At 44.8% G+C, this 142281-nt stretch overlaps 4 protein-coding genes and 1 long non-coding RNA gene across 8 annotated transcripts; 3 read left to right on the forward strand and 2 right to left on the reverse strand.

Moving 5' to 3' along the window:
* Window positions 1-1980: 1980 nt before the first annotated feature.
* On the forward strand, window positions 1981-16145 carry TXNDC15 (thioredoxin domain containing 15). The gene is made up of 5 exons (XM_030318464.1): window positions 1981-2206; window positions 7642-8135; window positions 10105-10268; window positions 13135-13265; window positions 15582-16145. The coding sequence occupies exons 1-5, from the start codon at window positions 1996-1998 to the stop codon at window positions 15776-15778; spliced, it is 1197 nt and encodes a 398-aa protein (XP_030174324.1). The 5' UTR covers window positions 1981-1995; the 3' UTR covers window positions 15779-16145.
* LOC115516114 lies at window positions 15818-20441 on the reverse strand. 2 transcript variants are annotated; one of them, XR_003969470.1, is made up of 3 exons: window positions 20277-20441; window positions 19407-19513; window positions 15818-18852 (listed from the first exon to the last, which is right to left on the reverse strand). It is a non-coding gene; the product is annotated as an uncharacterized LOC115516114 (long non-coding RNA). The 2 variants fall into 2 exon arrangements; XR_003969471.1 differs by lacking the exon at window positions 20277-20441 and adding an exon at window positions 19639-19700.
* Window positions 19624-73952, forward strand: PCBD2 (pterin-4 alpha-carbinolamine dehydratase 2). Of its 3 annotated transcripts, none has more exons than XM_030318475.2 (4): window positions 19624-20208; window positions 23152-23283; window positions 72399-72479; window positions 73704-73952. In XM_030318475.2, the coding sequence occupies exons 1-4, from the start codon at window positions 20125-20127 to the stop codon at window positions 73797-73799; spliced, it is 393 nt and encodes a 130-aa protein (XP_030174335.1). In that variant the 5' UTR covers window positions 19624-20124; the 3' UTR covers window positions 73800-73952. The 3 variants fall into 3 exon arrangements, with proteins under 3 accessions (XP_030174335.1, XP_032448778.1, XP_030174352.1); XM_032592887.1 differs by lacking the exon at window positions 19624-20208 and adding an exon at window positions 21397-21476; XM_030318492.1 differs by lacking the exons at window positions 19624-20208; window positions 23152-23283 and adding an exon at window positions 58408-58484.
* Window positions 73953-76131: 2179 nt separating this feature from the next.
* Window positions 76132-111097, forward strand: CATSPER3 (cation channel sperm associated 3). The gene is made up of 8 exons (XM_030318503.1): window positions 76132-79450; window positions 81469-81622; window positions 101134-101373; window positions 106764-106946; window positions 107618-107758; window positions 108120-108239; window positions 109464-109621; window positions 110594-111097. Exons 1-8 carry the CDS (start codon window positions 79329-79331, stop codon window positions 110697-110699), a joined length of 1224 nt encoding a protein of 407 aa, XP_030174363.1. The 5' UTR covers window positions 76132-79328; the 3' UTR covers window positions 110700-111097.
* Window positions 111098-132247: 21150 nt separating this feature from the next.
* On the reverse strand, window positions 132248-137555 carry PITX1 (paired like homeodomain 1). The gene is made up of 3 exons (XM_030299662.1): window positions 137390-137555; window positions 134818-135050; window positions 132248-132790 (listed from the first exon to the last, which is right to left on the reverse strand). Exons 1-3 carry the CDS (start codon window positions 137553-137555, stop codon window positions 132248-132250), a joined length of 942 nt encoding a protein of 313 aa, XP_030155522.1.
* Window positions 137556-142281: the final 4726 nt, after the last annotated feature.

Here is a 142281-nt window from a genome sequence, read left to right on the forward strand (position 1 = left end):
TGGAAGACAACAGTTCGTCTGCAAGTGTACCTCTCCAAACAAACAGCCAAAGCACAAACACAGGAAGGGAGAGGACATAATAAAAAGGGAGTAGTAAACACAGGACATCCACTTTGGGGCGTCAAGACGAATCAAATCACTCTCCTTTTTATTATTAATCCTCTGTCCTGTTGACTTTTATGCACCTTCAAATTAGGTATGAAGGCTAGGGGAGAGGATAATCTAAAGAAGAAAAGGTTTGGGGTGCCTGGCTGGCTCAGTCGGTAGAGCACGTGACTCTTGGATCTCTGGGTGGTGTGTTTAAGCCCCATATTGGGCCTAGAGCTTACTTAAAAAACAAACACAAACAAACAAACAAAACCCCCGGAAAGGTTTGCTATTACATACAAGGCAAAGGAGGTAGTTTAGCCAAATGATGACTATAGTGATCAGCTTTAGAACTGCTGGCTCTTTCCTCCATGTTGTCCATTGTCTCAGATCCTCCTGGACCCACAGGCACTTGAGAACTTACTACAGCAAAACCCTGGTGGCCTATTTAGAAAGTAAGAATAATCATGCGGTCAGATTGATGATGCATCTTTCTAGTTTAACAATCTTTGAAGGGAACAAGGGGACGATAGTTATTACACTAGAACTGTATGATCCAAATAATAATGGCTACCAGTCTGATGTGGTTACTGTGCACCAGGTACTATGCTCATCACTTTACATCTCATTTAATCTACATAACCCTATATGATTTCATCCTGTTTTACAGATGAAGAAACTGAATTTTTTTTCCTCCAAATATTTTTTTATTTTGAGAGACAGAGAGAGAGAGAGAAATGAGAATGAGTAGGGGAGGGGCAGACAGAGAGGGAGACAGAATCCCAAGCAGGCTCTGCACTGTCAGCACAGAGCCCATTGTAGGGTTTGAAGTCACCAACGGAGAGATCATGACCTGAGTCAAAGTCGGATACTCAACCAAATGAGCCCAGGAGGAAGCTAAACTTTAAGAAAAGTAAGGTAACTTGCTGATGACCCACACAGTGTTACAGATGTTGGAGTTGGGATTCACCATAAGGCTTAAAAAGCCTAGGTTTCTCTCAGCGTTGCCTCATCTACCACTGGTTTCACGTTAAGATCTTTGAAATCTATTTCTGTTTTCAACCTCTTAAGTTTCAAAGCTGCACTCTACACTAATGCAGCACTGCTGTCCGCTCAAAGCTTGCTTTATTGATTTTAGGAGGCTCTAGCTCCTAATTGCTGACAAGGAGAGCCATTCTTTCCATCTCCTCTGGGTATTGTCTCTTAGCTCCCCTGCTCCTCCTGCCCCTGCCTAGCTCTGGAATGCGGAACCCTGTTCCTTTATTGCACACTTCCCGTCACAAACAAGGCCTTCTTCCTTCTGGACCTCTCTGGCTGTAGGCTAGAGGTGGCCCAACGTCTTCTAGGATCCAGTCTTGGGGGGTAGATTAGGGAGGGGGAAGATTGCCCTGCAGGTGGGTTAGTTAAAACCAACCCCGAAACAAAATCTTCCCGCTGCCCCAGAGTTCGCAGGACGTATGGTTAGGGTTACCAGATGTAGCAAATAAAATTACCGGACCCAGTTACATTTGAGAATAGGAAGTAAAAAACTATTCGTTGTTTCTGTGAAATTCAGATTTAACTGGGCATCCTGTATTTTACCTGGCAACTGTAGGTAGGGTAGCAGGGGTAAAGCAGGAGATTCGGGGCATTGAAAGGAGGAGGCTTCTGGGCCTTTTTAGGGAATGCAGAGCCACTCGGGCGTATTGTGTGCTGCTGGCGGCCAGATCGGCTCGCGCGCGTACCGAGAGGGCCGCAGCCTTCTGTTGGAACCCCGTCTAAGACTTGGGGATCAGGAAAGTTCGAAGAGACCCGACGTGTCCGGCTCTTGAACAGCCACAGGTCCCACCGCACAGGCCCCGAACCACAAGCCACAGGCAAGGCCGCCCGACCTCAAGATGGCGCCCGCGACGACTGCCAGCTGCCAAGATGGCGGCACGGAATCGCGCTCGCGCTCGCGCTCCCGACTCCCCTCCCCCAGGCCTCTTGGGGGTTGGGAGCGCAACGCGCGTAGCCGTGCGCGGTTTGCCCTGCGTCCTGGGTGGTGGTCCCGCCAGCCGCCGGCCCCGCGCGATGCGTCTCTTCGGCTGGTGGCAGCTCCTGCTTTGGGTGCTGGGGCCTCCTGCCTGCGGCCTGGAGGGTAAGTGCGTGCTGGGGCCGTGGCCGGGGGCGGCAGGCAGCTGCGGGTGAAGTGACCGGGCGCGGTGGAGGTCTTTCGGAGTGACGCTCTTAAACCTGCGCGGGGGCCCGCAGCGCGCCCCTCGGCCCTTCCTGGGGCGGACGGCGCGCCCACTCCCGCATCGTCGTGACCTTTTACGCCGGTGGTCTGTTCTCCCGGTCAGGGGTGGCAAGGACCCCGTTCCGGCTCCCGCAGCAGCAGGCGTCAGTCAGCCAGGAGTGACCGTGTATTAGCGTTTACTGAGCCTTAGCTTTTATTATGAATGATAAAAATCATAACGAATAGCCGCCATTTATGGTGCCCTTCCTAGGAGGCGGAACAGTGCCTTGTCTCAGGTAGTCCTCTCAGCTACCCTAGGAGATAGGCTGCAAGAGTATCTCCGTGTTACAGGTGGAGACGCCTGAGTTGGAGGTTCGGGTAATGGCAGAGGTTGTCTATTTACCTGCAGAGCCCACGCTTTCCTTTGCATCCTGATGGATCGCTTTTTTGTTTGTTTTTTAATTAAAAACTTTTTTTAATGTTTGTTTATTTTGAGGGAGAGAGAGAGAGGGGGCAAGCAGAGGAGAGGGAGAGAGAATCCCAAGCAGGCTTTGTGCTGTCATTGAGGAACCCTACCTGGGGCTAGATCTCACAAACCGCAAAATCATGACCTGAGCTGAGGTCCAGAGTGGTGTGCTTAACCCTTCGAGCCATCCTGGTGTCTCTGGATCACTCTTCTAAGAAGGCGGCTCTTGCTCAAGTGGCTGTATGAAGGACAGATGAGAAAAATACAGGAGACTCCCAGGGTAACCCACTGCTTGCGGTGGCATGCTCTCAGGGCATTCTCAGGTTGGGAGGCAGCCACCTCGGAGGCATGGGTGGGGCCAGGAGTGGGGTCTTAACCCTCAGGGCTGCCTCACACCACTCCTCAGTTCTATTAAAGTCCAGACCCTTTGACCTTGCCTGTAATTCACTACAGGAGTAGGCAGGTCTTTCCTTTCCCCTGGGGTGGGGGTGTCCTGGAAGGAGGCAGGGTAGCTGGGTATCAGGGAGAAGAGTGAATAGTAACACAAATGTTATTAATGAAAGCCCTGGTTATGTGCCAGGTGCTGTGCTTAGTGCTTCATGAGTATCATCTTACTGAATTTTCAAATGCTTATGAAGCAATTGTTGCTGTGGTCCCCATTTTACAGATCAGGAAACTGAGACTCGGCATCAGTAAGTCTTTTGCCAAGGTCTCCAACATCCGGAAGTTGAAGAACTATGTTTCAAGCCCATGTCTGCCTACCTCATGATCACACCTCTGTACTACACTTCCCTGTCCCTGCACTTAACCACCAGCTTCAGAGAGGGGACAGCATGTGTTGGATAACTTTTGTTTGTTTCTCAGATCATTCTCTAGTCTTCTCTACCCTGTGCTGTGCCTGAGTGGTTGTCCTGTATGGCATAATAACTGGCTCTCTTGCCTCCTGCCCCTCTGTGGGTTGGAATGAGGGGAGAGTGAGGTCAGGATATCGACTCTCTCAGCTCCCTCCCCCAGGGATTATCACGGCTTGGCTTTGTCCGTCCATGGAAAGTCATAGCTTCTAGAAGGCTAAGCTCACTGTTTCAAGGTTCTGTGACTGTTTCTGTTTCTGAACTCTTAGAGTCTGTGGGTGGTAACTTGCTCCCTCTCTGCTTTACTGGCCTTGGAGTTCCTTACCATTGCTCTTCGTTTCTTCACAGCCAGCCTATACGTTGGTGGTGCCTTTACTGATTTCAGATTGCCCAAGTTGAGTGTGCTCTCTGCACAGGGGACTTAGTGTTAAAGTCAGTGGGAGCCCACTTGGCAGTCTGGGTCATGTGCATGCAGACCTGAAGAAACACTAGCCTTAAGGTGGGCCATTGGTCATCATGGCCAGGCCATGAATGGGGTGAGGACAGAGGGACTTTCACCAGCTGTGTCCTTTTTAGGGGGTTGAAAATCCAAGGCTTTTTTGTCTTAGTGGACACCACTGGCAGATTAGCACCTAGAGGTAGCAGTGCTATCCAGGTGTCAAAGCACAGGAATGAACTCCTGGCTTCAGCACCCCATGCCTGTCTTCACTAAGCAGTCAACTAGCAGATTTTTCCTGAGCACCCATCCTATGTCATATACTCTGCTGGGCATTTGAGGTACAGTGGTGAGCCAGATGGAGAAACAGGACTGCCCTCTTGTATGATGGGGAAGGCAGGCATTAAATGACTACAAAGAAGTAAATTTCAAGAGTGGAAAATGCTAAATCCTTCAGGGAGAATCCCATGGCATTATTGGGTGGATTGGATGCAATGGTAGACACCTCTGGTCTGGGTCTGGGAGGATGAAGTTCACCTTAAAGTGGTGAAGTAAGTGGTAAGATCTGAAAGATGAGGGTTGCTTGGGTGGCTCAGTCAGTTAAGTGTCCTCTTAATTTCAGCTCAGGTCATAATCTTGCAGTTTTGTGGGTTCAAGGCCTACCTCAGGCTCTGGGAGCCTGCTTGGGATTCCCCTTCTCTCTCTGCCCCTCCCTCACTTGTGCTCTCTCTTTCTCTCTCAAAATAAACAATAAATTTAAAAACAGAAAGAAAACCCTCAAAGATGAGTCAGATTAGCCAGAAGGAGAGAGAGTAGAGGGCTTTCCTGGCAGGGAAACAGCCCTTGGGACAAGTAGGTGGAGGAGATCATGAGTGTGCAGGGAACAGAAATGTCTGGTGATGCCTGCTGAGAGTGTGGACAGTGGCCACTTCACGTGGTGCCTGGGTATCACTGCTATGGACTGTAGACTCATTCACAGGCAAGGGGAAGCCACTGAAAGGGTTTTAGTGACATGATCAGACTTGCCTTTAGCTTTCAGTTCCTCTTGTGTTGCTGTGAGGAGCAGAGTCTGGAGAGGGAAGAGAGGGTCAACCATGGAGCCCAATTGGGTATTACAGCAATTGTCCAGGTAACAAATGGCGGTGGCCTGGACTGAAGGGCGTGAGTGGGGATGGGAGAACTCTAGAATGTAGTTAGCAGAGGAATTCATAGAACTTAGTTATAGTGCCTTTCCATCTCTTTGAATTGTAAACCTCAGTCATCATCATCACTACAGGCCTTGAACCCACAAAACTGCGGGTGATGATCATCATTTATGGAGTGCTTACCACATGCATGGGACTACATACATCTTTTCTCATTTAATCTGCACAGGAGCCCTGTGAATTTCTGTATTGTGGTATTTTCTCCATTTTTAGATGAGCGCAGTATTTCCTATTGAAAGAATGGGTTGCTGGCCCTCGAACCCCTGGCTGTTTTTGGTCCTTTCCCATGTGGCTCCCTGCCTCAGAAACCATTGTGAAAAACCTGTGGCTGGTTCAGAGTCTTCTGAACAAAATTGGAAAGGTGTGAAGGATCTGACCTAGGTTATGGCTCCCTGGCAGCACTGGCGTGGTGCCCCTACCCTTATTCTCCAAACATCTTCCTTTCTGCCACCCCCCCCATAAATAAATAAGCTTAAAAGAAGCAGTCTCTTTTATTTTATTTATTTTTAATGTTTATTTATTTTTGAGAGAGAGAACAAGCAGGGAAGGGGCAGAGAGAGAAGATAGAGGATTGGAAGCAGGCTCTGTGCTGACACCAGAAAGCCCAATGTGGGGCTCGAACTCAAGAACCCTGAGATCATAACCTCAGCTGAAGTCAGATGCTCAACTGACTGAGCCACCCAGGTGCCCCTGTACCCCTCTATTTTTCTGTACCTTCCCCAGTTCTCCATGAATTGTGAGGTTTTCCAGTCTAGCTGGTGGGAACAGGTGCTTTTCTCAACTCTGTGTGATCCTAATCCTTTTGAGTGTTTTTTTCCCCCAGCTTTGGGAGCTTACTCACATGCAGATGTTGACTGGTGTCCTTGAGGGGGTGTGGGGAGGGTCTCTCTCCAGGTCTTGAATCCTGTCTCTGCAGCTTGCCCATCTCCACTTATTCTGTCCCACAAACTCTTTCTTGGTCTCTCTGAACCCTCAGTACTTACTGTATCCTCAACTTGAGGAGTCTTCTGGACTGCCTGCTTTCCCCTCCTGAGCCATGGCAGGAACTCCCTCGGGTGGGTGGTAAGCTGGATCATTTGTAGGGCTGTCCTCACTGATTTCTCTTCCTGTTTCTCAGTGATCCCTGTCCTTCGTTGCCTGCTAACTAGTCTCCTGAAACTGTTTCACATTTTTGGCCTTTTTTGGGAAACTGTTTCACATTTTTCAATATGGAGGGTAAATCTGGTCCCTTTTACCCCATCTTATCCAGAAACAGAATTCTCAGAGAATGTTTTTAAACTGGTGAATGAATCTATAAATCTGTATGGGGATATTCTTGGAGAACTTTTACAAATGTGCATACTTTAGGAAGCTCCCAGACCCCTTCCCAACTTTGAAGCCAGTTGGTTAGTCACACTTTGGGGACATGCTTTTGGCATGGCAGAGCCCATTACCTGGCTGGTGGTTTCCCAGCCACATGATGAGTTTGTCTGAGTGTGGCTGGGCTCATTTGTTTCCCCTGGTCGGTGCCTGGCATAGAGTCTGGCAGCTCTTGTTGAGTTCATGGGAGCTGGAAGGTGGGAGTCGTTGTTACAGAAGTGAGTGGAGATTGCTCAATGGATGTATAAGACTGCCCTAGACTTCCCTTACCTGAGCATTTTACCCACTCTCTGTCTAATGGCTCCAAAGTGAGAGGAAAGTCCTCCTTCCCCCCTGCTGCTGTCCCTGCACTGAGGAGCCCACCTCCTGGCACTCGTACAGGCAGTAGCCCAAGGGCAGCAGGCTCTGGCTGGAGAGTCCACCCCCTGCAGTGTTCTCAGGCCTTGTGGCACAGCAACCCTGGAGGTATCATGTAGGGGAGGGGAGGGTAAGGCCCAATCTGGAGGAGCAGCCAGGACATTTAACTCCTTGACCTGGCTCTGCTACTTACTAGCTTGTGTGCATTTGGCCATTACACTACCCCTCTGTGCCTCAGCTTGGTCCACCTATTTGGTGGGGATGGTGACCCTTGTGCTGCCGGTCTCACAGAGCTTTTATAATGTGTGCAAAGATGCTTTGCCGTAGTGGAATTTTCTATAAAGGCATCATTATTTTGTCAGACAGTCTCATCAAACAAATGAAATTGTTAGTGTTTGTGTTGTATTTTCCTAATTGGATGTCTGCCCTGGAATGTTTTTGCTTATAATCCATAAAGCAGGTTTCAGGTTTTGCATGAAGCTGTGTATTTATTTGTCCACTTTATATTTGGCATTGATTAGTACCTTCATGATCTGGAGACTAGGGGTGGTTCTCTGATAGTTTCATGGACAGGTTACCGTTTTTCCCTATAGGGGAGCGTTTCTTATTTCAGGAGAACTGTAAATCTTTGGGGTTCATGTGCTCTGAAGTGACATGACTGTGAACATGCTGGCACGTTTTAGTTGCAGAGGAACACAGTCACTTGCCGTCGGAGGAACAGTCTGCGCCGGCTCTGCAGGCAGGGGCCCCGTCGGTGGCTGAGGAGCAGCCCTCCCTCGGCCAGGCGGGACAGGACAGATCAGCCGGAGATGCGAGCGCAGTGCTGGGGCTGGACACGGGTGGTGACCACGTGGTGATGCTGTCCGTGATCCCCGGGGAGGCTGAGGCTGAGGCCAGGCTGGGCCGTGAGCTGAGCAGCGGCACCTGCGGGGCCGGAGGGGAGGAGGACTCACGCTGCAGTCTCCGAGAGCATCTGTTCTCTCTGGATGGCGCCGGGGCGAGCTTCCCCGACCGAGAAGAGGAGTATTACCCAGAGCCCGAAGTGGCTGACACGGATCCAGCCCCGCCCGAGGACTCCAATAACACCGAGAGTCTGAAATCCCCCAAGGTGAACTGTGAGGAGAGAAATGTGACTGGATTGGAGAACTCCACTCTGAAAATTTTAAATATGTCACAGGTAAGAAAGAATGGTTTTTCAGTATGTGGGTTTTATGACTTAATATTCTCAACCTTCAAATGGAGGGTCACAGTCTTTATCCTTTTGTAAGCGGGGCTGCATCAGTGAAAATTGACTTGTGTCTCTGATGTTTGTAGGGACAGGAAGAGATATGACTAGTGTTGATTATGCTTTTTAGGTGGCTTAAGCCTAGTCACCTTGGGGCGCCCTCACCACCAAGCCTCATGATGAAAATCCCAGTGCACAGATAGGCACGTGGCATCAGATTCCTAGCAGTTTTCTTCTTCCCTGAGGTCTTTGTTAGAGGCAACTTAAAAATACCTGAACTACTGAAATTGTGATTTAGCATTTTTTAGACCAGTGATACTCCTGGGAAGCATGTTCTAGTAATGAAAGTTTCTTTCCTCCAAAGAATATGACTCCAGTATTTACTCCAGAGTGAGAGCTGAGACCATTGTCCCCATCCCAGCCACGCATTTCCAGCCTGTTGCATAAAGGATGATTCCAAAGAGAGCACTGGGATAACGACTGACTGTTTCTGTAAGATTGTTAAGCCAGATAGCAGGATGAGTTCAGTCTGCTTATGTAAGAGAAGAAATCCTAGCTCTGCAAGGTGTGGCTGCTTATTTTAGATGAGGATGTGTGGTGCGTTGAGCATCCGTAGCCCCTCCCAAGTGCAGGGGTCAGCCCTGGCCTCACTGCCTCCCCTGAGTGCTCTGTGGGACTGATTCTTGGCACACACATGGCCAGGAGAGTGCACTTTCAGCAGTCTGAGTGAGGGTGGTAGCAGGGATGGTGCACCCTTAAATTGAACTAGCCTTTGGCCAGCCAAATACATTCATCTGACTGCTTAGTACAGACTTTGATCTGCTGAGATGATGGTGGAGATGACAGTGCTTTAATCGTGCCATTAGATTGTGTGTGAGGCACAGGTCAGAGGCTGGGACAGTAGCCTGTGTCCTGTGACTACTTAGTATTTGAATTGTTGAATTATGAAAAATAATAATATTGCTCTCTAGTAGTATCAAGAAAGCTTACAGGAAAGTTTATAATTTGTCGTTTCATAATACTTTTCTACTGTTTCATGGATTCATATGGTTCAAAACCCAAAAGTTCTTTTAAATTTTTTTTCTTTTTTTTTATTATTTAAAAACATTTTTTTGGGGCGCCTGGGTGGCTCAGTCGGTTAAGCGTCCGACTTCAGCTCAGGTCACGATCTCGCGGTCCGTGAGTTTGAGCCCCGCGTCGGGCTCTGGGCTGATGGCCCAGAGCCTGGAGCCTGCTTCCGATTCTGTGTCTCCCTCTCTCTCTGCCCCTCCCCCGTTCATGCTCTGTCTCTCTGTCTCAAAAATAAATAAACGTTAAAAACATTTTTTTTAATGTTTATTTTTCACACCGCGTGCGCGAGAGACAGAGCGTGATTGGGGGAGGGGCAGAGAGAGAGGGAGACAGAGAATTCGAAGCAGGCTCCAGGCTCCGAGCTGTCAGCATCGAGCCCGATATGGGGCTTGAACTCATGGACTGCGAGATCATGACCTGAGCTAAAGTCAGACACTCAACCAACTGAGCCACCCAGGCGCCCCTTTAAAATTTTTTTTTTTAACATTTAATTCATTTTTGAGAGAGAGAGAAACAGAGCGTGAATGGGGGAGAGGCAGAGAGAGAGAGGGAGACAGAATCTGAAGCAGGCTTCAGGCTCTGAGCTGTCAGCACAGAGGCCCTTGTGATGCTTGAACTCACAGACCACAAGATCATGATCTGAGCTGAAGTCGGACACTTAACTGACTGAGCCACCCAGGCGCCCCTAAAATCCAAAAAGTTCTTAAGGGGATGCCCTACATCTCCCTTGGGTTGGTGTCCCTCCTCCTCGCCTTGGAAGCAGCGGTGTTTACAGTTTCTCGGGCATCTGTCCAGAAAAAGGTACGTGCACATTTACTGCTGACTTTGACACTTGTTCCTTTTACCACAGGACCTCATGGATTTTCTAAACCCAAACGGTAGTGACTGCACCCTAGTCCTGTTTTACACCCCGTGGTGCCGATTTTCTGCCAGTTTGGCCCCTCATTTTAATTCTCTGCCCCGGGCATTTCCAGCTCTTCATTTTTTGGCACTGGATGCATCTCAGCACAGCAGGTATGTTTCCTCAATAGAGTTTACGTGTCATCCTTCCAGATGAGGGTTGCGGTTATTTGGAGGTCATCATTGAGGTCATCATCAGTTCAGTTAGAGGCAGAGCAGGTAGGTGTGGAGTAGTGGGGGGGGGGGGATAGAGAGGGTGAGTGGTAAGGATTGTCAGACTTCTCAGGGAGCTGATGCCTCCCTCTCTGGAGGCCCCTTAAGAGGAGGGATTGTTCTCTGCATGGTGGAATTTAAAAGTGGCTCCGTCTGATGGCAGTGGAGGGGCCAGAGGATTATTTAGGGTTTTGGCCAGACTGAATTAGCAAAATTAGTGTCACAAGTGTGACCTTCCTGAGACTCAACCCCAGTTTAGGTTTCCACTCCTAATAGCCCAACTCAGCATCCAATTCTGTGTCGGCTAAGGATTTATTTCTTAACTTCTGTTATTTTTTTCTTTCCTTTCTTCCCCCCCCCCCCCCCCGCCCATTCTTCTTTCCTTTCTCTTTTTTTTTAATGTTTATTCATTAAAAAATTTTTTTTCCTTATTTTTAAATAATTTTTTAAATTTACATCTAAGTGAGTTGGCATATAGTGCAACAATGATTTCAGGAGTAGATTCCTTTAATTCCCCTTACCCATTTAGCCTATCCCCTCTCCCACAACCCCTCTAGCACCCCCTCTGTTTGTTCTCCATATTTAAGAGTCTCTTATGTTTTGTCCCCCTCCCTGTTTTTATATTATTTTTGCTTCCCTTCCCTTGTGTTCATCTGTTCTGTGTCTTAAAGTCCTCATATGAGTGAAGTCATATGATATTTGTTCTTTCCTCTTGTTTACACTTATTCGTGCATGCATGTTTCTTAGTGAACAGTCAATAAATTAATATAAAGAATTAATTTAGCCCTTTGAAATGAAATTTACTTTTGTTATATATTGTTCCGTGGGCTTTGTCTTTTTTAGATGTTCAGTGAGGTAAGTTATAAAGAACTACTTTGTTACGATGTTATGTGTTTCCCCCAAGTGCTGTGACTGTGCATGGATTGTCAAGTGTGCCCCACCTCCTCGAAATCATATGCCCTTTAGCAGATCACAGGAGATTGTGTGTGAGTCAGTTTGGAAAGTCTGGAACATGGTCAAGATGGTAAAAATGAAGTTGAGTAAAACTTTTTTGAGTAAAAATTAAAAAAAAAAATTTTTTTTAATGTTTATTTTTGAGAGAGAGAGAGAGAGAGAGAGAGAGAGCGAGCGAGAGCAGGTGCGGGACAGAGAGAGAGGGAGACAGAATCTTAAGCAGGCTCCAGGCTCCGAGCTGTCAGCACAGAGCCCGACACAGGGCTTAAACTCAGGAACGGTGAGATCATGACCTGAGTTGAAGTCAGATGCCTAACCGAGTGAGCCACCCATGTGCCCCTTGAATGAAAATTTTGAGTAAAAATTTGCGCTCCACTGAGCTTCAGTGAGGGTAATGTAACTGCCAATGTTTTGCTCAAATTGTTTAGGAAGAAAGAAATTTCAGTGAGTTAGTGATCTCACAAGGGCTTCAGGGAAATATGAACATGGCCTGGCCCAAGGGGACAGACTGATGGGAAGGACAGTCTAGGTTAGTGTCAGACTTTGGGCCTTCCCCTGCCCACAAGCTGGCAGGGCTGGCTCCCATCAGCAGTTTAGTGCTCTGGGTTTGGGTCTCACCCCCCTACTCCCCATTCCCTGCCAGCTTTTATCATCTGCTTTGTTCCTTCGTCTTCTGGCATCCTTCTCAGCGCCTGCAACGGTGCCTTAATCATGGAGAGTAGGGCATACTTGTTATATGGCCTGGGACGTGTGTCTGCCTCATATGTTAATATTTAAGTTACAACAGGTTTACAAAAGAAGAAATCCTGATTACCCAATACTGTCATTTTACAAACAGGGGAAACTGAGGCTTCGAGGTTACACAGTCTGCCCAAAGTTCACACAGCTGGTTCAGTGGCGGAACGGAGGCTTCAACCTGAGCGTTTTGACTCCAGAGCGTATACCACTACTCTGTATTATGTAAAGGTGAAATGGTACCACTCAGATCGTATTACATCCTGCCCCAATTGGGAACTTTCTGGTGTGTCTGCTAGATCATAGATTCCCTTGTGCAGACTTACCAAACTAATTGCTTACTATAAGTTGACTCTTGTATGAGGGATAGAGCTGGGCATTCTGGAGAGTTTGAAATTTCTTCCGTTAAGTAAATTGACACAGTGTGCTTTGTCCATGAATTAGGATTTTCTAGTCTGATCTCTTTTGGCAGTTAGCAATTTAAATAGTGGAATAACTAGGAGCATCTGGCTGGCTCCTAGTAAGAGCATGTGAGCATGTGACCCTTGATCTTGGGGTTGTGAGTTGGAGCCCAATGTTGGATGTACAGTTTACTAGAAAAAAAAATACTGGAGGGGCAGCTGGGTGGCTCAGTCGGTTGAGTGACTCTTGATTTCACCTCAGGTCAGGATCTCATGGTTCGTGGGACCAAGCCCTGCATCTGGCTCTGTGCTGACACTGTGGAGCCTGCTTGGGATTCTGTCTCTCCCACTCCCTCTGCCCCTCCTTTGCTCTCTCACTCTTTCATTCTCTCTCTCAAAATAAATCAATAAACTTAAAAAAAAAAGTGGAATAACTGTGTTGAGGGTAGTTCCTTATTGTAATAGAAAGCAACTCAGCAGAACAGGAATGCCCCCAATCTCAACCCATAAGGAAAAAGGTCAGAAATAGCTGAAGCATATAGTTTGAATATCAGAAACCTTTATAGGTCACAGGAAGCTGACCCATTGTCATTCATTGCTCTCCGTTCTGATAAGGTAATTGTGTGAGAAAATCTGCTGTTAATTCAGGTTTTCTGACTGACTTCTTTCTCTCATAGCCTTTCTACCAGGTTTGGCACCGTAGCTGTTCCTAACATCTTGTTATTTCAAGGAGCTAAACCAATGGCTAGATTTAATCATACAGACCGAACATTGGAAACACTGAAAATCTTCATTTTTAACCAGACAGGTATGTAGAAATAATATGCTGTAGAAGGGATTTTATTTTAAACCTTCTTTTCTAATGAACTGTTGTGGTTCTGCTAACAGTCTCTCAATCAGGGGCATCCAGGTGGCTCAGTTGATTAAGCATCTGACTCTTGGTTTTGGCTCAGGTCATGATCTCACAATTCATGGGATCAAGTCCCTCGGCAACAGTACAGAGCCTGCTTGGGATTCTCTCTCTGCCCTCCCCTTCCTTCACCACTGCCCCTCCCCCCCATCTCCGCTCTTACATTCTCTCTCAGAATAAATAAATTAAAAAAAAAAAGTCTCGAGGCACCTGGGTAGCTCAGTCAGTTAAGCGTCTGACTTCAGCTCAGGTCATCATCTCGCGATCCGTGGTTTCGAGCCCTGCGTCGGGCTCTGTGCTGACAGCTCAGAGACTGTAGCCTGCTTCTGATTCTGTGTCTCCCGCTCTGTGTTCCTCCCCTCCTTGCACTCCGTCTCTCTCTCTCAAAAATAAATAAACATTAAAAAAAAATTAAAAAAAAAATCATTGTGGCAAGCTTAACATGAATAGGTAATTTTAATGAGTACTGATACCTTTTAAAAAACAGCTTTATTGATTTCGAATTCACATACCATACAACTGTAGATAACTTTTTACATACATTTTTCACTTAAGTATAATATTTACACAAAAATGTGCATCAATCATTGGTGTTGTGAATGATGAGTTTTCACAAAATGAATACCTTGGGTAACTGGGACTCAGATTTACAGAGGACATTACCAGCGCCCGCCCCTCCCCAGCACTGCTGCTCCTGCCCACAAGGATAACCGCCATCGTGACTCCTGACGCTGTGGACTAGTGTTACCTGTTTCTGAACTTTATATTAATGGAGACATACAGTATGGATTCTTTTTTTGTTTTTAATGTTTATTTTTGAGAGTGAGTGAGTGAGCATGAATGGGGGAGGGGCAGAGAGAGAGGGAGACAGAGGATCTGAATCAGGCTCTGTGCACAGTCAGTGCAGAGCCTGATGTAGGGCTTGAACTCATGAACCGTGAGATCGTGACCTGAGCTGAAGTTGGACGCTTAGCTGACTTAGCCACCCAGGTGCCCAGTATGGATTCTTTTGTGTCTGGTTTATTTCAGTCACCATTATGTTTGTGGGATTCATCGGCGTCACTGCACTGCAGGTGGTTGTATTTTCTTCCTTTGTGTTGCCATGTGGTGTTCCATTTATTCATCTATTTGCAGATGCTATTTTAATTCCTTAATATTTGCCAAAACATATGACCTTATTTTTTATTCTGTATAAGTCTGAACACTGTATAATAAGAAATTTTCTTCTTTGGAAACATTTGCTCCTTAGAAGCTTTAATGCCTTAAGTAGGAGCATCCCACTTCTTCCTGAAGTAAATTCATTGGAAATAAAAATAAGTTATATCATGCCTTCCATATATATTAAGTTGCATCTAATTATATCTATACTAAAGAACCAAGAGCTCAGTTACCTCATAGGAGTAAGAGGCTTGTTATCAGATAGTTAGCTATTCAGGTCTTACAGTACCAGAGCCCTGATTATCAATCAGATTGATAGGGAGAGAGGGAGCCATTTTGCTCAATGCTCTAAGAAAACCTAGAACACAAGTGAAATTGAGAGGTCACAGCATCTTTGGTAATCACTGATCTCAGTGGTGGGTAGTTCTAACAATTTTTTCAGTAAATTATTTAAAAGCTTTTTGAATTTGGGGCCCCTGGGTGGCTCAGTCAATTAAGCATCCAACTTTGGCTCAGGTCATGATCTCAAGGCTTGTGGGCTCGAGCCCCGCACTGGGCTCTGTGCTGACTGCTCAGAGCCTGGAGCCTGCTTCAGATTCTGTGTCTCCTTCTCTCTGCCCCTCCCCCACTAGTGCTCTGTCTCTTTCAAAAATTAAAAAAAAGAAAATTAAAAAAAAAAAACTTTGGATTTAGCATTCCTGAACCTGTGAAAACATTCTGTAGGTCCCTGAGAGTAGCTTTACCAGTTACTTGTTGAATTTTGGTCTCAAAAAAGAAAATACAGCTCTTACAATGCACTAAGACCCTTCTGAGGAGTTCACAGTCATTCGAGTGTTTAGGCTTTGAACTGCTGAATGGGTTCCTATTTCTTTGATGTGGTGGGAGAAAGGCAAGGTACAAATTATACCAACAGGCAAATGAAACCCATCCCAGATATACTAGTGGTAGTGTTTATTTTAAGACTGCATATCTTTTTGCATGCCATGCAAAATACTTCAGAAAGATCTATAGCGGTGTGCTTTCTATTTGATTTGAAACAGCTGATTTCTCTTTCAGGTATAGAAGCCAAGAAAAATGTGGTGGTAACTCAAGCTGACCAAATAGGCCCTCTTCCCAGCACTTTGATAAAAAGTGTGGACTGGCTGCTTGTATTTTCCTTATTCTTTTTAATTAGTTTTATTATGTATGCTACCATTCGAACTGAGAGCATCCGGTGGCTCATTCCAGGACAAGAGCAGGAGCATGCGGAGTAGTGATGGACTAAAAGCAGAAGTCGGATGAGGAATTTCAGAAATTAATGCTGCACTTTCATATGTTTTCTCCAGTGAAGTGTCCTCTTACAACTTCAGGCAGATTAAAAGAATCATGCATTTGTTGAACTGTTAAATGTGTTAAAAATTATAAATTGTTTTAATTAATACTGCAATAAGCAAATGCAAAAATACTCGGTAGAGTTCACTATTGTTGTTTTTAATAATCCAATATTTTAAGAGAGTAATCCAGTTTGAAATGCAAAGCTGTGTTCAGGTGGTATGGTGAGTAGAATGACAGTACACGTTACAGTTTTATAAAACTCTTGATTCCTTAAATAAATGTCTAAGAAGGTTGTTTTTCTTTTCATTTGCAATTTTGCTCTCAGTCTGTAATCAGGAAAGTGTTCTGTTAGGAAGAATAAGTAGAATCGGTAAGTGTGACCTTCTGAGTAACTGTTGGGAAAATGGAAGAGTCAACTGCTTTGGTGTTTGTGATCTCTCATTTCACCGAAAGAATATGAAGTGCTTTAAGCTGTTTCTGGATAAGGCAGATGTTAGGAGAAAGTAAATGTTGTTACCTAACTAAAGCTTATTTATTGTCAGTTCTAGGCTAAAGCATAACTCAAATTTTAGTCACAATTCCCTAACTGGCATGCATTAACTGAACCTTAATATGTTCTTAGCACTGTGCTAGTTTTAGTGAGAGCCATAAGAAATATCTAACACTGTTCTTGCCCACAAGTTGATTCTATTCTAGTGTAGATCACATGTAGAAAAGAGAGAACACACAATTTATTCCAACGTTTTGGAAAGCTCCTTCTAAAAGATCCCTTAAATTCAGACATGACATCTAACTACAAAATGATAATTAACTTTTATACTGTTTACAGTGTTATAGAGTATTTCATTTTCTAATGCACCCTACATTCTATGGAAGTGGAACCGTAGTTGAGTCACCTTTCAGAATGTTACACTGGACAGGAGTTTATGTATAACTTTATATTGTGGACAGCTGTGGCTGGAGTGGTCACTCACAGGAGAGGACACTGGTTCAGAACAGTACCATTATGATTTTCATTTTACAAATAGACACACTGAGGCATAGAAAGAGATTGAGTAACTTGCCCAGGTTACACACATAGTAAGTTGTTGAAGCTGAGATTTGAACCTTTACATGTATGTGTATGTATACTTAAGAATTTAAGAAGAACTTCTAGTGATTCCATCTTTTATAACAACTAACACTCGAGTATTACTATGTGTGTTCCAGGTACTATTTTAAGTGCTTTACATACTCTGTTTTGTTTACTGGTATAGGAGCTCTAGGAGACTGACACTAGTATTACATTTCCTTATTTTACATAAGGGTAATAAATGAGGCCTCAAGTAACTTCTCTTGGTCAGGCAGCTTCCAGTGGTGGGACCCAGCTTCAAACCTAAGCATGCTGACTGGAGGAGCCTCTGGTGGGCTGGGACCTTGCCCTGCTTCTATGCTGTGGCCTGAGGGACCATCATAATACATTTCCCTGTCATTTTTCCCCTTTGCTTCCCATAGTTATAATTACAGTATAGCCATCACTTAGCACTTTGGTCTTTTTATTTTGTTTTGCTTAACAAATAAATACTTCACTGTTGCAAGTAGTTTTCCTAACCATGATTACTTAATAGGTCTTTGAGTAGATTCAGCATTACTTTTTTTTTTTTTTAATGGTTGTGTATTGTCTCAATTCCTTAGGGGCACACTGCCAGATTGGAGATTATCAAAGATACAGGTATTTTCATACCTTTGAAATGTAAGGGGGCCCTACTCTAGTCTGGAGTTTGAGGAAAGGCTCTTAGGATGACTAAAGGATCCATGGCTTTGCTTCTAGTACTTAGCTGAGACAATCTTTCTGGGTTTGCCTTGAAGGGAAATTGGAGCAGGGCTGTTCCCTAGACAGGAGGTTCAAGCGTAGAGAGATCAGTTGGGAGGCAATGGTACTGAAGGAAAGGGAAGCAGAAGGCAGGAAGGAAGGTCCAAGAGTTACTAAACCACCCTAGCCAAACATAGTATCTGTCTAGCAGAACACAGTGCGCTGGTACCCATGCCAGGGATGGGGAGGGCCATGATTCAACTACATGGAAGACAGCAAAGATCATGCTAGTCACCAGGGACAGAAGTCCAAACACTTCTGCCTACTATGTAGTATCGGTTGCCAAGGAAAACACAACACAAGCACTGGATGAACAGCATTTTTACTCACAGAAGAGACACAGCCAAGATCAGCTCCAGTAGTGTGCCTTGGTCCTCCACAGCAGCCAAAGGCCTGAGTGCCACTCTGGTGCCTAAGCACAAGTCACCCCTACCCATGGAGTGTGAAATACTGAAACGGGGTGGGGGAGCATGCCCCAGGGATATTTGACTTAGTGCTTAATCTGAACAAAGGATTACATACTGAGTCTGGCACAGGGAAGGATATTCCCACATAAGGTGATAAGCCCAGAACAGGCTACATAGGCTCTTTAGGACTATTGGTAAGCAAGTATTCTAGGCCCAAGGCCCATTCTTATTTAGTTGAGTAGGGCTTAAAGGACTGTGAGGAGGAGACTGCCTTTCCCAAGAGTGTCCACTATACAGGAAGTGCTCAATTTTTGCTAAAGAACTTAAATCCTACTAATTGGAGACCTACACAAGAAGGCAGAGTATTCACAGCCACTACTGGTAGACATCACTTCCTCTGGGTCCTACTGGCATTACTACTGCTGCTTTTCATAACTAGACCCGAGATGCCACAGTTTCCTACAGTGGATTTAGGGAAGGAAAATGATGAGGACTCTCTTGTTACCTCACACCTACCAGTTTCATTTTTCAGTTCTCACTTTAATAAGCAAATTTGTAGAATACAAACTTGTATTGTATTCCCCCAATTAGGTACTGGAAATAAAATGCAACTTTCAATTCCATCCCCAGTCTCTGCCCACCTGAGACATCAGGCAAAGGAATCCTGGGTGTCTTAGATGAATGTCTTGAGACCAGTGGTATTTGATCAGGGTCTGGAGATTCCTCCCTTGAGTTTTTGTCAAGTGGGCAAAAGCTAAAAAGGTGGGTTGTGGAAGAAGTCTTAATTTTAGCATATTTTAAGGCAAAAAGTCTTTTCCCCCCAACTCCATGTTGGGAACTATAACTGCTAGTGACTGCTAAGTTGAACTGATTGGACTCTCATATATTGCTAAATCCTATGCAAAACTGATTAATTTGCTTAAACTGGTAAAAAAAGGTACAAGTGAATATACTAAAAACCAGTGAATTGTACGCTTTTAAAAGGTGAATTTTATGATACGTGCTATTACATTAAAAAAAAAAGGCAACTGGGGCGACTGGGTGGCTCAGTTGGGTAAGCGTCTGACTCTTGATTTAAGCTCAGGTCATCATCTCAGTTTGTGAATTTGAGCCCCGCATCGGGCTCCGCCAGTGCGGACCCTGCTTGGGATTCGCTGTCTCTCCCTCTCTGCCTCGCCCCCATGTGCTGTCTCAAAATAAACAAACTTAAAAAGGCCATGAAAAAGGAATAAGAAAATATTAGCAAATACCTATGTAAAAGAATACCCCCCCCCCCAATAATAATTAGTAAATCTATCTACTACATACCTGGAGTGCCTACTATGAGCTACTTTTTAGAGAGCACTAAGAGCCAGGTTTCCAGATTGTCGTATCTGGGCCAGCAGAGAGGAGCCAGCGTGCCAAGGCCTCAGCAGCTAGGGAAAAAGACAGCAGGGTTTACGTTCGCAGCCTCGGCTCCCTACCTTACAAGCCCTGTTCGGAACCACTATGGTTCCTGGCCCTCCGCGAGCAGCAAGTGGAGCGTTGCCCGAGCACCCACCCGCAGCTCATCGCCTCCTGTCCCCGCCCGCGACGTCCTGCCGCCGGCGCTGGCTCTTCGCCTCACCGCCCAGGAGGGAGCTCGGCACAGGCTGTCCGTGAGTGTGCGGCCAGCGGGGCGGACGCCGAAGAGCCGATCCGGAGGTCACACCTGAGCGCCCAACGCAACGCGGCGCGCAAGCTAGCCGGCCCACTCTGCCGCACGGGAGCGAAACGAATCCCGTGCAAGCACCAAGCGACGGGCGCGGAGCGGGACCTGAGAGCGCGAGGGCCTGCGGCGGCCTGCCGCACCAGCCGGTCGGCTGCCAGCGCCATCTGCGGCCTCGGAGCTCCCGGGGGCCTTCCGGGGCTGGCCGCTCGGGGCCCCGCGGGACGGCCAGACCGGCGGCTGAGGGCCCTCCGCACTGTCCTCGGCTCCCAGCCAGGCCCCGCGGACGCCAGCGGACGGCGCGCAGGCAGCGCGCCGGGCAGCCCTCGACCCGTGGCTATGGCGGCGGCGCGGGGGGCGCGGGGGCCGCTGCGACTCCTGTTCGCGATGCTGCGGGGCCGGGCGGTAGGCTTCTCGGCCAAGGTGAGTGCCGGGGCCCGCGGTGCGGGAGGCGGAGGGACGGGCCCGGGCCACCCCCCAAGGCCTCGGACCTTGATGGGGAGGCGTTCGGGTGCGGGGCACCATCGTCTTCTCCTGGCTTACAGATCCCGTCGTTGGCTACGAAAACTGCTGTCCGGAACACAAAAACAAAACAAACAAAACAAAAAAACAAAAACCGAGGACGAGTTTTGTTAAAGTACGAAAACTAGTTGTAAAACTATGTGATGCTTAGAGTCGCTTGAAATGACGAAAGACGCTGTGCCGCTAGATTGTGCGCTCGCTGAGAGCAGGAACCGGCTCCGGCAGGGCGCGCTCGCCGGAAACCCGCTGAGTTAACTCATTTGTTTGGGTGTGATGTTTTTGGAGGAATTATTAATAAATTATCTCTTTTTTTTTTTTTGTCGTGACAAGTCTATTGCTCTTTCGTCTTCCGCGCGGCGTTCCGTCAGTTTTTTTGAGTTAGAAATTAATGTATTAGGGTAAATTAACTTGATGGCAAGTTTTAACACGCAGCACCACCTAGTGGGAGAATGTTGCACTAAATTTGCCATTTCATCTTCGCTTGCTTGTTAGAAACCCTTTGGCAGTTTGAAGGTGTTTAACCAGAGAAATTTAAAATAGCTCGATGATAGAGGAAGATAAGCACTCTGTTTCGTGACCATTAAGGTGAGAAAACAAGTTGAGTGCTGACACCTAAGTGTGGGCTGAGGCTTACCTGTTCCCAAAGTGCTGATGATTAAAATTGTGGGGTTCAGAGGAATGAATAAACAGACATGATTTGAGTGGCTGCCGCGTGCTAGGCTCTATGCTGGGTGCCTTCACAATCAAGATTTCTTCCACTAAGTCTTTAAAAAATGTCGACATGTAGATGTTGTAATACCCTCATCATAGACAGGAGGATACTAGTATTCAGAAAAGCTAAGTGATTTGTTCAGTATCTCCCAGCTGAACAAAGCTAGGCCTCGAATCCTATGTGTGTTCTCTCCCAATCCTATGCCTTTCCCTGTCCTTCTCCCCATCTCCTGCAGAAAAAAAGATTAAGTCCACCACAAAGGGTTCTCTAGAAGGTGTGTCTCCAGGGGGACCATCTGTGTTATAGATGACGTGGTTCCATTTCACAGTCCTGGACATGTCCCTCTTCTTGCGCAGACACCTGTGGTGAGCGCAGAGTGCAAACCACCGACTTCACTGGAGATGTGCATGGCAGAGAATGTGGACAAAAACAGCTCAGCATGTTCCACTGACTTCAGGTGACTGCTGCATTGCCTCCAGCATGGTTAATAGTTTTCTTTGCAGCTACTCAGTGTGGACACAGAAAATTTAATTTTTTTCCATTATGATCTGACTTGACAACATATTTAGGTGACTAATAAGAATTTTGCATGATCTCCTATAGTGGGTCACTGTAAAACTAATGAATAGATGTTTTGGTTCTTAATAGTAAATGGATTTCATAATAAGTCTTTAAACGTTTGTATTTAATTAAGAGCTTAAAATTTTTTTCTCTTTTGTTAGTTGGGGGAAGGGTAGCTGACCTAGCAAGGAAGAGAAACAAGAAAATTAGTTCATTAGCAACCGTTTTTTCTCTTCTTAGAATAAGTTACCTTTAAAAACATTTTTTAAATGTTTATTTGAGAGAGAGAGAAAGAGAGAGACAAAGTATGAGTTGGGGAGGGGTAGAAAGAGAGGGAGACAGAATCCGAAGCAGGCTCCCGTCTCTGAGCTGTCAGCACAGAGCTTGAACTCATGATCTGTGAGATCGTGACCTGAGCCAAAGTCAGGTGATTAACTGACTGAGCCACCAGGCAGCCCTAGAATAAGTTACCTTAAAGTAAGTTTGTTTACTTTGCCATCTTAATCACATCAATGTCAGTGATAAAAGATTTCAGGATTTCTGAAAGTGGGCTCAACTCAGCCCCCACTTGCCATTTGATGAGGAGTCCTTGTATTAGTTTTGTCTTTCTGGGTGACATTGCCTCTCTCACCTGAGCCATCAGTAGCCCTGCAGATAGGTAAGGTAGGAGGTATTGGTAGGCATTTATGGTGGAATGAGAAGTAAGCTCCTCTGACTTGCCACTAGAGTGTCCTTCTCTTCTTTCTCTGGCCATGATGTTTAGAGTTCTTCCAATTAAAAAACAGATAGCATGGGAAGTGTGGGCCTATTAACCAACAGAACTCTGGGTCTGTGAATTTCATCACCAGGGTGAGTAGGACCAAACTGGACACTGCTCTGGCCAGACTGGAGGGATTTGTTTTATTGGTGCCCTGAAAAAACTCACTCTGCTTAGGCTAGGGCTTTTTACCTATAATCCAGAAGATCTATGGACTCCCAGAAGTTATTATCCAAAATCCTGTGTTAAGTGTGCATTTATTTTTTTCCCCTCTGGAGGTTAGTTTTTCATCAGATCTGAAAGGGGATAGTGAACCCAGAGAGCTAAGACCCACGTGAGTAAGCAGTGAAGGCTGCTACTAATGTGACATGGGACCATCCAAAGAGCAGTAGACCTGGAGTTTAGAGCCCTGAGTTCTAATTCTGGACCTGACAATGGACTTGCAGGGTTTTCTTGCATAGATGTGCTTACCGAGTTTCCCACATCCTCGAATGCTGGCCATCCGTAATGGTCACTGGTAAGACGACCAGTGGTTAATGGTTAATGGTTGTATCTGTAATAAACCAGAGACACAATTGTGAAGTTTGAGGCAACAAAAAGGTGTGGTGAGACAACATTCTATGGAGACAGCTGATTTTATATATAGTTAGCCTTGTTTTTGTCTATTTTTTGGAACAGAGGAGCCAAAGGTGGTTACAAATTGTTGCCCTTAAGATTTGCTTTCCTATATCTCTCCATAAGGTAAAGAGCTTTGAGTTTATTGTAGTTAAACTGAACCTCTACATTTCAGATATTAAATGTGTTCTTTTCATAGGCTGCAGATGTTCACTGTTTGACTGCAGAGGAGAGGAACCAAGTTATACATGACCTTAAAGCAGCAGGATGGTCAGAATTAAATGAGAGAGATGCCATCTACAAAGAGTTCTCCTTCAAAAATTTTAATCAGGTAATAATTACATATTCTTGCTAGTGCCGTCGTCTGTTTGTGTCACCTTAGGCTGTGACTTTTTTTTTTTTTTTTAATCCTACTGGTTTTGGGGTCCTATGTGGATCCAGGGTCCAAATCCTCTCTTCCTCAAGAATTCAATGGCAGTTGCTCTGTCCTTGTTGACAGGTGCTATCATCTAACCGGGTGATTCTCAGATGTATGGGAAGGGAATTGTTTTTGTCATTTGGAAAATCAGATTCTGAAACCATTGTGTTGGTGTTGATTAGGATATATAGTTTCCCTTCATATTCTTTTTATTTTTAAAAATTTTTAAAAATTTTTTAAAATTTACATCCAAATTAGTTAGCATATAGTGCAACAATGATTTCAGGAGTAGATTCCTTAGTGCCCCTTACCCATTTAGCCCATCCCCTCTCCCAAAACCCCTCCAGTAACCCTCTCTTTGTTCTCCATGTTTATGAGTCTCTTCTGTTTTGTCCCCTTCCCTGTTTTTATACTATTTTTGTTTTCTTTCCCTTATGTTCATCTGTTTTGTCTCTTAAAGACCTCATGTGAGTGAAGTCATATGATTTTTGTCTTTCTTTGACTAATTTCACTTACCATAATACTTTCCAGTTCCATCCACGTAGTTGCAAATGGCAAGATTTCATTCTTTTTGATTGCTGAGTAATACTCCATTGTATAGTTATACCACATCTTCCTTATCCATTCAGCCATCGATGCACATTTGGGCTCTTTCCATCCTTTGGCTATTGTAGATAGTGCTGCTATAAACATGGGGGTGCATGTGTCCCTTCGAAATAGCACACCTGTATCCCGTGGATAAATGCCTAGTAGTGCAGTTGCTGGGTCATAAGGTAGTTTTATTTTTAGTTTTTTGAGGAACCTCCATACTGTTTTCCAGAGTGGCTGCACCAGCTTGCATTCCCATCCTTTCAAATTCTAAATAATATTAAAAGGTAGTATGGGTGGCACCTGGGTGGCTCAGTCGGTTAAGCGTCTCTTGATTTCGGCTCAGGTCATGATTTCACGGTTTGTGAGTTTGAGCCCTGCATCTGGCTCTGTGCTCCCTCTCTCTAAATAAATAAATAAGCTAAAAAAAAAAAAAAAAGATAGTGTGAGTTTTTTATGTTTATCAGAAGAGGGCCAGAGTAAAAGCGATTGAGAAACATACACCTGTTTGACTGATTTCCCCTACTTTTCTTGGATGCTTGTCAAGTTTTCTTTCTCTCTGTACGTGTATTTCAGTCTCTAAATCAACCCCCAAGCTGCACCCTCTTCTCTGAATGGCTCATTTTCCCCCAGCCCAAGAGCCAGCCCTTGCAGCTTTTCTTAAAAGCTGACTTCCCCCCTTGGAGACTCAGCCTTAACAAGGTAACTGTTCCATTAGGGCCCCACCCTCTTTAGAGAGTCATCTCCCATGACTTACCCTGCAGCTTTCACTCCACTGCGTTTATACAAGGTCAGTACTTTTGACTATTTCATGTTTGTTCAGTTAGTTTGGTAATCCTCTGGACAGATTTATTGTTTTTGTTTATATTAGGTGTCAGCATCTAGAAGGCAGAGACCATGTTTGCTTAAATAACTCTCTATTGTACCTGACACAGTACTGGGTACAAACAGGCATTTGATAAATGCAGACATTGATTACAGTGTTTGCTGGTTTCTGGAAGGGTGTGTGAGGACCAGATTTCCACGAACGAAGCCTCCGACATGTTTTCCTAGTAAATGCCGTTGGCTCCGCTGAGCTCCATGCCCTTTTCTGCTCTCCATCCATCTGGCTGCCAGCCTTCTGCTCTGAGTCTCCAACTCCTGAGGAAACCTGGACTACGCCGACTCCCTGTCCCTGCTGCCCCATGTGCTTGACAGCTCTTGTCAGGGGCTTAGCACTCCGTGGCTGGTGGCAGGGAATCCCCTTGGTACAGTAAGCTCGTGCATAAGCTCTAGGTAGCATTTTCCAGGCTTATTAAAATTCTTACATGTGTACAGCCTGACTTCTTTAAGCCTGGGCTAATTTATTGGGCTTGAACATGTGGCTTAAAGTACTTGAGTAGTGTTGCCTCAGGCTCTGCCCAGGAGTCAGTGGTCCGGCACACTCTAACCCTGTGCTTGGGGTGACTTTCAGATATGGGAGGGAAGGGAAGCTGTGCAGGGTGTCCTTGATTAATTGTAACATTATTCATCGGGACATTTTATTTAACTGCCCCCCCCCCACCCCAATTCACTCAGCTTTTGGGAGAAAGAGGCACATGACAGGAAAATCAGCCCATGTCAGGGAATGTATTCAGAGAACAAGAGATTATATCCTGGGGTCAGTTTTCCAGCTAGGTCTCTTATGACTTCTGCATGTACAATGGCCTGTAATTGCATCTGTTGTCATGACACTTGTCGGTGCCCACCAGCCCAGAATCACCAGGGACACACCTTGGGCTCCGTTGAGCATGCCGGGCTTATTTTCTTGTTGCAGTGAGGGAGATTGCACACCACAGGGAGCTGCGGAGCATCTCAGGGAGATGGTGTTGGAAAGATGGTTTAGTCTGATTAGATGCTGTCAGAAATGGGCAGTTCTGTGCTTCAGTATTTGAATACATCTTACCAGTAGGGAGAGTTAGGCTAAAGTGGGGCCAAAGCTGAGATTGGGAAAGAAATCATTCATGAGCTGGGAGAGGAGGGTGTTTGGTATTTTGTGGTGTGGACAGTGTTCACGTTTTGTCTGTGTTCACATAACCTTGCAGGGTGGTCTTGTTTTTGTTTGAACCCATCACAGTAGCAGAGTGGCCTTGTCTGGTGTTGATGTTCACGTTTAACCCCAGCGCCTTGGTGTGAGTGCCAGGCCGGCTCCCGGACATCAGGAGTCGCCTTTCTCTTTTTCACAAGTGATGTTTAGAGTGGTGACCCTCTTGCACTGATAGATCCTCATTTACCTTTTATTTAGGGCAGAAAAGATACTGGTTTTTATTAATATAAAACACTAAAATAGGATGTTGTAAATTAAAAAAAAATCCCATTGTAACTCCTCTCATCTGGGTTTTCTTCTTTTCTAGTCTTTCTCCACCAAGAGTTGACTCACATTGTAGAAATTGTTCATGCAGTCAAATTTTAACAATCAGCTTAATTTTTATTATAAAGGTAATATTTGTTAACTCAACAAATATTTATTAAACATCTTCTTTGTGCCAGGCACAATTCTTAGCTCATGTAGCTCCCATTCTAGTGGAGAAGATATCTACACGAGTAGATAATATCATTTCAGGTAGAGCTAAGTGCCATGAAGAAGCGTAAAGTAGGATACTGGAATGCAGGCTGATGGAGGAGTGTACGCACTGTTTAAGATGGAGTGTTCTGGTCTGGAGGGCCCTCTTTAGGGAGGGGACATCTGAGGCCTGAATCATGTGAAGGAGCTCAGCCAAAGCAACAGCATTCCTGAAGGAGAGAAAAGTGAGTACAAAATTCCTGAAGCAGGCATGATCTTGGCCTGACTGAGGAAGTGCCAGAAAGCCAGTGTTCTGGAGTGAGCAGAAAGGAGAGACTGGTAGGAGATGAGGCTGAGGAGAGGGAGCGGCCAGAGCACTGGAGCCTTGTCTGTATGGTGAGGAGTTTAGATTTTAGTCTGTGTGGGAAGGCTACTGGGATTTCAAGCAGAGAAGTGCCAAGGTTTGGTTATGTTCTAAGAAGGTTTCCCAGGCTGTTCTGCTATGAATAGACAGTAGGAGGGCCAGAGTGGAAATAGGCAGACCATCTGGGACACCACTGTGGTAGGCTGGGTAAGGGGTGATGGGGGATTCTGGAGGTAGCAGTGGAGTGGAGAGAAATGTAGGATTCCTCATGTACTTTGAAGAAGGAACAGTCAAGACTTATTGTTAGATTGGCTCTGGGGGAAGGGGTCAGGCAAGCATGGTCCCTCGGTTTTGGTGCAAGGTAGAGGGTGAAGGACGTCATTTACTGAGCTGAGGATGATAGGGTGGGAGGCAGGGTACAGAGTTACGAATCCTGTTTTAGACATGGCAGGTTTGAGATACTTATTAGTCCCCAAGTGGTGTTACCGGGTCAGCAGTTGGGTATGTGAGATCGGAGCTCAGGATGGAGATGCTGGTTTGAGAACTGTTAGCAGGGGTAATGATGAGAGCACAGACGTGGGTGGCAAGAGAGCACAGGATGGAATGGGCAAGTAGAGGCACTGGGCACCTGGTACGTCCTTTGTCGTAGGAGAAAAGGCAGGATGTGTGCATATTAGATGCAGGTAGGTTGCTACATTTGTCCTGGGAAGTAGAGGTAGAACCATCTCTTCTGATAGTTTCTGTTTTTTCAGTGAGGTTGTCAATGGGGAATGAACAGGAGTGGGAGGAGTGTTGGAAATCTGGGAAGATAGGAAAAAGAGTGGGGTAGCCACCTTGCAGGCTAAGGCAGCCCACTAATTAGGGGAATGTGGTTGGTTTCAGGGCAGTTTTCAGTGTCCCTGGAGATTTATGGTCGTATGTTGCAAGGGAGGATTTTTGTGTGTTTTGTCCAGCTATGTTCAGCTGTTTGGGCACAGGCTTTGAGTAGATACGGAGTTGGGCTTAATAAAGGCTGCACTTGTGACAAATGAGTCCAGTTTAGGAACTGAGGGGCAGGGGAAATAAGGGTGTGTGCAAGGCAAGAATTAAGAACATTGGAGCTTGGAATCTAGCTGGTAAGGAGGGAGGTGATGTGGGTGATGGAGGTGAAGAGGTGGAGGTGTCAAGTTGGTATAACTTTTCTGAAGGGCACTTGGGCGGTGTGTATCAGCTTTTAAGATGCACATACCCATTGTCTAATCTAGAAATTTATCTTCTAGATACTGTGCTCCATGGATGCAAAATGGATATATGAGGATGTTGGCCTAGAATATTCTGTTGCGAGTGGGCATTTCCATGTGCCCCAGGCACACCTTGATGAGATGATGTCTCCCTTGCTCAAGCAGCCCCGCCCTTAGTGAGAGTTTGGGAGGCCTGCTGTGGTCTGTGCCCTCCTGCCAGTGGCAGTACCTCCCCATGGCTTCGCCGTGTGTCCTCAACTCTGTAAACGGAGTGAGCTCTCGGAACTGGTCCCCTCTCTCCCTTAACACAGTTCAGCCCACACTGAGTGTTAGCATATATTTAAAAAAACTCTTGGCTGAACATACAGGTAAAATTACATTCTTTTTAATCCTCTTAGTAGGTTACGAACATTTTTCAGGTCTCTGTATAGTCTTTTTACTTAAATAAATCTTCAGGAGTAAGGTTACATTAGGTTAGGTGTTACAGTTTTTAAATGGTTTGCTTATGCAGAGTGTGTAAAATGGTGTTACCAGTTTGCTTTAGAATTCATTTCTTTTATTACCAGAGAAAATGAATCATACGTTTGAGAAAGATTTTTAGTGACCCTGGGTGAAAAACCTATTGCTCAAAGCTTGGGTTATTGTAGATTTTACCATAGTAATAAGTAGAAAGCAAAATATATTAGAACTTTTTTTTTTCTTAGTAGTTTTATTCTAGGATATGGTCAGTTCCAAGTAGTCCACATTCATGTTAATAGCTGAGGCAGGTGCAAATATTTAGAGACTATAAATGCAGAATACCCAAGGGATTCTAGCTGCGTCGGTGGATGACGTGGCCATAGGTTTCTGTTGCTGATAGCTGCTGTGCTTCCCTGGGGTGGGTCGCCCCGAGCCGCTGCGTGTTGAGAGTTGGTGGTCAGCGTGACAGGCATGGTGAGACTCCTTGAGGGGTCAGAGCATAGCAGTGCCAGGACGTGAGGCCGGAAGTTTCCATACTTGGAGTGCTTGGACTCACACAGGGTGGAGTGAGCATTTGTAAGGGCGTTTTGCCTTTTTTCTGTTCATGTAGACTTAAGGAGGGAGAGGCCTCTAAGTGATAGACAAACTGACTCTTAGGTGTTTGGCAACTGCAGGGGCGACTGTGTTGAAAGAAGAGAATGTCAGTTAGAAATGCGGGTGTGAGTGTCCCGTAAAGGTAAATTTTGTTAGGCGTTGTCGTGTGTGTGGACAAGTCGGTAGCTTACAAATGAGGCACAGTTTGAAGCTGTGGAAGTGGGTGCAGGAGGTGAGCCTTTGGAACCCAGGAAACAGCTTCTCCAGAAGCCAGCAGGTGGAGCCCTCCAGGGCTGGCTGGGCAGCACAACCCCCTGGGAGGGCTGTCCCGTTCTCCCACCCTTGTTCAGTATGGAAAGAAGCTTAGTATCAGGAATAGGTAAGCAGTGGCAGTGGGACACCTGGCCTGGTTTGGTATCTTTTGAACGAACGGAGAATTCCAGGTGGAGGATCCAAGGGGTTTCCAGTTGACTGGGGAAAGGAACTGAGCTTTGTGAGAAAGAACTGTGATTCCCTGCATTCCTGGAGGAGCTCCTGTACCTTGTCTCTTCTTCCTCCAGCGGACCTGCACTCGAAGCATTTGATTTTGTTAGAACGAATCATATGAACTGGTGGACACTCAGCCAGTTTGACCTACGGAAAATGGCCCTTTTCAGTCTAATGGCGTGTCACAGGTACGGCTTGCAGGCAGGATCCAAGCCTCACGTCTTTGACATCTCGTTCATCACATTTGGTTGCTGTGACTGCTGCCATCAAGAGAGTGGGGAGTGGGGAGGGCCACTCCCCTCTGAATGGCCTGGGCCATGAGAGTGGTGGTGCCAGGGAACCCCATTTCGTGCATCCAGCGGCACTAAGCACCATATGTGAGTTTGGGGTTTGTAAAATGTTCCCCTTCCTGTGCCCCCGAGCTCCTGCCTGCTCGCTCTTGCCATAGAGCACTTGAAAATTACTGTTGCTGAACTTACTTTATAAAAATGTTTTATTGAGGAATTTGATAATAGGCTCATGGTTAACATTTTGAAACACTTAGTGAAGTCAGAAGCTTGATGATACCAGAACAAAGACAACTGTTAATGAAAATCTTAACAGTTCTCAGTGGGACAGGACTCTTACCAGTTCTCATTGTGAACAAATTAATTCAGGTTGCGTTGCTCATTATCATAAGCCAGAACCTGGTGCACATCAAAGTTCTGAGTCAGCACTGCAATAATATAAATGTCACATCTGACGACTCTTGAAGGTGGATACTTGTTCTGCCTGTTGAGAGTAGGGAAACACTCCCAGGAGGATATTCCTGAGACTGAGGCATCATGTAGGTTAGAGAGTGTCCTTTGCTTTTAACACAGAGGGTAATATGTTTGTGTCTGGGAGCCAGGTAGAGTGAAAACCTACCTGCTTACCCCACATAGTAGCTTGTGCTTAACTTGTGCCCACTGAGAGGCTTTGTAGCCACAGCTGACTAGAAACCTGAGGAAGTGTCCTTCATTACCACTGGAATGGAGAGGAGAGACACATTTCAGCAAACTTTACCTAACATTTGAGGAGCTAATTAAAATATCGGTGTGGTATTTCCATGTTAGTGTTCGCTTTGGAGTTTTTCCTGGGTTTCCAGGGAGCCAGGGGCAGGATGATGCCGATGTTGTCAGGTGGTGGCTGGGACACCAGGGTCGGTGCCCTTCAGGGTAGGGAGATTCGAGCCTAAGATGGTATCATTTGGAGTCTTGCTTCTGCTGTTTATCTCATAAACTAGGTTTAGACCTGATGTGTATTTGTAAAAACACATGTAATAGACAAGGGGAAATGTAAAACAGCTGTCAAAAATGCAAATGTGACACCACAGTGCAGTGTGAAAATGCCGTGCCCACTACACCGCCTTTTAATAAAAATGGACTTTTAACTGCATCGCTTTTCTTCGTCGTATAGTAAATCTTCTGTTTACAGAACTTAGCCTGAGTATTTTGTGAAAGTCAAACAGCCAAGAAATATAATTTCCTCAGCAGTCTTTGTCTTGCCCTTTTACAGATGGCGTAAAATCAGGTGTGTAAAAAATAAAAAGCAGTTAGAGCTGACGTGAAAGGTATTTCAGATTTATGCTTTGCAGATGATATTGGTATGATTAATGCATTCATTGCTTTTTTTTATTGCTTTTCACAGATAATGTACATGATGCATGGAAAAGGTTGTGGGTTTAAATCTTTGCCAGCTTTAGACTGTGAATATCAACAGATGTTATCATATAACTACTATAATTATTATAAAATAAAAAATTTTTCATGAAATACATTGACATAAATTTCACTCATGTAAATTGCTTTCATTAGTATAAAACCTTAGCGTAGCTGTTAGGGTTTGTGAAGCACTTTAGATGAGATTAACTTGGTATAATGTGGTCAGAAATGGGTTGCTTTAAATTTAACTGACAAGAAAATAACACTCAAAAGTTAGGAAATTACCGAGGCATTTGTTTTCCGCCTGTGTTACTGGGACCGCTTAAACAAGTTGAATATGAATTAATAACAATGGACTGCTGGCTCAATAATTACAGAAAATAATTTAAAGGAGGCCTTAAATAATAACTTCAATGTATTTTGGTCTTGCTCTGTTCTGTTTCTGTTTTTCTTGAGCATAGCAGCCCATTGAAAACAGTGTTCAGGTTTGCAAAGCAAGAGTTCTGTCAGAGTTTTGGTGCATTAGGGCTGTGACATAGAAACTTAAATTCAGCTTTTTCAAAAATGGATCTGGGGGTGCGTGAAGGAGCGGCCTTAACAGCTAGTCAGCTCTCCGTAGCAGCAAATACAATGGCACACTCCTGTTTCTGTGGCTGGGGGTGTGCTGTGACCACTTGCCCTCTGCCCTCAGGAGGGATTCAGCCCACCAGTGTGGACAGGTGGGTGAGGGGCCTCTTCCGTGGCTTGAAGCTCTTTGTGTTCTGCTCTTTTTCCTATACCCTCGTAAACAAAACAGACCAGTACATGGTCTCCCATGTTTTGCAGATAATTAACCGTCATATTGCCTTGCCCTTCTGATCCAGGTTGGAATGGGCCATTTTAACTAATCCATTGAATTTCACAGAAGGACCCTGGAGCTGACTGAGATGGCGGGATTGCTTTTGGTCATACTGGGTCATGTCACAGTGGGTGTCAGCTCACATCTCTGATTCCTACAGCAACATTTCTAGATCCTACTGTGATACAGAAAGTTGTTTCTGTTTTTACTTTTATTTTTTCCTAGGAGATATCTTTTTTCCAAGGACTACCTGTTGGATTACTTTCTACTTTAAATGGGTTTGACAACACTTCCCTGAGAAAGGCACTATTCACCAGCTAAAACAAACAAAGCTGTACTTGTTTAAGAGTAACCCAGGAATCACTGTTGAGCAATCAGAGGTCATTTATTGTATCGTTAAAGTCAATCCTATCAAAACAGCAAACGCCACTAATGAATCTGTTTGCTCCTATGCTCTCAACCAGCAAGACAGGATTGTGGCCTTCTACCATATCATTCATCAGTTTGATTTGAAATGCCCTGTCCTCAGCCGTTGCGGCCCTGGCTGTGGACACATACTGGGCACTTGGAGCAGACCCAGTCAGGGTCAGGTAGGGAGCCACATGGTCTTCCCACCAAGAGCCACAGAGCCTACCTGTGGTGGGATCAGTGAATGTAGCCAGGTTTTGAGCTGGCAACCACTGAGGGACTAGCTCCACTCTGAGCGTGGAAGGACAGTGTAAAAGAAGTACATGATTCCGTTTCTGCCCAGAAGTCCTTCCAGTTTTTTTGTGTGTGTTTTTTTTAAGATTTTATTTTATTTTTAATTTTTTAAAGTTTATTTATTTTGAGAGATACAGAGACAGTGTTGTGTAGGGCAAGGGCAGAGAGAGAGAGAGAGAGAGAGAGAGAGAGAGAGAGAGAGAGAGAATCCCAAGCAGGCTCTGCACTGTCAGAGCAGAGCCCGATGCAGGACTCAAACTCATGAAACCCTGAGAACACCACCTGAGCCAAAACCAAGAGTCAGACGCTTAGTCAACTGAGCCACTAGCTGCCCCCCTAAAGATTTTATTTTATATTTTGTATTTTTTTTTTAATTTTTTTCAACGTTTATTTATTTTTGGGACAGAGAGAGACAGAGCATGAACGGGGGAGGGGCAGAGAGAGAGGGAGACACAGAATGGGAAACAGGCTCCAGGCTCCGAGCCATCAGCCCAGAGCCCGACGCGGGGCTCGAACTCCCGGACCGCGAGATCGTGACCTGGCCGAAGTCGGACGCTTAACCGACTGCGCCACCCAGGCGCCCCAATATATTTTGTATTTTTTAAAATGTTTTAAAATTTATTTTTGAAGGAGGGAGACAGAGCATGAGTGGGGGAGGAGCAGAGAGAGAGGGAGACACAGTATCAGAAGCAGGCTCCAGGCTCTGAGCTGTCAGCACAGAGCCTGATGTGGGGCTTGAACTCACGAACCGTGAGATCATGACCTGAGCTGAAGTTGGATGCTTAACCAACTGAGCCACCCAGGCGCCCCAATATTTTGTATTTTTAAATTTGTTTTTATGTTTGTTTATTTTAGAGAGAGAGAGAGAGAGCACGAGCAGGGGAGGGGCAGAGAGAGAGGGAGACACAGAATCCGAAGCAGGCTCCAGGCTCTGAACTGACAGCACAGAGCCTGATGTGGGGCTTGAACTCATGGACCGTGAGATCATGACCTGAGCTGAAGTCAGATGCCCAACTGACTGAGCCACCCAGGCACCCCTAAAGATTTTATTTTTAAGCAGTCTCTCCACCCATTGTAGGGCTCAAACTCACAACCCTTAGATCAGGAGTTGCATGCTCTATCAACTGAGCCAGCCAGCCGCCCAGGACCTTCCAGTTTTGTTGGGGAGGTGGCACATTTGAATTGTGTGAGATAGCTGATCTTAAATTCTTTTTTTTTAAATCTTTTTTATTTTTATTTTTATTATTTATTTATTTTATTTTATTTTTTAAAAAAATTTACATCCAAGTTAGTTAGCATATAGTGCAACAATTAGGGGTAGATTCCTTAATGCCCCTTACCCATTTAGCTCATCCCCCCTCCCACAACCCCTCCAGCAAACCTCTGTTCTCCATATTTAAGAGTCTCTTCTGTTTTGTCCCCCACCCTGTTTTTATATTATTTTTGCTTCCCTTCCGTTGTGTTCATCTGTTCTCTTAAAGTCCTCATATGAGTGAAGTCATATGATATTTTGCTTTCTCTGACTGACTAATTTCACTTAGCATAATCCCTTCTAGTTCCATCCACGTAGTTGCAAATTGTTAATGTTGATCAGGCACTAGAATGTGAAGTACTAATGAACTGAAGGAGGCATACTCCAGCATGGCTGCCTGGAGAAGGGGAGTTTTGAGTTGGTCCTTAAAAGTCTGATAGGTTGATGTAGCCTCTTTATAGCGTGGGGCATCCTCAAAAAATTAAAAATAGAACTGCCATGTGATCCAATAACATATATTCTGGGAATATATCCAAAGGAAATGAAAACACTGACTCAGCTCTCTGCAACCGTACGTTCATAGCCCCATTACTTACAATAACTAAGACACGGAAGCAACCTAAGTGTCCATTGATGGATGAATGGGTAAAGAAGTTGTGGTATTATATATAGAAAACTCTGAAGATTCCACCAAAAAATTGCTAGAACTGATAAATTCAGTAAGGTCGTATGATACAAAATCAATGTGTAGAAATCTTTTGTATTTCTATACACCAAAAATGAAGCAACAGAGAGATTAAGAAAGTCCCATTTGCAGTTGCACCAAAAATAATAAAATACTTAGGAATATACTTAACCAAGGAAGTGAAAGACGTGTACTATATAAGCTATAAAACACTGATGAAAGAAATTGAAGATGACACAACAAATGGAAAGACATTCCACGGTCATGGATTGGAAGAACAAATATTGTTAAAATGTCCATACTACCCAAAGCAATGTACAGATTTAATGTAATCCCTATCAAAAGACCCAGCAGCATTAGGGACACCTGCCTGGCTCAGTTGGTAGAACATGAAACTCTTGATCTCCGGGTCATGAGTTCAAGCCCCACACTGGGCATGGAGCTTATTTAAAACAAAACAAAACAAAACAAACAACAGCATTTTTCCCACAGAACTAGAACAAATAATGCTAAATTTGTGTGGAACCACAAAAGACCCTGATTAGTCAAAAAAATCTTGAAAAAGGCTGAAGGTATCACAATTCCAGATTTCAAGTTCTACTACAAAGCTGTACTAATTAAAACAGTATGGTATTGGCATAAAAACAGACCCATAGATCAATGGAACAGGATAGAAAGCCCAGAAACAAACCCATGTGATTATATGGTAACTTAATCTTTGACAAAAGAGGCAAGAATATCCAATGGGAAAAAAACCAGTTTCTTCAACAAATGATGTTGGGGAAACTGGACCACTTTCTTTCACCATACACAAAAATTAACTAAAAATGGATTAAAGTCCTAAATGTGAGACCTGAAACCATTAAAATCCTAGAAGAGAGCACAAGCAGTAATTTCTCTGAAATTGGCTGAAGCAACATTTTTTTTTTCAGTATATGAAATTTATTGTCAAATTGGTTTCCATACTACACCCAGTGTTCATCCCAAAAGGTGCCCTCCTCAATACCCATCACCCACCTTCCCCTCCCTCCCACCCCCCATCAACCCTCAGTTTGTTCTCAGTTTTTAAGAGTCTCTTATGCTTTGGCTCTCTCCCACTCTAACCTCTTTTTTTTTTTTTTCCTTCTCCTCCTCCATGGGTTTCTGTTAAGTTTCTCAGGATCCACATAAGAGTGAAACCATATGGTATCTGTCTTTCTCTGTATGGCTTATTTCACTTAGCATCACACTCTCCAGTTCCATCCACGTTGCTACAAAGGGCCATATTTCGTTCTTTCTCACTGCCATATAGTACTCCATTGTGTATATAAACCACAATTTCTTTATCCATTCATCAGTTGATGGACATTTAGGCTCTTTCCGTAATTTGGCTATTGTTGAGAGTGCTGTGAAGCAACATTTTTCTACAGTTTTTTTTTTAATGTTTATTTTTGAGAGAGAGAGAGAGACAGAGAGCGAATGGGGGAAGGACAGAGAGAAAGAGGGAGATACAGAATCTGAAGCAAGCTCCACGCTCTGAGCCTGATGCGGGGCTTGAACTCATGAACCACAAGATCCTGGCCTGAAGTGAAGTCAGACACTTAACCGACTGAGCCACCCAGGCGCCCCAACATTTTTCTAGGTATGTCTCTTGAGGCAAGGCATATAAAAGCAAAGATAAACTATTGGGATTTCATCAAAATAAAAAGCTTCTTCACAGTGGAGGAAACAATCACCAAAACCAAAAGACAACCTACTAAATGGGAGAAGATATTTGCAAATGATATACCCAAAAAAGGGTTAGTATCCAAAATACATAAAGACCTTATAAATCTCAACACCCCAAAACAAATAATCCAGTTAAAAAATGGGCTGGAGACGTGAACATACATTTCTCCCAAGAAGACATCCAGATGGCCAACAGACATATGAAAAGATGCTCAACATCACTTGTCATCAGGAAAATACAATTCAGAACCATGATGAGATATCATCTCATACCTATCATAATGGTTAAAATCAACAACACAAGAAACAACACGTGTTGGCAAGGATATGGAGAAGGGGAAACTTTCTTGCATTGCTGGTGGGAACCAGACTGTTGCAGTCACTGTGGAAAACAGTATGGATTTTCCTCAAAAAATTAAAAATAGAACTGCCCTATGCTCCAGTAATAGCATTACTGGGTATTTGCCCAAAGAATGCAGAAACACTAATTTGAAAGGATCTTTGCTCTCCTGTGTTTATTGAAGCATTATTTAAAATAGCCAAATTATAGAAGGAGTCCAGGCATCCACTCATAAATGAATGGATGAAAAAGATGTGGTATATACATGTCTGTATATGTGTGTTGTGTGTGTATATACACACACACATATATATACACATAATACACATATGCACACATATACACACACATGTATATATACACATGCGTATATATGTGTGTGTATATATGTATATATATGTACACACACACACACACACACACACACACACCCATACCCACACACAATGGAATATTATTCAGACATAATCTTGGCATTTACAACAACATGGATGGTACTAGGGAGTATAATGCTAAGTGAAGTAAGTCAGAGGAGACACCATATGATTTCACTCAAACATGGAATTTAAGGAACAAAATGAACAAAGGCAAAAAAAAAAAGACAAACCAAGTAGACAAACCAATTAAGCTAAATAAAAAAAAGTATATATTACAGCAGAATATTATTCAATCATAAAAAATGAGGAAATTTTACCACCTGAGGGCATTATACTAAGTGAAATAAGAAAAAGACAAATACTGTATGATCTCATTTATATGTGGAATCTGAAAAACAGAAGGACTTACAGAAAAAGAGATCAGACCTGTTATCAGAGCAGGGGAAGAGAGAATTGGAGGAAGGTGGTCAACAGGTAACAAAACAAACAAACAAAGGTCTGATAGGTTTTTTGAGGGAAGGAGCTAAGGGAGGGTTAGCTGGTGGCATAGGTCAAGGACAGGGAAAAGAGGGTACATCTTATTTGTAATGAGCGATGGGAAATGAGGGCCCTAAGTTTGGTTCAGTGAGCTGGACTGAAGATTGGAAAGGTGGGTCCTTGTGCTGTCTCCCCTGGGTTTAGTGTTGTTTCAGGTTTGGAGTATCTGAGGCAGACTCAACCTTCTTTCCTCCAACTTGCTTGTACCACCTTTGTCTCAAGCACCTAGACCTGTAACTGAAGAGTTTATCTTAGTGATTACTTAATAAGAACTCATTGACATTCACCAAGACTGTGCTCTGCTCTGGGTTCACCTGGTCTCCCCCTTGAGTTCCTGTAGGAGATCTTTTTCTTTTCTTTTCTTTTCTTTTCTTTTCTTTTCTTTTCTTTTCTTTTCTCTTTCCTTCTTTCTTTCTTTCAAGTTTGTTTATTTTGAGAGAGAGAGTGACTGCACGAGTGGGATGGGGCAGAGAGAGAGACGGAGAGGGAGAGAGAGAGAGAGAAAGAGAGAGAATCCCAAGTAGGGTCCACATTGTCAGCACGGAGCTCGACTCACAAACCAAACTGTGAGATCATGACGTGAGCTGAAATCAAGAGTTGGATGCTCAACTGACTGAGTCACCCAGGTGTCCCCTTTAGGAGATTTCTTTTTTTTTTTTTCAACGTTTATTTATTTTTGGGACAGAGAGAGACAGCGCATGAATGGGGGAGGGGCAGAGAGAGAGGGAGACACAGAATCGGAAACAGGCTCCAGGCTCCGAGCCATCAGCCCAGAGCCTGACGCGGGGCTCGAACCCACGAACCGTGAGATCGTGACCTGGCTGAAGTCGGACGCTTAACCGACTGCGCCACCCAGGCGCCCCCCCTTTAGGAGATTTCTAATAGTCTTTTACTTCTAGGTGCTTCCTGCTTTGATTGCTCTCCATGCTGCTTTGTTGTGACTAAATTGGTCTCTGCTCAGAAAATCCTGTTTCCTTCCTGTTATATCTTACAAGACATCATCTTCTCACAGGTTTTCAAAGCTGCTGACAGTCTGGCCCTAAACTTACCTCTCATTACTTCTCTGCCAAAGGCCTCTTTCCTCTGTTAGAGATTAGAACTGTAAGATACCTGAGAGGTCACCTAGTCATCCCCGTCATTGAAGAAGTGGGGAAACCGAGGTTCAGATGGAGGGAACACGAAACAGTGGCCATGCTCGAACTGGAGCCAAGACACCCAGCATCTTGGTTCAGTTCTTTTCTACCTTTATTTAAACTGTTCTTCCCCTCCTTTGTTTCATCCCATGTATCCTACCCTAGTATGTCCACATCTCACCCACTTCTAGAAAGTTTTTCCTGACACTTATGCACATAGCACTCCTAAGCAATTACTATGCACTTACTGTAGGCTAGGCACTGTACTAGACACTGGGGGTGCATTGGTGAGTAGAGCAGATGTCGTCCCCATTTTCACGGAGCATACTAGATATAGTAGTGGAGGAAGAGCATAAACAAAGCAATGAATATATAATTGCAAAGTATGGTAAGTTTCATGAAGGAAAATCCTAGTAGCTAATGCTTAATGCTTAAACCTTGGGCCAGGCACTATGTTATAAGGACACTACATGTATCCACTTAATCTTTACAAAACCCTGTGAAGTAGAGACTGTGTTCCTCATTTTACAGATGAGGAAACTGAGGTTTAGATTGAGGGACTTTCCCTAAACTCCACAGGTAGTAAGCACTAGAATTTAGGATTTGACCTCAGGCAGTCTCAAAACATTTGCCAGCATGGATGCTGCCTCTCCAATAGAAAAGATGTTATGAGGAAGAATAAAGGTTAAGACCTAATTGGGGCGCCTGGGTGGCGCAGTCGGTTAAGCGTCCGACTTCAGCCAGGTCACGATCTCGCGGTCCGTGAGTTCGAGCCCCGCGTCAGGCTCCGGGCTGATGGCTCGGAGCCTGGAGCCTGTTTCCGATTCTGTGTCTCCCTCTCACTCTGCCCCTCCCCCGTTCATGCTCTGTCTCTCTCTGTCCCAAAAATAAATAAACATTGAAAAAAAAAAAATTAAAAAAAAAAAAAAAGACCTAATTAAGTTTGAGGACAGCCATCATGGAAGGTCTCTTTAAGGAAGCTGATACATTTTCTTTCTTTTTTTTCCCCTTTGTTCATTGAGGCCTTTTATTTGCACACTTGTATTATATTCCTAGGAAAAGGATCCCAGGATTTTCCCTCCTGTGTTTTCTTCTTGATTCTTTTTTTTTTTTAATGTTTATTTATTTTTGACAGAGAGAGAGAGAGACAGAGCATGAGTGGGGGAGGGGCAGAGAGAGAGGGAGACACAGAATCTGAAGCAGGCCCCAGGCTCTGAGCTGTCAGCACAGAGCCCGACGTGGGGCTCGAACTCACAGACTGCGAGATCATGACCTGAGCCGAAGTCGGACACTCAACTCACTGAGCCACCCAGGCGCCCCTCTTCATTCTTTTTTTTTTTTTTTTTAACGTTTTATTTATTTTTGAGACAGGGAGAGACAGAGCATGAACAGGGGAGGGTCAGAGAGAGGGAGACACAGAATCTGAAACAGGCTCCAGGCTCTGAGCTGTCAGCACAGAGCCTGGCTCGGGGCTGGAACTCACGGACCTCGAGATCATGACCTGAGCCGAAGTCGGCCGCTTAAACCGACTGAGCCACCCAGGCGCGGCCCCCCCCCCCCTTCATTCTTAATGACCCATGATGCTGGCTGAGGTTGTCAGTATAATGAAATCAAAGAGATGGGAGCAGGTTATTCAGCCATTTTTGTAGATCTTTGTGTTGAACATCAATTGTAGGCCTGATCACTCCTCACCAATTTGTCCTGCTAGTGAGGTTCACACTTTTCCCATTGATGTGGTCATCACTGATTTCAAATCACCAGCATAACTATGCTTCATCATCACACTGAGAAACCAGGTGATGAATTTGGACCACAGTCTTATCAGAAGGTAGCATTTGCCTCTCTTTTTGGCACTGGCGCTTGAAAGCATCTGCAACAACACGCACATGCGCCATGATAGTAGCATGCAAAGATGGAGGGGAGAGGACTAGAGGGGTGAGTGAGGGCTCACGGGAAGCGTGAGGGCTATTGCAAGACTCTCTTTTGGAAGTGGAAGTAGGTGGGTGGGCGAAGGATTGAGACCTTTTCTTTAAAGGGCCACTGAGAGAACTTAGAGGATGGAGTGGAAAGGGGTGGGAAGCAAACACGACAGGAGGAGAATAGTAAGGAGGCTGTGTATTCATCCAGGTGAGATCTCACTGTTAAGGTGGACCCAACAGGAGACTGTGGACTGGGGCAGTGACAGAGGGCCAGCAGAGTGCTATAGAGGTTGGAGCTGTATTTAGGAGCTTATATGAGCAGGAACCAGGGCTGCCACACACAGCTCTTCTAAAGAGAAAACCCAGGATCCTGTGACTCTGGAGGGGTGGTGATGGGTGGTGAGGAAGAAGAGTAGGGAGTGTTAAAAATGATTTCCAGATTTAGGACCTGAGGAACTGGGTGGTCACAAGTGGCCTTAATTAAGCTGGGGAAGTGTGGAAGGGGAACGAGATGGGGGTGCTGGGATCAAGATTTCTGGTTTGAACATTGTTAATTGTGAATTGCTGGGAGACTTCAAGAAGATAGTTTTATGTCTGAGTTAGGAACTTAGAGTAAAGGTCTGGGTTGTGCATAACTGGAGAGTTTCAGGTATGTGTGGAAAAAAGCCAGGGTAATAGATGAGACCACTTTGGCAGAAACTGTGGTGTGAGGTGAGAAGAGGGCTCAGGACTCAGTCCATTTTAGGAGTTGGAGGGAAGAGGAGGAGCTGGCAGAAAACTGAGAAAGACTTATTATTATTAGTGAAATAGGAAGAAAATCAGGTCAGTGTTGTATCACAGAATCCTAAAGAAGATGATGTTTTAAAAGGGAGAGAGGGATCAGTTCTGCTGAGATTCCCAAGTAATACCAAAGGATGACCACTGTATTAAGTGGCATGGATGTCATCCATGACTGTAGTAAGGATGGCTTGGACAATATTGGGGTGCAGGCCAGCCTGGACAGGAAGGCGAGCTCATGTGCCTTATACAGATCTTTATAGCCATAAGCGTTAGTCTCTTGTTTGTTCTTCCATTTTGATTTCAGCCCCTGGGTTATCTTGTTTGTGGTGTTCTTTCAGCTTTGTTTGGTTGTCGAATCCATGAACGGTAGAGCTAGAAGAGATGAGGCAACCAGGGCTTGGGACTGAAATGGTTTGCTCACCTTAACAAGGAACCAGTGGCAGAATTAGCATGTGACTAAGTTCACATTAGATCATGCAGCAGAGAAATGTAGCTACTCACCTTTGTCTCTCCCCATCTGAGGTAGGAACACCTTGAGGGCAGAGACTCTGGTTGTGCTTGTGTACATTTCCCACAGTACCCAGGCCAGTGTTACCTAGTTTTTGTTTTGTTTTGTTTTGTTTTTGTTTTTGTTTTTTAACTTAGATAGATCTAGGTATATTTGGAATACATGAGATCCGTTCATTGGGTTCACCATAGGTGATCCTAGCAGTGCCCTTAGCCCCAGAGAGTTGTATTTTTCATCTCTTTGTCTCCTACAGGTTATTACCTAAAATCCTTTCTCACCAGGGACTTTCCCCCTCCCTCATTTCCTTAGTCTTGGACACAGATGGTTCGTAACAGTGACTGGTGTTTTTGGCCACTAAGTATTTGTGTATGCTGGGATGAACTCTAATGCCATGGTGCACTTCCCAGAAAAACAGCAAAGATTGTGTTGTTGTTCAGGTTGCACTTTTGAAGTATCAGAGAAAGAAATGGGCTACTTGTGGCATCTGTAGTAAATTGTCTCCAATAATGAGAGACTGAGGTTAGCATTTAGAATTTTGGCTCCACAGATTCAGCTACCCATAACTTTGTCTTCTGTGAATCTTGGTGTCTTGAGGGCCCTTGGTAAATTCTTCCAGGCTTGCACAAAGTATCACACTGGGAGACTGCCACAGGCCTGTTCACCTGCTATAGATTAGGCATTCATTTCTGTTTCAAGACAGTCTTTTTTTTTTTTTTTTTTAAGAGAGTGTGCGATCAGGAAGAGGGGCAGAAGGGGAGAGAGAGAGAAAATCTCAAGCAAGCTCCATGCTCAGCACAGAGTCTGATGTGGGGCTCGATCTCATGATGCTGGTATCATGACCTGAGCCAAAATCAAGAGTCGGACGCTCAACCAACTGAGCCCCCCAGGTGTCCCTCAAGACAATTCTTTTAATCCCAGATATGTTTTTTGTTTTGTTTTTCCCTTTTCTGTGATTACCGGTCTAGCACTTTTGGATGACTTAAAAAAAAATAACTTGCTGGTTATAGGTAGGAAAGTTTAAAAATTTACTGGATACATTTTCCAGGAATTATTTTCACAAATTTTGATGAGATGAAAAATGTTGCTTTAAGTTCATTCTGTATAGGTAACTTTTTTTTTTTTTTAACATTTATTTATCCTTTGAGAGACATCTAAAGTGACAGCGTGAGTGGGAGAGGGGCAGAGAGAGAGGGAGTCACAGATTCCGAAGCAGGTGCCCAGCTCTGAGCTGTCAGCACAGAGCCCAATTCTGGACTCTCCGGGCTTGAACTCCCAAACCGCGAGATCATGACCTGAGCCAAAGTCTGACGCTTAACCAGCTGAGCCACCCAGGTGCCCCTGAATAGGTAGCTCTTAATGTTGCATGATTTACCTGAAATGTAGCAACATCAGTTGTCCTTGTGAGTTTGGAGAGTCACAAAAAATTTTATGAACTAAGGAGTATTTGTGCTTCTAGTAGGTGGTAGACGCTTTCTGTTAGAGACCTGTGAGATAATGTAGACTGTTACATTGAAGCTTTTCAGCAGCCTTGCAGGGTTAGGTGTTGTAACCCAGTTTGGTCATGGTCAAAGCAGGGAAGTGAAGGAACCTGCTCAGACTTAACAGAGGAAGGAGGCCATCCTTCCAGGGCCAGGCTCCTGCCCTAAGGCCAAAGTTCTTATCTCACTTGAATCTGTTATTTTGAAGGGTTGCGGAATAATTCAAGATGTGGATTGACTTTCTGTTTCGGAATGTTTTAGACCTTTGAATGACCATCTCTGCTGTTGAGTTCAAAATTGAGTCTCTTTCTTTGTTTAGGAAAAAAAAATGTCTATTTTGGAGGGCCTAAATGAGGCTACATGTTCTTTGCATATTTTGGAGAAAAAGGAAACCAGCTACTGTTTGGATTTAAAAAAGAAATTTTTTTTAACATTTACTCATTTTTGAGAGTGAGAGAGACAGAGTATGAGCGGGGGAGGGGCAGAGAGAGAAGGAGACACAGAATCCGAAGCAGGTCCAGGCTCTGAGCTGTCAGCACAGGGCCTGACGCAGGGCTCGAACTCACGAACTGAGATCATGACCTGAGCCGAAGTCGGATGCTCAACCGGCTGAGCCACACAGGTGCGCCAACTACTGTTTGGATTTTGATCTGTAAATTGCTATATGGTTTCCTATGCCTTGCCCTGATAGCATTAATTTATAATACTTGATCATTCAGTTATTTGCCCTAAGTCGACTACAGATTGGAAGTCAACCTCTATCTGGAGAGGGAAGTCACTTCCAGATAGATCTGCAGAGAGCAGCTAAAAACTTTACTTGCCAACTTTACTTCTCTGTGTAGAAAAGATAGGGGCGCCTGGGTGGCGCAGTCGGTTAAGCGTCCGACTTCAGCCAGGTCACGATCTCGCGGTCCGTGAGTTCGAGCCCCGCGTCAGGCTCTGGGCTGATGGCTCAGAGCCTGGAGCCTGTTTCCGATTCTGTGTCTCCCTCTCTCTCTGCCCCTCCCCCATTCATGCTCTGTCTCTCTCTGTCCCAAAAATAAATAAACGTTGAAAAAAAAAATTAAAAAAATAAAAAAAAAAAAAAGAAAAGATAAACTTGTCCTCCACTGGGAGACTCCAGCTTTCTGAGTTACTGACCATACAGCTGTGGATACATATGTGTAGAAGAGAAGGGCAATTGTAATTCTGAATGTCTGCGAATATGATTCTGCTATGTAAGCTTGAGAGCAAGTCTCTTCCATCGTCCTATTTGTTTTAAACAGCAAGTTTTCAGGGGCACCTGGGTGGGTCAGTTGGTTAAGCTTCCCACACTTGATTTCAGCTCAGGTCATGATCTCATGGTGCGTGGGTTTCAGCCCCATATTAGGCTCTGTGCTGACAGCGTGGAGCCTGCTTGGGACAGTCTCACACTCTCTCTGTCTCCCTCTCCCTCTCTCTCTCTCAAAAATAAATAAACATTAAAAAAAAAAAACTTGCAGGCTTTCAATAGAAGGATTTAGCATTTATATATTACTTGTATACCCCACAGACATCAGCCAGGCCTCTCTCACTCTTCTGGGAATGATGGCACCCTGTTATATTTGTGTGGTGTGTTTAGCTTGTTAATAAATACATTTTTTTTCCTGATTGCATACTATGTTTTGTAATTTGAACAGCAGAAAAAGTACAAAGAAGAAAAATATATCTCTAATCCGGCTCCCTACTTATAAAGCAGTGTGTGTGAATGTGTATTTTGTCAGTATGTACGTATGTATGTGTGTATATATATTTGCGGTCATATTGTAAATGTATTTTGCTCAGTTGCTTTTTTTCTTCATGTACAGTTTCTCTGTCAGTAAAATATTTTACTTTATGACTTTTAATGGTTGGATATATGTAGTATTCCACTGGACAGAAAGGCCATATTTAATTTAACCAATACCTTTCTATAGTAACTAACCTGTTCACAGATGAGGCTTAGTGAGCCTACCTTTTCTAAATGATCCATGTACCTTCTGCCAGTCGGTCACAAAAGTAGCAGTGATTCATACCAGCTTCTTCTTGTTAAAGAGACTCAGGGTCTTGATGTCCTTGGAGATCAGGCATAGATCCAGTTACTTTTTAAAAAAAAGTAAATAGAAATCATCGCCTAGATTGAGTTGATCTACTGAAGCTAAAAAATCAAGCCCTTTCAAGTTACTTGAGAAGGTCAGAAGGAAAATGTTATGTTTCAGGGCTTTGTAGCTACCATTCTCACAGCTTAGTGCAGTGATGTAGGGAATATTTTCATAGAAATGTTTCTCTTTTAGAGATTTTTTTTTCAGATAAAGAAGGCTTGTTTAATTCAGGAAGAGTTATTTCATAGGAAATTAAATCTTTGTAAATCCTCTATCACATTTCCACACTTGCCAGTTCTCTGGCAAATGATGGCTTTCAAATGGTTCAGAAAGGGTTTCTTAAAAGGAAACAATTCCATGTTTTCTACATATTCATCTTTTTATTTTTGAATTGGAGAGGTGAGAGAAGCTTCCGTTTTCTCCTTGTATTTGTCTGTGGGTGATATTGGTGGCTTTTAAACTCAGAATGGTAATTACTTGTAGTGAGTTTTTAAAAACTTCACCTGATGAGAATGTTTTCTTGGGCATGATGAATGACTCCAAAGGACTTTAAAAACACAGCCAGTGATGTTCGCCAGGCGCTGGAGAGCTGCTGCTGCATAGAGATCAGTAATTGTTACATCTTGGTTTGGTATGCTTGGTGGTGTCTAATCATGTCGTGTTCTTGGGAACCATGAAAGAATTTTCTTTTCAAGTCTTAGTGCATCGTTTTTCTGACATTGATCAAAGGTTGGAAAACCAGTATTATATATGTAGCTAGGGCATTCATAACTGTCTTAATTCTTAATCTTTTGGCTATTTGGTTGAAATATATCTACGCCTCTTAAATATTGAAAGCATTATATCCTTTAACCTATAGCTGCAGAGTTAAAATGAATTTTATGTGAAATATTTAGTTGTGGACCACATCTTCAGCTTTTTATATGCCACAGTGGTCTTGTTTTTTTCCCTTCCATTGTCTGATAGTGAGGTCATTTTCAGTCCTCTGAGAAATTCTATTCCCAGCCAGATGCGGCTCATATATTAAAAGTAGCACCTGTGGCTAATATCACAGCAGCTTACCATAAATTTACATGGTAACTAGGATTATATCTGTCAAGACTGTTAAAAAACATCTAGATTTAATTTGATTTCCAGTATTGTAGAAGCTATCCAACATTTTGCTTCATAACTATATTTTAAAAGTTAAAAATCACTCCATTGTTAAGTTTTATAGCACTCCTAGTGCCCATTAAGTTGATTTGTTCAATGGAGGTCAGAGTAAAGCAACTTGGCTACATTAAGATCGGAAACCAACCCATTTGTGACAAATTTAGTCCTTTCGTGTGAATCTTCTCAACGTCTCTGCGCTGATTGGATTCAGGTGTAGCTTATGTCAGTAGCATTTAACCTCAAAAGAATGAGCAATGTGATTGGGTTGTTATAAATTATGGAGCGTTTTGCCTTTGCTTATTCAAACGTAGATGTTGACTCTGCTGCCCATGCCTCACTGCTCCACTGAGTCTGCCTATAAATGAGTAGTTTGGTTTTAAAGACATCTTGGAAAATTGGGGTACGTGCCCTCACCCCTTTCCCTCCTTTATGTGACCCTTCCTGAACTATTTTATTCCCCATTATCCTTTGAGTCATCTCTCACATGTTATGATTTGTGCACCTGCACTTCTGAAATTATTTTGGGGTGTCATTATATCATGTTGTTCACCAACTTTCCAGCATTTATGGATATAATAATGATTCACTGTAAATCAAAATAATTTACAAGTTACAGAGGATCTGCTCCTACAAATAAGAATTGAATGATTAATTTCTTCAGTGTCCTCCCATTTGAACGTGGGTCCTTAAAAAGAAACTGCTAACATATTTCTTTGTATTTGTGAAAACTTAACTCACAGTCCAGAACTGAATTAAAGTTCAGTTTTCTGGATACTTAGTTTTTTGACATGTAAACAAATGCCATTTAAGAACGAAGCAACGTCTCTTTTGTAATCTGTAATTGTAATCGCCTGAGCAGTCCTCTTCCTCCTGAGAGAGAGTTCTAAGTGTTGACACGCCGGGTAGGGCAGCACACAGTCCCTCAGTATGGGGGCCTTGACCCTGAGTTGGCATGCCATGTTAGGTCGGAGCTCCGTGGGGAGCATTGTGCTTTGCTGGTCATCTTTCTGGAGGGATCTTTGTAAGCTTTGAGCCCGAGCCTCACCAAGGAAGTGGAGCAATAGTCAAGAATTACGCTGGAAAGGTTGTGTGGAGTGGAAGAAATGATTAGGAGTGAGGCTAAAATTATACACATTGAGTGTGTTACCTGGTGTAATTAATCACTTGACAGTATAAAAAAATACTCTAATGACCAGTTTGGAGCCTTGTAAGGTATTTTTTTGGTGGATTATGGCATCTCTTTCCTATTTGTATACCTAGGATAAATTCAGCTCCAAGGGTAACCTGGGTGCCCTACTTGGGAATCTGGATTGCCATCATAGTTTATGCTCAGATGTCGGTGGAAAAGAGGGGTGAAAATAAAACGTAGGTGTGCCCAGCACCGTACTCTCACATGGCCTTTCTCCATTGCTTCGTCCTCTCCCTCCTTACCTTACTAGGTCTTCCTGGTTGGCTTTTCTGTCCTCTCCTACCACACCCAAGTTCCTGGGGTGGGGTGGGGGAAGGGCAGGGAGTATGTCCCAGGGCCCAGAGTCCAGAATGGTGCTTGGTGTAGAGCAGCAGATTGGCATATGTGAATAGCCTATACCTTCTGGGGCAGACTGTTTAGGAGATGCCGAATCTTCCAGATGCATTAAAGGTTTCAGATCCTATACGGAAAGCAGAAACATAAGAAATTTTGCTGCCTACAGTTCTTTTTTCTCCTCCATCTTGCATTACAGTTAGAAGCACATGTATGATTTTGTTCTTAACTGTGTCACTTGATGTTCTGAAGGGGATAGGCATCATGAGGTGGCTGGTGATGAGGCTACCTTACCATGTAGCCACTTGCACGATCCCTAGATTTAGCCTCCAGAGGGCCCGGGAGCTACGTATGTCCAGTGGCCACAGACACAACCTTAGAAGGCTGATTTTGAGAATAGAAATAAACCTTATTTTAGAAGACCTTATTTTCAAAGAGAGATATTACTTCCTCTCAACTCAGAGATGACTTAAATCTTAAAATAATCCTTGAAGGGGCGCCTGGGTGGCGCAGTCGGTTGAGCGTCCGACTTCAGCTCAGGTCACGATCTCGCGGTCCGTGAGTTCGAGCCCCGCGTCGGGCTCTGGGCTGATGGCTCAGAGCCTGGAGCCTGTTTCCGATTCTGTGTCTCCCTCTCTCTCTGCCCCTCCCCCGTTCATGCTCTGTCTCTCTCTGTCCCCCCAAAAAATAAATAAACGTTGAAAAAAAAATAATCCTTGAAGTGCACAGTGCCAGCTTTTATCACTCATTAATGCCATGTTACTTTAAGTCGTTTAGATCAGGGGAAATGGCTGATCGGAAGCCAAATGGGCCAACTTTATAGCACTACATATGCACAAAGCACTTTTGCATGCATTGGCTTATAAGGCACTATGTAGTTTGGTTCTTTCATAAGTAACATCTCATGTTGAGACATGAAAACTGGTACTCACTGCATTTTTATTTAGAATTTTGTTTTAAACCGTGCAAAACAGCATTGTATAATTGTTTTTTCAGATGAGAATATATAAAGTATATATTTCTGATGATGAAATCCTCACTTGGCAAATTTTGGCTGTTTTAATATAGTTGCTGTTGGATGAACAAATAGATTTCACATGAACCATTTTTCATTTATTGTATCAACAAACATTTTTTAAAACACATGCAATTCTTCCTTCACTAAATTATTAAAAGAGAAGTTGCCCTTTAAAATAAGAAACTTTTGTTATAATTAGCCCATGTTGTACATCTAATATTGTAATACTCTGGGTCTGTAATTAAAAATGGGCTCTGCTGGACGGTGTTGGGAAGAGGCACAGAAGAAAGTTACAATACATTGCCTATTTACAAATTAACCATTACCTGCCAAAAGCACATCAGACCCACACAGCGGACATCCGCTAATCCAGTGGTTAGCCGTTCCGGGCTCTAATGCACACTGTTTTACACGTTAACGGTTTTGAAGTTCCAGGCCAGAGCTGACCTTTCACATGTGCTCCGTTCACAGTAGGAATCTCCACTCACTGCTTCCTGTCAGAATGGATTATGGTGACACAGCCCAGGGCTCACTTTGGCTGCAATTAAGTTTTTGATCAGAATTATTTCGTTCACAAACAATCACATTTGTTAAAATGTTACATCTGCCCTGAAAACCACTGGCAGCCTCTCAGTTTATCAGTGTGATGTGACTGTAATTCTTCATTTGTTTTTCATAAAATGGCAAACCATGTTATATATGTTATTTTTTTTTTCTTTTGCTGGTTTCTGCCTTTCATTTCATTGGGCTTGGGAGGAAACTAGGTCTTGAAATTAGAATGAATCTACTCGTAGACTTTGGGAATTTGAATGGAATTGTCTTTGGTGCAGAACAAAATTATCCAATTGAGCCAAGACTCAAACATTATTTCCGAAAATTGTTAGTGGTGGTTCTGTTTCTCACACGAGGAAACGTTTTAGCTTCGTGAGTGTGGGGGTTCGAGGTTTTGCTTCTTGGTCTGCAGTTCTGTAGTCTCTGTGCCTACTGTGTTGCAGCCTTTCAGTATTTATCATAATGCACATCTCAGAATCCATCACTATTGCCTCTGACCTTGGGTACCAGAGGCGAAACTCGCTCTTGCTCTGTCAGCCTCACCTCTCATGGCGCTTTGGCTAGTTTTTAAAAGTGATTTTCTCACTGAGAAATGGCAGCAGAGATACCCTGAAATAGTTTTTTTGTTGAGTAACCGTTTTGCCTCTGTAACATGGTGTTGATATTAGTGGCACTTTGAGTTTTACAGCTGATTTTCAGTGTTGAGTGTTGTCATCCTTTCGAGAAGTACCCCCCTTTGGAGCAGAGACGGTGATGTGGTGGTTTTGTGTAGGGTGGGGCAGTTTGGGAGCGCAGGGCTGGAGTTTGGATTGGAGTTTGTACCTCTGACTTAATGAAATGAACCTCTGACTTAATTTTTGTGTGAGAAGCAGATGGGAATCTGGTGCTGAGGTAGTGCTGGGCAGTGGGAGGTGATAGAGTTAGTAGGGTGTGAATTTAGGAATGCTTGAATGCTGTCTGAAATTCAAGCATTAGGTTTAGAAATTTTAATTACCTTTTTTTAAGTGTTTTTTTTTTTTTTTTTTTTTTAAGAGAGAGGAAGAGAGAGCGCGCAAGAGGGGGAGAGAGGCAGGGAGAGGGAGAGAGAGAATCTTAAGCAGACTCCATGCTCAGTGTGGGGCCGTACACGGGGCTTGATCCCACGATCAAGCTCATGACCTGAGCTGAAATCAAGAGTAGAACACTCAACTGACTGAGCCACCCAGGTGCCCCTAAAAATTTTAATTACTTTTAATATATATATTTAGAATGCTATTAAAGGAATTTATTACCAGGTTTTAAATTATTGTGTTAAAACCCAAGCCATTTCCCATTTGTTTTGATGTAATGAAACTTAACTTTTTACTAACTCATAAAATTACAAGTGGCAAAAGAAATGTGTTGCATCAAAAAAAATCTGTTTACCTTTAATTTTTTAAGCTTTTCAATGAAGTAGAACCTACCTGAACTTGTAAAGGCCAAAGTCTTTACTTAAATGAAATGTAAATACTAGCTATAGTAATTTAACCTTCATTTTCTCTGTTGTCAGTTTTGAGCAGATTTTTCTTTTTTTTTTTTTAAATTTTTTTTTCAACGTTTATTTATTTTTGGGACAGAGAGAGACAGAGCATGAACGGGAGAGGGGCAGAGAGAGAGGGAGACACAGAATCGGAAACAGGCTCCAGGCTCCGAGCCATCAGCCCAGAGCCTGACGCGGGGCTCGAACTCCCGGACCGCGAGATCGTGACCTGGCTGAAGTCGGACACTTAACCGACTGCGCCACCCAGGCGCCCCGAGCAGATTTTTCTTAAGTTACATCCCATTAACATGGCGTTTTTCGTCTTTAAAAAATACTGTATTTGAAATATACCTGCCCATATTTACTGTTTAAAGGAAGTATTTTTAAAGAAAGTACTGAATAGTATTGAATTTCGAGAAAAAACACCAACCTAGAAGCTTCTCTTTTAGCTGTCATTGGTCAGTTCTGCCCTGCTTTCTTAGAAAGTATATACAGATGGTGGCCAGACAGGATTTCTAACTTTATTACAAGCTTATGTTAATATAGTCATTGATTTTCTTAAAAAAATTTTTTTCTTTAATGTTTATTTATTTTTGAGAGAGAGAGAGAGAGAGAGAGAGAGAGAGAGAGAGAGAGACACACACACAGACAGACAGCGTGTTAGCCGGGGAGGGGCAGAGAGAGAGGGAGACACAGAATCTGAAGCAGGCTCCAGGCTGTGAGCTGTTAGTGCAGAGCCAGATGCAGGGCTCGAACCCACGAACTCTGAGATTGTGACCTGAACCGAAGTTGGATGCTTAACTGACTGAGCCATCCAGGTGCCCCTAGTCATTGATTTTCTTATACTCATTTTTTTTCCCTGAGATTCTGGAATTTTTAGAACTTTATATCTATGACCAGGTATGCCCATGTGATGTGTGTGGGTCATCTGCTGAGTCATAGGAACCTTCATCATCTTTGAAGGGGGATTTCATTGAAATCTGAGGCAGTCAGGAGAAAGAGTAATGCAGAGTGCCTTACCTCAATCAGTGCCAAAAAGCAGAGACTACTGAAATCCTGTACAGCATCTACAACGTGTAGACATGATCTCTAAGCCCCAAACCTTCAGTTTATGTAAGGAAGACAATGGATGAAACACATAAGAAGGTTTTAAAGCGCTCTTCTGGGAGAGGCCGAGACAGATAATTGTGACTTGGGGTCTGCTCTCACAATATATAAAACTGAAAGATAAATTGGATGCTTAACTACCTTAAAGTTTTACTAGATCTTTTAGAAACACTTCTGAGGTCCCAAATAGGTCATTTATGCCAGACAAAGAACTCCACATTCTTTCCTAACTACCATGAAAAGATAAACCCTCACTTCCTAAATAGTATGACTGCTGGCTTAGAGAGACCCCAAGTCCATGCTGTGAGAAGAATCTTTTTTTAAAATCATCAAGGAACACAGCACTTATCTCTGTATTCTGGTCATCACATCATCCAGTGGGAGGAACGCTACCATCATTGGTCTACCCCCTTCTTTCCGTGGTTGGGAAGTCAAGACTGGGAGGGAGGAGTAAGTACCCAAGGTGGGAGTGCTAGGCCTCAACTCCAGGAACATGTTCCCCTTCTCAGTCTCCGGACTTTCTGTATCTCAGGACTATTCAGGCACTTTTCCGTAGCATTCTGCATGGGCTCAGAAGGATTTAAAGTCAAAGCAGAACATCTCTTTTGTAAAGAAAATTAATTCAAACTAAAAATTACAATGCATGCTTTTTCTGAGCCTCAGGGATTTGGGCCAGGTAACTGCTGCGGTCCCTGCCAGCTCCAGCCCTCTTGGTCTCATGAAACATGGCTCCCTGGATCGTACGTGTCTTTCAGACCCACCCCCGAATTTATTTCTGACCCCATGCCCGCTCTCCATATTCACAGCTCAGCATATTTTTTGTTTTATTATAACCCCGGATTTACAACTGCTCATAATTCTCAAGGTTTCAATGAAGAAGACATTTCAGAACAGCAGGGTGGGCATGGCCCCCAGGTTTGTACTTGGTGCTTGAAGAAGATGAGGCACACTAAGAGGTAATGAAGATTTTTACCTCATTATGATAGCCTACCAGTATCATAATTTTGAAAGCCTAAGATGCAGATCATTTGAGATCTGTACTCATTTCTCTAAGCACAGAAGACAGAAGTACATACAGCAGTTTTGGATCCTGATTCCTTGGCCTTTTCACAGCCCTTCAGTGAATGGTCTTCTGGACAAAGAGGGGAGCTGAGTGTGAAGGTTGGGTGACACGCCCCAGTCACATATGTGCCTGGAAGAAATATTTCAGGATAAGAACTTGGGTCCCAGAGAAGACTCCTACTCTGGGGATCTTTCCACAGGGCACACTGCCTGCGTGTTGGAGGATTTGATGACATTGTCCCTGTCATTTCAAGTCTGGTGGGTGGAGTGTTTGTTCTTACAGGTTCAGTTGTCATGGTTTTGGCACAAGACATTAAGCTAATTGGTTGCTTTAATGGGTCCTCACTTAAAGAGGAGTTTATCATCTGATGTTTTCACTGGGTATTAAAAAAAAGGAGTTAAACAAAACCGTATTTATTCCATAGTCCCCCAATTATACAGTTGCTCTTCTAGTTCTGCCCCTGCAACTCCACAATGTGTATTGGTAGAGAATTCAAAGAGTCTTCAACGCTCAGAAGGGCTGGCTTGAAAAGACATATGTGGTATACATGCCTCTCCCAAACATGCTTGAACCATTTACATGAAATAGTTTCTCAAAGAGAAGATCCCCCATTCTGTCTGAGATTGTGTGGCTTCCAAAAAGAAGTAAAGAAGACCGTGGAGCTAACTGGAAAATGGGTAGGATGTTTTAATGTTTTAAGAAAGTTCAGGGTACACAATAAATGAATATTATCACATCAGATGTGGGGGAAAGGCACAGGAAAAAAAATTATAATAGTTTTTCCTTTTTCTTTTTTAAAAATGTATTAAAAATTTTTTTCTAATGTGTATTTACTTTTGAGAGAAAGAGAGAGAGAGAGAGACAGAGGCATGAGCGGGGGAGGGGCAGAGAGAGGGATACACAGAATCTGAAGCAGGCTTTGGGCTCTGAGCTGTCAGCACAGAGCCTGACATGGGGCTCGAACTCACAGACCATGAGATCGTGATCTGAGCTGAAGTCACTTAACCAACTGAGCCCCCCAGGTGCCTCTAAAAGATTTTATTTATTTTAAGTGATCTCTATAGCCACTGTGGGGGCTTGAACTCACAACCCTGAGATCAAGAGTCACATGCTCTTCCTACTGAGCCAGCCAGGTGCCCCCATTTTTTCTTTTCCTAAATTTTCTGTTATGCTTAATTTTTCTCTTGTAGTTAAACTTTTAAAATAAAAAAGTACAGGAAACTTATTTTTGTATAATTAGCTTTTAGGTAAAGGAAAGAAATGGAAAAAGTATAACCTGACATCAGGGATTTGTCCTAAACACACACTTGGATCCTTTGCTGTCTCAGTTCTCTCTCCTTTGTAAAGTAGGAATGATGAACCTGCTACATGGTGATGTACTATTATTAGTAGCTGATACTCTTCAAGAAGATTTTTTTTAAAATGTTGGTTTATTTTTGAGAGGGAGAGACAGTGTGGGAGAAGGGACAGAGAGAGAGGGGAAGATACAGAATCTGAAATAGGATCTAGGCTCTGAGCTGTCAGCCCAGAGCCTGATGCAGGGCTTGAACTCATGAACCATGAGATCATGACCTGAGCCAAAGTCAGATGCTTAACCGACTGAGCCACTCAGGCGCCCCTAGCTGATACTCTTTTTTATTGAACATTGTGTGTGAAGGTGCTGTGCTTTGTAATTGGTACACATCACCTCCTTGTGTCCAAATGGAGTCTTTACCTAGCCAGTTCATGTAGCTTGTTTGGGGTTTGGGTACAGAGCCCAGGTTTTGGATTCCTCAACTAATACTCTTTCAATCCATTGCACTGCTTCTCATGTAGTGGGTTGTTTTTCGGTGTTCTATTCCTCTGAAAATCAAGTAAAAATTTAAATAAATTAACCAAGTTTATCCATTCCCCTGTTGATGGACATTTAGGTTCTTGGCACTGTTTATTATTACTGTCAGTTTTTTAACAAGCATCTTTGTGTCTCCTTGTGTACATATGTGAGAGTTTCCTTAGGTTATAGATCTAAAAATGTAATTGGTTGGGGGCACCTGGGTGGCTCAGTCGGTTAAGCGTCTGACTCTTGATTTCAGCTCAGGTCATGATCTCATGGTTCCTGAGATTGAGCCCCTCGTCAGGCTCTGTGCTGATGGTGTTGAGACTGCTTGGGATTCTCGCTCTCTGCCCCTACCTTGCTCTCTCTCTCAAAATAAATAAAACTTAAAAAAATATAATTGCTGGGGCAACTCTCTGGTATGCAGATTCACTTACTAACCTGATATACAGATTAATAAATGAAGGTTCAGGGTTGTGAGAAGTCAGGGCTTGGGGACAGTCACATTGTAGCTCATTGCCAAGACTTTTTTCATCAGAGAACCCTATCCATGCATGAGCCTAGAGTAACCTATAGTGAGCAGAGTCCTCATGGTTTTCAGACTGATGCGAGCTGATTTTGAAGTGGTTCTGGAAGTGTGGGAAGGTGTACATACAGTGTAGACGTAATGAAAACGGGAATTAGCAAGTGGGCTGTCAGTCCAAGGTATGAGTACTTGAGGGCAAAAAGACCCATTTTTTACCAGAACTCACTCTTTTTTTTTTTTTTTTTAATTTTTTTTTTTTAACATTTTTATTTATTTTTGGGACAGAGAGAGACAGAGCATGAACAGGGGAGGGGCAGAGAGAGAGGGAGACACAGAATAGGAAACAGGCTCCAGGCTCCGAGCCATCAGCCCAGAGCCTGATGCGGGGCTCAAACTCACGGACCGCGAGATCGTGACCTGGCTGAAGTCGGACGCTTAACCGACTGCGCCACCCAGGCGCCCCCAGAACTCACTCTTGATAGCACTAACTTGTAATGTCGCCAGTAATGTTGCAGGCTTATAACATGTCACCTTAAAAATTTACAACTATGCATAGTGTTAAATTCAAACCCAAGTTAATGAATGTCTGTTGTCTGAAAAAGGATACTTTCTGTTTAATTTCACAGATTGCATTTTCCGTTTAATTTCACAAGTCAAAAGGCTCCAGGTTGTGACAGAAATGTACCTATTTGCTGTCTCCGTTCCTGTACAGATGCCCATGAAAACTGGTGCTGGTCAAGTTGGCTCAGGTTCTGCACATGCTGGGACTGGCGGAACTGAGTTCAGGTGTTGCAGTGTCCACTTCAGTGGTGCTGGGGTTGGGATGTGCATGCCTCTTCTCTGCTCTCCCGTCTCATCCAGCTGTATTTTAATCATCTCATTGCTTTCACTGGAGGAATCCTCTTGTCCACTGGTCTTTATAGGCAGAGAGAGTTATATATATATTTGTCTGGGTAAGCAAATCGATAAGCTTTCAATAAAGCGTATCAGACCATTTCTTTGGCAGGACCGACAAGAACAGCTTGTGAAGCAGAGCTGTTTCCAATGGAGCATGAAAAGCTTTGAAATTTCTCAGTAATAGCAGAGGGCAATATTTGAAACCATCCCTAAACAGTTGTTTTCCTCTTCCCTAACCAAGTTTATAAAAATTTGGTCAGACAGGCGTTTTGTTTTGTTTTGTTTTAAAATATTTTCAGTGTCTTGTTATCTGCTGAATGCACATGTGTTCCTGCACTTTTTCTTTCACGATTGAAACTTTAAACCCTTCCCTTAAGTCCCTCTAAAAACCTTCCTTTGCCCAGTACGGTTTGCATATGTGAGAAGGGTTGAAGGGATCTGGACCCTGGAGAAACCTCACGATTTGAAATCTGCCTGAGTAGTTGTTCACCAGGAATGGCCATGGTTAGTGCCATAGGGGCTCTTTGTCTTTCTCTCCTACCAAGATTCCTCACCCCAAAAAGACATTGGTTAATTGGGGTGTTTCAGTTTAGTTAATCACATCATGAGTGCCTGTGAACATAGCAAGAAGCATGATTGAAGCGTTTATAAAAATTTGGCTCATAGTAAGTCCCATAATTTGTTTGAAAGAATTACCTCTTCGGTGACATTAAAAAAAAAAAACCCACAAAGATTGTGGTTTATAACACCACACCTGGTCCAGATTGTACTGGATGAATCCATATTTGCTTCACTGTAAATGATTTTGAGGGTGGAATTCTTGGATTGCTTTCTGTCTTGTAAGCCCTTGACATTGTACTGGTACCTGTGTGCGCACAAACCTCCTGACATGGGAAAGGCCGGCTCAGCCTCCCACTGAAATGGAGGTTGGCTGCATTTATTCTGCATGTTCCTAGAATGAGGAAATGATATGACAATAAACAGAAATGCCCTTGCTGAAGAGAGAAGGGAAGCTGGTGTTTATCTGGTCAGGTGGTTTAGATTAGCCATGATGCGGCTCTGTATTATGTTACTTTAAATCATTGTGTCCCAACAGGACATAAATTATGAAGATTGTTACAGTATGTTTCATCCTATGTAAGATCAACAAATTGGAATAATTTTTTTATAGGAAAATCACAGTGCTTTTGGCAAGGCTATTGAAGCCTTTAATTTGACTTGGGTATTTCTAAAATATTATTGCCTAATATATAAAGTATGATTTGCATAAGGTATGAAATAATAAACTTTTAAAAACAAAAGGGAAGGATTTCTCTAGCAGCTGCATCAAATGGCAGAGCACTCCCATTCCATCCATATCTATATGTTTTCTTTGTCCCAGCGTCTTAGAGCCAGTTGTGTGCTCTTCCTCTAGTGGGATTGCAAATGAGCTGTGCAGGTCTTGGTGCAGACTTGGAGCTTCGCTGTGTGCTGCCTGCCCATCAGCCCTCATGTGCACAGAGAAGGCAGCCGCTCTGTGGTGGAACAGAATGGGAGCCTGCTCTGAAGAGGGAAAACAGACTTTCCCATGCAGGACATGCAGGAAAACAAACCATTTTTTTTTCTTTCTTTCAGGATATTAGGAATTACTAAAAAACAAAAAACAAAGCAAAACCCCAAACCCCCCAAGTCCAACTTGATCAACAGCTGAAGCCAAGGTAATTTATACAGGAGTATTGCAAAAAGAATTGACCTAAGTAAGCACTTATTCTTTTGTTTCTTCTGTTCATTACTGTTTCCTGCATTGTGAGCCTTATTTGTGAATTTTTAACACAGAGACTTAAATTTTTTTCATTTGTATTCAGAATACAACTGAATTTATTTGGCCACATGGAGCAAATTTTCTAGATTAAAAAAAAAAAGAACAGCTTAGAATTCCTTTGTGTGATATTGAAGCGGATTGGAACCTTTTCAGTGCACCACAGTAGCATGTGTTCTGTGCAAAGCGCTCTGCATGTTTTTATGAGACCTCCTCACACAGTGAAGTTAAGTAGTAGAGCCTCTGATTCACAGGGACTAGGAGAGGTGAGGGAGGTTTAGGATTCGCTCAAGGCCAGAGAATGAGACAAAGCTGGGATTAGAATTTTGCAGGATGAAATGACACCATCCACCAGACCTTCTGAGTCTTTTGATACCAAAAACAGGGTAAGTGCTAAGTCTGTTTTACTCTCTGTGTGTCTCAAGCCCTGAGAATATTCTTAATTCGTTAGTAATACTATTTAAAATACAGAAACAAGAAAGTCCCTAGTTTCAATCTGTTCACCATAGTAAGATCACTCCTTAAACCTCATCATAACAGGTTGAGGATGAATTCTGAATATATTCGTGGTTTGCTTTAGCTCAGTGCCTGAAGACTCTGACAGGTTCAGGGACCTTTCCAAGTTCACAACCTATGTGTGCACTTTGAAACAAATAAATACAGATGCCTTAAGAGATGGTCTCTTTCCTCACCAGGCTTCTTCTGGATTGACACTGTTTTCTCCGAAGTGGGTCTGGCAGGCTATTTGCTTGCAGTGATCCCTTGCAGCTGTCTATCACTGGAAGTCCTCTGCTGTATTATCAGGATCCCTGATTAGGCTTGAATATTTGTATTTGAGTGATGTATTTTTCTTACAGGAAACATTAGCAAATGTTGCCAAAACTGTACTTAAAAACTCTTAAAAGAAGAATTGATTGCATTTAGAACAAAGCAAAGGGAAGCCTAAGTATTAACTTGATGTTGTGACAGACCTTTTTATACCATCAGATATTTTGTGATGTCCAGTGAGATGAGACCCTGTTTTACAAAATGTGTACTGTTTGTAGAAGATGTATTTTCTGTACAATTAAGCTAAATGAGGTGTTGCTTTGTTTCTTTAAAATAATTTTTGAGGCCTCCCTGACCCCTTGTCATGCCGTTTGGGGGAGTAGGTGTTCTTTCTGCTCTAAGCCCCTGGTCTCTTCCTTCAACCCTTTTGGTTATTGTTGAAGGATCTCGACTTTGAGTTTAATTTTATATACTCCAGTTGTAGTGGGAGCTTTTTGCCTTCTCTCTCTCTTTTGAAATTTATCTGACAATTTCATGTCAGATATACACTAGAATTACATAGTTGCACCTCTTAAAACGAGCCATTTGATTATAAAGAAGAAAAGGTAAGGAGTAGGCTGCCATTTTGCCTATTATTTGATTTTTAAAAATGTATTTGGCCAGATCTTCTCTATATCTTAGTGGTTTGGATGCATAAAGTTAAAGCCTAGGGACATTTTTCTATATAGATTTGAATTTTTGTAAGTTTTATAATGATGACAATGCTAAGGGGCATCAATTCTAATTCTTTAAGAATCTAATTCATAAATTCTAATTTGCTAAAACAAAACAAAACACTTGGGTAGTCTTTGTAATACCTCTTACCTCATGAGACTCCTGAAAGTGAACAAATAGGGATTATCAGCTGGTTAGGAAAGAGAGCTTCCAAGGGGGCTTTTCCAAAGCAACTGGATGGCAGTAATGAACAGCCACCATGAACAGTGAGGCATCAGAAGTTATTTGACATTGGGAAACTCCGGGTAAACGGCTTCTCTCATGGATTCCCCTTGGGGTGATTTTGAAACCCTGGTTTCCCTCTGCTTTAGGGGGAAAGGATGAACAGCAAATGGTCAAACGTGCTGATTCCAAGAGAGCAAAACTGAAGGATTGTGAGAAATTTTAGAAGCAGCTAATCAGGTGGAGCTGTTGGTATGCCGCATAGTAGCTGATTAGTAGCTGATGATGATGTGGGGAGATGTTATTTATTTATTTACTTATTTAACTTTATTTATTTATATATATATATATTTATTTATTTATATATAAGCATGACAAGATGGGTTTATTGAAGTTACTATGGATATCCCATGGGGAGGTGTAATTTAAACTTACGTGCAGAGAACTTTAGAAATGAGTAATGTCTTTTCACGGAAGAGATCTTCTCAGCTTGTAATCATCTTGTCCAGAAAGCTTTTTAGGCACACATCAGATATGTGGTATCTATCTAGTTAGAGGACTTTCCCTAAAAGTGGAACAGAAATAATGAGCTCTTAGGTAAAATTGTGGGTGAAGGTGTTTATGTTGGTTAAACTCTGCTGCCTGGAGAAGAATAGATACTCTTCCGTAGACCTCTGTCAAAGAGTTGTTTTCCTACCCTGGGAATTTAGTCGTAATTTACTAATGTAATTATAAATCCTAGTTCTGCAAAAGAAAATTATTTTGCAGCTTGCTTCATTTAACAGTATATGTTGAAGGTAGTACCATGTAATTAGCTAAAAGCTGTCTTATTTTTCTGAATGGCTGTTTAGGATATTAGGGTAATTGCCAAAAATGGTGACTTAAGAACTTTTCTTTTTTTTTATTAAGGCTCTGCAGTGTTACGGTTCTGTGAGCACAGGTTTTGAAGGTAATGTGTAGGAAGTGAGCCTGCTATCTCTCGGGTAGTATACTTATTACCACCAGCTGAAGGGGCACTAAGCCTACAACGTTGTAGAGCAGGCTGCTCTTTCAGTAGCTTGTGGGCATTGTCTCAAGTGTCTGGGGAAGCCAGTTTTAAGTTCAGAGTGGAATATTCTTGGCTTGAGTTATTGGAGATGTTGCACTCTGTGGTGGATCAAGTAGAAGGCAGGTAGATTAGCGGCCTGGGACTGGTGAGGGTTGTATCTATCTCCAGACACATATACGGACTGCCTAGGGGGTGGTTCTCAGGTAAGATCTTTAGTCTGGCTCTTCAGGGAGACATGGGTCACGTGCTTCGCTAAGATGCTTACTGACAGATTGCCGGTTCCACTGGAAATCTTTCTATGAAGAAGATCTACCCACTGGAAGATTTCCACTGGAAATCTACCCACTCAGAGAAAGTTTTCCGTATGTTTCTGATTTTTCTCATCCTTGCAAGAGTGAATTTCTTTGGTCTTCCAGTGGTTCTTATACTAGGTTCAGAAAGGAATTCTTCCTCTCCGGGCCCTAGACACTATAATATTAAAATGTTGCTGATGATAATAATCACTAGCATTAACTGAGTGCCGGATAGAATGCCCAGTAAACTGCAAAGTATGTTAAAGAAATTACATTTTTACGTAAGAAGAAACTGAGGCTCATTTCAAATGTTAAGTGCTTTCTCAGAGATCAGATAGCTAGTAAATAGCAGCACTAGGATTTCAGTCTAGGTCTCTGACCCTAACGTTTTTGCATTTGACCAGTTGTGCAGTGTGCTCAAAATAAGAGTGACACTTGGGAGGAAAAAAAGCATGGATCAACTACCCCTTTGGTTGTGTCTGTTCCTCACAATTCTCATGTCGCTAGTCAAGGGTATTCTTCTGTTGCCTGCAGTGGCTAGAACAGTTAACAGTCTTTTTCGTGAGAAAGTCACGGTGAGTCACATAATGTTCTGGGGCAAAGGACGCCTTTCCTTGGTGCACCGAACGATGTTTATGTGATGGATCAGTCACCAATACCAAGGGAAGGTCCCGTCCTGTGACATGTGCGTGCTTGGCAATGATCTTGCTATGCATTTTGCTTAATAATTTTCATTATTTTTAATTAAAGTTGAAGAAGTGCAGACTCTAGCTGAAATTAAGGTAGGTTGTATTGCCGGAATCTGGTAATTACTTTAATTGATCACAAGATAGTTTCCTTGATCACCAATTAGACTAAATTGCCGATCATGTTTCAAGACGTGAAGAAATGCCCAAACTGATTTATGTAATAGTGTTTTCATTTCTAATCAGACGTAAATATCATTTCCTTCCATAGCAATTGTGTTTTATAAAAGAAGAGTTCTAGGCCTACAAACGTAAAGGTGATTCATAAACAATAGAGTTCTAATTCATTGAATGGGTAAAGGAAGTATTTAGAGGCTTAATGGAGATTGTACTGGGGAAATTACTTTGGAGTCGCTGGTGCTCATTTTCTTAGTGGGAGATATGTTCTTTTTTAGTGCATAATTAAAATAGTCTATAATCAAAATATAAAAGGCAGCAGATTTAAAGAACATATATCAAAGAGAATTGCTCTGAGTAATGAAAGATTTGTATTGTAAGTGTGTGCTAGAAGTTAAGTCTTAGAACTTAATAAATGATACATGTTATTTGGACTGAAGCTGCTTTTTAAATTCAGGGTGCTTTTAAACATTTCACAGATTGATACAGGATTTTTGTTTTGGTTTTGTGCATCTGATAGTCTTTCATATTTTCATGGAATAAAATGAAACAAAAGGAACTTTAAGAAAAATTAAAGTTCCCAAAGAATACTTGATTTGGGGTTCACGGAAAAATCTTTTAATTGCTGATGGTTTGGAGATTTCCAAATGACAAACTTCATTGGTCTAATTTACGGTGATTGTAATGCTTACATTCCTTAACATGGCAGAGTGACTTAAAAAGTCATACTTCATCATGCATTCATTGACTTGTTCATAAAATGTTTGTAATTTGCAATAGAGGAAAGACTGAAACTATTATCAGCCATTATATGTTATTTGTTGGCCATATGTTTGTTTGAAATGTCCGTGGCTCAACAGAACATGGCTCATAGACAAACTATGCTGTAAATTGGCACTAAAAACCCACCTAAACAGGTAGGCCTATGTTAAGAAGTTAACATGAGCCAAAATATTTTAATATGAACCATGTTACATACACTGTAGTATCTCAGCTCCCTTTAGAGTGAGATCTTCATTTGCATGGCATCTTTGTTTTTTTTTTTCCAAACTAACTTTTAAAAATAGAATAGGTGTATGTGTGGTACAAATTCAGAAGGCAACCAAGGGTCTAGTAACTCTTTTCCTGTCCCTGATTCTCAACCATCCAGTTTCCCTTCACCTGCTGTCATTCGCTGTTACCAGTTTCTCATGTGTGGTTGCAGAGATATTAATGCATGTAGTTTCTTCTCTTTTTGTACAATTCAGACTATTGTTATGCATTTGTTTTTCATTTAGTAATATGTCTTGGAGGTTTTTCCATGTCAGAAGATAGTTACTTGATTCTTTTCAGTGGCTGCATAGTACTCCAGTGTGTAAATGTACCCTCATCTATTTAATCAGTTTTTTACTGATGGACCTTTGGCTTTTTCAAATCTATGACTCTTACAAGCTGTGCAGCAGTGACCATTCTTATAATTTATGTATAAGTGTGTCTACAGGACTAATTTCTAGATGTGTAGTTGTCTAGCTGAAAGACATGGGCCTTTTTAATTTTGATGAATGTTGTCAAATTTTCTTCCAGAGTGATGATATCAGTTTATGTTCACCAGAGACATGAGTGCCTTTTCTCCCCTGTCTTCATCAACAGAATATTATCAGACTTTTTGATCTTTACCAAACTGATAGATTTAACTTAGTTTCCCACCCCCACCAACTTTCCTGAGATACACTTGACTTAAAACTTAGTATTAATTTGTACTTCTTTTATCATGTATGACTTTGAGCAGTTTTTATGTTTAAGAACCATTTGATTTCTTTTGTTATCTGTCATGTCCTTGGCTCATTTAAAAAAATTGGGTGGTTGATCTTTTTCATATTAATTTGTAGGAATTATTCATGTTGAGGAAATATGTACTGCAAGTACAGCTTACTGTTTGTCTTTTAATTTTGTTTGTTGGTTTTTATTGCCATACAGAAAAAAAATTTAATGTAGTAATATTTACCTGTTTTTTAGTAGTGGTGTAAAGTTTTCTGCCTATAGAATTCATACATTTCTTGTTAAGTTTATTCCTAGATAATTTTTGGTACCATTTTAGATGGGATCTTTTCTTCTAATATATTTTCTAATTAGTTGTTGTTAGTATAAAAAGGCTTTTTTTTTTTTGGCTTGACTTTACTTGGGAATCGTCTTGACTTTAATGGGAATGTTCTACTATTTCCCTTTTAAGAATAATATTACCTTTTGGACTGAGACTGTGTTCCTTTATTTAAAGAGGCGTCCAATTTGGGTTCTTACTAATTGTTGTTATGATGAACAAACAGTGATGATTACCCATGTAGCCAATTTTGGTATGTACATTTTGATGCTGTGGTTACATGTTCCTGTATTACCCTCCAAATATAAAGCAATTTTTGTACTCATTACTTGCTATAAAGAGAAAACAATTGATAACAACAAAAAGAGAGGCCATATATTCTTATTTCATTAAGAGTTTTAATACATAAGAAATACTGAATTTATCAAATATCTTTTCAGAATTTGTAGAAGTCATGATTTTTCTCTTGATTGGTTAATATAGTGAAATATATCATTATATTTCTTATATTGAGCCTTCCTTAGAATAAATCCCATTTGTTCATGGTGTTTTGCTAGGTTTTGTTTATTAAGATTTTACTTAATGTGAGATCAATCTATAGTTTTATTATTATATGCTATATTTGCGGGAATTTGGAGACAGTGTTATGGTAGTTTATAAAAATAATTTGGATATGTTCCACTTTTTCTGTGCTCGGGAATAGTTTAGTTAGTATTAGGGTTAACTCTGCTTTCAAGGTTTTATAGAATTTTTCTTTGAAATGACTGGGAACTGTTACTTTTCGGTGTCACTCTCGTTTGTATGTTTTTGTCTTCTGGGATCAGTTTTGATAATTTTTATGAAGGAACTATTTTACCTATGTTTCGAAATTTATTTGTATAAATACTTGTATCTGTTTAAAATTACTTTTTTGTATGTTTTGAAAAAAATTTTAAATGTTTATTTATTTTGAGAGTGAGCAGGGGTGGGGTAGGGACAGAGAGAGAGAGAGACAGAAGATCCAAAGCAGGCTCTGCGCTGATAGCAGTGAGGTTGATGTGGGGCTTGAACTCACAAACCATGAGATCATGACCTGAGCTGAAGTTGGATGCTTAACTGACTGAGCTACCCAGGTGCCCTGAAGTATCTTATTTTCTGTTACATAATTTTTACAGCTTTTGGATTTATTAGTTCTGCCATTTTTCTTTCATGTTCATTTACATCTGCTGTTCTCTTTATAGTCATTCTTGTTCTCCTGCCTTCATTAATTTTTTTTATTTGTTTATGAATTTAATTTATTTGTTTTTACTCTTTCATTTTCTTAAGCATGTAAAGATGTTTATCCTGATCATTGCTTTACACATATCCTGTATGTAGTGCATACATTATTAATTTCTATTCAGTTTCAGGTCTGATTTCTTCTTTTAATCAAGAATTTAAAAGGAGGATTTAAAAAAATTTCCAGGTAGTACTTTTTGCTACTTTTGTTTTTAATTTAATCAGAGGATGTCGTCAGCACTGTTTCTACTTTTTGGAATTTATTGAGATTTTCTTTGTGGGCCAGTATATGTTCAATTTCTGTGAGCGTTCAGTAAATATTTTATTTTATTTAAAAATTTTTTTTAATGTTTATTTATTTTTGAGAGAGAGACAGAATGCGAGTGGGTTGGGGCAGAGAGAGAGGGAGGCACAGAATCCGAAGCAGGGTCCAGGCTCTGAGCTGTCAGCACAGAGCCTGACACCGGGCTTGAACTCATGAGCCTTTGAGCTGTGAGATCATGACCTGAGCCGAAGTTGACCACTTAACTGACTGAGCCACCCAGGCACCCCTCTGCCTCATTGATTTTGTTGCTATGTTATTTGTAGTATAGCTATTCATAATTATTCAATCCTCATTGAAGATACACTTTATACATTAAAAAAATTTTTTTTTACGTTTGCCTGTGTCTTTATTTCCAGCATTTGAGGTTTGCTTTGTGCTTCATGTAGTTTTCTCTTCTTCTTCTTCATTTTTTTTTTTTTTTTTTGATAGGGGATAGGGGCAGAGAGAGATTCTTAAGCAGTCTCCATGCCCAACCCAGAGCCCAACGAGGGCTTCTTTCCCACGACTGTGAGATCATGACTTGAACCGAAATCAAGAGTTGGACACTCATTCAAACCCTTTTTTCTTTTTAAGTTTTATTTATTTTTCTTTTTTAAGTTTTTACTTATTATGCAGTAGTCTCTGCACCCAATGTGGAGCTCGAATTCATGACCCTGAGATCAGGAGTTGCATGCTCCACCACCTGAGCCAGCTAGGTGCCCCAATGTTCTCTTCTTTTCAGTTGGATTATGGCTCTTTATGTTTATTGATTGGAAAGATGTTTGGTCTTGTTAACCATGACATAGCCGATATAATTTTTTCTCCCTTCATTTAAATCATGATGGATTTGTGTTTTCTTTGCTTCATTTGAATTGTGTTTTCTTTGACCTAATTGTGAATGCTTTTATTATTATTTTTGTTTTTCTTGTGGACGCTATTATACCTATAATTTTACACAGCATACTTAATCCTCTATTTCTTTAGATTACATTTATTTTATTTTATTATTTTATTTTTTAAGTTTATTTATTTTGAGAGAGAGAGAACCAGCGGAAGAAGGGCAGAGGGGGGATAGAAGATCTGAACTGGGTTCCACACTGACAGCAGGGAGCCCAATGCAGGGCTCAAACTCATGAACTGTGAGATCATGACCTGAGCCAAAGTTGGACGCTCAGCTGACTGAGTCACCCAGGCAGCCCTTTAGATAGCATTTCTTTAGATAGTGATATTCCCACTGAGCAGTATTAAAATTGAATTTCTACTTTCTTCTACTTTCCCTTCACCATGCAGTTTTGTTTCATTTTATTTTTAGTTTGAGTGCTTTAAATATACTTTGGATCTTTCAACTTTCAGACTTTTTAAACTTTCATTTACCTTTTCCATTTCTTCCCCTTTTCTTCCATCTCTTCTAGTAGTTAATAACATTGCATTGCGTTTCATGACTACAGTCCCTGCAGTTGTTTTATTTTTTTTTAATTTTTTTTTTCCAACGTTTATTTATTTTTGGGACAGAGAGAGACAGAGCATGAACGGGGGAGGGGCAGAGAGAGAGGGAGACACAGAATCGGAAACAGGCTCCAGGCTCTGAGCCATCAGCCCAGAGCCCGACGCGGGGCTCGAACTCACGGACCGCGAGATCGTGACCTGGCTGAAGTCGGACGCTTAACCGACTGCGCCACCCAGGCGCCCCTCCCTGCAGTTGTTTTAAATATATTCCTAGAGCTGAGTCAGTTTGTTGCTTACTGTCTGTACCTTTGATACCATTTTTCCATCCATCTGTAGTTACTTATATTTCATCCTTTAATAAAAATTTCCATAGAAAGGATGAAGAGGATGCATTACATTTGAACAACAGTTTAGTTGGGTATAAAATTCTTTGCACTTTGGTTTCCTTAAGTCTTTATAGGCATTGCTCCTCTGATTTCTGTGTTAAATGTTGGCACGTGGAAGTTTGAAGTTGGCCAGGTTATTTTTCTTTGTATAAATGAATTGATCCTTTTGACTAGATGCCAAAAGGATTTTTTAAGTCTTCAAATTCACTAACTTCACTGGGATGTATAGAAATGGTTGAATTCTTACAATCAATAGATTTAAATCTTTTATTTCTGGAAAAATTTTTGAGTTATATCTCTAATTTCTTTCTGTGTTTGTTGTTGTCTTACTCAAAAAAGTTACCTTTATGTTAGATCTACTTTGTCTTCTGTACTTATTTTTAATTCTTATAAACTCTTATCAATTTCTAGTTCATTTTGTCCATCTTCTCAGACCTATCCTCTAAGCTTCTCACTGGATTGTTAGTGGTGTCTATTCTGCCTTGGGCTCCTGGCAGTTTTCTTTGATGGAATGGTTTTAGAAAGCCTGTACTTTTAGCTAGCTCAAGGCTTTTAGGTTCCAACTGGCATTCTGGTAACAAATAGCTAGGGCTGTAAAAAGAAATCTTAGAAAGAAGGGACAGATGCTTTTCACCATCTGCCAGTTTTGCTGTTTATTCCTGTTCCTTCTTTATTAATGCCAGATAATCAGAATTCCCTTTTGAGGTTTTGCTTTTTTCCTCTCCACTCATTTCACTTCCTTGCAGAAATCCTTTTTACTTTAATTTGAATGAGTATTGTTATGCATGTTTTTAATTTGTGGATTTAAAAATATTTGGGGGATTATTTGGTTCTGTTATATGGAAGAAGGATTATGAAATTGTCTCCTTGCTCCCAGAGCAGAAGCAAGCGTTCTCTCCCTAGGGAAGAATTAGTAGTAGATCCTGTGTAAATGGTTTATTGGGCTTTGTGATATTTAATTAAATGCAAATATTAGGTGACAGTTGAAATATGTAAAGCAGAGGAATACACAGATTTGGAGGATCTTTGGAAGTGCCCTTTATTTTCCACCCCTTTTACGCCCTATGTAGGTATGGTAGGTTTTTCTTTGGTCAGTGCACCTCTTAGGGTATGAGTATTCTCTTTTTTTTTTTTTTTAATTTTTTTTTTTTTTAACGTTTATTTTTGAGACAGAGACAGAGCATGAACGGGGAAGGGGCAGAGAGAGAGGGAGACACAGAATCAGAAGCAGGCTCCAGGCTCTGAGCCATCAGCCCAGAGCCCGACGCGGGGCTCGAACCCACAGACCGTGAGATCGTGACCTGAGCTGAAGTCGGACGCTTAACCGACTGAGCCACCCAGGCGCCCCTGAGTATTCTCTTTAAGTCCTATCTGTTATAGGGTAGATTTTGCTACCATGCTGAGAGCATGCTGGTAATTAAAGATTTGAGGAGCACTTCTGACTATGTTCAAATCATCCCCTTGATCCACTTGGTTCTTTGGAAATAGTAAGGGATGCTAAATGTCACTTTGGACCTTTAGGGTAACATAGTTCAAAGAAATTGTGGCCACATGACTTAAGAGCTTGGGTAACTGACTTTGCCCACCTAATTTCTTATCATTAAGCTGTTTTCCTCAGTCAGTGTGCATCAGGGTATTACTCCATAGTATATTCTCTATTTGTCTGGGATTTATGGCATGTGGGAAAAGGAAAATGCCATTCTTCTGGAGACACCAATTGGAATCTTCGATTTACAAGACCGTGATTCTCACTTATCGTTGCATTCTGTAGGGTTTATCATATGCAGTTTGGCCAGAGCAGTGCATGGTAGCAGTGTGTGCCATTGCTGATCTCTTACTTGGGGCCAGGAGCTGTGCTGAGTGCTTGTATGTCACCCATCTCATTTTTATTAGGGTGACTACATACTGCTTTTTATTATGATCCCCAGTTTACTGGCCAGAGAACCGAGGCTCACGTGACAGGTTGTAGAGTTGGAATTTAAATTCAGCGCTTTCTGGTTCAAAAGCCCCTGCCTTTAAATTTTTTTTTTTTCAACGTTTATTTTTTGGGACAGAGAGAGACAGAGCATGAACGGGGGAGGGGCAGAGAGAGAGGGAGACACAGAATGGGAAACAGGCTCCAGGCTCTGAGCCATCAACCCAGAGCCCGACGCGGGGCTCGAACTCACGGACCGCGAGATCGTGACCTGGCTGAAGTCGGACACTTAACCGACTGCGCCACCCAGGTGCCCCAAAAGCCCCTGCCTTTAATGACTGTATTACTGTCTCTCAGGGGGAGTGCTTAACTTTGGAAGCCTTTTAAAGCTAAACAAGAGTACAGCGTTATAGGCAAACAGACTAAAAATTCTCATTATACATCATTTAATGCAGGTTAATTCTGTATTTGAATAAGATTTTTTTCAGTTTATTTATTTATTTTGACAGAGAGTGTGAGCAGGGAAGGGGCAGAGAGAGAGAGAGGGAGAGAGAGGGAGAGAGAGAATCCAGAGCGGGCTCCGTGCTAACAGCACGGAGCCCGACACGGGGCTCGATCTCATAGAACATGAGATTGTGACCTGAGCCGAAATCAAGAGTCCAGTGCTTAACCGACTGAGCCACGCAGGTGCCCTGTATTTGAATAAGTAAAACAGACTTTCACTTTTGACTTGTTCTTCCCCTCACATAACCTAGAGAATCAGATTATGAAATGAGAAGAGGTAGGGGAGTGAATATTGTTTTCCACTAATAATTCCATACATGGTTAATTGGATTTTGCTTGAATGTTCTTCCTTTTCCTGACAGGTAAAACCTTCAGGCCTTTAATATCAAAATGGGAGTCTTTATCCTGAATAAAATCATTCTGTGATAGGAATCATAATGAGTGACACAGAATGGATTAAAAAATGGCATCTTCTAGGGGCACTTGTACCCCAATGTTTATAGCAGCACTTTCAACAATAGCCAAATTATGGAAAGAGCCTAAATGTCCATCAACTGATGAATGGATAAAGAAATTGTGGTTTATATACACAATGGAATACTATGTGGCAATGAGAAAGAATGAAATATGGCCCTTTGTAGCAACGTGGATGGAAGTGGAGAGTGTGATGCTAAGTGAAATAAGCCATACAGAGAAAGACAGATACCATATGTTTTCACTCTTATGTGGATCCTGAGAAACTTAACAGAAACCCATGGGGGAGGGGAAGGAAAAAGAAAAACGGTTAGAGAGGGAGGGAGCCAAAACATAAGAGACTCTTAAAAACTGAGAACAAACTGAGGGTTATTGGGGGGTGGGAAGGAGGGGAGGGTGGGTGATGGGAACTGAGGAGGGCACCTGTTGGGATGAGCACTGGGTGTTGTATGGAAACCAATTTGACAATAAGTTTCATATTTAAAAAAATGGCATCTTCTGTATTTATCACTAACTTGGAAATCCACTCTTCTGTCAGTTGGGTGATCTGAAAAACATGGCTCAGCTAATATCAGATTGGATTTTCTGGATATGGGTAATAAAATTGAATATTTGTTTATGTGGCTACAATGGGTACTGCCCTATGAATTCTATAAATTTGTAGTCAATGTGCCATTACCTTAGAGTCTTACCGAGTATTTCTGCTTTCTGGACACATGAGAGACAGACCCTCGTATTGTTAGCGATTGCCTTCATAAAAATTGGAAAACAAGCAAAAGGAAAAAAGTTTATCATCCTCTCAGAACAGGCTTGCCTTCCACTTAGCACAATTAGGTGTGCCCTTTCCCTGTGGTATGAAGACAGAGCCCTGCAGGTCTGCACTTAGGCCTGTGGCCAAATCTGCCTCCCTGTGCCCCGAGGAGGTCCGCTTTCTGTTCCTCATGGCCGTGCTGGGCAACAGCGAGAAGACCCACAGCAGGCAAGACGGTCTTTCCTGTTTCACTCTAGATGTCAAAAAACAGTCTTTTATCCTTTCCTGTCTTCTCTGGGAAATGGGATGGGGAAGTTTTTCATTTCTGCCAGTGCTTTTGCTTAAGACACACTTGGAAGTTATTTTTCCATAGTCTTGGGGTCGATGCCTTAGTTTGCAACCCAGTCACCAAACTGGAAAAGTAACCCATAAGATTGGGATCCAGGTAGTGAGATCCAGGGCACTAGGTTGAAGGGAAATTATTCCCGTGCTATTTTGGAGGGTCTTGTCCTGAGGACAATTAAACAGTCCAGACAGGTCACTGGGTGAGACCAATTTCCTGGTTTGTTTATTTGAGCCTGATTGTTTTTCACTGTTGAGCAGCAGTTCACAGTCCTGCTACACCATTCCCCAGCTCTCTGGAAAGCAGTCCCTTTCATATTTGATTTCTCCAGGCTTCCCTAAGGATCCTAGCTTTGTCTTCATCTGGCTGGATTGCTCTGGTCTCTCTCTGTCTCAGGTCCAGGGTAGAGGGCAGTGCCACTAATCAGTTTCAGTTCCATCTCATGCAGGCATTTGGCTTTATGTCCCGAGTTGCCCTGCAAGCCGAGAAGATGAATCACCACCCGGAATGGTTCAATGTGTATAACAAGGTAACTAAATTGCCTTATTTGGGGATCACCTTAGCTATGGGGTTCAGGAAACTTCATTCTTCCTTGTCATCCTCTGCAGCCAAGTGTCATTGTGCTTTATGAAAGTGTTCTTTCTCATTCTTTTGCTGAGAATCCCTGTGTATTATTGCAAATTAGTAACAAATTTTCATATCTGCTCAAGAGAGCAATGACAAAGCTCTATTTTCATGCTTGTCTTCTATTGAAACTAATAGGAGCGAGCTGGGCCAAGTTGGGCTTCTGGATTTCACTTGAAAATCAGCCAGGCAGATAAATTTGTGAAAGAAATGGTAGCAAATAAGAAAGATAGGGCCTCGTTTGTCTTATTGAAATAAATATGCTCAAGAACTGTGCTTTAAATAATAACTGTTTATTAAATTCTGTATTCTAAGTGGGAACTGGCTTTCTAAAGACAAAGAGCAGGTGAAAAAGATTTTATGTAGTTTTTTAGGGGGCACAGTAGGGACAATCATGGTACCCCCCGAAAAATGTCCTTGCCTTTATGGCCATGACATTTGGAATATCTTACCATCTAGATTTCTATGCAGTTCTGTTTTCTCTTTAAAAGTCCTCTTTGAAAAAAGAGAAAATTTCCTGATGTACTTGGGATTTATTAGAATAATTCAGAACATGCAGGTACCACGGTAAACTTTTCTTTCCTAGTTTCTTCTCTTTGTCCATAATTTTGCTTTTGCTTTTTAATTTATTTTTCAAGAAGTGACAGTCTGTTCCTCCACCCCACCCCCACCCCACTTCCCTAATTTGGAAATGGGCTTTTCTGAACGTGGTTGCTAAGATATTACATTTGATAGCTTGGTTTTTCTCAGTGGCCTGAAAATAGTCATGTAATTAAAGTAATGGGAGTTAAAATGGAACCTTAGTCTCTCTCTCTCTCTTTTTTTTTTTTTTTTTTTTTTTTTTTTTGAGAGACAAGATTTGAGATGCTGGCAGCTGAATTGCCCTTCATATGAGAGGACCTTTTTATCCCTGGGCGGCTGCTGGGCCCAACCTGAAGCAGACTCTGTCCCTGGAGTTTACTGGGTTTTGGAAATGCTGTGATGATTTGTAATGTAGTATTTTGTAAATCATTTAACCTCCCTAATTCTCAAATGTGAATGTGAATAATAGATTGATTTCTGAACCACCAAAGATGAGTACCATGAATTGCAAGCTACAGGTTTTAAAAACTACCTTTGTGTCTCTTAGGTGCAGATAACCCTAACCTCGCATGACTATGGTGGACTGACCAAGAGAGATGTGAAACTGGCCAAGTTTATTGAAAAAGCAGCTGCTTCTGTGTGATTTCTTCCAAAATGCATGTCAAACCCTGTACACATCTTAGTTGTCATGTATGTTGAAGGCAGTTTACGTGAACAAATTAAGTTGTAAATTTAAGCTCACCTTTTGCACAGTCTTGTACAATCAGTGCTTAATTACAAAATGATTTAAACTTGAGCCTGAGGTATTTTTCATTATTTCTAATTGTAAACATGAGGCAAACCAACCAAGGTAATTATATTCATAATAGTCAAAAAGAGAAATAGCATTCTTTCTCTGTTTTGTTTTGTTTTTATTTTTGAGAAAGAGAGAGAGAGAGCGCACGCATGAGCAAGTGGGGGAGGGAGAGAGGGAGACATGGAATTTGAAGCAGGCTCCAGGCTCTGTGCTGTCACTGCAAAGCCCCATATGGGGCTAGAACTCATGAACTGTGACATCATGACGTGACATGAAGTGGGATGCTTAACCTACTCAGCCACCCAGGCACTGGAGAAATAGCATTCTTGAAGACCAGAAATTGGGATGGGGGGTATTCACACATTTTATAACCCAGAAATCCAAGTGATTATGGTGACTTTGCCAGTGCACTGTGTTGGAGGATAGTTGTACGGTAGAAAAACAGTGAACCCTGTAGGTAAAGGGTTTTAACTGCATGCAATAATTCTTATGATGCCAAAGTTGATTTGGATTTTAGCTGCTATTATACCTATGTAATTAATTAGGTTACAGAAGTCACAAAAATTGGGTAAGCTTTCTTGTGTTTTATCATTTTCAGACAGGGAGTTGAAGAAGAGGACAAGTGTCTTATCCATGGCTTCTGGCAACATGGGGCGGTATAAGGACTCACTGTCACAGTGACCAACTTGCCAGGTCATTATTTGACTTACTGAGTGAAGGAGGAACCAAGGTCATTTTTAAAAATCATTTGCCGTTTGTGACTCCTGAACTGAGGGTCTGTAGCCACTGAGTTAGAAGTTACTGAGCTTTTATCTAATGATAAGCTCTATTTGTTTTGTGTGTCACTGACAGGAGTAAAATGGAATATAAAGTAATCTATTATTTAAAAATTGCAATAATAGTGTTCTGTGAAGGAACTCAGGAATGTACCTATTAATCAGATTAGAATGTAGATTAAAATAATTTATATATAGGGGTGCCTAATCATCCAACTGTTGGTTTTTGGCTCAGCTCATGATCTCGGTTTGTGAGTTTGAGCCCTGCACTGGGGATTCTCTCCCCACCCCCCAAAATAAATAAATAAGCTTAAAAATTATGTATATATAATACATATATATGTATAATTTATTATACATATATAATTTAATATATAATTATATATTATATATAATTTTTTATACATAAAAAAGAACATATATATCTATATATATGCCTATAAATATCTGTCATTTGAATATATATATATATATATCTGTCCAAGGAACATGTGTTCATCCCTTGAAGCATTATGGTAGTAGGATTTAACAGGGATAATCTTTGTAATCCGCCTCATTTCAGAGACCAGAAAAATCAGTATGCTACGATAAGCAAACCTTCCCCTCCTCACCCAACCCTGGCCCCAGTCAGAGAAACCACATGACAACAGGACAAGGAGGCTGAGCTCTGGAAAGCCAGTTTTTGGCTAGGTCTCTTGGCCTGGGTGAGACAGGTATTGTCAGTTCACCCTGTGGATATGGAGTGTGCGGGGAAGGAAGAGAGATAAGGGCCACCCACGTTCTGTGGCTGCTGAGAGATTCTGCTTCTTAGAATTTTTTTTTAGAGGAAAAGACAAAGCTGTTGGTTTTTTTAGATTTTATTTTTTAAGTTATCTTTACACCCAACATTGGGCTCAAACTCACAACCTCAGATTAAGAGTCACGTGCTCTACCGACTGAGTCAGCAGGGTGCCCTAAAGCTATGTTTTTTGTAAAGTCTTTCCTATATTGTAGATTGAGGAACTTTTATACATTTTATTACCAAAGATTTTTAGCTCAGTGCTTCAGTTTTTTCACATGAATTTTTCAACATGAAAAAATTTAAGCATATTTAAAAATAAAGTGAATCGTACATTGAACCCTTATGTACTCAGATTTAACAATTACCAAGAATTTACATCAGTTACTTCATATAATTCTCCATTTCTCTCTTCTTTGCTAAAAAGCTTTAAAATAGCTTAAAAACTAGGGATGCCTGGGTGGCTCAGTCAGTTGAACATCCGACTTCAGTTCAGGTCATGATCTCTTGGTTCATGAGTTTGAGCCCTGCGTCAGGCCCTGTGCTGACAGCTTGGACCCTGGAGCCTGCTTCGGATTCTGTCTTCCTCTCTCTCTGCCCTTTCTCTGTTCACACTCTGTCTCTCTCTCTCTCTCTCAAAAATAAATAAACATTAAAAAAATTAAGAAAAAATGCTTAGAAACTTAGTCTCAGCATGTCATTTTACCCTTACATCCTTCATAAACATCTCTAGAAAATATGGTCATTTTCTTGTATAAACCATAATGCTACTATTATACCGAACAATATAAACCACAATTTCTTGATATCACCCAGTACCCAGGCAAAATCAAATTTCCTGGAAGGTCAGGAATGCCTTTGGACAGTAATTTTCTTCTAATTAGGATCCATGTGAGTCCACCCATCACATCTGCTCTCTTTATTCTTTCAGTCTAGAGCCAGCAAGCTCCCCTTCTTTCCCTGTTTGCCCCATGTCATTGACTTATTGTGTAAGTGGGGTCAGGTGTCCTGTAGAGGATCCCACCTTCTGAATTTGTTCCTTTTGGTGTCCTTTAACTTGTTTCACTGTACCCTGAATGGAAACTTTTCTCCTTATTTTGAATGCAAGCCTGAGGGGCTCAACTTGTTGGCTGTTAACATACACCACATATTAACACAGTGGAGGGAGAGGATATGGCTTGTAATTGCAGTGGTGAAGACCCGAGAATGCATCTACTAATTAGCAGCTACATGAGGGTTTGACATAAGGTCCTTGTTAAGGGTTGTTGCGTCTGCTGGAACTCACAAACTTTACTGTAGAGAATTAGAGATCTCATATGAGAAGGCTGTAGAAATACTCATTGTGGTAAATTCCAACAGAATGAATCTCCAGACATTCTTCAAGTAACTGACATGTCAGCCTAAAAAGACACTGTCCGAGTTGGAGGCCCCCAAATTCCCTTTTGTTCCAAACCTTTGTGTGATGGCAGTGGTTTCTCTGATATGGTAAACTTTGGTTTCCCTCCATTTTCTTTCTAAGTGATCTCTGGAGCCCAGAGGAGTTAGAGACATGAACTACGACCCCTTGTATGACTTCCATAGATAACAAACCAGGTGCCAGCATGTTTGACAGTTCCTTTCATAAACTGAAGTTAATGAAAGTCGTGAAAATAATGGTTACTTTCTGGTGTTGGTAGGAGTTAGGAGATCTTTGGCTCAACAGAATAAGCATGGTTCTTCATGTTTTTGCTCTAGACAGAAAGCAGCAGGTATATCGTATTTGGACACAAACCTGACTCCCGTTAGAGTGTTGAAGGATTGCAGGACTCATAGAGGTACGGGGCAAGTCTATCTGCTTTTTCATCCAATGTTCAAAAATAAGCTGGTTGAACTCTGTAACTTACAGTTTTGTGAATTTCCTACAAAACAGCAAGGGCTGTAAAAGGGTTTGGCTAGAATATGTGAACTTTTTGTTTCAGTGCCAGTTACTTGGGACGATTAAAGGAATGACTCTTGGCCAGAAGACTTGAGTCCCCAAGCTGCCATGCTCAGCTTGTGTGTTCCCAAGTGGGGCCAAGTGTGGATTGCTTCCAAAAGGGTAGAAGAGGTGGCCCTTTGGCTTCTTGTTCCAGGGTTCCCGTCCTGTCCACCTGTCCATGAGAAAATACGGATGATTTCAGTGGACCCTGGATGAGCTTGTCGCCTCTGATTCTCTTCACCAGCTGGAGTTCCATTCCCGGACTAGATGTCTTCATCAGTGACTTCAGAAACCACGTTCAGATGGGCTTAGCTGTGCTGATATGGTATACTAAGAACAACTGGACTTTTCTCTGCTGCTTCCAGCTGGCCAACTTTCTTCACCCCTGCAAGCGTTGTGAAAGATTTCTTTACATTCTTAATCTCCTCTCTGTTTCTCCCCAAAGTGTGCTTTGATGCTTAAAGAGGGAAGGCATGGAGGTATGTATACCTTTGGGGTTCCCGGGGATGGACTTGCACCATGCTCAGCTGCTTGAGTGAGCATGAGGATCCCTGATGCCATCCATCTGTATACTCATACAGCACATACCTGCAAAGGGCCTTCTGTGTGCCCCAGGGGGAGTGGGCGCATTGATGTATTGGGGGAAGGTGGAAACAGATTCAGGTGGAGAACTGTTTCAGACTGTCTCCCAGCAGCTGCTCCAGGAGACCACTGTGGGAATGTCAGCCACAAGCCCAGAAGAATTTAGGAGGCATATGACCAAAGAAGGCAGTAGGGGGTATAGGAAGAGCTGATCCCTGAGGGAGAGAATGTAGAGAAAGAAGCTGAAGTATGAATCTTGGGGACATTAATCAGAGTGGTTCTTCATGCTTCACTGTTGATGATTTTAAATGGAGAAACTGAATAAATCAGATGTTATTTCCCAGTTCAGTGTATTGGTTGCCTCTAAGAGTATTTTCCTAACAGGAACAGTCATATACACTTGTTTTAGAATGCCTGTGACAACAAAGGCATTGTGGTAGTTACTTCCTTTTCTTAGCGATCAAGAACTTACATTTGCACAAATTTGATCAATTTAGCCACTAAAGATTTAGTGCAGCACAGGGCTCCTCAGATCACTCTGTCTAGATTTGCCTTGGAAACCAAAGGGGTTAGGTAGGGGTATGAAAGTATGGTGAATATATTAATCCCAAGAATTGAACCGAGCAAAAACCCTATTGCTCATGCACATAAAGTATCTCTACCCCACAGGCTTATCCCCTAAACTCTGTTTAGGAGGATCGTATGCACACAATTACATCCCCCCAATTAGCTAGTGCTGGGCATGGCTAACCTTCTCTGTTTCTACGTTTTCTTGTGTTCTAGCCCCAAACCCATCAAAATCTTTTCTGTCATTCCTGGTGTCTCCAGTCCAGTCTTGTGCCCTGGAGTTATGCTATTGGCTTCTAGAACTCAGAGAACTTTGTTTTTCCCTCTTATATGACCCTTATCTCTTTCTAACACATTAAGGGACTTTGTCTATCCGATGGGGATACTTCTGAAGAAGGAAGGGCTTTTGTCTGCTTTAGCTCTAGCATCTGTCTCTCACCTTTAGCCTGGAGCTTTATAGTTCCTGTGTACTCATAACCCTTTGGCTGACCTGAGGTGCTTAGTCTCCCAGGGAAGACAAGCTGTCTGCATAGGTCAGATGGGGAGGATTTTACTCCAGGGAACTGCAGACTACCACTATACTGGAATGCCCAAGAGTGACCTCATAAAGCAAGGGTTCCTTTTGTGGGCCCTGCTCTGTGGCCTCTCGGGATCTAGATGCCAAGGAGATCTCTAAGCATAGATTTTCTGTTGGATGATTAAAGCAAAGAATAAAAATGGAAAATTTTTTTGGGAAAATGCCTCAACAGTTTCATTACCAGAAGGACACAAGAGTCATTTCAAGCTCGCTGTTGCATAATGCCTCAAAGCCATTCTATTCGAGATTCGGGAGCTTTCAGTAAATATTCTTTATTTCTCTTGCTTGTTAAGAAATGCGCAAATGGCAGCTTGGGGGCAGGGTATCAATGTTCTCTTAGCCTCTTCCCGTACACGCTCCTCCGCTGCCCAAAACAAGGTGCATGCCCTTGAGAATCTGCCTTCTGTGGCTGGTAAGGTTGGTGGAGGCTTAGCCAAACCCTTTGCTTCTTTGGCCTTAATATTATGACTGGCTATTTAAGTCAACATTCAGTTGTGCTCTTATTTGACCCGTACACTGAATTTGACTCTCTGTTGCCCTTTTTTACTTTTTACCTTTTTGTCATTTTTACTTTGCTTTTATTAGCTACTGTGTTAGAAAATTTGAAGATTTTTTTGGGGGGATAATAGACCTGATCTCACATTAGACAGTGAAATCATACATCTTGTTTTTATAGATTATAATAGTGTATATATTCTGTATTTATTTACTATTATGAGAGTGTATTCATTTGATACATATAATGGGAAAAAGTGATACATACTCTTTGAGAAAAATTGCAAAGCACAGATAAATATAAATAACCAAGAAAAAGAATTACCTGTAAGCTCACTTTCCATAGGCAGATACTAGTGACATTTTGGCATGTTTCCTACTCAGTTTTTTCTACCTATTTTTGTACATTTGAGATAATTCTGAGTATACAGAGTTGTGTATCTTGTTTTTGTCTTTTGCTATGCAGTGGATCATCATTTTTTCAAATCATCAAAAATGCACAGATATATTTTAGTATCTATATAATACTCCATGAGATGGATATGCCATAGTGTACTTAACTAGTCTTTTTTGCTAGGCTTTTTAAATTGTTTTCAAGTTCTCACTACTATAAATAATGCTGGGATGCACGTGTTTGGCCATAGTCACCTCATTCCAGATTGTATTCTCTTAGGGTAGGTAGGTTCCTTATATCAGAGGATACACTCAGTGCTAAGGCTTTTCAGAGGAGCTGGCCAATTTACATTCCTCCTGGCATTTTATGAGAATGCCTCATCACACTACACTATCGTCAGCATTAAATGCTGTTACGTTTAAGTCTTTGCTAACTTTATAAGCGAAAATGGTGGTTTCTCTTAATTTGCATTCCCTTGGTTAGTAATGCTACTGAATGTTCATTACCATTTATATTTACTTCATAAATTGATTGTGTGTTTGCCTGTTTTTTCCTAGAGTGTCCAGTTTTTTTGTTTTTTTTTTTTTATCATTAATTTGTGGGTACTTGTCTGGGTGATTATTGGATTACCGGTTTTTCCTACTAGACTGAGAGGATTGAGGTTTGCTCACCTTATATGCACAGTGTCTGCTATATTGCCTGGCATGTAGTACTCATTCGATAAGAATTTGTTGAATGAGTAAATGAAGATGATGCTTTGTTTTGCTTGAGAAGTAGTGGTAACCCCCCCCCCCCCCCCCCCCCCCCACTGAGGTCTAAAGTGAAGATACTAAATAACTGAGTGGGGACAGAACAATTTAGGGATCATTATACATATTTCAGTGGTTATTCAGTTAGTGTTGTGTTGCAATTTTTAAATAATATTTACCTAAGTAATCTCGACACCCAACATGGGGCTCGAACTCATGACCCTGATCAAGAGTCAATGCTCTTCCAACTGAGCCAGCCAGGAGTCTCACGTTGTGTTGCAATGTGAAAGTGTATTTACATTAAAAAAATATTTTTTTTTTACATTTTATTTATTTTTGAGAGAGAGAGCGCACAAGTAGGGGAGAGGCAGAAAGAGAGGGAGACACAGAATCTGAAGCAGGCTCCAGGTTCTGAGCTGTCAGCACAGAGCCCGACATGGGGCTCAAACTCACAAACCATGAGATCATGACCTGAGCTGAAGTCGGACGCTTAACCGACTGAGCCACCCAGGTGCCCCAGTTTATTTAAATTTACATTCACAGAGAGGATAGAGCAGACCCTCATCCCTACAAAAATGTATAATGTTTGGGATCTAGTTCTGTTGTAAGATAATCGTACCTCTGCTTCAACTTTTTGACAGAAGGAAAGATGCTCAATGTCAGGAATTTGTGAAGAGAGTCATAATGAGTCATCTCTTTAAGATAATTATGATTAGTATCGTCTCTGTGAATGCCTTTTTTGTGGTCTTGTGGACTGATTATAATACAAGATACAACTTATTCACACTTTGTGAGGTAAGCAGACAAAAATGGATCCATTTTCTTCTGTTTCACCTGTTTTATTTTTGAAAATGTTATGTTTAAGGCATTTTGTTCAAGATAATTTTCCATAGAAAAATTCTAAGGGCTTTAAAAATCTACGGTAAAATCGGGGAAGAAGGTGGCAACAGTAGCAGTGGTGACAGTGTTTTTTAATCTCCCTGAGTTTCCTCTTGAAAGCAGAGCAATTTGAGAGCAGAGCTAAAAACCGATGGGAAGCATTGAAACCCAAACTAGTTAAAAAGATATCTTTACTAAGAGCCATAACTGCACAGTGTTAGCCTCTGAAGGAGACAAAGCAGAGGGCATTCAATAAATATCCACTGGAAGGTATGATGGGCTGATGTGAGAATAGCCCTTGATGGTGGGAAGGGCGTTGCTCATTCCAGTACTGGCTTAGTGCAAGAAGTTCTTGATAGTTTCCAGAGTGCCTAGAACAGTCTGGATCTTGTAAACTTTGAAGACTGACCATCCAGGGTTCCCTTCAGGGCCGGCACTCTCCCACCCCCTGCCCACCTAGGAGAAATATTGGGAGTGGAATAAAAATTGAGCAGGGTAGGGGCCCAGAGATGAAGGAGGAAAAGGTCCAGATAAAATTGGAGGAGGGAAACAGAACAAAGAAATCTTAAATGAGGCCTCATCTTTAAAAAATTTTTTTAAGTTTATTTTTTATTTATTTTAAGAAAAAGTGTGAGTGGGGGAGGAGCAGAGAGAGAGGGAAATGGAGAATCCCAAGCAGGCTCTGCACTGTCAGCACAGAGTCCAATGTGGGGCTTGAACCCATGCAATTGTGAGATCATGACCTGAAGCCACCCCACCTTGAAACACAGCACAAAAGAGGGAGCTACATGTAGTTAGAACCACGCCTTCTAAAAGTACAGGAAGGGGCAGCTGGGTGGCTCAGTTGGTTAAACATCTGACTTCAGATCAGGTCATGATCTTGTGGTTGGTGGGTTTGAGGCCCACATCAGGCTCTCTGCTGTCAGTGCAGAATCTGCTTTAGATCCTCTGTCTCCCTTTTTTTGCCCCTCGTCTGCCTCGCACATGTGCTTCCTCTCTCTCTCTCTCAAAAATAAACATTAAAAAAAAAAAAAAAGTTCAGGAAAGAGTATAAAAGAGTATACTAGAAAGAGATTGAGGTAAAATCCCACAGAGAATTATTATGAAAGGAAAAAAGAGAATAAAGTGGAGAATAATACCCCTGTAGATAATGGAAGCCTACCACAAAGACATGTCCACAAAACAGAGAACTGTAGCATGTTATTTCAGAACTAGGTAAATGTTTAAGAAAATGATATGAGATAGGAAAGAACAGAGGCCAAGTGACAAAACTCAGGAAAGAATTAGAAATAGGGGCATCCAGGTGGCTCCGTCAGTTAAATGTCTGACTTCAGCTCAGATATGATCTCATGGTTCGTGGGTTCTAGCCCTGCATCAGGCTCTGTGCTGACAGCTCAGAGCCTGGAGCCTGCTTTGGATTCTGTGTCTCCCTCTCTCTCTGCCCCTCCCCTGTTCACACTCTGTCTGTCTCTCAAAAGTAAACATTAAAAAAATTTTTTTTTTCAACGTTTGTTTATTTTTGGGACAGAGAGAGACAGAGCATGAACGGGGGAGGGGCAGAGAGAGAGGGAGACACAGAATCGGAAACAGGCTCCAGGCTCTGAGCTGTCAGCCCAGAGCCCGACGCGGGGCTCGAACTCACAGACCGCGAGATCGTGACCTGGCTGAAGTTGGACGCTTAACCGACTGCGCCACCCAGGCGCCCCTAAAAAAATTTTTTTTTAAAAGAATTAGAAATAAAAGTCATTTCAAAAATGAAGATGTGGGGTGCCTGGGTGGCTCACTTGGTTAAGTGTCAGACTTTTTTTTTTTTAATATATTTTTTTAATGTTTATTCTTGAGAGAAAAAGAGGAAGCACGAGTCAGGGAGGGGCAGCGAAAGAGGGAGACACAGAATCTGAAGCAGGCTCCAGGCTCTGCGCTGTCAGCACAAAGCCCAATGCGGGGCTCGAACCCATGAAACGCAAGCGTCAGCCTCTTGATTTTGGCTCAGGTCATGATCTCACAGGTTTAAGATCAAGCCCTGCATCAGGCTCCATACTGAGCTTGGAGTCTGCTTGGGATTCTCTCTTCTCTCTCTCTCTCTCTCTCTCTCTCTCTCTCTGTCTCTGTCTCTCCCTCCCTCCCTCCCTCCCTCCCCTGCTCTCTTGCTTGCTTGTGTGTTTTCTCTCTTTCAAAGGAAAAAAAGTTGAAGATGCAACTGAGAGCAATTAGGCACAATAGGTAATAGCGTAAGTGAAATATTAGATTAATGGAAGAGATTTTTAAACATCTATAAGAAATGAAGAGATAAAAAGGATTCAAGAGAAAATGATGAATATTGAAGATGTGGGAAGAAAAGATCCAATATAAATATAATAGGAGTCCCTGAATTTGAAACAAAAACAAAGGGACAGACCAAACACAAACCTGTAATTAAGAAAAGTTACCTGAAATAAAATAATTAAAATTGTATATTGAAAGAGCACACTTTGAGAATATGGATTGAGAACAATAAACCCCAGGACCTTCTAGTAAAATTATTGGACTCTAAAGGAAAGAGGTAGAGGACATTGTGAGCATCTCAATTGGATAAGGAAAAGAAAATGTTTGACAGACTTTTTTCTGGTAATGCTTTCTGCTAAAGGAAATGGAGTAATATATTTAAGATACTTGAAGGAAGAAAATGTGAACCAAGAATTCTAGATGCAGTATAACTGACTTCCAAGTATTATGCACATGGAGAAACTGTCACCGATCATTAAAACACTTGGATGATACTGTTCCCTTGAGCTCTTCCTTTGGAATCTGGTGAAGAATAAGTTTCAGCCAACCAGGATGACTAGAGATGCATCACCATTAGGATGTGGATGAGCATTAAACATAATTGTAGAAATAATCATAATTGTGGGTTAACGAGAGATTCCAGCATATAATGAATCTGTCCTCTGGCAGGGAAGATACACTATGACTAAATGGGGGGGACTGGGGAGAGTTAATGCAAAAAAATTTAAAACCATTGTTAGAAGTCAGCTTAGTGGAGATACTAGTAGTCGTGTCATGTTGAGACTGTTGTGTGTGTAATACAGGATAAAGCAGATGGGTAATTATTGGACAGTTTAGTTGTGTTGTCCTCTGTGTCATTTTTTTTAATGTTTTTTTTTTGAGAGAGAGAAAGCATGAGTGGGGGTGGGGCAGAGAGAGAGAGAGACAGACAGACAGACAGACAGAGGATCTGAAGCAGGTTCTGTGCTGACAGCAGAGAACCTGAAACAGGGCTCAAACTCATGAACCATGAGATCATGATGTGAGCCCGAGTCGGACGCTTAACTGACTGAGCCATCCAGGCTCCCCTCCTTTGTGTTCTTGAGAACCAGTAATAATCATGGAAGAAAGGAGAAACATATAGACAAAACTAAGTAAAAACCATGTAGTTTCACATTTAAATTTGAAACATGAGTATAAATTACTAATGTATTTCGTCCTTACTCATGAAAGATCTAGAACATTGACCACTAAACTGTTATGCATCCTTACTGCCCACAATTTGATTTTGAAAGGCCATTTCTTACTAAAACAAACAAACAAAACAGACAGATTAGAGATTCTTAGAGAAATGATTGACTGCAGGTCTAGGGCAAGAAATAGTTGGGTCAGGAGTATCTTGTCATGCACATAGCAAGGAAGCTATCAAAGATTACTGGGGTCATGTCAAAAGGACTCATGAAACAACTTGAAGAAGAGGCTCTTACTGGACAAAGATGGGACACTTTGAGCTTCAATAAGGATAATAATTAAAATGGATTGAAACTCATCAAACAATCTATAAGTTTGCAATGATACCAAAACACTAATGTCACTTTGGAGGGTAATAAGGAACTAATCCTTTATCTCAAAAACTGTTAAATTAAGAGAAAGAATCATACATTACTAACCTTATATAAATCATATTACTGAGTAATATTACATAGTAGGGGAAACTCTCTTTACAGAAAAATCCCAGGGCACCTGGGTGGCTCAGTCGGTTAAGCGTCCGACTTCAGCTCAGGTTGTGATCTCATGTTTGTGGGTTTGAGCCCCACATCAGGCTCTGTGCTGACAGCTCAGAGCCTGGAGCCTGCTTCGGATTTTGTGTTTCCCTCTCTCTTTGCCCCTCCCCTGCTTGTGTTTTGTCTCTCTCTCTCTCAAAAATAAATAAACATTAAAATATTAAAATAAAAAATGTTTACAATAAAAAAGAAGTATCCCAGTTAATAAATGAAAAAACAAATGATAGAATTAGGATATCGCTATGTTCATCCCCCAGTGAAGTAATGGATCTAGGCCATGAGCATCAGTGGCTGCTACCGTCGTAAAAGGAGAGACAGCCAGACATTATATGCCTGCTGTGAAAGAACAGAACATACAATCTTGCCAAAGAGATGAAACCTGAATCTGATCTAGCCTTTGGATTCAGCTGCCTGTTTCCGGGAAATAGAGGACAGAGGAGAATGCTGAGCTACGCCATGAGTGTGCAGTCAGCAAAATCCAGACTGGCAAATTCTACCAGTCAGACTGCCTGGGTTCATCAACAAATAAAGTGTAAGGAAAGAGAAAAAGGAATCGAAGACTTAAAAGACCTATCAAATTAAAAAAAAAATTACAATTAAACTTGAAGAATTAGTTCCAGGGATGTATACATGGGTTCCTATCTATAGAGAAATGAAGAAAGTGATTACTATGAAAATCAGGATTGTGGTGATGTAAACAAAGGACATGGTGAAATCCAGGAAAAGAGAGACTTTGGAAAATGAAGGCATTGACAAGTTCCCATGTATATGGAAGGGTTTAGAGAGCCATAAATGCCCAGGGCAGGACACATACTTAGAAAAGACTTGAGAAGATCCCAAGCTTTCACCTCTGGCTGATCTCTATGATCAGCACAAGTAGGAAATGAAGGCTAAGGTAGAGTTGAAAACTGGCTTGGCTAAGCATTGATGGGGTCTTCCAACACAAAGTTAGTCTGCAAAGGCTAGGAGAGTTTCTTTTTCTTTTCCCTCCCCCCTCTCTTTTCTTTCTTCTCTTTCCTTCCTTTCCTCTCTTTCTTTCTTTTCTCCCTCCCTCTCTCTCTCTTTCCTTCCTTCCTTTTTAAAAAAAATTTAATGTTTATTTATTTTTGAGAGAGAGAGAGAGAGAACAAATGAATATGAAAGGGGGAGGAGGAGAGAGCGAGGAAGACACAGAATCTGAAGCGGGCTCCAGGCTCCAAGCTGTCAGCACAGAGCCCAACATGGGTCTCAAACCCACGAACCATGGGATGATGACCTGAGCTAAAGTCGGACACTTAACTGACTGAACCACCAGTCACCTCGTTCCTTCCTTTCTTCCTTCTTTCCTTCCTCTCTCTCTCTTTCTCTCTCTCTTTCCTTCCCTCTCTGCCTTTCTCTTTCTTCCTTCCCTCCCCCCTCCCTCCTTCCTCTTCTTTTTTCTTTCCTTTCCTTTCCTTTCCTTTCCTTTCCTTTCCTTTCCTTTCCTTTCCTTTCCTTTCCTTTCCTTCTCTTTTTCTCTTTCCTCACTCTATTTCTTCTGTTTGAGGCATTTAAGAAAATATCTCTTTAAACACTAGCTAAAGGAAGAGACTTCAAAGACCTACATGTGACAAAGAATACAGTGTTTTTTTAAGATTTTATTTTTAAGTAATCTCTTCACCCAACATGGGGCTTGAACACACAACCCTGAGATCAAGAGTTGCATGCCGTATCAATTGAGCCAGCCAGGCACCCCACAGAGAATACAGTTTTACAAAAACTTTTTAGAAAGGCCATTAAACAAATGACTGCTATCCACAGAAAGTAACAAATTCCGAGGAGAGGAAAGAATCTGATTTTTAGAGCTACTACACTGTAATATTTAAAATGTACAGTTTCAGGGGTGAGTGGCTCACTTGGTTAAGCGTCCAACTTTGGCCAGGTCATAATCTCTTGGTTCGTGAGTTTGAGCCCCACGTGGGACTCTGTGCTGACAGCTGGGAGTCTGGAGCCTGCTTCAGATTCTGTGTCTCCCTCTCTCTCTGCCCCTCCCCCTCTCATGCTCTGCCTTTCTCTCTCCCTCTCAAAAAATGAATAAACATTAAAAAAAATTTTTTAAAGTCTAGTTTCAAAAAAAATTAAGCATGCCAATAAACAAGCAGGTATGGGTTTATTTATTTACTTATTTTTAAATAATTTATTGTCGAGTTAATTAACATACAGTGTATACATTGTAGTCTTGGCTTTGGGAGTGGATTCCTGTGATTCATCATTTATATACAACATCTAGTGCTCATCCCAACAAGTGCCCTCCTCAGTGCCCATCACCCATTTTCCCTGCCCCACCCCCATCCCCATCCACCCTCAGTTTGTTTTCTGTATTTAAGAGTGTCTCATGGTTTGCCTCCCTGTCTGTAACTTATTTTTCTTTCCCTTCCCCTATGGTCTTCTGTTAAGTTTCTCAAATTCCACATATGAGTGAAAACATATGATATTTTTTCTGACTGATTTACTTCACTTGGTATAATACCCTCCAGTTGCATCCATGTTAAGCAGGTATGACTTTTACACAGGAGAAATGAATAGAAACTGTCCCTGAGAAAGCACAGATACTGGAATTACTAGACAAAAAGTTTAATAAGTTCACTGTGTAAAATATGCCCAGGGAGCTAAAAGAAACCATGGGAAAAGAGCTAAATGTAACCAGGGGAACAATGTTTCAAGAAAGAGGGAATATTAATAAAGAGATAGAAATTATAAGAAGGAACCAAACAAATTCTGGAGTTGAAAAGTACATTAATTGAAAAATTCACTGGAGGGTGCCAGAGCAGATTTGAACAGGCAGAAGAAAAATCACTGAATTTGAAGACAAATCTATTTAACTTAGTCTGAGGAGCAGGAAGAATAAAGAATGAAGATAAATGAACAGAGTCTAATAGACCTGTGGGACACAAACATATCAACATACATAAATTAAGAGTTCCAGAAGAAGAAAGAGAAAGAATATTTGAAAAAATAATAGCTAAAAACTTCCCACATTTGATAAAGGATATATACATCCAAGAATCTATAAACTCCAAGGACAAACACAGAGTTCCACACTGAGACACATAATTGAGTCTCAAAAGCCAAGCACAAAAAGAATCTTGAAAGCACCAAGAGAGAAGCAACTTTTCACGTACAAGGAATTCTCAATAATATTAGCACCTGATTTCTCCCCAGAAACTGTGGAGGACAGAAGGAAGTGCCAAGACAGATTTAAAGTACTGAGAGAAAAATACTGTTGACCCAGAATTCAATATGCAGCAAACCTGTCTTTCAAAAAATGAAGGAGAAATTAAGACATTTCTAGATACACAAAAGCTTGTGGAATTTCTTCTACAAGAAATGCTAAAGTTCGCCCTGGGGTGCCTGGGTGACTGAGTCAGTTGAGCATGTGATTTCAGCTAGGGTCATGATCTCATGGTTCATGAGTTTGAGCCCTACATTGGGCTCACTGTTGTCAGCGCGGAGCCTGCTTCAGATCTTCTGTCCCCTCTGCCCCTCTCCCACTCACACTCTTTCTCTCAAAAATAAACATTTAGGGGCGCCTGGGTGGCGCAGTCGGTTAAGCGTCCGACTTCAGCCAGGTCACGATCTCGCGGTCCGTGAGTTCGAGCCCCGCGTCGGGCTCTGGGCTGATGGCTCAGAGCCTGGAGCCTGTTTCCGATTCTGTGTCTCCCTCTCTCTCTGCCCCTCCCCCGTTCATGCTCTGTCTCTCTCTGTCCCAAAAATAAATAAACGTTGAAAAAAAAAATTAAAAAAAAATAAACATTTAAAAAAAGGTATTAAAAAAGAAGTGCTAAAGATAGTTCTTTAGGTGGAAATGAAACTAGACAGTAACTTGAATCCACTGATAGAAGTAACTACATAGGTAAATATAAAGGCCAATATTATTGTATTTTTGGTTTGTAACTAAATATATGTATGTATGTGTGTGTGTATGCTTTGAAATACAAATGCATAAAACAGTTATAGTTAATGGGTGCACAATGTATAAAATTGTATTTTATGGGGTGCCTGGGTGGCTCAGTCATTTAAGCATCCAACTTCAGCTCATGGTCATGATCTCATGGCTCGTGAGTTCGAGCCCTGCATCGGGTTCTGTGATGACAGCCAGAGCCTGGAGCCTGCTTCAGATTCTGTGTCTCCCTCCTTCCCTCTCTGCTCCTCCCCCACTCACACCCTGTCTCTCTCTCTCAAAAATAATAAACATTTAAAAAAATTAAAAATGTATCTTGTGACAACAAAAACATGGGGGAGGGATGGGGCTGTAAGGAAACAGAATTGTTATGTACTATTGAAGCTAAGGTTGTATTAACTAAAAATAGATTGTTACAAGTTTAAGAGCTTAATTTAATCATGAGAGTGACCACCAGAAAATAACTTAATAAATGTACACAAGAAGAAATAAGAGAGGAATCAAAATGGTACACTATAAAAAAAAATCAAGCACAAAAGAAAGCAGTACTGGAGGAATTAAGGAACAAAAAAGGTATGACATATAGAAAACAAATAGAATGGCCGAGGTATTTCTTCTTTGTCAGTAATTACTTTAAATGCAGAGGAGTTGAGCTTTCCAATTAGGACAGAATGGGTTTTTGAAATCCAAGTATATGCTATCTCCAAAAGATTAACTTGAGATTCAAAGATACAAATAGGTTGAAAGTAGGGGCATCTGAGTGGCTCAGTTGGTTAAGCACCTGACTTCTTGTGGCTCATGAGGTTGAGCCCCACATTGGACTCTGTGCTGACAGCTCAGAGCCTGGAGCCTGCTTCAGATTCTGTGTCTCCCTCTCTCTCTCTGCCCCCCTCCCCTGCTCATGCTTTATCTCTCTGAAAAATAAATGTTAAAAAAAAAAAAAAAAGACAACCCAAATAAGTTGAAAGTAGAAGAATGAAGAAAGATAATCCATGCAGGTATAAATGAAAAGAGATCTGAGTTGGCTGTACTGATATCAGATAAAATAGACATTAAGGCAAAACTGTTACAAGAAACAACATATTTGACAAAAGGGTCAATTCATCAAGAAAATACAATAATTTTGCTTAACTGCATACAGAGCATTCTCCAGGATAGACCATATGTTAGACCACAAAACAAGCTGCAATAAATTTAACAATACTGAAATTGTACAAAGTATCTTTTCTGACAACAATGCAATGAAACTGGAAATCAATAACAGCAAGAAAACTGGAAAAAATTCAAACATATGGAACACTCTTAAATGACCAGTAGGTCAAAGAAGAAATCACAAAGGAGATTAGAAAGTACTTTAAGGTGAATGAAAATGAACACACAACATAACACGTAAGATATATAATCAATAATATTGTAATAACTGTGTGGTGACATATAGTAACTACACTTACCATGGTGAACATTTCACAATGTATATACATGTCAAATCACAGTTGTACACCTGGAACTAATATTGTATGTCAATTATACTTCAATTTAAAAAAGCATGATAAAACTTACAGGATGCAGCAAAAGCCGTGCTCAGAGGGAAATACATTCCTGTAGATGCCTGCATTAGGAAAGAAAAAAGATCTTGTATTAATAATCTAGCTTTAGACGTTAAGGAACTAGAAAAAGAGCAAACCAAACTTAAAGGTAGCAGAAGGAAGGGAATTAAAAAGATTAGAATGAGATAAAATCGAGAATAAAGAAAATCAACAAAACCAAAATTTCATTTTTTGAAAAGATCAACAAAATTGATGACTTTAGCTAGATTGACTAAGGAAAATAAGACTCTAATTACTAATAATAGAAATGAAAGTTGGGACATTACTACTGACCTCATAGAGATAAAAAGGGTTATAGGAGAATACTATAAACAATTGTACACCAACAAATTAGACAACCTAGATGAAACTAACAAATTCCTAGAAACATACGACAAAACTCAAAAGAAATAGGAAACTATTTTTTTAGTTTTATATATAAAGAGGTTGAATCACTAATCAAAATCTCCCAACAAAGAAATGCCCAGGGCCAGATGACTTCACTAGTTAGTTTTCTGCTGCATTTAAAGAAGAATGGGGGCATCTAGGTGGCTCAGTCGATTGAGTGTCCAACTCTTGATTTTGGCTTGGGTCATGATCTCAGAATCATGGGATTGAGGCCCATGTTAGGGAGCCTGCTTGGGATTCTCTCTTCCACTGCCCCTCTCCTGCTCGCTCTCTCTCTCTCTCTCTCTCTCTCTCTCTCTCAAAATAAATAAATAAATAAAAATAAAGGGAAATGAACACCAATCCTTCTCAAACTCTTCCAAAAATTAGAAGAGGATGGAACACTTTTGAATTCATTACATCAGGCCAGGATTACCTTGATACCAAAGTATCACAAGAAAAGAAAACTACAGACAAATATTCCTTATGAATGCAGATACAAAAATCCTCATGGAGATACTAACAAACTGAATTGTGCATCATACTTAAAATTTTTTTATGTTTTTATTTTATTTTTGAGAGAGAACAGTAGCAGGGAAGGGGCAGAGAGAGAGAGAGGGAGACACAGAAGCTGAAGCAGATTCCAGGCTCCAAACTGTTTGCCCAGAGCCCTATGCGGGGGCTTCATCTCATGGATGGTGAGATCATGGCCTCAGCCAAAGTTGGGTGCCCAACTGACTGAGCCACTCAGGTGCCCCTAAGCAGCATACTGAAAAGGGTTATACACTATGATTCATTCCTAGATTTATCCTAGGAATCCCTTCAACATATGAAAGTCAATCAATGTCATACACCAGTAGAATGAAGGAAAAAATTCATGTTTGCATCAGTTCTTGCTGAAAAATCATTTGCAAAATCCAATACCCTTTCATGATAAAACACACACACACACACAACTTAACAAACTAGAAATAGAAGGGAAATTCCTCAACTTGATAATGGGTATTTATGAAAAAATCCACAGTTAACATCATAGTCGGTGGTGAAAGACTGGAAATCTTTCTAATCTAAGATCAGGATCAGGAGCCTGCTTTCACCATTAAAAAAATTATGCTGGAAGTTCTAGCCAGAGGAATTAAGCAAGAAAAAGAAAAAAAAAGTTACTTGAATTGGAAAGGAAAAATTGAGATCATCTTTTTTTGCATGTGACTTGATCTTATGTATAGAGAATCCTAAAGAATACACACACACACACAACTATTAGGACTATTAAATTCAGCACAGTTGCAGGGCACAAGATAAACAACGAACATTAGGTGTATTTTTTATACTAACAGTGAACAATCTGTAAAGGAAATTAAGCAAAAGCATCCAAGGGGTGAAGGGGCACCTTGGGTGGCTCAGTCCGTTGAGCATCTGACTCTTGATTTCAGCTTAGGTTATGATCCCATGGTCATGGGATTGAGCCCTGCATTGGGCTCCATGCTGAGTGTGGAGTCTGCTTAGGATTCTTTCTCTCTCTCTCCCTCCCCTGCTTACATCTTCTTTCTCTAAAATAATAATTTAAAAACATCCAAAATAATAAAATACCTAGGATTAGATTTCACCAAGGAGATGAGAGATGTGTGTCCTGAAAATTATAGAACATTGTTGAAAGAAATAAGACCTACATAAATGGAAAGACATCCCATATTCATAGATTAGAAGACTTGTTAAGACTTGTTACAAAGACTTTCCAGAATGATCTACAAATTCAATGCAATCCCTATCAAAATTTTAATTGCCTTAAAAAAAAAAAGTAGGTTCTCAAATTCATATGGATGTGCAAAGTGCCCTGAGTAGGCAAAACAGTATTGGAAATGAAGAACAGAGTTGGAGGACTTACACTTTTGACTTTAAAACTTACTACAGAGATATTGTAGTCAAAACAGTGAGATACAGGCATAAGGCTACATGTAGACCTATGGAATACAATTGAGATCCTAGAGATAAAACCGAATAATGTGGCTAATTGATTTTCAACAAGAGTACCAAGACCATTCATTTAGGGCAAAAATAATTTCTTCATCAAATGATTCTGGGACAACTTTATATCCACATGCAATGAGTAAAGTTGGACCCCTACCTCACACCACATTCAAAAATTAACTCAAAATGGATCAACGTCATAAATCTAAAAGCTAGAATTCTTAGAAGAAAACACAGGGGAAAATGGTCATGACCTTGAATTTGGCAGTGGATTCTTAGGTATGACACCAAAAACATGGGCAATAAAAGAGAAAAGTAGATAAATTAGACTTCACCAAAATTAAAAACATTTGTGAGTCTAAGGGCACTATCAAGAAAGTGAAAAAGTGAAAAGACAGCCCACAGAAAGGGAAAAATAATTGCACATCATATAGCTGTTAAAAGATTAACGTGTAGACTATATAAAGAGCTCCCACAACTCAACAGCAATAACAATAAAATAACCCAATTTAAAAATGCACAAAGGGGGGGCACCTGGGTGGCTCAGTCAGTTGAGCATCTGACTTGAGCTCAGGTCATGGTCTCACGGTTGGTGGGTTTGAGCCCTGCTTTGGGCTCTGTGCTGACTGCTCAGAGCCTGGAGCCTGCTTTGGATTCTGTGTCTTCCTCTCTCGCTCTCTGCCCCTCCCCTGCTCATGCTCTGTCTCTCTCTCTTAAAAATGAATAAACATTAAAAAAATGCACAAAGGACTTGAATAGACATTTCTCCAAAGAAGATATGCAAATGACCAATAAGCACATTAAAAGATGTTCGAAGACAATAGTCATTAGAATGGAAAATGCAAATCAAAACAACTTCACGCCCACTGAATAGCTATTATAAAAACAAAAACTCCCAAATTGGAAATAACAAGTGTTGGTGATGTGGATGTGAAGAAGTTAGAACACTTGTGCATTGCTGGTGGGAATGTAAAATCATGTAGCCACTTTAGAAAACAGTTTCTCAAAAAGTTAAACATAGAATTGCCATATGATCCAGCAATACCACCAGGTGTGTGCTCAAAATAATTGAAAACAGGGACTCAGGCAGATACTTGTACGCCAGTGCTCATAGCAGCATTGTTCACAGTAGCCAAAAGGTGGGATCAAGTCATGTGTCCATTGGCCAATGAATGGATAAAGAAAGTGTGATGTATATGTAAAATGGAATATTATGCAGCCTTAAAAAGGAATGAAATTGTGATACGTGCTACAATATGGATAAACCTTGAACACATTATGCTAAGTGAAATAAACCATATATAAAAGAGCAAATTATTATATGGTTTGTACCTAGAATAAGCAAATACATACAGACAGAAAGTAGAATGGAGTTTTCTAGGGCATAGGGGAGAGGGGATGTAAAGTTACTGCTTAATGGTTACAGAGCTTCTGCTTGGGAGAATGAGATAGTTCTGGAAATGGTAGTGTTGCTGGTTGCACAATACTGTGAATGTACTTAATTCCAATGAATTGATTGTACACCTAAAATTGGTTAAATATTATAATTTTCATGTTTTATACATATTTTACTATAATCAAAAACAAAGGTTATAAATACAAGTCACACCCCCACTGAATTTTATACTGTAAAATAATGAATTTTATGGTACATGAAATATTTCTCCATTTTATTTTTTAATTTTTTTAACGTTTATTTATTTTTGAGACAGAGAGAGAGCATGAGTGGGGGAGGGGCAGAGAGAGAGGGAGACACAGAATCGGAAACAGGCTCCAGGCTCTGAGCCATCAGCCCAGAGCCCGACGCGGTGCTCGAACTCACGGACCGCGAGATCGTGACCTGAAGTCAGACGCTCAACCGACTGAGCCACCCAGGCGCCCCAATATTTCTCCATTTTAAAAATTAATGAGCTTACTTGTTGGAAAAAAGCAACAAAATAAAATCAAAAAGAAGGAAAAAGGAGAAGAAAAAGGGAGGAAAGTAGAAAAGAAATAGTAAAGAGCAAAAATTAAGGAAATGGAAAACGAAGATTCAATAGAAGGTATCAACAAAACCAAAAGTTAGATCTCAGAAAACAATTACAAAATAACTTTATTCAGGAGACAATCAAGAGAAATAGAAGCCCTGAATTATGTTAGAGTTTTAAAAGGAAAATTATAGGTGACATAGATATCAGAAATCTAATAATTTTGTGCCAAAAATTAAAAACCTAGCTGAAATTATTTTCTAGAAAAAAATTATAAAACTGACTCTCAGTAAAAAACGAAAAACCTGAAATAGTCTTTATATGTCCTTATATGTCTTTAACTGGCTATAAAGCATTGAATTCATAGTTAAAACTTTCTGTCCCCAAAACCTACAAACTCACCTGGACTAGATGGTTTTATATTCATGAAGGAGACAATTCCAAACATAGAAAATGCTTGTTTTGATTAGATAAATGAGTACATCTGCCCTGCCCACAGACAATTCCTTTTGTGAATTTCATTTCTGCAGGATACTTAGTGCCCAAACTAGACAAGGACAGTATGAGAAAGACAAATAACATCCGATTACATGAACATGGACACAAAAATCCCAAACAGAACATTGAGAAACTGAATCAAAATGTATGAAAAAGATTATATATCATTGCCAAGCTGGTTTTTTTCAGGAAAGCAAGTATTAGAAGAATCTACACATTTTATTAACCAGCTTAAAATATTAAAGGAGAAAAAAAAAAACACCATGAGATCATTTTGAGAGATGCAGAAAACAAATTTGGTAATGAATATCCTTTAGGATAAAAATTTAGCAAACTAGGGATAGAAAGGAATTATTAAATTTTTTTTTTACATTTATTTATTTTTGAGAGAGAGAGAGAGACAGAGTGTGAGTGGGGTGGTGGGGTGGTGGTGGTGCAGAGACAGAGGGAGACACAGAATCCAAAGCAGGCTCCAGGCTCTGAGCTGTCAGCACAGAGCCTGGTGTGGGGCTTGAACCCACAAACCATGAAATCATGACCTGAGTCAAAGTCAGACACTCAACTGACTGAGCCACCCAGGTGTCCCGTGAAAGGACTTATTTTTAAACCGATTATGTAAAACTTACATCAAAATGCACACTCAGTGATGAAACTTTAGCGGTATTCTCTTTCAAGGTGTTAAAAATGTGTCATTTCTGCATAGAAACCCCAAAAGAATCTGAAAAAAATTGTTTTGTGAAAAAATTGTTGATAAAGTTAATACTACTTAATAAAGTTAATAATTTTGTTTGTTTATTTGAGAGATAGAGTGCATGTGCCCACTTGAGCAGGCAAGGTGCAGAGTCAGAGAATCTTAAACAGGGTCTAGGCTCAGCACAGACCCTGATGTGGGGCTTGATCCCACGACCCTGGGATCACAACCTAAGCCAAAATCAAGAGTCAGGACACTCAACTGACTAAGCCACCCAGGTGCCCCAAAGTTAATTATAAAGTCTAACAAGTTTGTTGGATATATGATCAATAATTACAATCAATTACATTGAATGTATCAGCTATAAAATAGGACTTCTAATAAGAAAATGTGAAAAATACTAGAGGCAAATCTAATAAAAGACTTTTGTGATCTTTAAGGAGAAAACAATTTAAATATATAAAGGTAGTTAAAGAAGACAAAGGGGGGCGCCTGGGTGGCTCAGTTGGTTGAGCGTCTGATTTCAGCTCAGGTCATGATCTCACAGTTCATGAGTTTGAGCCCCACGTCGGTCTCTGTGCTGACAGCTCAGAGCCTGGAGCCTGCTTTGGATTCTGGGTCTCCCTCTCTCTCTGCCCCTCCCCCACTCATGTTCTGTCTCTCTGCCTCTCAAAAATAAAGACAACTAATAAAAAAACATTAAAAAAAAAGAAGACAAAGAAATGGAAGGATCTATTAGACCATGGATAGAAAGGCTCAGTTTCTTAGAGATGCATTCTCCCCAGAGAAATCCAGAAGGCAGGGTTTTTTTTTATGGGTTGCCAAAAGCTGATGCTAAAATTTAAATAAAAGAATGCAAGACAAAAAGCAAATGAACAAGATGGTTTTGACAGTTAAAAGGAGAGAGAAGGCCTGACTTACCAGGTAACAGGACTTTCTGGAGAGCTTTAGTAATGAAGGCAGGGTAATGAAGCAGGAGCAGAGACCAGCACAGCAGGGTAGAGCACTTGGAACCAGACCCTGGCCCGTGTGAAGACGTGGTACCTGTGGCACCAGGGAAGATTCTGCAGGAAACAGTCCTAGGACCATTGGTTGTACATGTGGAGAAAGCATATAACTGGATCTCTACCTCACAGCACACACAACTGGCTTAAAGACCCAACACAAGGGGTGCCTGGGTGGCTCAGTTGGTTAAGTGTCCGACTTTGGCTCAGGTCACCATCTCAGCTCAGACCCTGGAGCCTGCTTCAGATTCTACTTCTCCCTCTCACTCTGCCCCTCCCCCACTCATGCTTTGTGTCTCTCTCAAAAATGAATGTCAAAAATTTTTTTTTAATAATAATAAAAAAAGACCCAGGAAAAGTGATACTTTAAAATGTTTAGAAGAGAGTATACTTACAGGGTCTCAGGAGGGAAAGTTTTCACAAAATGCAAAATATATAAATCATGAAAAAACAGCTTTGATTAATTTGATTCCATTAAGATTTTAAACTTGTGTTCATCAAAGGATCATTGAAAAGGTGAAAACATACGTCAGCATAGAAGATATTTGTGACCCATAGTACAGATTCAGAATACTTGAAAAATTGATTGTCTTGCAAGCCAGTAAGAAAAAGAACAATCCAGCAGAGAATTTGGCACAAGATAAGAAATAGGCAGCTTACAATTTAAACATATAAAAAGATGTCCGACTTCACTAATGATTAGAGAAATGACAAGCAGAATAAAAAAATCAGATACCATTGCATATTCATCAGACTGACAGAAATGAAGAAGTTCAACAGTACAAAGTGTTGGTGAACACGTGAAGCGATAGGAACATTGCTGATATTAAGGTATATCAGTACACTAACTTCAGAAAACACTTCTCTATTCAGCAAAGTGGAAGATGCTGACGTCCGGCACTGACTAATTCTACTCGTAGATAAATGACTGGGAGAAGCTGTACACATGGGTATGATAAAACGTACAAGTATTACTCTACCTTTTTGTACCAGTATGCTGTTTGCAATAGTAAAAATTACCACCAAGCCAAATATCACCCAGTGGGTTATTGGATAAATAAATTACAGTATTTTCCTAAGTGGTATTGCTACATAGTAGTAAAACTCTAAACTAGGTTTATGAACGCAACAGAGACGAATCTCATAGATTTTAAATGAAAAAAAAAAAAAAGAGAAAAATTGCCAAAGAATACTTCAGTGGCTATGCTATTTGTGTAATATATGAAAAAATGCAGAAGGATGCCATGTACTTTTAGGGATATATATGTGGTAAGAGTATAAAATACAGGAGTTCCGGATTTATGGTCAGATTACCTTCGTGGGAGGGAAGTGGACTTGGTCATTGAGGGCTGGACAGGAGACTGCCTGCATGGTAATAATGTTTTATTTCTTAAGCTGGGTGGTAATACATGGTTGTTCATTCTGTTATTTTTTTTACATCATCTTGTGTATCTTAAATATTACATAGTAGTTAAGAAATAAAAATGTATGTAAATGGTTGCCAAGTAGGGGCCACAAACATAAGTATACAGGACAAATAAAACACCAGCTGCCTTATTGTTACCCAAATGGATAGTTGTGGCTTGAATTACCCTTTCCAGTGGCAGCATCTGACATATATTTAAAAGGTGATAAATCTCAGAAACCTTCCTTTTTTTTTTTTTAACGTTTATTTAATTTTGAGAGAGAGAGAAGAGAGAGAAAGAGGCAGAGAGAGAGAGACACACACAGAATCCGAAGCAGGCTCCAGGCTCTGAGCTGTCAGCACAGAGCCCGGCGTGGGGCTGGAACCCACGAACTGTGAGATCATGACCTGAGCCGAAGTCAGATGCTCAACCGACTGAGCCATCCAGGTGCCCCTCAAAAACCTTTCTATTTCCCTCCAGAAACTCTCTCTAGTCCGCTTCAGTTCACCCCAAACTCATCTCAGGAAAGGCATCTCCGCTGACCCAGTTGCTCTGTCTGCAACACTAGAGTCTTCTCTGCCTTCTGCCATCCTGTGCACCCCGGGCTCCGGCAGTGAGTCCTGAGATGGCAGCGTACATAATACTTCCTCCTTGTGCCTCTTCTCTTCGACGCCACACCATCCCCCGATCCAGTCCAGTCTAACCTCACCTCTTGCTGGCTGACTGTGGGAAGTAATTCCCCTGCTATCTGTCACCTCCTCCCGAAGTCGCCTTCCAGTCCTTATTCTTGCCAGCTCCCCACCGGTCTCTTTTCCACCTAGATCTCATAAAAATGTAAATCAGTTCATATCACTCCCTTGCTCAAAATCCTCCAAGGTGGAGGTTAAAATCAAGGCCCTTACCAGGCCTACAAGGCCCTCCTACATGGCCTGCCTCCCCTTTCTGTTCTAGCCATGCTGACTCTGCTGTTCTTTGAACAAACCCTTTCTCGGCATAAGACCCCTGTACTTGACATCTGGGAACTTTGTCCCAGTTTTTATGATGGCTCCATTTCAAGGCCTCCAGTCACCACCACCTTTTCTAACACGGCTGCCATGACTCTCCCTTCCTGACCTGACCAGTCCCTCTATCCCCTTTGGCTGTTTCCTTTTCTCCTATTTGTTCCTTTCTGATGTTATACTGTCTATGTATTTGTTTGAGCGTTCATTTCTGTCTCCCCTACCAGATCATAAGCTTCGTGGGGCCTGGACATTTTCTGCCTTGTTCATTGTTGCATTTTCCCATGCCAAAACAGTGCTTGCTTGGCTCATGGGAGATGCTTAGTCAACAAAGCTGCTTCAGTGAATCAGTGCACCGATGATAAGGAAAAAGTTATTTACTCAAGTTTCCCCCCCACCCCCCCGGTAAAATCAAAGCCACTGGCGTTATAGATGCATGAGAAGACTTTGAATAAGATTATTTCATAAAGTATATAAGTGAGGAAAAAAGCTTAGTGTTCTTCAGAAATAGTTAACTGATTTTGGGATGTGTGATTAATTGATACCTATTAGTAGATATTTGAGTATTTCATCTCTGTTCCTAAAAATTTGGATATTCAGGTTGGCTAGAAAACTTGGGATCTTCTCTTTGGGAAAGCTTATGTTCAGGTCACCTGACATGTCAAGTTGCTAATACCAGGGCCTAGATGGTCATTCTGTCTGCCAGTCAGTCCGTCATTCTTAAGCACCCTGGGTCCGAACTAGCCCCAGGCTTAGGGCTGCAGGGAGGGAAGACTCAGAAAGAGGAGAATCAGGCACACTGTGTGTGCACTGTGCGCCTGGGCTTCTGCTTGGGTTTCTCTGTCACATGGGTGACTTAGGAGTACCCTCCCTCCGACAACGCACACACTTGATTGAGTACCTCAGTCAGGGAGAGGGTGGAACTCCGGGGCTCTGTGGCTCGGCCTGACTCTCCAACCCTTGGCATCCCTGCAGGTCTCGGAGCTCATCTTTGTGTCCATCTATAGCTCTGAGTTCTGCATGAAGCTCTACGTGGACCCCATCAACTACTGGAAGGATGGCTACAACCTGCTGGATATAATCATTATCATCATTATCTTCATTCCTTACAGTCTCCGCAAATTCAAGGGCAAGCACTACCCCTACCTCAACATTGCTGACGGCATTCAGTCCCTGCGCATCCTCAAGCTTATCACCTATAGCCGTGGCATCCGGGTGAGTGACCTGGGGGGCACCTTGGCCTGGGAGTGTAGACAGCAGGGCCTATCGGCCCACCAGCCCCAGACAAAATAATAATTCTACTACCATTATCCAGTTACTGAATCCTACCGTGTGGCAGGTAGATCTTTACCAATATTATCTCATTTAATCTTAGAACAATTGAGGAAAAGTATTATTAGTTCCATTTTGCAGATGAAGAAATTGAGGCCAACAGTCACTCTGCAGTTAGATGTCACAGATGAGATTTGAAAGGTGTGTCTGACTCCAGTGGCCACCTGAACTTATCCTCTCTCCCATGCTACAAAGGGACTGACTTCTTTTTTTTTTAAGTTTTTTTTTTTAATGTTTATTTTTGAGAGACAGAGACAGAGAACAACTGGGAGAGGGGCAGAGAGAGGTGGAGGCACAGAATCAGAAGCAGGCTCCAGGCTCTGAGCTGTCAGCACAGAACCCAACACGGGGCTTGAACTCAGGAACTGTGAGATCATGACCTGATCCCCCAGGACTGACTTCTTATGGCACAGACCCTTTGAACTACATTCCCAGGATTCCCCAGCTTTTTGGTGGCTCTGGCCACTCACTGCTTTCCCCATACAATGAAAAATCTGCTGCCTCTTTTTTTTTAAAAAAATGTTTGTTTATTTTTGAGACAGAGAGAGAGAGAGAGAGAGTGAGTGAGCATGAACGGGGGAGGGTCAGAGAGAGAGGGAGACACAGAATCGGAAACAGGCTCAGAGCTGTCAGCACAGAGCCCGAGGTGGTGCTCGAACCACAGACCTAGAGATCATGACCTGAGCCGAAGTCAGACGCTTAACCAACTGAGCCACCCAGGCGCCCCAAATCTGCTGCCTCTTGAAGAGAATAATCTTACAACTTTGTTCTGGAAGCTCTAGGTGCACCACGTGCAGCTCTTTGGCTCAGAAGGCTCCAGAAGGCTGAACCAAACTGCCCTTAAGTTCGCCCTGGCTCTGAGCCCCGTATCCATGCTTCTCCAGGAGGGGGCTGCTTTGTACCCATTTGACCAGCTAGGGTGTGTGTTGGCCTGTTCTGCTGAGACATTGCCCCCAGCCCCAGCCTGTGTGTCTGTCTAGGATCTGGGCTCTACACTCAGCAGCCCCAGGCCTGGGGGAGAAAATGAGGAGAATGTTGAAAAGATAGCCCTACCACAGATCCCGCCCCCCCATTCATTCCATGCTCTCATGCAGTCACGTGCCTGTGTGCCCCTCCCAGACAGCATAGGCCAGTCCTCCTCTCCTTCCCTTCATGGGAGGCTCCTGGAAAGAGGTATCTGTACTTCTAGTCCCCACTGCCTTACCTGTCATTTGTGCTCTGGCTTCTTCCCTCCAAAGGAACTAGCCTCTCTGAGGTTGCCAACAACTTCCTTGTCACCAAGTCTACTGGCCAGTTCCACTGGCCTCCCTGTCACCGCCTTCTCTTGGTTTTCCTCCAGCCTCTTGAGCATGACTTGACTGCTCGGATGTGTGCTTTCTTCGCCCGGCCTGCAGGTTCTGTTTTCTCGGGACTGTGTCCTGAGTGCTCTTCAGCTCCCACTCTGCATACCCTCTTTGGTGATCTTTTCCACATTTCAGGGGTCTGCACCCTCCCACGCCTCTCTCTGACCTTCAGACCCACGGCCTCCTGGACATCTCACGTGCTCCTCAGACTCAAATTTGTCTAAACTGGAAATCGTCACTCTGCCCCACCCTCATCCCCAAAGCCTGGCTCCTCCTCCTGCATTGTGTCTTTTTGTGAAGGGCGCGCCCCACCCCCATTCAACTGCCAGGTCGTAGGTTTGAGTGTCAGCATTAACGCCTCTGTCTCAAAGTCCTCTTACATGGCCTCCTACGTAGTTAGTGACCTGTCCACATCTTTTCACTCCTACAGCCATCATCTTTTCCCCATCACCACCCATCTTCATCAGGACTCCTGCCCTGGCTTCCCACACTACCAAGAGAGGAGATGCCCCTGCAGCTGGGGAGAATCTTTAAAGGGTACATCAAATCACAGTGACCTTCCTTTCGAACTGGAGAGTGGCTCCCCTTGTTTGTAGGCTAGAGATAAAGCCTATGATGTGTCCTAGAAGCGGGAGAAGGGAGTGTCAGAGGTGCTGGGTATTGGAGTCCGTGTCAGATCGGGACGGTAGTAAGGCAGGTGGACAGGAAAGAAGACTAGAGGTCCTTGGGAGGTGGATGCTGGTTGATGGGCACCTCAGAGTTATGGAACCATCAGAAAGACAGTTGGAAGTATAGTCTAGTTAGTGCAGGTGTTGGGTACCAAGGGAGCAAGGGCCTAATAATGGTGCCAAGGTCCCTGGGACTGAGGGAGTCGAGGGACAAAGAGGTCTGGGAGATGGTTGATATTCCATAGGGATCCTGAAGTCTCTGAGGATGACAGCAGGATGGTGTGGAGCCTGGAGGCAGAGATTCCAAGACATGAGGGTGAGTAGTTAGCTAGAAGGTTGGACTTTTCTAGAAGCAGGGGCTCTGCCCATGATGACAGGGTCTCTCAGGACAAGACGGGGGATGGTCTCCTGAATCAGGCTGGCGAGGAATAGTCAGCCTTCCTCAAGAGGGTTGCTGAGGAGTAATGTCCTGTGGAGGAGAGGATTTTCAGGTGAGGTCACAAGAGAGGTCACCATGGAATGGAGGTGGCAGAAACCTGTCGGAGGCATGTGAGGAAGGAGGTGATGGCTGTGGGCTGAGGGAAAGGAAGCCTAAGGCTGCATGTGGAGGAGGGAAGCAGATAGAACAGGGGTCTGGGGGAGGGACAGTGACCCAGACTGGTACCTTGTGAAGCTGAGGGAATGAGCTATTTGCTGAATGTCACGGTAGCCTGGTCAGAGGCTAAGGCCTGAAGATGCCTGAGGTTTAGGGACTGGCAGGGACAGCCCATATTTCCAGGGCAGGGATCCAGTGAAGAGAGGAGAGCCCTCCCAGCTGACCAAGGTCTGTCCCAGGACCCAGCCTGGATTGCTTGGTGACTACAGACCTTTGCTCAGCCTTTGGTTCTTGTAGACATGAACAGAGACCCATGGACATGTAGATGGAATATTCGCAGGGACATGTGGCTCATATTTGACCTCAGGGGTTTCTGTCATTAAGCCAAACCTTGTGTCCCAAAGTTGTTCCCTGGGGACGACCAAGCCACTTGGCTGTGGCTTGCCAAGGCCTATGGGATATCGTTGGACCCCAGATCCCTAGGGGCACAGAAGTGACTCTAGATTACACAGCCTCTGTACACGGGCCAGGTAGAGCTGGAGGTGCCAAAGGGAGGGACCTGCACCTCTGTGATAATTTATATTCATTGAAGTCTAACAGAGCCCTAGCCTCAGAGCCCAAAGCTAGCACTCAGGCCCATCTTGGCTCCTATCCCCTGATTAATTAAAATGATACTCTGTCATCCACCGCATGGCAGTAAACCTGTACCATGGGGAAATAGTTCCTTGTTGTTTTGCACACAGAGAGGTTCTGTTAGCTGGGCACCTGAGGGCCACATTGCCCCGTTTATCTGTGTTTTAGCCCAAGGAACAACCTGGGAGACGCTGGGGCTTCTCCTTGAAGCTCATCACTTTCCACACATCAGAGCAGCTGCACAGAAGTGCTCTCTCAAGAGTGGCTGGTCCTGGGTCCCTGCCATGCCTCAAGTTCTTCTCTGTACCCTGAACGCCCCAGGGCCAGGAGGACGGCTGTGGTTCGACCTAGGGCCCGGGAGAGCTGAACTAGGACCAGGAATTGCTTCTCCAAAGAATTTGAGAATTCAAAACCAAGCACCTGTGGGGGTCAGGTTGTAGCTTTGAAAGCTCAGGTCTTCCTTGGGAACGAGCTTCTAGCCTGTGGGGTTCTTTCTGGGCAGCATCTGCTGGGATTGGATTTCTGTACCCCTGGACTGCAGACCAAGTGGGACTGCCTGGGTTGTGCTTGAAGAACATCGTCAAGGCCAGGTGTCAGGATTCCCACATGTCAGGGCTTCTGGAGAGCATGGCCTCTTCTCCACTGCCGTTCTCGAGGCTGCTCGGCTTTGGCCTCAGGTAGCACTGGGCCTCGGGCTGCCCTGGGAGTGGACACTCCCCTGGAGCCCATCCTCCACCCCTTCCGTGGTGTTTCCATTCTCCCACTGCCAGCTGCCCCTTCCCTGGCCACCTGGGAGGCCTCTTCTGCACACTGTGTCATCCGGTTGCAGCATTTGTCATGAGGGCTTGACCCCTTCGCTCATGGTAGTTCTCGGGAAGGAAGTTCTGTCTCTGTATTGCAGGGAGGGAGCCAGTTCTTTGCATCTCACCTCTTTGGGAATTAATCCCCAAACACTGACTTTCTTCCCACAAGGAGAGGCAGCATTCCCCTCTGCAGCCAGCTGTCAAAGCAGTCCATGTGCAGGGCAGTGCCGGGGCACTCAGCTTGCCTTTCTGCTTCCCCAGTTATCCCGAAGTGCCAACGCTTCCCTGTCCTGTGGCCCAGCTCTATCCGGCACCTCCGTTCCTAGTGTTGAGCCAGTAAACGGCTTCTTGACTTGGGAAAGGGGGCTTTCGTGGTTGAAGTTGGTGGCACAAGGCGCAGGGCTCGGGAGTTGGTCCTAGGTCTGCTGCTGTATCGGAGCGTGATGCCGGCCAAGGCTTTTTGCTTTTTTGAGACCGCGCTTCCTCATCTTAAAATGTGATGAATGATAACACCCACCTGCATTAAAACAGTGTCTGTTGCAGCATGTAGGTAGGTGAACACGTCTTGAACTCCTACTCCTACTCCTATTCCTCCTACTACTACAAGACTCCAGGGTGTGGAGAATAAACGGTAAGGAGCCATACACTGTGCTCCCCGGAGAGGTCAACATAGTGGGAGGTCAGACAAATGCCCACTTCCTAGGGCAAGACTGAGGTCACAAGCCAGAGACCTGCCTGGGGAACAGTACTCGGGGCGAATGGGAAGCCACATTCCTCTTAGCCTTCATCATTCCCTCCCCTAGGGTAGCTCCCCAACTCCTTCTGGGCTTGGAAGAGCGTTCAGGCCAGCCCTCAGCTGAGAAGCAGGGGCGGGACCCATTGGGATGGCCACAGAAGCAGGCGGGGTTCAAGGGAAGTGGTTGGTGGTGCTGTTGCAGACACCCAGGCCCGAGGCAGCGCACACAGTCTGCCCCTGGGTGACTGAAGGTGGAGGCCAGGCATTGTTGAACCACTATTGGATTGGTCCAGCTCTCAGTCTGGGCACAGTTCCTGTTTGTTCATTCGCTCGTTCATTCACTCATTCATTCCCCCAACCCTTTATGGAGCATCTCCTATGTGCCAGGCCTGGCACTGGATGCCGGGGACAGCTGTGGTCGGGCACCCTGGGCCTGTCCTCTGAGCCGCTCCCAGCCTGGCAGCCTGGCCTAGCCCTAGTGCCTCTGCCTTGCAGACACTCATCACCGCCGTGGGGCAGACAGCCTACACCGTGGCCTCCGTGATCATCCTACTCTTCGTCCTCATGTTCATCTTCGCCGTCTTGGGCTTCTGCCTGTTTGGAGTTCCAGACAGGGGTGACCCGAATAACTGGGGGAACCTGGCTGTGGCTTTCTTTACCCTCTTCAGCTTGGCTACGGTACCGTGTTTGGGAACAGCGGTGGGGGTGGGGGCCTTGAGAAGGGAGTGGGTGTGGGTGTGTGGACAGGCTGGGCCTTCCATGGGGTCCTCCTCATGATCAGGTACTTAGCTGGGCTGGGTAAGCTGAAGGCTGGCCTCCCGGGACTAAGCAGAGGCCAGGGCCCTGGCCAGGGGTCCACTGCTCTCTCTAATCATGTGACTCCCTAAAGCATTCCCATTTGTCCCACAGGGTTATAAAACTTTCAAAGAGTTCTCAAAAGAGAACTCATTTGGATTAAGTTTACTTTAGAAATGATGCCCATGTCACATAGGCTTTCTGGGACTAGGTTGTCACAAATCCAGTCAGAATTGGCCGCAAAGCCCAAGTCTAGAAGTGTAGACTCTGGGGTCTTTCCAAAGGAGGGCCTTGCAGAGAGCCAGTGGCTGTTTCAGAAGGATGGGGTGCCTTGTGGCCCCTTGGCCAGTACTGTCTATGCCTAGTGGTGCCTTGCCCTTGAATCCCTAGCCACCATATGTGGGCTGGAGTGGATGGGGGCTGGTGGGGAGAGGCTGATGTGAAGGCAGAGCCAGCTGCATTCTCAGTGGGGCTGGGGCTCCCCTAGGGTGGGTGAGAAGGAGGCCTGTCCCATTGGGCCTTGGCACTTGGCATGCCCTGCCTTGCCTGAGCAGGTCGATGGCTGGACAGACCTACAGGAACAGTTGGATAATCGGAACTTGGCTCTCAGCCGGGCATTCACCATCATCTTCATCTTGCTTGCCTCCTTCGTCTTCCTCAGTATGTTCGTGGGTGTGATGATCATCCACACTGAGGTGAGGCTGCACCTGTAAGGACTGGGGGTTGGCTCAGCTGCACCTGTAATGATCGCGGGCTCAGCTGTGGCAGGCGGAGCTGCAGGCCAAGTCTCCAGGGCCGGGGAGGAGGCGGCCAGTTGGGCCCTCTCTTCCCCCTGAGCCACTGCATTTCCCTGCCTTGGGATGGCAGTCAGCAGGACAGGGGCTCGGAGAGTCACTGCAGCCATGGATGGCCGCTTGAGCGGGGGGCTGGCCCTGCATGGAGTATCCTCCTGGTGAGGGACTTTAGTGGCAATGTAAGATGAGGGAAGAAGAAAAACGGGGGGGGGGGGGTATGCAGTGAGAGCCTGTATCTTACCTCCATCTTCCCCGTCTCCAGGACTCCATTAAAAAGTTTGAGCGGGAGCTGATGGTGGAGAGACATGTGACGCTCATGGAGGAGAAGCAGGTGATTGTGAAGAGGCAGCAGGAAGAGGTCAGCAGGCTGATGCAGACACAGGTAGGTGATCTCCCCAGGCAGGTGGATCAGTTAGGGCTGAAGCAATGGTCACAAAGTGCCCTGGGGCCAGCTCACATCAGACATCTCTGGTCTTAGGTAAGGCAGGTGTCTATACCCTGTATTTTCCAGAGTCAGGCTTTATTCTCTCTATTTTTGTATTTCTCTGGATCTCTTAGAGAGTTGAGTACTGTAGTTATAGTTCCTCCCTTCTTCCTGGGCACAACTCCACTTCCAGGCCCTCTGCCTGGAGTGCTTTTGTTATTGAGGCCCCCTGAATGCCAGGCAGGCACCTGTGTACCCAGTGGATGAGGCTGTGGAGGTCCTGACAGGTGCTGCTCAACTCCAGTTTCCCTCCTTCCCTCCATCCCTCCCTTCCTTCCTTCCCTCTTCCTGCCCTTTCCTTCCTTCCTTCCTTCCTTCCTTCCTTCCTTCCTTCCTTCCTTCCTTCCTTCCTTCCTCCCTTCCTTCCTCCCTTCCTTTTTTAATTTAGTTTTTTTTTTAGTTTATTTATTTTGAGAGAGAGTGTGTGTGTGAGCAGGGGACGGGCAGAGAGAGAGAGAGAGAGAGAGAGAGGGAGAGAGAGAATCCCAGGCAGGCTCTGTACTCTCAGTGCAGAGCCTGATGTGGGGCTCCAACTCACAAACCGCAAGATCATGACTTGAACTGAAGTCAGATGCTTAATTGACTGAGCCACCCAGGTGCCCTGTTCAACTCTGTTTTTTCTAAACTGGAACTGGGATGAGCGCAATGGGCTGGAGATCTTCTGTCAAGCATGATACAATGGGGAAAGCCTGGGGGAGAGCCGTCTTTTCTCAGCCTGGGCTCTCCAAACAAATCATGCCGAGTCCTGGATGCTCTGCTGGGTCTGAACCCCTGCCCTCCCTCCCCCATGCAGTCAGTGCATCCCTCCTCAACCCTTCCTCTGAGCTGGAGACATCCTCCTGTCTTGACTGTGACCAGGTTTGTCCAGGGCAAGGTGAGACCACGCTGAGTCGCACTCGGGCTCTCACTGGTTCCTGTCTATGTCACCTGTCCTCATGTCAGTGATGGTGGCTCATGAGGCTACCTTGGTCAGGGCGGGTTGAGGCTTGGAAGGAGTGGGGGTGAACCTGTGATTAAGAAGATCAAGACTTATCCTGGGGCTAGCATCAGGATCCCCAGGTCTCTGCATCTTGGGGTATTACTTCTTCCTCTTCACTGCCCTCTTTATGCTTCCCTCTCTAGAAAAAAGGTGACTACAAAAGTTTCAGTGAGCTGGTAGAGAACTTCAAGAAGACCCTGCGGCACACTGACCCCATGGTCTTGGATGATTTTGGCACCAGTCTGCCCTTCATCGACGTCTACTTGTCCACCCTGGACAACCAGGACACTACGATCTGCAAGTCAGTCCCAGCCCCGTTGGCCCAGGGAGACCAAGCCTTTCCTAGTCCACAGGCTTCCTCGAGGGTGGGGCCCTGGCAGGTGCCCTGGGAGAGCAGGGGGGCGGTGGCTGATGTGCAGGGTGAGTGCAGGGAGGCCCTTCTTGGGCCATACATGCACAACTCCATGTATGCGCAGGGCCTGTGTGGCTGTGGATGAGCCTGTGGCTCAGAGGCCTCTGCTCCCCTGTCTCTCCCCGGCCTGCTCTGACTGGCCCTTTAGACTCTTCAGGCCCCTCCTCACGACCCCCTTTACAGAAGTCAGAAGAAAGAGTGCTGGTTGGCAAGGCAGGAGCTGGGGCTTGTGGCCTGGTTCCGACAGCTACCTTTATTTATGACTCTGGGGAGGTCTCTGCCCCTTCCCCACCTGTCATACCAGAGGCTACTGGGCTGATTCTATAAAAACAGTGTGTGAAGCTTTGAGTTGGCCCGGCTCAGGGCTGTGCTCTGTGTGCATTAGCTGGAGTTATACCTGTCTGTTACTGAGCTGGAAAGAGCCTGGCATGGCACTGAGGAGCCACAGTGGGCTCTTGAGCAAGGAAGGACACAGTAGGTTGGTTTCTCGAAAAAAACATCCTGGAGGAATTCATGGACTAGAGAAACTCAAAGGAGGGGGTCAGGCAACATCCACTTTTGGCCCAAGAGTGGGCCAGGCAGTGTCTGGTCACCTCCACACGGTCACCTCACTTACAGCCAGGATTTGTTGTCCTCAGCCTGACTCATGTGTTAAAATAACTTACTCTGGGGGCCACAGGCACAGCAGCAGACCCGGATTCCAGCTGCCCTGATCCGGCCTACAGCCCTTGTCTCCCTTGAACCCATACCTGCCAGGGGTGGTGAATCCATAGGTGCAGGCATGTGGTGGGCGGAGCTGGGGTGGCATGGAGAACCTCCCCCGCTGAGCTCAGGCCCCCTCTCCCCTGCCTCCACTTTCAGGCTTCAGGAGCTGTACTGTGAGATCGCACACGTGTTGAGCCTGATGCTTGAAGACTTGCCACAGAAGAAACAGTCCCAGTCCTCTGAAAAGACCACTGAGCAGTAGGGGGCGTGGGCACCAGGTGCCAGTGTGACCTGCAGGGCGTGACAGGCCCCCCATTAAACACAAGCTTTCTGAACTGACGTCTCTGCAGCAACTTTGGGTTATGGTGTTTCCCCGCTGCTGGTGTTGGGTCTACGTGGGTGACCACGAATTCTGATTGCCTGGGCTACTCCCTCCCTCAACATGATATAGCCGGGCCTGGGGAGTGGGGAGAGAGACGCTCAAGACTTGACCTTGGCCAGAGGCCACATCCAGGGGCCACAGTGGCTATCCCCTCCCTTGACCTCAGCAGCGAGGACTTATTGGGTTCCTGGGAAAGCCACCTCAGGACCCCTAGACCAGGGAGGGCCTCTGGCAGCCCCATAAGTGTGTATGGCCCCTTTGAGCTGGTGTAACACCACTAATCTTGGAACCTCTTTTTTTTAATTTATTTATATTAAGAAAATTTTTTTAATGTTTATTTATTTTTGAGAGCCAGAGCAGGAGTGGGGGAGGGGTAGAGAGAGAGGGAGACACAGAATCCAAAGCAGGCTCCAGGCTCTGAGCTGTCAGCACAGAGCCCAATGTGAGGCTCAAACCGATGAACCGTGAGGTCATGACCTGAGTCGAAGTCGGATGCTCAATCGACTGAGCCACCCAGGCTCCCCTGATCTTGGAATCTCTTAAAGCTGGGCTCATCTTTGTGGGTGAGCACCAGGCAGAGCGTCATCTCTGTCTGTGGACCTGCTGTCACGGAGACCCCTCTTTGGAAGTTGACTCTGCTTTCCTCTAGGCTCACAGTGGTCGTGGTGCCCCAGCAGGTGCAGCTGTGACTGACAGGACTGTGTTGTGTGGGCATGGAGCTCACAGTGGCCCGACCTGGGGGACTGACCTCCCAGCAGTGCCAGGGCACCTCATATAAGGGTCAAAGGAGCAGCAGGATCAGGCGCTTTGGACTGTTTCCCCTCCTACGGTTAGTGAGGACTCTTCACTTCAAAAGGTGGCATTTTCTGTGTTATTCCTGGGCCAGATGACTAGCAGAGTTGGCAAGGACCTGTCCCTACCTTGATGCAGCCATGGTGGAATCTTCTGAAGGCACGGGGAGGACAGGGTTGGCTGACACCCCTTGCTCCCACCTGGCCAGGCCAGAGGCCCTACAGTGCGCCACCGGCTCCCATTGCTGGGGAAGTATTCTTGAGGCCCATCCCTTCAGCAGTGCCACCTCTCAAGGAGGGAGGAGTGAGCTCTGGCTGGACTGGGAGTAGGACAGCCACACCTACAGCTGAGGGAAAAAAGGCCCCACACCCACACGGGGGAGTCAGGTCAGCAGAAAACACGTGGGGCAAAGTTGAGAGCGGCTGGACAGAGGGTCCCCCGGGTGGCCCCAGGATCTCCGGGCATGGGTGACAGCCCCTCTGAGGCCACAGGACAAGGGCACATGGAACCCTTTACTCGGTGTTTTGTTCATACATCCAACTGCTATTTCCTGAGCTGTGCTGGGCGCTGCGGGTGCCATAATGAGAAACCCACAGTCTGGTCCTGGTCCTCTTGGGGCCCTCGGTTATACAGGGGAAAGAGTATCCAGCCAGACTGGATGAAAGAAATTTCCCCGAGGAAGTGCCTGTTGAATGCAGACAGCACGAGTCTTCTAAGATACTCAGATCATTGCTGCTTGCGAATGTTCACACTCTCAGGGCCAAATTGAGAATTGTGTAAAAATGCCAGGAAGGCTTGCCATGGTGTATGAGACCCATCACCATGCCGTAGGGGAGCCCTCTGAGGGCAGAGGGTATAGCCTAGCTGTTTCCTGAGGTGCAGAAAACTTGATGCCAATGTCTTGGGAGGCGGGCCAGAAGTGAGCGGGATGTGTGTGCCCTTCTTGGAGCAGGGAGAAGCCCAGGGCCTAATGCATGCGGTGCTTGAACATGAAGGCTGAGGGCCTCCAGGGGTGCTCTGGGGGCACAGCCCTGTCAGTAGAACAGGCAGACAGGCCTCAGGCCATGGCTGTGATTCAGGGCTGGGGCAAAGCAAACATTGCCAGCTGCTCACACTGTTGTGTATACTGTTGGCACGCTGTGTGCCTACGTTGCTTGGGAGAATATGAAAACACATTCCCTTGCTCTCACTAGGAATCTTGAGAATTGCCTTAGGCCTCTGGAAGTGAACAAAAGATTAAAAAATTAGCCTCAGGTAAGTTGGAAAGTACCATGGTTTTGGAGTGAGGAGATCTGGATCCCTTAATGGGGTGACCCTGGTCAAGGAGTCTGAGCTTCTGAAAACTCAGCTATTTCCGCAGAGAAATGGGCTGATAAAATGGACCCACTCTAAGGATCAAATGAAATACATGTGAGAGAGTGAAAAAAGATGCAGTCAGCTGTGGCTGGTGTGTTCTCGCTGTCAGCTCTGCCTCTGTGCTGGGAGGCCGGCTACTCTGGGCCGTGCTGATCCAGGGCAGAGAAGGACGGCACAGATGTCAGGGTGGCAGGGAGGACAGTATGGTGCGGAGAGCAGGCAGCAGAGGTCTGGAACCTGCGTTGGGGTTGGGCCGTGAAGGGTCTCCGTCGGGACCTGGCCCAACAGGATGGGCAGATGGCATGTGACCGGAAGGCCTGGGTCCCCTCAGGGAAGCCCCAGGTATGGGGCTCTGGGCTGTGGCACGGGAGGGCACGCTGCCTTTAAGGGCACAAGCGGAAGGTTGTCACAGAGCAGAGAGCTGGGAGAGGGTGACGTGCAGAGGGCTGGCCCAGCACTGCTGGCAGAATAAGCCAGCGGATATTTGGCGCAAAGTCCCAAAGCAGCATTTCTCTTTGGCTCTATTCGTCTGCAGAGCAAACACTGGCAGATTGGAATTCCCACTTGGGCCCTCACCAACTCAAACAGGCTTGGCCACGACTTTCAGTTGATTTGCTTGGGGCAAAAGTGCTCTGCTTGTCCAGGCCTGGTTGTGGAAAGCAGGACCTTTCTCACCGCCCCCCAGCCCTCTGATCCAGCAGAACTGTCCCCAGATGGCTTGTTTGTCTTCATGCTGCCAGCCTGGTGGTTTGGTAGCTGCATTGGGATGCAGGGGACCTGGGCTTGAGTCTTCTGGTCATGCTCAGGCCCTCCCCCAGCTCCTGTGGGAAGGAGATGGAATCCGGGGCTGGAGGTGTTTGGAAGGTGGCCGGATTTTTTTTTTCTTTCTTATTTTAACAGCTTGTTGATTCCACCAGCAGGAAGCAGTCTCTATATTATGGAGATCCAGGCAGTGAGTGAGAATATAAACTCTGCTATTTATTCCAACAGCCCCTAGAAATCCTACATGGAGAAGCTGGGAACTGCACACCTTGTATTTTCTTCAACTGTGGGTGAGATGGGATGCTTCCTAAATCACAGCGCCCTTCAGCCAGTCAGGCTTTGCTGTCAGTGGTCTCTCTCCTGGTTTTGGGCTCTGTCCCTGGCTCCAGGTTGCCTGGGCCTGCTCCTTTGTCTCCCAGGCTCTCAGGAGAGAAGATGGCTCTGGATTCCTAAGTAGGCTGCTCAGCAAGGAGAGGTGATGGCTGCCGTTTCTAGTCTCAGGGCTTGGGAAATGGGGAGAAGGGGGCTAAATGTGACAGAGAGAAATTTGTCAACATGTGAGAGCCTTGCTCTTTCCCACGTTCCACCATCAGGAGCCCTGTCTGTGCTTGGTCAGCCCCATGCCTCACCGTCCTCGAGTTCCAGCTCTGACTGTATTTCAAGCTCTGGGTGATGCGGCACTGGGAGGGTGGGGGAGAGCCAGGTCTGGATCGGAAAGGAAGGAGGGGGGGCGTTTGTGATTTCTTGGTCTCTTCCATGATGGAGAATCAGGGTAATGGGCAAAACAGAGAAAATGAAGAGACCAGTCAGGCTTGATGGGTCTACATAATCAGGAGCTGGGACAGGGAGGGAAGAAGGAAGTAAAAGTTGAGGGCTAAGAGTCAGAGACCTTTATTTGCTTGTTTGTTTGTTTGTTTAGAGAGAGAGTGTGCAAAGTGAGGGAGAGAGAGCGTGCAAGTAGGGGAAAGGGATGGGGGGGAGAAAGAAAAAGAGAGAGGGGGAGAGAGAGAGAGAGAGAGAGAGAGAGAGAGAGAATCTTAAGTTGGATCCATGCTTGGCTTGGAGGCTGACCCTGGTCTTGATTCCACAACCCTGGGATCATGACCTGAGCCAAAATCAAGGGTTGGATGCTCCCAGTGCCTGGGTGGCTCTGTTGGTTGAGCATCCAACTCTTGATTTTGGCTCAGGTCATGATCCCAGGGTCATGGGATTGAACCCCACATTAGCCTCTGCACTGAAAGTGCATCCTGCTTAAGATTCTCTCTTTCTTTCTCTCTGCCCCTCTGCCCACTCCTGTGCTTGCTCACTCACTCTCTCTCAAAAAGGAAAAAAAAGAAGGGTTGGATGCTCAACCAACTGAGCCACCCAGGTGCCCCCAAGAATCAAAGACTCTTAGAGGTTCTGACCCAGCTGGAGTGTTAGGCCTGCAAAGGGGTGGAAGGGGGATGGCAGGTCCTTGTGGGGTGACAACCAGATACTTCTGATGTTCTCTGTGATAGGCAAGTCATAGCTGGTATCATTTAAAGCTAATTTTTGGTTGCTGACTGTGCCTTTTAAAAATGGAACCCCATGAATAGACGTGACCACGTGGAATCTGGATTATATTCAGGCAGCCTAAAGATCATCCTGTGTAATTGGGACCTCTCAGGCTAACACTGGGAAATGTTAAGAGGGCTTTACAAACCACCACCTGAACCCCCAAATGGGCTCAGAGGCTCCTAAGTGAAGCACCCCAGGGGGCGGAGGCATCATATGTGGCTGGCTTTTTGTAAAATGAAACTGAAATCTCAAAAGGAAGTGGGGAAGATGAAGTGTCTGTTCTAAAACTCTTGGGAAACTGGGGGCTGACCCCAGCCTTTGTAATGGGACAATGCTGGGTGATGGGACAATGCTGTCCTCATAGCAGAGGCACCCCACCGCCTCCCAGTTCAGCACACGTGCCACTAGACTCCCTCCTTTCCCCAGCAGGACCTTGAGACCCGGAATGGCAGTCTGAGGTAAGAAGCCTCTTCACATCTTGCCGCTAGATGAGAGGAGGAGGAATCCAGGCAGAGTTCAGGCCCAGGCTCCAAAGGTGGTATTTTCATTGTTCCCATGAAACAGGTGGTAAGACTAAGGTTCAAAAAGGTGATGTAACCTTACCCGTGTCTGTACGACTAAGGGGGAAGAACCAGGATTCACACCCATGCAGCCTGGCTTTTTAACCACTGTGCTACAATGCTAGCCACAATCCTCAAAGGAATTGTCAGCTCCATTTTATAGGTGGGTGAGCAGGCACTCAGAGGGACTGTCCCTTGGCCAAGATTGTCATTAAAGCGTGCAGTCAATATTTGAATTCAGGCTACACATGTGTCCCCCTGTTCTACAGCCCTAGAGCAACCTTAGTTTTTCTTCACAAAGCTATTTTTTGAACTTTAAAAATCAAACCATGATTGCCTTCCGAGCAGGGCCTGGGGCTGCAGTCTGCTGGCCCAATGGCTCCTGGCGTGGCTCTGGGAGCTCCAGAGATGGAGAACATGGCAAGAAGCAATCTGTGTGTGCAGATGGGTTTTGACTGTGGCGCCTAATCAGGAAATTACAGCCTAGGCAGAAGAGGGTTTGGCTTACAAGTTACCCTTCCCTGGGTTTCAGTGAGGCAGATGCACTTGGAGGCTTGGCCAGCAGATGAGATGTGAGCTCAGCAGGCAGGATGAGCCAGCCTTGTCTGTGCTGTCGAGCATCGCCAGCCATCCCTGTGCCTAGAGGGTTGGCCTCTTGGGTGGTAACCTTGAGGTGCATACTTTCTGTCTCTCTGCCTGCCCCTGCACCCACTGATAACTCATCAGCAAGGGTAGAAGCTGTGGGCACCCAGAGGGGGCACTTTGTGAGTGTCTTGGCTCAAGTAGGTGGCTTTTTACCTGACCCTTGGATGAGCAAGTGGAAAAGGAGTGAAAATTGGCAGGTGGAAAAAGCCAGGTGTAGTACTGTACTTATATGACACCATCTGTATTTTTTTTTAGAAAGGAGAAATAAATAAAGCCACACACACAAAGTGGCACGGAGATATTTGTTTCCTTCCAGGTGGCGAAGATGATAGACAAAACCTAGTATTGGCCAGAGTTTGGAGACTGGGCAGCCTTGTCTTCTGCTGGCAGTGTCCATAGGTGTGGCCTTCTCCTAAGACAACTTGTAGTAGAATTTGTTTGTTTGTTTGTTTATGTATTTTTGATCTAAAAAATGTTCATTTTACACTTCCTGAAGCTGGCAGTCTCTACTCTCAAGAGTCCAGACAACTGTCCTGATTAGATTTTATGTACACATTCCTGTGGCTCTTCAGTTCTTCTTTAAAAAAAATTTTTGTTTTTTAGTTTATTTATTTTTTGAGAGAGAGAGAGAGAGAGAGATCGATCTGGGGAGGGGCAGAGAGATTCCCAAGCAGGCTCTGCACTGTCAACGCAGAGCCTAAAGTGGGCCTCGAACTCATGAATCGTGAGATCATGACCTGAGCTGAAATTAAGAGTCAGACACTCAACCGACTGAGCCACCCAGGTGACTCCTCAACGGTTCTTCTTGAAGTTTCCCGAAGGTGCCAGCTGACAGAGATGCATTGATAAGAATGTTTACTGTGGTCTGTTAATGGAAACACAACAAAAGAAAATAGGAAGTTACCTAAATGTCCACTTGGTGAGGATGATGGTTAAAGTATTATGAATCTATATATGTGGCCCTTAAAAATAGTGATTTTTTTTTTTTGGTAAGAATAGATGTTCTTGATATTATACTGATTGAAAAAGTGGCTTCTTGAGCAACATGTGACAGGATATCATTTATGTAACAGTGTGTGCACATGTTTACATACACATGTGTGCAGGCTGAGGGATGTCTGAAAAGGTGTCATTAATAGTGGTTTGGTGCAATCCCTATCAAAATAACACCAGCATCCTTCACATAGCTAGAACAAACAATCCTAAAATTTGTATGGAACCAGAAAAGACCCCAAATAGCCAAAGCAATCTTGAAAAAGAAAACCAAACCAGGAGGCATCACAATCCCAGACTTCAAGCTATACTACAAAGCTATAATCATCAAGACAGTATGGTACTGGCACAAGAACAGACACTCAGATCAATGGAACAGAATAGAGAACCCAGAAATGGACCCCCAAATGTATGGCCAACTCATTTTTGACAAAGCAGGAAAGAATATCCAATGGGATAAAGACAGTCTCTTCAGCAAGTGGTGCTGGGAAAACTGGACAGCAACATGCAGAAGAATGAATCTGGACCACTTTCTTACACCAGACTCAAAAATAAACTCAAAATGGATGAAAGACCTAAATGTAAGACAGGAAGCCATCAAACTCCTTGAGGAGAAAGCAGGCAAAAACCTCTTTGACCTTGGCTGCAGCAACTTCTTACTCAACATGTGTCCGGAAGCAAGGGAAACCAAAGCAAAAATGAACTATTGGGACCTCATCAAAATAAAAAGCTTCTGCACAACGAAGGAAACAATCAGCAAAACTAAAAGGCAGCCGACAGAATGGGAGAAGATACTGGTAAATGACATATCAGATAAAGGGTTATTTTCCAAAATCTATAGAGAACTTCTCAAACTCAATCCAAAAAACAAATAATCGAGTGAAGAAATGGGCAAAAGACATGAATGGACACTTCTCCAAAGAACTCATACAGATGGCCAACCGACACATGAAAAAATGCTCAACATCACTCATCATCAGGGAAATACAAATCAAAACCACAATGAGATACCACCTCACACCTGTCAGAATGGCTAACATTAACAACTCAGGCAACAACGGATGTTGGCAAGGATATAGAGAAAGAGGATCTCTTTTGCACTGCTGGTGGGAATGCAAACTGGTGCAGCCACTCTGGAAAACAGTATGGAGTTTCCTCAAAAATTAAAAATAGAACTACCCTATGACCCAGCAATTGCACTATTAGGTATTGATCCAAGGGTACAGGTGTGGTGTTTCAAAGGGGCACATGCACCCCCATATTTATAGCAGTACTATCGACAATAGCCAAAGGATAGAAAGAGCCCAAATGTCCATAGATGGATGAATGGATAAAGAAGATGTGGTATATCTATACAATGGAGTATTACTCGACAACCAAAAAGAATGAAATCTTGCCATTTGCAACTACGTGGATGGAACTGGAGGGTATTATGCTAAGTGAAATTAGAGAAAGACAAATATCATATGACTTCACTCACATGAGGAGTTTAAGATACAAAACAGATGAACCTAAGGGAAGGGAAGCAAAAATAATATAAAAACAGGGAGGAGGACAAAAACATAAGAGACTCTTAAATATGGAGAACAAACAGGGTTATGGGAGGGATTGTGGGAGGGAGGATGGGCTAAATGGGTAAGGGGCATTAAGCAATCTATTCCTGAAATCATTGCTACACTATATGCCAACTAACTTGGATGTAAATTTAAAAATAAATAAACATTAAAAACTTTTTTAAAAAAGGGGAAAAATAGTGGTTTGGTGGTCTTGATTTTTATCCTCATGGTTTTTTGAACTTTAAAAATTTTAAGAATGAATATATGTATAATCAGGGCAGATAACACAATTGTCACCTTGAATGAAAAATGTTAAGTGGAGTGTGTGTATATGTGCACCCACACCTGTGGCGGGTGGAAGGGCGTTCCAAACAGAGGAATGACATGCACAAAGAAACAAAGGTAGGGGCGCCTGGGTGGCTCAGTCGGTTAAGCGGCCGACTTCGGCTCAGGTCACGATCTCGCAGTCGGTGAGTTCAAGCCCTGCATTGGGCTCTGAGCTGACAGGTCAGAGCCTGGAGCCTGCTTCAGATTCTGTGTCTCCCTCTCTCTGACCCTACCCTATACATCCTCTGTCTCTCCCTGTCTCAAAAATAAATAAAACGTTAAAAAAAATTAAAAAAAAAAAAAAAAAGAAACAAGGGTAGATCAGCAGAGGGTTTAGCAAGCACTGAGAGGTTGGTGTGGTCGCAGCTTGCAGGGCAGGGTGGGGTGTTGGGGGATTGGGTAAGTAGATTGGGGCCAGATCCTAAGGACCATGAGTACTCAGCTTGCTAGTGTGGAAGCGGGGTGGTAACCTGTCCAGATTTGATTTCTGCTGCCTGAGAGAGGCCTTATTACCCTCGCTTGGCACTTAAGCCTCCCCTAGTCTCTCTCCCCCTTTCTCTCTCCATATCTCTCAGGACCCCCTTTGCCAGGACTCAGCCTCACCTCCACTCCTACACACCCATTCTAAACCTGTTTGTCCTTCAAGGTTCAGGGCCAGGCTTCCTATCACAGGAAACCCTCCCAGATTGCTCTGGTGACCTTTGGTTTCTCCTTCCTCATACTCTCACCCTTGACCTTTTGTACCTGACCTTAACTCAGACTTAATTCCTCCATCCACAGATACTCCCAGGGGAGGGCCGTGGACTGGGAATCTTGCCCTAACACCTGGATGCCAGTGATGGACAGCCTGAGATGTGCCAGTTTTAGAGTCCTGGTGGATAGAGGATGAATGGGCAGCAGAGACCCAGGAGTGATCTGGAGCCTATGTCATGGCACAGTGGCAAATACTGTACATATCTTTTCACAACTAGCCGCATTTTGCAGATGAGGAAACGGGGTCTTGGAGAGGTTAATGTGGCAGTAAGTGGCGGCACTGAAAGTTGAACCCAGGTCCCGTCTCACTCCAGAGCCCATAGTCTTAACCTCTGTGATACTCTGGTCTTGGACCCTCACCCCAAGGAGGTCGGCCGGGCTGGGCTTGAGGTGGTGCCATCGTGTGCCTTGCTGCCCCATGCCCAGTGGAAATGGACTTCAAGGTGGAAAGGTGATGCCATCTCAGGTGGTAGCTCCTGATCCAGTGGGGGATCTGGGTGCATTGCAGCAGCCCTGCTGAGGCCTCGGCGGGTGTTATCATCCCCAGTGAAGCCAGATACTTGCCCATAGGGCCACCTGGCAGTGGTGTGGTGGGGGAATCTGGAGGGGAGGGAGGCTGAGCCTGCTGACCAACAAAGAGCTTGTAGGTTAAGAACAATTTTGTGCCTCTGAAGCAGTAGCCTCCCTGAAAGTCTTACATGCTGGACCCAGGGTCCCTTCAAACCTTGACACTGAACCTCTCAAGAGGCATGATGGCAGGTCCAGTGCCCATTTGACAGAGGGGAACACCGAGGCTCCACGAAGGGAAGGCTGAGCCCCAGGGAGAAGCCCGCCCCAGGGAGAAGCCCACCCCAGGGGCGAGGAGCCAGAGGGGTCCTGGCCTCCCCCAGGTGCCCCACCCGGCAGCCCCACCCGATCTCTGTATTGTGGGAGAGTCCAGGAGCTTTGGAGCAGTGGGCACCAAGTTCAGGAGAAGCCGGGTGTTCAGCATGAATTGCGTGTGCCAGACTGGGTGACTCAAAAGGAGTGCCAGCTTGGGGGATAGAGGAGGGGTCCTTGGCCACACCGCGTGCGTATGTGTGCATGTGTGTTTTGTGTCAACCTCTTTCATCAGGCCAGGTTTATCCACAGAGACAGACAGGTGTGTGCATGAAAAGGCTGGACTGAGGGTGGGGATAAGCATCCTTCCCAGTGTGTCTTGGAAAGTTCCCAGATAGGCCACAGGCGGGAACAGTTTGGGGAAACCTCTGCCGGGCCCTGCCACAGCCTGGCAAGCGGCAAAGTGGCCGGCTGCTTTGTGGCTGCAACGTCCGGGAGACTTTGCCAAGCACTTTCCGTGAAGTCACTGGGACGTTAAGCCCTTGGTTCAATTAAATGGGTTAATATGCTTTGTCTGATTCTGATGAATAATAATACTATAATGTGATAATAGCAATAATGGTGCTATTAGCTGTGGTTATTACACGTGCCTGCACTGTTCCAGGCACGGAGGGGAGGTACATTCCCACACACTCAGGCCTCATTTTCCTCTCATAAAATCCCATTCTTCAAAGCCTCCCAGCCCGACTCCCCTATATCCATTTTCAGGACAAATTACCAACACTTAAAAAAAATTGGTCCATTTTGTGTGAAAGCCAAGTCCAAATTACTGTTACTTTCCCCTTTATGTTTTGAAATTTAAAAATGGGTAGGGGAGGGGAGCTGAGGGGGACACAGGGGATGGAGAGAGGAGGAGAGGAGGGAGAGGGGGAAAATGTATGATCGAAGAAGAAAAAACAAGTCTTCTTGTTTCAGTAAAAATGTATTTCTGGAATGATGTTTCAGTTTACTCAGGCAGAAAAATTAGAAATGGTGTGCTTATTAGGCAGGCTAAGTAAGCATGACTATTTTTAGTAGTGTAGTAAAACCTTGGTAATTTGGACCTCTTTAATAAAGATTCCATGATCATGCTGGCTGGCAGGCACACCCTGCATGCATGTGTGTGCATGTGTGTGTGTGTGTGTGTGTGTGTATGCGTGGGCTAGGTAGCAGTGCAAAGAGGTTGCTGTGTTGGAGGATTGGGGCCAGGGATTGGGGTGCATTGAGGGGACAGAAGGGACAGGATGGACTCCGTGCCTATGACAGCTGTTTTAAAAACGTGGGTCATCTTTTCCTAGCAAAAAAAAAAACAACATTACAAATTCTTCTTCTTTCGAACATTCCTCTTGGCACCTATTAATTTGACATCCATTTAAAGAAGAATGTATTGAATGCAAAAATTTCGTTTCTGTAAAAATCTGGCCTGCCCCCTAAATGAGGCTGAATTCTGAGGGTTGACAAGTCATTTCAGGTAGGTGATGACTGATACCTTTGGGATGAGGATAGGCACCTGTGGGCCGGCCACTCCCTGTCCTGCAGATCATAGGTCTTTGTATTTTTAAAATAATATTTGTTTCACGTCATCATTATAAAAGTAACACGTGCTCAGTGCCAAACACTTAGGACGAAAAAAAATGCCTCATATCCCACCACCCCAAGGTGTACATTCGTGTACATTCAGATACTTCCCTGTGCATATGTAAGAGCAAAAATGGTACTGTGTTCATATATCCATATATATACATATGTATATATATATATATGTATATATATACATATATATATATTCCTAGATACATTCCTAGATACATTCATGTACATATTCATATACATATTCATATACATACTCATATACATACTCATATATCTGGGGAGGACCCTGGAGTGGGCACTGTGCTGCAGGACCACTGCTTGGGGACCAGGGGTGGGCAGCAGAGTTTGGGGGAGAATTGGGAGACCAGGCTCCATGACTCCCCACTGGCCGAACACCCCAACCCCAGGCAGATGGGCAACCCCCAACCCCAAAGGATCTTTAAACCTCAGTGCCAGGATGCACCAGGTACATGGATAGGGTGGGGATGGGCGAGATGGGAGGACAGGTGTGGCATGGCCCACACCTCGACGCTGACCCCAGCTGCGGACCGATACTGCTGGCATGTGACAGAGGCACGACAGGCACCGCCTCACAGACCCCGCTGCTGCCACTGGACGCCATCATCGCCCCACACCCCAAGGACCCATTCCTTCTCCGAGGCCAACAGGGCTGACCAGCGGGCCCTATCCTCGCTTCTGAGTGCTCTCCTGCCCAACACCAATCAACCCTTGCTGCGTGAATATGCGAATATGAATATATATAAATATTCGCTACCGAGCACAACCCCACATAGCACCAAGGAACCCTCGCTGTAGGAATGTGGGAATATGAATATATAAATAAATACATATTCAAATATTCATTCCTGAACGACCCCCGCCCATTACCAAACAACACTAGCTGAATAAATATGTGAATATGAATATATATATGAATATATATGAGAACACATATATGAATATATATGAATGTATGAGAATATGTATGAATATATAAGAATATACAAGAATATATAACAATATATGAGAATATACATATGAATATATTTGAATATATAAAAATATATGAGAATATGTATATTAATATGTATATGAATGTATATGAATATATGAATATATACATGAGAATATACATGAATATATATGAGAATATATATATGAATATGAATATATAAAGTATATATGAATATATATGAATACATATGAGAATATACATAAGAATATATATGTATATATATAAATTTATATATGAATATATCTCTCAATATATATGAATATATATGATTATTTATATGAATAGGTACATGAATATATGGATATATATATGAATATGAGAATATACATGAATATATATGAGAATATATACATGAATATATATAAGAATATATATATGTGAATATATATCCATATATATGAATTTATATGAGAATGTGAAAATATATATGAATTTATATGAGAATATATATATGAATATATATGAATGTATATATGAGTAATATATATATGAATATTTTTGAGAATACATATGAACATATACATGAATATATATGACAATATATAAGAATAAATATGACTATATATTCATATATATGAATAAATATATGAATACATAAGAATACATATGAATATATATGACTATATGAGAATATATATGAATGTATACAGGAATAATATATGAATTATGAGAAAATATATGAATATATATAGGAATAATATATATTCATACATATGAATATATATGAGAATATATGAATGTATATAGAAATAATATATAGGAATATATACAGGAATCTATGAATAAAAATGAGAATATATGAATATATGAGAATATATTTGAATATATATGAATATATGAATATACATGAGAATATATGAGAATATATATATGAATAATATATATGTGAAAATGTATGTGAGTATACAAGAATATATATGAATATATATATGAATATACATGAGAATATATATAGAAATAAAATATATGAATATATATATAGGAAAATATATATGAATATATACAAATATATGAGAATATATATGAATATATATGAGAATATGTATGAATATATATGAATATATGAGAATGTATGAAAATATGAATATATGAATATGTATGAACATATATTTGAATATACATGAACATATATGAATATATATGAGAATATATGTGAATATATTAGAGTATATATGAATATATAGTTGAGTATATGAAAATATATGAGGATATATATGAGAATATATATGAATATACATATGAATGTATATCTGAATATACATATGAATATATATATGAATGTATAGTACCTATGAATATATAGTGTAGTTTTCTGACAGTGGCAGACCTATTGTTTAATTTTATGCTAAATTTATAGACAAAAATCATCCACAACAGCTGTACTCTCTTGGGTGCATAGTGCATACCCAGAAGAAGAGGGTGAGGTGAGGGCCTGGTCGGGAGTAGCTGTCACCGGGGCTTCTGAGCGGTTGTGATTAAAGATAGCTGTAGGGAATCGTTTTCCAACAGACAGCAGACCACCTCCTGCAGTGGTCTCAGTCCCTCAGAGTCCTGGACACCAGCCTCTGGTCACCACTCTGCATAAGGTAGGGGCATAAACATAGATCTACCTGTTAAAAAAAAAGTAGTAGTAAAATACACATGAGACATGAAATGTACCATTTTAACCTTTTTTACATTTTATTTTTTAAAATATATATTTATTATTGAGTGAGATATAGAACACAAGCAGGGGAGAGGCAGACAGACAGGCAAATCTGAAGCAGGCTCCAGGCTCTGAACTGTCAGCACAGAGCCTGATGAGGGGTTTGAAACCACGGACTGTGAGATCATGACCTGAGCTGAAGTCGGAGGCTTAACGAACTGAGCCACCCTGGTGCCCCTGGAAAGTTTATAGTTCAGTGACATTGCATACATTTACATTGTTGTGCAACCATCCCCACTATCCATCTCCAGAGCATTTCTTCATCCCCAAATAAAGCTCTATTCCCATCAAACACTAACCGTCCATTTCCCCTCTCCCTTGTCCCTGGCAACCGCCATCCTATTTTCTGTCTGTATAAATTTGCCTACTGTAAGTACCTCAGATAAGTGGAATCACAATACTTGTATTTTGTACCTGACTTATTTCACTTTAGTATAATGTCTTCAAGGTTTGTCCGTGTTGTAGCACGTGGCAGAAGATGCCGTCTGTTTTAACGCTGATTAGTAGTGCTTTGTATGTTTGTTGATCCATCTGTTGACGGACAGTTGGGTAGCTCCCTGGTTTTGGCTCTTGTGAGAAAGGCTGCTCTGAACTGGCGTACAAGTATCCTTTTGAATCCCTGCTTTTGTTTCTTTTGGTAAATACCCAGATGTGGAATTGTTGGATCACGTGGGAATTCTAAGTCTTCTGTTCTCAGGATCCGCCATACTGTTTTCCACAGATGCGGCACCATTAACATTCCTACCACCAGTGATCACAGGTTCCAATTTCTCCACATCCTTGCCAAACCTAATGTTTTCTTTTGTTTGTTTGTTTGTTTGTTTTCCGTGATGGATGTGTAGGGGTATCTCACTGTGGTTTTGATTTGCATCTATCTACCTAATGACTTGTGATGCTTAGCTCACTGGCCACGCGTTTATCTTCTTTGGGGGAAGTGTCTATTCAAATCCTTTGCCCATTTTTGAATTGGGTGGTTTGTGTTTTTTTGTTGATTCCCTTTTAAAAGCTGTGCCCAGAGCTGCTTGTGCTGAAAGGGAGGAATAGGTGGTGTAGAGGAAGGAAAGAAGAAAGAGAGAGGAGACAAAGGAGCAGGGAGAGGGAGAAGGGGCCAAGAAATGTTTTGTGGAGTGAGGGGGAAGGGAAGGTAGCTCCTCAATTCTTGTGTTCAGGAAATATTTATTGAGCATGACCGTGCAGACACTTCTCCAAGTGCTGCTGGGTACACCTGTTGGTCTCTGCATCCTGGCTCTCTCTGACTGCAGCAACCGTGCCTCCAGGAGGCTGGGCTCATAGAAGCCAGTGCTGTGGGCACTGTGCTCAGGCTAGGATCTGAGTTCCTAAAACCTGTGCCCACTTGGGCATGTTACACGACATCCCCGAGCCCCAGCTTCCTATCTATAAAGTGAGACTAAGAAGAGAAATAAAATATGTACAGGATAGCACAGAGTGAGATACAGCCACATGACCCAGACAGCCAAAATGGCTTTCCTCCACCCCAGTCCCAGTGCAGCTTCCTGCACCTTGACTTGCTCCTCTGCAGTGTCTCTTTTCCCAGGGTCAGCACCCCTAGCCTGGCTGGGCTCTGGCGGCTGCATCTCCTGAAGTTCTTATAGCCATTCAGTAAGTGGACACCTGCTCTGGGCAACACCAGTCAATAGGGAGGCACGGTCTAGGGCCCTGCAAAGGCAACACAGGAGTGTGAACAGTGGGGTTCCAATGGTGAGAGGTGCCAAGGAGGCAGGCTAGCAAGGGCTGAGAGGCAGCCTAGGAGGGCTTCTAGAAGGAGGCAGACGGGAAGCACGCATCTAGGAAATGATAAGCTTGTAATACTGCATGAGACAGAAGTTTGGACTGGATGGTTGATACTCCGGGGCCCTGCCTTCGCCAGAGAGTTTCCCTATGCCCTCATGTGCTCGCTCCATTCTGCCGCCCTCATCCTGGGGCTTCCTCAGTCCCCCTGTCACCTGTGCCATCTGCTGCTGTCCCCTATAGCCAAGTGAGCTCAGTGAAGGCACGTCCTGGGGCCTGGGGCCTTTTCCTTCTCCCTCCCAGAGCACCCCTGAGCTCAGCTTCTTGCCAGGAATCTACATGAATTATAATTGTTTATCTCTCTGCCCCTCCCCCTGCCGCTGCCCAATACAAATAGCAAGAGAGTGTAGTGTGCAGTAGATACGACCATGGACCTGGGTCAGAGGATCCAAGTGACGTCCCAACTCTGTCCTTCATTAACTGTGTCATCGCAGGTGAGCTATTGATTCCCTCTGAGCCTCAGGGTCGAACAGCGAAAGGACAGGGTGCCCTTCCTGCCTGTGAGGAGTGAGCACTGTAATTGTTATAAAATGCATCATGGGGCCTGGCACTCTGTAAGGGCCTGACGTTAGCGGTAAGATAGCAGAACACAAAAAGAAGTGTCCAGGCCTCTTTATCCCATGATGCAGGGAGCCCTTAGAGGAGAATTCTGGGGTGACTGGCCCTTCTGCTCCCCCGGCTCGTGTCTCAGAGTACTGACTGCCAACGTGCCTCTCCTCAGGACCAGTGGATGGCAGGGATTGGACACAGTTCCTCTGGGCCTCCCAGGGCCTGGCCATAGGACACCGGGCTGGGTTCCTGAGGGTCCAAGTCCAGGATGGGTCCCAGGGTGGGAATGCAGTGGGGAAGACATTCAGCAGGACAGTCAGTCATGAATCACATTCACAACACCCAGCAAACCTGGAGGGAAAACCAAGTTGGGCCCCAAATGACACTTTCAGAAATGACCTGTTGAGAAACTAAGAGAAGCGTTATTAATGTGGAAAGTGGGGAACAGGGCCCTCAAGGGGAGAGGCCGGATGTGTCATTTTAACAACAACATCACCAACACCATCAGTAATAACTATATGCCAGCACCACAACCAATGCCTTATGTGTTATCTTCTTTAATCCTTTAAACAACTGTGTGAAGTGATTGTTATTCCCTTTTATGGAAGAGGAAACAGGCGCACAGACGTTAATTGTCTCTTGTCCAAGGCAACTCAGTAGTGGAGCCAGAACTCAAACCCTTGCTCTCAAAGACCACACTGAAGCTTCCTATGGATGCCAGAGCCAAGAAACTGGCCCAGGACATGGGGAGTTCATGGGCATAAACCACCCTTCCTCTCATTTCCCACGCTGGCTCTCCTGTGATTGAGGCCTGCTGCTATCTGCTGCAATCTCACAGGAGAGCAACAGACTCAGGCATGTGGAGCCGAAGGACAACACAGAGCCACCTCCAGGGCCTGGACTCCCTGGGCAGTGCCCCCTTCGAGGCAGACCTTCCAGCTGTGACTTCTTCACCCTTCTAGATGACTCTGCCAGCTGCACTCAGGGATGCCGTGGGTCAGGCGGAGGCCTGCAGCCTGGCTGGGGCCATAAAGCTAGGGGAGGTAACTCGGTTCCTCAATGACCAGGCACTCTGGAGGTTGTGCACTTGGCTTTGGTGGCCCAGGGTGTCTGCAGACAAGTGCTGGGCACCAGCCTCTTGCCTCCTGTTTCTAATTCATAACCTCTCTAAACCTGCAGCTGCCCTTTGGGGCTTTCAGGACCAAGTGAGACCAAATCTGCTTTTCTGTTTCCTGGGGTTAGTCCTGTGTGGCCGGTAGAAATCACTTATCTCTTCAAGGTCAAACTCTGCCTTCTGCCCACCATGTTGCCCACGGTGCTTGGCATGAGGTAGTCCAATGCAGAAGGTAGAGTGGGCGCTGACTGGGCTTGGATCTACTCCATCACTCCTGCTCTGGACCTTGGGCAAATGACCTGACCTCAGGGACTTCATCAGAGAAATGGGATAATGAGAACTCTTCCTCATAGGGTTGTTGTGCAGGTAAAGGGGCCAATCAGCGAGGAGTGTACACTTAGCCCTGGGCCCTGGACCCCAAACGGGCTCAATAAATGGTAGCGCTTACCCATTAAGACAGAGACAGAGCCACCTCTCCAGAGCAGCCTTGCCAGACAGAGCATCCTGTTAAAAGCAGGACTCTCATTTTTTTTTCTTATTCACAGCACCCTGTTCTCTTTCTTCAAAAGCACTCAGCTCAGTTTGTAATTATACACATTTTTGTTTACTTGTCCATGAGAGCAGGGACTGTCTGTTTTCCAGCACTCGATCCCTAGCACCGAGAGCGGGAGCACAGTAAATGTTGCGTCAATGAATGACACCCCCTCCCCAATCTTCTTTAGGCAGAGCAGGACTAGGACCTTCTTTTTTTTTTTTTTTTTCCAGAGGATTGGGCTTCCAGAACCCCATATATTTCTCAGCCTCCCTTCAGAGATGATTCTGTAGCTGGTGCAGCTGGGAAGGGCTGGCTACTATCTGCAGCCACAGGAGAGCTGGGGGGAGCCCGACCCAGGGTCTTACACTCACCTTGTTGGCCATGGTTCTTGCTGGACGATGAGGTCATTCTGGGATTGCTTCTGCCCTGCCGCCCATCTGCAGCTGTTTGGTCTGTGGCCCCAAAGCCACACTGAGTCTCTACCAGAGCCCCTCGTTGGCCGAGTCACCTGAGGCGGGGCCTGACTTCCAGGAGAGGCCTCTCTGCCTCCCTTTTTCCTCCAGTCCCATCTCCTAGGTCTCTCCTGCCTTCTGCCCTCAAGAGAGACCAGGGCCCCCTGGCCTTGGCAGATGTGTGAGGCTGGGGGAGGCACTCTGAGTCCAGATGTGATTATGTTTATGTTTCCAGAGAATGAGGGGTCAGAGCTCTGGACTGGAGCCGTTGGGGGAGGGGTGGTCTGGCTCCAGCCCCCTGCCCCAGCCTTCCCTCCACCCACCTCCCTCCTCTAGCCTGTGTATCTGGCCCTGTCCTTCTCAGAACCCCACAATGCAAATCCTACAGCATCATCCTGGGCCATCCTCCATTCCTCATCTTAATGTGGGAAGACCAGAGGAAAGATACTTTGGAATCTAAAGACTGTTGACTCTCTGTGATCTTGGCCCAGTTGCATGACATGATGAAGTCTCGGTTCCATCATCTGTATAATAGGGACAACACTCCTGACCTCAGAGGCAGGGCTGATCTGGTTTGTGAATGTGTGCACAGGGCTCTCCAGCTATTAGCTCACGATCAAGCCCGTGGCTGTGCCCCACTCCCATCTAGGGCTTGCCTGGGTCCAGCTCCAGGGCAGCGCCAATCCTAGTCACAAGGTGATTCTAAAGCAGAATACCAACCCCTCCTTCCTCCCCCGCTGCAGCTGCAAACATTTTGTTTTGCCATTGGAAGTGACTTACTTAAGGGAAGCAGAATTTTACAGGCAGTTTACAGGCTGGTCTTGTTCAGTAGTTTCCAAAGCCTGGGGAGGGTGGAAGTGCCCGCAGCCTCCTTCCAATAAGTTGGGGTGGAAGGGAAGTGAGAAGTTAATTCTGTGTGATGGTCACTTTCTCCAGCACAGCTTTGCCGGATGCCCCTGAGTGTCATTTCAGGAGGGAAAGGCTGAGGGAGGCCCTGGCTAGACACCGGCTGATCCTGCACCCTCAGTCCGCCTGGAGCAGTTAGGGCAGGGCTCCAAGGTGGGGGTACTGGGCCCACAGGAGGAAAGGCAACTTCCGGACCAAGGGGGCTCTCAGTGGCCCTCACCCCAACTCCCCCGGTGAACAAGGGCCACGGAGCACCCTGAGGGCTTCGGGGGTCCCCGCAGACATAGCTTGGGAAGAGCCTGCAGAGCCCGGCAGCCGGGGAAGTGGGGGTGCTGGCTAGGACGGCTGAGCACAGCGCTGAGGCTGAGCGGCCCAGCGGGTGAGCGCCTGCTGGGCGCGGACTCGGAGCCCGGAGCGCCAAATGGCGCCCTCTCGGGAGCCGGGCAGAGCAGGTCGGGAATTGCGGTGGGAAGAGAGGGCACCTCCCTCTCCACTGAAGGGCGGCTGCCTAGGCTCCTCTCTTTAACCCTCAGGACCCGCGGTGGCGGCGTTCCCTTTCTAACCCGCCTCCCTCCCCAGTGGAATGAAGCAGTCGGGGCTCGGCAGTGGTTAGCACGCTTGTACTATGGTTTTAATAGACGTACATGGACAAGTCGATATAGACAGATTTATAATTCTATACAGTCAGTCCGACATACACAGGGACGCTGTAAACAGGGGCGCGGGCCGGAGAGCGGGTGTGCAAAGTGGGCGCGGCGCGGGGACCCTGGCCGCGCCCTGAGCTCTCCCGGCTCGACTCTTGCACGGCGGGCGGTGAGGAGGGGGCTCTTCGCCGGGCCAAGGAGGCCACCTCCTAGCCCGGGAGCGGAGCGAAGGACCTGGGCCTGCGGCGAAGCTCGGAGGCCGGGTGCTCGGAGACGAGCCCACCCCGTTCTCCTGCCACGTCCGCACCGCCAGCTGCGTCTCCTTAGCCTTAAAAGAGGACTCCGGGGCTCTGGGCGGCCGACGGCTCTTCCGGGCGCGCCGCGGCCGCGTGCGGCTCCACAGCGAGTCCCCGATCCCAGGCTGGGCACCGTCATCCCCGACCCAACGGCCGCTCCAACTCGGATCCGAATCGAGCTAAGGTACGCTCGGCCGGGGCCAGCTTGGAGGGGGCACCTCGGTTCGTACGGGGCCGGGGCCAGCCTGCCCGGGCTCCGCACGTCCAGTCCGCAGGCGCGGCCACTCATTCCGGGTCCAGCGCGGCGGGAACGCGGGCTACGAGGGCGTCCTCTCCGGACCGCCCGCCTCCCGCGCCGCGTCCCCTCCGCGCAACGGCCCGCCGGGGCCCGAGGGAGCCAACACACACCACCCGCGCCATCCCGAGGGAAATTGCAACTCATCCGTTTTTTTTCGCAGCACTTTTCTCCGACGTCTTTTTGTTTTGTTTCGTCTCGTTTGGGAGGGCAGAGTGGGGTCCAGAAAAGCAAACACACAACCAGCCCGGAGGTGGGGAGATGGGGAGGAGGGGGCTGCGCAGGCGCGGGGGCCGCGGCGTGGCGAGGTCCTCCGCACCGCCCCCGCCCCGGCGCCGTGCCGGCCGCGGGCCCGCGGGGCCTGGCGGGGGCGGTCAGCTGTTGTACTGGCACGCATTGAGGCCCGAGGCCGGGCCCTGCAGCCCGCCGTAGCCGAACGACGAGTGCTGCTTGGACTTGAGCCGCAGGCTGGCCAGGCTCGAGTTGCACGTGTCCCGGTAGACGCTGTAGGGCGAGGCGGGCGTGCCGTACGGGCAGGCGCCCGGTGACATGGCCGAGTTAAGCGAGGAGCCGGTGAGGTTGTTGATGTTGTTGAGGCCCGAGTTGGGCATGCCGGGCACGGCGCCCGGGCCCATGCTCGACGGCATGGTCATGGAGGAGATGGAGCTGGGCGCGGAGAACATGGACTGCGACGACAGCGGGCTCATGGAGTTGAAGAAAGTGAAGCTCTTGGTGGAGAGCGGCGCTGGCGCCAGGCTCTTGGCGGCCCAGTTGTTGTAGGAGTAGCCGGCGGCGTACACGTCCTCGTAGGGCTGCACCAGGCCGCTGAACTGCGGCACGTAGCCGCCCTTACACAGGTCCAGCTGCTGGTTACGCTCGCGCTTCCGCCACTTGGCTCGCCGGTTCTTGAACCAGACCTGGGGGAGCGGGCAAGAGAAGGGTCAGGGCTGCCGAGCGCGGGAAGTCCCCTCCACCTCCACTCCCTCCCCCGCCCCCCCCCCCCCAGCCCTCCGCCGGGTTCCTTCTCTCCGAATTTCGTCCCTTTTCTCCGATATTTCCGCCCCTGCAGCCTCTCCTTAATGGTTCCTTTCCTGTCCCCAGAAAACATTCCTCTTTCCCCTTTTCTGATCTAGATCCTCTCCCCCCGAGTTAAATCTATTTTCTCTTCCTAATCCGGAGCGATCCTCTTTTGTTTTAGCAAATATTCGTTTGCTTTCTTCCTCTCTCAACCAGTCCATGTCCGGCCTTCTCCTCCAAACGGGTCCCGGTCTGTCTCCTAAATATTCCATTCTTTTTCTTCTCCCTCGAATACAAAAGGTATTTCTCTTCCCGGAAATATAAGATCTCCCGACTCCCTTCATTCTTCATTCTATTTTTCACTCCTCAAATAATCTGTTTCCATCTTTATCGGGAATGTTTGATATGCCCATTTCTCCTCCAAACGTTTATTTTCATTTGGTCCACCCCGCTATCTGAACTATCCCCCCCCAGTCCATTTTCTCCGTTATCCCTCATTTTTGATCCTTTTGATTCTTCCTCACATATTTAAGTTTCTTCCCCGTCTTTCCAAATATCTGACCATTACTGTTTCTTAAATAGTCAATTCTTTATTTTCCTCAAATGTTTGATCCTTTTGCCCTCCCTTAAATGTTTCTCTCCTGCCGCCTAAATATATGCCAAATACGTTTCTCTGCAAATATTTAATTTCCGTTCACTTCTCACTAGTTTCTCTCTAATCTCCCCTCCACTTTCTCCCACAATTTAGTAAGAACCTCTTCTTTCCCAACTCTTGGTCCTTGCCCATCCTCACCTATCCTCCCACTGTATGACCTCTACCCTCCTCAGCCCTCCTCCAACCCTGGGCTGAGTTTCCTGAGCTAGGCTGTGGGTCCCCTGCATCTCAGCCTTTTCCAATCCCCCACACTGACATTGCCTGATTCCACCCCCACACCACTCCTGCCACCATAAACCCAGGCAGGATTAGTGAGTTCAGGATTACTGAGTGCTGTCTTCACTCGCGTCCCACCGGGCTGGCTAGCCTGACGGGAGGGGTGAGAGCTTGGGTTATAGGAGGGAGTCAGTAGGCCAGGTAGCACTCTGGGCTGGCTTGGGACTTGCTCACAATATCTGATTAAATATTTGCACACCCACAGAAGAAATGATTCTCTTGCTGCTCTGGCAAGAGAACATCGAATCTCTTGCTCTTACTGGGAACCAAAGGGTGAGGAGAGGGAGTGTGCAGACATCATGTGGTCATGGCTCAGAGATCTTACATCTCCAAAGGGACCCAGCCTGAGGGTCACTCTGGCACCAGAGCTGCTCCTCCTTCACCTGACCCCAGCCCTACAGGAAAGGGCATGAGGGAAAGGGTCGAGCTCAGCACTGGCTGAATGACTGGAGAGGAGTCAGGTGGGGACTATACTGAGATTCAGGAGAAGCAGGCTGTGGTTGGGATCACCGCCCCAGGAAGTGTTGAGACCCCCAAGCATAGGTACCCTTCAGGCCTCTCCCAGGTTGCCAGGCAAGATCTGCCTTTCCCTTTCGTTTTCAGGGGAAGGCGCCAGCAGCTCCGGAGGTCCTCATCAGCGGGGAACCCTCTGCGCAGTGTAGGGTAGTAACATCCCAGAGGGCCCTGGGCCCTGGGCCCTGCAGGGCAGGGGAATGTCCCTTGGGGCCATGGATCTTGGGGTGAGGCTGCAGGAGAGCCCGAGGGTCAGGTAGGACTCGAGGCGGGCAGCAGCCAGGGTCACTAATCACCAACGGGCTTAGCAGCAGCGGGGCCTAAAGTGGAATCCTCTCCGGTGGAGGGAGGGAGCAGGTCTGAGTGGTGCCAAAGAGACAAAGTCTGAGCGCGGGTTTAAAGCTTTTTGAGGACTTAGGACCGCGGCAGAGGTAGCCAGCAGCCCTTCTCACGGGTCCCCTCAGACGCGCACCCTGCGCTCACCCTCACGCGAGGCTCGGTGAGGTTGGTCCACACAGCGATCTCCTCCCGCATGCTCATGTCGGGGTAGCGGTTCCTCTGGAACGTGGCCTCCAGCTCTTGCAACTGCTGGCTTGTGAAGTGCGTGCGCTGCCGCCGCTGCTTCTTTTTCTTGGCCGGGTCTTCCGCACCACCGCAGCCTGCGCCTCCTGCACTGCTGTCCTCTGGCCCCTTGACTTCCCCGCTGCGCTCCTTCTCTGAATCGGGCAGGACAGGCCCCGGTCACCTTGGGCTTCTGCCCTTTTGCACCCCGTCCCGGCTCCACCGAAGCGCCTGCCATCAGCGCTGGCGGCCCTCCCTCCCGCCAGCGGCCCTAGGATTGTCCCTATTGGAAAGAGCCCGCTGGGCGCCTGATCGTCGGTAGTCACCTTTGCTCAGCCGTGCCCCAGAGAAGAGCCCGGGAATGAGAGGCACAGGCCTAGGTTTCTGCCGGGCTGGGCCTGCTCTTGCGGCTGGGCTCAGGCTCGAGCCTTACTGCTTATGTCACCCGCAAATGTATGACAATTTGAGGGCTCTTGGGCGTCTAAATCTGGGGGTCTCTGCTTTCCTGAACTAGGATCACATCTTTCTAGCCCAAAGCTAGTGGGTCCATGGAGCACGAACCAGGCTGTGGCCTGCAGCCCCTGCACTTTCTTCTCCCCAGGGCTGTGTGGGAGCCACACTGGGCAGGCACAACACAGCTGTGTTCTCGGCCTTAGCTCCAGGCCTCAAGTCCCAAGGCCCAGAAAATCCCTCAGGCAGCAGCCCAGACCGACAGACTCTGTCTAGGTGACCTGGGGCTCTAGCCTCTCTCTCTTTCAAGCTACACAAAATACATTCAATCATAGACACATTGAAACAAACAAACAACAAAAAAATGAAAACAAAACACAGAAGCCCAGATAAACTCAATTCTGTGCCTAACACCATAGAAAGGGTCACAAACTCTTAAAAATAGGCAGATAGGGACACAGGGCAAATGCAAATTAAGAAGCCAAATACCTCCGTGCAAACACACCCTTAACTAAATACAGTGCTGCATGTGTATAAACTCCAGGCAGACACAGGCATTTATTTCTTTGAGATTAAAAAAAACCACCACCACCAACTTACTGTACTGTTGTAGATAGATTTTTTTAACCCCTTCCCAATAATCCCCTTCTAGAGATAATTTTTAAATCCCAGGAAAATACAACACTATAGTTAGGTAACTGAAATTACCAAAATAACACCACTGCAAATGGATTTTGAAAAAATCCTGTAGAAACGCGCCATTTTGGATTGACTTTTAATAATCTCCCCAAGAATAATGTTGCACGTAGCTATTTTAAATTCCAGAGAAATGTGCCTGGTGTAGTGATTCTTTCTATATTGAAAAATACAGTTAAAATGTTAAATATATCCACAAAGATTTGGTTTTAAAAAGCAATCTATAACTTTATATTTCTCTGGATCTTAAAAGTAAAAACCAACCAAAGGCCACGCTTAAAACTTTTGAAAACAAAAGTACAATCCAGCGTTGATTGTTTTTAAGTCAAGCAAACAGAACCTCTCAGAGAAAGTCACTTAGGGATGCAAAACAGAAATAAATAGAGATTAAAAACGTGTAGAGAAACACTCAGCGGTGGATTAAGAAACGAACACAGCAGAGGCGCCCACGGCCTGGGAAGCAGAGAGCTCTGCGGCAGCGCCGAGTTAGGACGCCGAGCCCGGGAGCCAAAAGGAGACCCTGGGGGCCGGGACCGGCCGAGGATTAGTCGCACCACTGCCCGCACCGCCCACCCGCCGGCCCAGCTCGCGGCCAGCCCGGGGGGTGGGTAAAAAGCTTGAGCTCGGACAAAAAGGCAGCGCGGAGGGAGACTTGCCCGAGCCGAGTCGGGGCCCTGGCTGGGCGGCCTGGCGGCTGCCGCGTCCCGCGGCCCACGTGGGGCCCGTCTCCCTCGATTAGGGGGTCCTACTCCGAGCCGGGCCGAGCCCCTCGGCCCGCTCGCCCTCGCTGTCCTGTGTCTTCTATTTACTTGAAGTTGTCCTCCCCCCGCCTCCCAGTGTGTTTTTCTGACTTTTCCCGCCACCCCTTCTCTTCGATTTCTCCCTCTCGATCGTCGCCCACTGCCTGTCGGGGTGTCTGTCCCATCTCTGTCTCTCTGGGCACTTTCTGTCGCCCGCCGCCCCATTCCAGTCTCGAGGGACTCCTCTCCTGCGGTCTGAGAGGCCCTTGGGCACCCAGTTGCGCAAACCGAATTTTTTCCCCGTTCTGTTTGCTGCGGATCCAGAGGGGCTGTCAGTCCGACCTTCCCTCCCGTTGTAGGTTCGAGCATCTGCCGGTCTCTTGGCGCGTGGGGACCGGGTGGAAGTAAAGCACTGAATTTCGATTTATAAAGCGTGTAAATTTCCGCGTACACCCCCCCCACCCCCGATCAAGAACGGGAAAAGAAATGGTCGTGACGCCCCTGGAGCGTAGAGGGAGACTGACGGCGCGGCGCGGGGGCCAGGCCCTGCTCCCCGCTCCGTGCGCCCGGCTCGGCTCCGTGCGCGCCTCGCGGGGAGCAGCGCTTACCTGGCAGCTCCGTGTCGGACGACTCGCTGGCAGAGTTCTCGAGCGGCTCGCGGGGGTCGGCGGCGCGCGCCAGGTGGAAGGCAGGCCCCATGTCGTGCGGCGGCGGCGGCGGCCGGAGTCCCTCCGGCAGCCGCTCCAGGCTCATGCCCCCCTTGAAGGCGTCCATGGAGGCGGGGACCGCGGCGGGCGCTCCAGGGGCCGGGGCCGGGGCTGGACGCGCCCGGCCGCCCTGGCTGCGACCTGCGGGGACAAGAGCACAGCGCCTAAGCGGCTGCCCCCCAGGGCTGCACACGCCCGCAACGACGCCGCGCCCGCCCCATGGACTGCCCGGGGCTGCGGGGCCAGGCGGGCGGCAGCGGCAGCGGTTTCTCGCGACCGGATACCCGGCTTCGCGCTCCGCGCTGCGCTCCCGCCGCTCGGGCCTCAGCCGCCCGCCCGGCCCCGGCTCCGGCTCCCGATCCGGGGCCGGTTTCTAAGGCTCCGGACGGCGCCGGCAGAGGCTGTCTTAAAGCGACAGTGCGCACCGCCAGGTTCCAGCAGTCCCTGCGCCAGGGGTGGTGGGTGGGGTGGGCCTGGGTGGGAGGGGGCTGGGGAGGGAGGGAGCCAGCGAGCGAGGGAGCGCGGGCGGAATCCAGCCCCGAGCCGCCCGCCCTCCCTCGCCCGTGCCCTCCCCCTCCGCAGCCACCTTCCCGCCGCCTCCCCGCCCCCTCCCCCCCGCGGCCTCGCCGCGCCGCTCCCTCCTTCTCCGTTGACGCACCGACTTCTCCCTCGGCCGCACAAAAGAAACGCATCTGGCCTCCAAGTCCCGCGCGGCTCGTGCCCACCTCAAGCCCCAAATGACTTGTTTTGTTCAGAATCGACTCCTGTCTGGGCCGCCTCGAAGTCCCCAGCCCCTGGCGAGAACAGCCCAGGATGAGAGAATGTTCTCGGAGCAGGATCGCACCGAGCGGGCGCCTCCGAGCCAGCGCCAGGGCGGGGGCAGAGCCCGGGGCCCGTTCCGGCAGCTCCCAGAGGCGTCCTCGTCTAGGGGCCGCCGGCCCCTCCTTCCTCGGCCTCTTCTCCCGGGACCTGAGCCCGGCTGAGTGACAGCAGCCTGCGTTCTAATGGGCCCCCGGATGCTGCCTCCTAATTAGCTTGGACCCTGTCCTCCAAGGCTGCTTCTCAGGCCTCCCCCTCTGCACCGCAGTCAATTTTCCGGGATTGGGATAGAACTGATGGCTTCTAATCAGACGAAACGTTTCTGTTGGCTCCAGGCCTCTGGCGAGTGCAGCAGGAGACCCCAAGAGCCCCGCCAGGCCCCACAGCCTCTCCTGTGGGGCCCTCTCCCCTTGTTTTGCACCAGTCCGGCCAAATCAGCCAGGCCCAAGCCTTGGCAGCCAGGGGGTTGGCTTCTGCCCCCTTCAGGGCAGGTTTGCAGCGATCTGCGGCCTCTGCATTGGCTTCCCAGAGCTGCAGACACCTGGCCCAGGCCAGGTGCCTGCCGTTTCCCAACCCTGGGCCAGCAGTCCCGGAAGCCTTCCGCCTTCAAGCTTCTCCCTGGTACGGTGGTAGCTAAGCTGCAGCGCCACTGGGGCCTCCATGGGTGCAGGCAAAGAAGTTCCCCTCCTACCCTTCAGAATGATCCCCTCCTACTTCAGTGAAGTTTGTTGAAGGATTTTGCTCAGCGATTGTTAGCCGGCTCTGAGACTGCAGAGTCTTGAGCAAATAGACGGCAGATGGGGTGGTAGGGTGCGACCCTGACCTGTTCCTCTGGCCAGAGCTGGACCCCATGCTGCCCTCTGCTCCTCACCTGCGGACCAGCTCCCAGATGGGAGCAGCGCTGGGCAGGACGGCAACCTGGGGGAGAAGCACTGCCCTACACTCCAGACCCAGCACCTCACCCCAGGGCCTGGTGCACTCCCCATCTCTCCTGGGAGTCTCTGCTTGGGACTGTGCAGGCTGAGGATCTGGGATGTTCTGCAGGCACTGCCTTCCATCCCTCACCCTGGCTCCTCATCAGGAGACCCACAGCCTCAGGCTGAGTTCTTTGGTGAGGACTGCAGGGATGCGGTGGGTACAGGGTGGAAACAGGCCTGCCTCTCACTCCCTGAGTGTCAGCCCCAGGCCCCAGCTCTGGGAGGTGGGAGAAAGCACAGCTCCTTGGGATCTGGCACAGCCTCACTGGGTGCCTGTGACTATAGGAGCAGGGGCTGGGGCTGAGGCCAGAGGGAGGATGTATCCCACGGGTTTGAGTTGGGGAGGCTCAGCGACTCTTGCCCTTTCCTCCCAAAGGGGAGTTTCTCGAAGTTGAGCTCCCCAGGATGAAAATAATCTTGGGTGTGTGTGGGTGGGGGGAGGGTGGCAGGAGGGGGACGTGGGAAGTATGGTTGTCCAACATTTGCCCTCAGCCTCAACTTTTACCGTATTTCTTGGCTGAGTCTCCTGCAGCAGCAGGTACCTCTTTTTGCCACCCAGCCTGCCTGGGTACAGACAGGACACTGGAGCAGGCACATACACACATGTAGTGCATACCCACCTAGGTGTGTGCTGTTCACACACGTGCACACATGCTCCCTGCACATCGTGCACACACAGCCAGGCTCTGGGTCCCAGAACAGTGCTCGGCACCAGATCGGGCTGGTAGGGGACAGGAGGTTTGTTCTCAGCCCGCCGATGTGGGAAGCATAGTGTTCTTCTGGGTGGGGACCTGGAATAAATGTTCTGCCTGTAGGTGTTCAGAGGCTGAGGGCCACCGCTTTTCACTATCCACGGAGTGTAAAGAGTCAGGATTTTCATAGATGGGACTGTTTTGTGACTCTAGCTCTAGCTGTTCAGTCTGAGGGGCTTGGATCCCTCACTATTGCATTTAATGTAGTTATTGAGCACCTGCTGTGTGCTCCTCTGGACCCAAGCCTCCGGCAGTGTTTTGGACAGTCACATTAGTCCCTATATTTGGAAATCTTGATGCCTGCTATGTGGATGGAAAGGCCTTCAGACTATTGCGGGTGAAGCCCCAAATCCCCAGAGGCCCTGGGCCCCGGAGAGGGACTGTGACTAGTAGGGACTGCCTGGGGGAGTCTGTTCTGCTGGGCCCAGGGAATGGCTGAATGAGAGGAGACGATGAGGATGCTGGCCAGATAGGGTGTTGGCTGGAGAAGGGACCTGGGCACTTTCTTCTTCCCCAGCCTCACCCTCTACTGGCCACTATCCCCGGCAGGGAAGGGTCTTTCTTCACACTCACAGATACATCATACACACGGGACAGCAGGCAGCTCCCTTGCGGGAGTAAGAGCAGGGGTTCAATGTTCTCCCAGCTTTGCCGTGTGACCTTGAACAAGGCTCCACCTGCACTGTGCCCCAGTTTCCATGTCTGACACGGACTGGGCAATCCCTACTTGCCGCTTCAACTTGCAGCTCACTTGACGATGGGGACACGAGGAGAGGAGGGAAGGGGCTTACTGGGGCTGGAACCAGGTGTCCTATTCCCCATCCCTTTGGGCCATGCGGAGCTAGCAATGATTCTGTGACTTTCAGGAAATTTGGAGGCTTAGAGTCCTGGCTGGGTTGAGTGGAGGCGTCTGGCCTGTTGTAGGGTTTGAAGTAGTCACCATAGGGACCTTTCTAAGGCCGGGCTCACTCAAAACAGATTCTGTACCCAAGAACGGGTTAGCAGTTTTATTTGGGAAGAGTGGTTGCAGGGTCCTCATGGAGGGCATCCTTCCACGCACTTATATGGGGGTACGCTGCCCTAATCTCTGCACCAGAATCAAGGGATTTTAGGAAAAGGGAAGGAATGTGCCGTGGCTTGCCCTCGAGGCCATCCATGACTCTCTGGGACATTCCAACCCTAAGCCTCTTAGGCCGTGGAGAAGTTCAAACTAGAAAACCCAGTTTTGGAAGTGCATCTGGGACCACCTACCTCCTTCTGTCTGTTTTATCCCCCCCCCTCCAATAAAAGCTCTTGCTTCTTTGAATACAAGCAATTACTGGGTGAGGGGGGAAAGGGGTGCTCAGGTAGGGGCTGGGAACCATCTCACCGGATTCTTTAGGCTTCCAAGGACCCCAGCCTCAGCCTTCCTGTTATTTGGGGTTCCCCAGCCTGTCCTGGTGGGAGACCTGGGATGTACTCAGGCAGGATGGCCGAGTGGGGTGCCTCAGGGAGCATGCAACTCAGAACTTTGTCAGCAGCTGGCAGGGCTGGCCTCATGGCTCACCCGAGTCCGCTCACTGGTCGTTCTCTGCTTCCTGAGAATAGCTGAGCGGAGGAGAAGAGAAGGCTGGGCAAGTGGCAGAGACTGGTCACACAACTGGGGGAGCCTAGGGTCAGCTTATGCTGTTACCACAGCTTCCCAGGAGCGGCTTTTCCGAGAAAAGCACACTCTGAGCCTGGCTGGAAGAGCAACAAATTCTGCCTCTACCTTCTTGAGTCCTGGCAGCCAGGTCTCCATGCCCCCCTCCACGTCTTTTCCTTTTCCGAGCAGACCTGAAGAAAGGGGAGGGAGCCAGCAAGCCCCCTCCTGTGTCGCCCCTGCTGCTCTAGACCCGTGTCTTTGGCCAAGTGGACAGCAACCTGGCCTTGCTCTAGCCCCGATCGCTGTCAGAGGCCCCTGGGGTGCCAACGGGACACCCAAGCCTTAGTTTCTCAGTAAAGTGGGCTCAAATATTTTTAGATTCAGGGAATTCCTAAATCGGGAAACCTTGGAACCAGGATTCCAGCCTCGGGTTCCCTTTTCTGCGATCCCGGCCTCGGGGCCATCGCTTTACTACCGCCGAAACGGCTCAGATTTGGGAGGCTGGTCAATTTCAGAATTCCGAGACCCGGTTCTAGAGAAGCGGCTGTGTGCCCGGGAAGCCTGCGTCAACAATCAAACCCCGGAGAAGCCGCGGGAATGTCTTTATTGGATTTTGCGAAG

The sequence above is a fragment of the Lynx canadensis genome, chromosome A1 (genome assembly GCF_007474595.2).
Source record: "Lynx canadensis isolate LIC74 chromosome A1, mLynCan4.pri.v2, whole genome shotgun sequence".
In the NCBI taxonomy this organism is placed as follows: domain Eukaryota; kingdom Metazoa; phylum Chordata; class Mammalia; order Carnivora; family Felidae; genus Lynx; species Lynx canadensis.

What these genes read in the sequence shown, in the direction of transcription:
- TXNDC15 (XM_030318464.1), top strand. Translation starts at nt 1,996, where the DNA reads ATGGCGGCACGGAATCGCGCTCGCGCTCGCGCTCCCGACTCCCCTCCC. An exon ending in TCCTGCCTGCGGCCTGGAGG is followed by an intron (nt 2,207 to 7,641) that starts GTAAGTGCGTGC and finishes GGCACGTTTTAG; the next exon opens with TTGCAGAGGAACACAGTCAC. An exon ending in GATGCATCTCAGCACAGCAG is followed by an intron (nt 10,269 to 13,134) that starts GTATGTTTCCTC and finishes TTTCTCTCATAG; the next exon opens with CCTTTCTACCAGGTTTGGCA.
- PCBD2 (XM_030318475.2), top strand. Translation starts at nt 20,125, where the DNA reads ATGGCGGCGGCGCGGGGGGCGCGGGGGCCGCTGCGACTCCTGTTCGCG. An exon ending in CGGTAGGCTTCTCGGCCAAG is followed by an intron (nt 20,209 to 23,151) that starts GTGAGTGCCGGG and finishes TTCTTTTCATAG; the next exon opens with GCTGCAGATGTTCACTGTTT. An exon ending in GGTTCAATGTGTATAACAAG is followed by an intron (nt 72,480 to 73,703) that starts GTAACTAAATTG and finishes TGTGTCTCTTAG; the next exon opens with GTGCAGATAACCCTAACCTC.
- CATSPER3 (XM_030318503.1), top strand. Translation starts at nt 79,329, where the DNA reads ATGGAAAATTTTTTTGGGAAAATGCCTCAACAGTTTCATTACCAGAAG. An exon ending in CCTATAGCCGTGGCATCCGG is followed by an intron (nt 101,374 to 106,763) that starts GTGAGTGACCTG and finishes TCTGCCTTGCAG; the next exon opens with ACACTCATCACCGCCGTGGG. An exon ending in GCAGGCTGATGCAGACACAG is followed by an intron (nt 108,240 to 109,463) that starts GTAGGTGATCTC and finishes TTCCCTCTCTAG; the next exon opens with AAAAAAGGTGACTACAAAAG.
- PITX1 (XM_030299662.1), bottom strand. Translation starts at nt 137,555, where the DNA reads ATGGACGCCTTCAAGGGGGGCATGAGCCTGGAGCGGCTGCCGGAGGGA. An exon ending in GTCCGACACGGAGCTGCCAG is followed by an intron (nt 135,051 to 137,389) that starts GTAAGCGCTGCT and finishes TGCCCGATTCAG; the next exon opens with AGAAGGAGCGCAGCGGGGAA. An exon ending in TCACCGAGCCTCGCGTGAGG is followed by an intron (nt 132,791 to 134,817) that starts GTGAGCGCAGGG and finishes CCGCTCCCCCAG; the next exon opens with GTCTGGTTCAAGAACCGGCG.